General features: G+C 40.3%; 3 protein-coding genes and 1 non-coding gene across 6 annotated transcripts; 1 reads left to right on the forward strand and 3 right to left on the reverse strand.

The window, feature by feature from the left end:
- Positions 1-56,886: 56,886 nt before the first annotated feature.
- HELQ (helicase, POLQ like) lies at positions 56,887-97,629 on the reverse strand. The gene is made up of 18 exons (XM_068974979.1): positions 97,366-97,629; positions 95,518-96,232; positions 91,524-91,702; positions 90,753-90,953; positions 90,251-90,323; positions 87,798-87,895; positions 86,528-86,626; positions 84,694-84,839; positions 78,865-79,104; positions 74,374-74,515; positions 73,917-74,021; positions 69,230-69,452; positions 67,957-68,114; positions 66,251-66,349; positions 62,718-62,891; positions 62,162-62,275; positions 60,575-60,709; positions 56,887-57,007 (listed from the first exon to the last, which is right to left on the reverse strand). Exons 1-18 carry the CDS (start codon positions 97,627-97,629, stop codon positions 56,900-56,902), a joined length of 3,273 nt encoding a protein of 1,090 aa, XP_068831080.1. The 3' UTR covers positions 56,887-56,899.
- Positions 85,465-85,536, reverse strand: TRNAC-ACA (transfer RNA cysteine (anticodon ACA)). Its single transcript has one exon. It is a non-coding gene; the product is annotated as a tRNA-Cys (tRNA).
- A 412-nt stretch (positions 97,630-98,041) lies between the features above and the next one.
- On the forward strand, positions 98,042-102,675 carry MRPS18C (mitochondrial ribosomal protein S18C). 3 transcript variants are annotated; one of them, XM_068975011.1, is made up of 5 exons: positions 98,042-98,147; positions 98,900-98,952; positions 101,952-102,009; positions 102,455-102,514; positions 102,599-102,675. In XM_068975011.1, exons 1-5 carry the CDS (start codon positions 98,048-98,050, stop codon positions 102,673-102,675), a joined length of 348 nt encoding a protein of 115 aa, XP_068831112.1. In that variant the 5' UTR covers positions 98,042-98,047. The 3 variants fall into 3 exon arrangements, with proteins under 3 accessions (XP_068831112.1, XP_068831111.1, XP_068831113.1); XM_068975010.1 differs by lacking the exon at positions 101,952-102,009 and adding an exon at positions 100,858-100,941 and having other exon boundaries at positions 102,455-102,611; XM_068975012.1 differs by lacking the exon at positions 101,952-102,009 and having other exon boundaries at positions 102,455-102,611.
- A 1,992-nt stretch (positions 102,676-104,667) lies between these two features.
- On the reverse strand, positions 104,668-120,458 carry ABRAXAS1 (abraxas 1, BRCA1 A complex subunit). Its single transcript, XM_068975547.1, has 9 exons — positions 120,372-120,458; positions 116,922-117,012; positions 114,974-115,010; positions 112,242-112,308; positions 110,155-110,348; positions 109,175-109,294; positions 108,111-108,195; positions 105,615-105,729; positions 104,668-105,243 (listed from the first exon to the last, which is right to left on the reverse strand). Exons 1-9 carry the CDS (start codon positions 120,456-120,458, stop codon positions 104,807-104,809), a joined length of 1,233 nt encoding a protein of 410 aa, XP_068831648.1. The 3' UTR covers positions 104,668-104,806.
- Positions 120,459-143,453: the final 22,995 nt, after the last annotated feature.

Raw genomic sequence — 143,453 nt, forward strand, 5'->3', positions numbered from 1 at the left:
TGAATCTCCAGGCAGCTGAATTCCCCCATGACACACTCTCACAGCATCCTGAACTTGACAGAACTCAAACCACATCTGTTAGTATTGCTCCCCTGTTGTCCTCACCTGCCGGATTATAAACTCCAGAAATGGGGTTTATACTACTACTGCATTCATGGAAGCTCAAGTCACCCTCACATCAATCAAAGCTGAGTAAGCAAATGACATCAAAACCCTTAGAATTTTCTGCTTAGATTGTGCCTCCAATAAAGCAATAAATACAAATGAATTATTCTGAAATTTATATCTAATTTTCACAGATCTATCTATTCTTAGATCCCCAACCATAGATGAAACCCGGGCCCCAGTAGCAAAAGTTCTAAGTCCTATCCACTGGGCCTCCAAATTCTCATTAAAAATTAAATGTATAGTCAATTGAGGAAAGTTACAGTTTGGATATTTTACATATGTATGTATCCGTGACTCAGTAATTTTGCAATCTGAATCAGGTTTATATCCTTCAGCAATCCATAAGAAAAAAATTCCTGCATAAGCACCAAGTTCCCAGGAGATCATATGGCCACAGACATGGAGGTGGAAAAGCAGACGTTTGGCTCTTTTTCTGCCTCTGTCATGACATTGCTTCTACAACCACCCCACCTCAAACATGCCCTTGTCGTCATGGGGCAAAAGTAACACCGGTTTCTCTGGAATATTTGGGCGATTTGAAAAATTGATCATCGCAAGTTTCTTAAAGAGTAAGTCCTCGTGACATCCTGAGATGTGGGTCAGTGCGGTCCACATGTGAGTTACTAATAGGGAAACTGGGAAAACATAAATGAGGAAGTGAAGAAAACTGACTTGCATAAATGATTGTTGAGATCCAGTGAGTTCCTGGATCCTGATCTCAGTTGGTTTGATCCACTATGCCAGATAAGAATATATTAATAACATAAGCGTATACAGGCACACGGGAGGGAAGCTATATGGTGATATGAATAGATCTTGTCTTTTCAGAGACACTTCATAATTAGACTCCTTACAGTTTTGTGGCATGTTCCAGCTTACATACATTCTAGCTAGAGTGCTTTAATTGGGTTGGCCAAAAAGTTCTTTTGGAGTTTTTTGTGAACCCCTGTCTTATGGAAAACCCCAAATTAACTTTTTGGCAAAACCAACACAAGCATCCTAGCCCTGCAATTCGGGAGGGTGTGAAAGTTTGGGCCAGTTTTTCAACTTCCCAGAGCCTCAACTTCCTCATTGGGAAACTGGGTGTAATAATGCGTAGTTCACAGTGCTTGTTTTGAGGCTCAATTAACCTTATACATGTAACACAATCTAGCTCCATATGCAATATGAGGTATGTGTTCAAGAGATGAGTACTTATTATTATGACTCATTTAATCTTCATAATAGCCTTATAAAGTAGATTTGGACCCAGCTTTCTAAGTCTAGAGATTTCTCCCTATTTTCTCCCAGACTCAGTGACTCCCAAATTTTGTGATTATCATGATTAGCAGTACATGCGAATCTCAATAATTATGCAGGGGCATCATTTCTATGTGACCTTGGATTGACTTCAGTTGTGACACTGGGTTTTTAGGGACTCACAGAAGGGTTACCTGGGTCTACAACTGCAAACAGTTGTAGGACAACAGCTGATTTCAGAGCATCATCAGAAAATAATGTTTTCACTTGTCTGTCTAGAAAAACTAAGATTTTCCTAATGCAGAAATCCCTTAGTGAGAGCAATCTCTCAGACATTTGTGGCTCCCTTCAGATTGTGATGCATGCGTGCTAAGTCACTTCAGTCATGTCTTTGCAACACTATCAACTGTAGGCCTCCAGGCTCCTCTGTCCCTGAGATTCTCCAGGCAAGAATACCAGAGTGGGTTGCCGTGCCCTCCTCCAGGAAATCTTTCCAATCCGGGGATGGAACCCATTTCTCTTTATGTCTCCTGCATTGGCAGGCAGGTTCTTTACCACTAGCATGGTACACAGCTACTATGTTGTTGTCAGTTATTGGGTTAAGATTTACTGAAGTTTTAAAAATTTTTTAATGATCCCACTGCAGTCTAAAGCAAAGAGAAACTAAAAGCAAGTATATGTCAGAGGTTGGAAAGAAGGAAGTTAACATGTACTGAGCATATGTTATTCTTCAAGGAGCTCTTGCATGTTTATTAATTCATCTAGTCATTCCAAGTTGTGTGTGCCTGTGTGCTAAGTCACTTGCTGTGTTCAGCTTTCTGCAGTCCTATAGACTGTAGCCCACCAGGCTCCCCTGTCCATGGGATTCTCCAGGCAAGAATACTGGAGTGGGTTGCCAAGCCCTCCTCCAGGGGATCTCCCAACCTGAGGATCAAACCTACATCTCTTATGTCTCCTGCATTGGCAGGTGGGTTCTTTACCACTAGCCCCATCTGGGAAGCCCCTCAAAGATGACTGGGTGCCTATAACGTGTCAAGCACTGGGCTGGGCAGTAGGAAGCAGCAAGCAGAAGGAGTCCCTGTGCTCTGCAACTCTGTCTCCCTGGGGAGGCAGATGGTATTAAAAATAAAAATCGCACAGAAGTGAAACTGCAAGTGTGGCAGATGCTTCAAAGATGATCACGGTGCTTACACGCGTATGTTGAAAGATTTGAATTTGGGTGGGTGGGGTTGTTCCAACGGAGGTAAAAGTTAAGTTGAAAGCTGAATGATGAGTAAACAACATGGCAAAGTTGGGGAGTGGGAAGTATTCGAGGCCAAGGAGATGGCTTGTGCATGGGTGAAGGTGCTGGACTGAGAGAGTGCAGGGACTGGCATTGCAGGGTCTTGCAATATCCCTGTAGCAATAGCCTAGAGGGGGCACTGGAAGGGCTTCAAGCTTTTGGCAGGCAGAGAAGGGATGTGATATGACAAGGTTTACATTTTATATAACATTTAATTTTTTTTTTTTAATTTTGGTCTTCACTGCTGCATGGGGGCTTTATTAAGTTGCAGCAAGTGGGGGTTCCACTCTAGTTGCTTGGGCTTCTCACTGCGGTGGTTTCTCTTGTTGCACAGCATGGACTCTAGGCATGCAGACTTTAGTAATTGTAGCATTGTACTTGTGGGCTCAGCATGTGGGATCTTCCCAAACCAGGGGTTGAACCTATGTTCCCTGCATTGGCAGGCAGATTCTTAACCACTGACCGCCAGGAGAGTCCTAGATTTATATTTTAAAAAGCAAATGGTAGATATTCTGTTTCCACTCTTGGGTGGACGTCTGTTTATACAACTTGGATGTGCATCTCTCTACAGCCCTAGACTAGGTTCCCAGTTTGTTTTTATTAGCTTTATGTCGATGTATACCTGTAAATGTGTATTTCACTCTATGTCTATAGGAAAGTAGGTACTTGGAGCCAGGAAGTAAGCCTAGGGGTGTCAGAGAAAGCAGGAAGTATTCCTAGAATAAGGACCTATAAGTCGCAGTGGTCACTCACAGTAACCAGGTAGGTTATTGTGGTGTGAGCTGAGGATTTGTTCAGAGGTCCCAGAGGAAACAGACTGCTCAATTTTGGTCACCAGTCTCTGGGATGATGAAGGCCTTGGGCGTGCATGCATGCTCAGTTGCTTCACTGGTGTCCAACTCTTTGTGATCTCATGGACTGTAGCCCACCAGCGGGCATTATTTCCACTCCACTTCATAGCACTTATTTCTTAAGAGAGCCCCAAGCTAGCTGATTGTTTAGTCACTAAGCTATGGAATTCTCCAGGCAAGAATACTGGAGTGGGTTGCTATTCCCTTCTCCAGGGCATCTTCCTGACGCAGGGATTGAACCTGGATCTCCTGCATTGCAGGCAGATTCTTTACCATCTGAGTCACGAGGGAAGCCCAAAGAGCCTGGAAGACCCTGATAATTATTATACTAATGCCAAAAAAGCACAATAAAGTGAATTAAGTGGGACATTATTCATTGTTATCTCTGGTTCTATAAACAGTATAAACAATGCAAACGTGGGCAAAGAAATGCCCTGGAAATAGGGAAGTAGTTGGAGAGATAGGGAGGAGGTGTCTATCCCATATTACATGTAGCATATGCTATCTACTGTGTTCTTGGTTTGGGTCCAGGCATCAGGTAACTGCCAATGCAAGAGACATGAGTTTGATCCCTGGGTTGGGAAAATCCCCTGGAGAAGGAAATGGCTACCCACTCCAGTATTCTTGCTTGGAGAATCCCATAGCTTAGTGACTAAACAATCAGCTAGCTTGGGGCTCTCTTAAGAAATAAGTGCTATGAAGTGGAGTGGAAATATTGCCTGCTTTGTTGACTCCAGATAAGGAGTTAAGGTGGCCTGTGTAGGGAACAGGCCTTGTGTTGGAACTGATTTAGTGCTGGTGACTTGGGCCTTGTAATGGTAATTGTTTGCATCCAAACTGTGGCCAAAGTGCATGATGGAATGCTCAATGAGCTGGATGGTCAGTGGCTTCTACAACTCTCATTGAACAGTTATTTGGGCATGATTGTGCAATTATTTGAATATTGCATTAGACTTTGTCATCTATTCATAAAATGAATAGAAAATGGAAAACACTGTGGCTGAGAAACTTGGGTCTTCTTAAGTTATTTCATTTGCAACCAGGTGAGAAATCATTAGGTGTGGTGATAGAGGCAAACCTTTTTTTTTTTTTTTTGCATTAAAAAAATCTGAAGTATAGTTCACTTACAATGTTGTATTAATTACTGCTGCACAGCAAAGTGATTCAGTTATACATACATACACACATATATTCTTTTCCATTATGGTTTGTCATAGGAAATTGAATACAGCTCTCTGTGCTATACAGTAGGACCTTGTTATCCATTCTACACATTGAAAGCTTACATCTGCTCACCCCAACCTTCCACTCCATCCCTTCCTCAACCTGCTCCCTTTGGCAACCACCAGTCTACTCTCTGTTTCCATGATTCTGTTTCTGTAGAATAGATTGATTTGTGCCATATTTTAGATTCCACATATAAGTGATATCATATGGTATTTGTTTTTCTGATTTACTTCACTTGGTATGACAATCTCTAGTTGCATCCATGTTGCTGTAAATGGTATTCTTTAGTTCTTTTTTATAAGTGAAGTGAAGTAGCTCAATTGTGTCTGATTCTTTGCGACCCACTGGAGTGGGTTGCCATTTCCTTCTCCAGGAGATCTTCCCCATCCAGCGATCGAACCCAGGTCTCCCGCATTGTAGACAGACGCTTTACCATCTGAGCCACCACTGAGAAGTATTCCATGTATCAGTTCAGTTCAGTTCAGTTGCTCAGTCGTGTCTGACTCTTTGCAACCCCATGAATCGCAGCACGCCAGGCCTCCCTGTCCATCACCAACTCCCGGAGTTCATTCAGACTCATGTCCATCAAGTCAGTGATGCCATCCAGCCATCTCATCCTCTGTCGTCCCCTTCTCCTCCTGCCCGCAGTCCCTCCCAGCATCAGAGTCTTTTCCAATGAGTCAACTCTTCGCATGAGGTGGCCAAAGTACTGGAGTTTCAGCTTTAGCATCATTCCTTCCAAAGAAATCCCAGGGCTGATCTCCTTCAGAATGGACTGGTTGGATCTCCTTGCAGTCCAAGGGACTCTCAAGAGTCTTCTCCAGCACCACAGTTCAAAAGCATCAATTCTTCGGTGCTCAGCCTTCTTCACAGTCCAACTCTCACATCCATACGTGACCACAGGAAAAACCATAGCCTTCACTAGATGGAACTTTGTTGGCAAAGTAATGTCTCTGCTTTGGAATATGCTATCTAGGTTGCTCATAACTTTTCTTCCAAGGAGTAAGCGTCTTTTAATTTCATGGCTGCAGTCACCATCTGCAGTGATTTTGGAGCCCCAAAAAATAAAGTCTGACACTGTTTCCACTGTTTCCCCATCTATTTCCCATGAAGTGATGGGACCGGATGCCATGGTCTTCGTTTTCTGAATGTTGACCTTTAAGCCAACTTTTTCACTCTCCTCTTTCACTTTCATCAAGAGGCTTTTTAGCTCCTCTTCATTTTCTGCCATAAGGGTGGTGTCATCTGCATATCTGAGGTTGATATTTCTCCTGGCAATCTTGATTCCAGCTTGTGCTTCATCCAGCCCAGCGTTTCTCATGATGTGCTCTGCATAGAAGTTAAATAAGCAGGGTGACAATACACAGCCTTGACGTACTTATTTCCCTATGTGTACCATATCTTCTTTGGGGCTTCCCAGGTGGTGCTAGTGATAAAGAATCCACCTGCCAGTGCAGAAGATGCAAGAGATGAGGGTTTGATTCCTGGGTTGGGAAGATCCCCTGGAGTAGGAAATAGCAGCCTGCTCCAGTATTCTTGCCTAGAAAATTCCATGGACAGAGGAGCTTGGTGGGCTACAGTCCATGGGGCTGCAAATAATCAGACATGACCGAGCGACTAAACACACACACACACGTTTTCTTTATCCAGTCATCTGTTGATGGACATTTAGGTTATTTCCGTGCTTTGGCTGTTGTAAATAGTGCTACTATGAACATGGGGGTTCAGGCGTCTTTTTTAATTATAGTTTTCTCTGGGTTTTATGCCTATGAGTGAGATTGCTGGATCATATGGCAATTCTATTTTTAGTTTTCTGAGGAAACTTCATACTGTTTTTCACAGTGGCTGCACTTAGAGACAAATGTTTATCCTCAATCTGAAGTTCTTCAGACATACGCAGGCCAAATGTGAATTCATACTAAAGAATCTATCCAAAAATGCTAGAAATAACCTGATTCCAATCCTAATTCAAACAAAGAAACTTTGTTTTAAAACATTTGTGAGGCAATTAGGGAAATACAGACTGGATATTTAATGATATTAGACAAGTTGTCAATTTTTTTTTTAGGTAGGACTGTGGCATTGTGGCTATTTTTCAAGAATCTTTATCTTTTAAAGGTGTATACTGAAATGTTTATGGTTACTGTGATATGATGTTTGCTATTTTCTTCAAAATAACACTCAGCCAGAGGAGGGTTTGGGTGTGGATGAAACAAGATTGACCCTGAGTGAACAGTTCTTGAAGTTGGGTGATGGGGATGCAATTTTATTTTCTAAATTTAGAAGTAACAGTATTTCCCAAACCACATGTCCTCTGTAACTTGACCTTTCCATCCTCCCATAGAAAGGTGAGGATCTATGCTTCTTCCCTTGAATATTAGCAGGCTTATAATGGCTTTGATCAATATGGCATAAGATAGTTGATCCACTTTGCTGTATAGCGGAAACTAACACAACATTGTAAAGCAACTATGCTCCAATAAAAATTTAAAAATAAAGAAATATAAAGGTGAATGGGAAAGTTTCCCATTTCCTTTAGGTATGAAACTGACTGAAGAGTATTGTGATTTCCCTATTCAGAGCAGATAAGAATTGTCAAATACAGGTAACCATGTAAAATATTCTAATTTTCAATTAACTAAGAATAGAAATTGGAGAAGGGAATGGCAACCCACTCCAGGATTCTGGCCTGGAAAATTCCATAGACAGTGGAGCCTCATGGGCTACAGTCTATGGGGTCGCAAAGAGTTGGGCATGACTGAGTGACTAACACACAAGAATAGAAATAACCTATTTCCTTTTGTCCAAAATTATAGTGATTTTCATTTTCGGCCTTCCCTACATTCATAAGGATTAATGATTGTCAATAGTGTGACCAATTTATAAAACACATGGCATAAGAGAAATGACGGAAGGTGACTTCTGAGGCTAGGTCATGAAGGCCACGCAGCTCCCACCTGATGCCCTTGGTTCTCTTGCTCAATCGGGTTGCTCCCTCTGGGCACCCAGCTGCCACGTTAGGAGAAACCTAAGTCAAAGGAAGACACTCCAGTCAACAACCTCGGTTAATTTCAGCCTTGCCGTCACCCCAGCACAGGCACAGACCTGTGAGTGAAGAAACCTCCAGATGATTCTAGCTTGGGTGATTCAAATCACACCACTCATTTTGCTCTTTTCAGTTGAGGCCCCAGACACTGCGGAGCAGAAACAAGCCACGTCTGCAATGTGCTGTCCAAATTCCTGATCTTTAGATGCCAGGAATGTAGTAAAATGGTTCTTGATTTATATCACAAAGTTTGAGATTATGTAACAACACAGGAATAAAATAGAGGGGCGTTTGGCTCTTTATCTACTTTTGTATATATTTGAAACTGTCCATAATAAAAAGTTTTCAAAAGATGTGTATGGGCATTAAAAAAAGAATGCTCAGAGGGTCTTCTCTGGTGGTCTAGTGGCTAAGACTCTGAGCTCCTAATGCAGGGGACAGGGAACTGGAATCCACATGCTGTAACTAAGACTTGCAGCCAGATAAATAAATTTTTTAAAAAATAAAATGCTAGAAATACAACATCAGGTTGTCTAAAAGATATGATGCCATGAAGGGTTTTACAATGGTTTTAGCTCCCTAGGGATAGAATACATCTTACAGTATGGCAACTTTTCAGATTCCTTGATCATGTACACGCAGCCTATGAGAAAGTCAGAGTGTCTAGATGAGATTTTTTTGTATAAATTTGGAGAGGAGAGAGTTTGGGGAGATAGTGGGCAGGGGAGACTCTAGTGTTCAGGGTAAAAGGGTCAAATTAGAGTAAATTGCAGCTTCTAGATAGGTTTCTACATTTTATGTGCAGAGAAGCTGTCCAAACCCATATTTCTTCTTCATTAATATTTGGATTATGAAATAAAATACATATTTTATGGCAAGACAAGAAAAATTTACACATGAGAAATGTTATCTACCCTTTAGTTTCCTCTCTTCCCACACTGTGTATTGTGTATCTCTGTTACTGCATTGAGCAAACCTGTAGACAGAAATATCTGCTCAGCTGTAAGGTGCAACATTCTTCCAGCATTGGTAAGACGACTCCTTAAAAGGTAGCATTCCTTCTCGATCTTATAAGGGGTCATGATGACACTTAGATCTGGATTGTATAAACTGTCGATACTACATCATCTGGAGAAAAATAGATACCATATGATATCCCTTATATATGTAATCTTAAAAAAAAAAAGCTACAGATGTACTTATCTACAAAATTGAAATAGAGTTACAGATGTAAAAAATAAACTTATGGCTACCAAGGGGTAAGGGAAGGAGGGTTAAATTAGAAGATTGGAACTGACATAAACACACTACTGTATATAAAATAGATAATTAATAAGGACCTCCTGTATAGCTCAGGGAACTCAACTCAATTCTCCATAATGGTCCATATTACGAAGAATCTAAAAAAGAGTGGGTATGTGCATTTGTATAACAGATTCACTTTGCTGTACACTTGAAACTAACACAACACTGCAAATCAATCATACTCCAAAAAAAATTAAATAACACACAAAGAAAGTAAATATTTGACAATTTAAAAAATATGTCATCTAATGTACAGCCCTCTGTCTCAGAAAACTGATACAATTCTGCCTTGCCTTTTTTTTTTTGCTTGGCTTCACCACAAGCTGGAGAAGGAAATAGCAACCCACTCCAGTACTCTTGCCTGGAAAATTCCCTGGACAGAGGAGCCTAGTAGGCCACGGTCCATGGGGTTACAAAGAGTTGGACACGACTGAATGACTTCACTCACCACAAGTGGCATGGGGGATCCTAGCTCGCCAACCAGGGGTCATACCTGTGTGCCCTGCATTGGGAGTATGGAGTCTAAACCACGAGACCATCCTCTGCCTTGACTTCTAAAAGGAGGAACAGTTCTTGGAGCTTTTCGAAATCCTCAAATTTAGTTCAAATAAAATTTTCCATTTCTTTCTTTCTTGATTAATTTTTCAGTGACAGGATTATGGATAATCTTTTTTTTTCCTTAGTCAGTTCAGTCGCTCAGTCGTGTCCGACTCTTTGCAACCCCATGAATCGCAGCACGCCAGGCCTCCCTGTCCATCACCAACTCCCGGTGTTCATTCAGACTCACGTCCATCGAGTCAGTGATGCCATCCAGCCATCTCATCCTCTGTCGTCCCCTTCTCCTCCTGCCCCCAATCCCTCCCAGCATCAGAGTCTTTTCCAATGAGTCAAGTGTTGTACAACAGGCTGATCAACTAAATTAAGGAATTCTGAAACCTCCCTTTCCTTCTGTTTGTTCCCTGTGTTTTTTAAGGGAGAATGTGTCATCTTTTTCCAAGAATGGAAATAGCCTTATTTTATTTCTATTTCTAAAGTGAATTCATGTTCTTTAAAAAATTAAAAAATTAGTATGCTTAGAATCAACTCAAATGTCTACTGGTGAATAAACATGTAAACAGATGTGGTATATACATACAATGAAATATTATTGTCTTAAACAGGGAGGAAATCCTGTCACAAGCTATAACATAGATGAATCTAAGGGATATGGCTCAGATGGTAAAGAATCTGCCTGCAATGCAAGAGACCTGGGTTCAGTCCTTGGGTTGGGAAGATCCCCTGGAGAAGGAAATGCACTCCAGTATTCTTGCCTGGAGAATTCAATGGACAGAGGAGGTTGGTGGGCTGTAGCCCACCAGCAGTCGGACATGACGGAACAACTAACACTTTCGCGTTAAGGGATATAATTCGATGTAAAATAAGGCAGTCACACACACACAAATAAATAGTGTATGTTCCATTTATATGAGGTGCCTAGATTAGTGAGATTCATAGAGAGAGAAAGTAAAACTGTAGCTGCTAGTGGCTGGGAGTTTGCAGGATGGGGAGTGGTTGTTTAATGAGTGTAGACTTTCAAATTTGCAAGATATAAAAGATCTGGAGATATGGTTCACAACAATATGAACATACTTAGCACTACTGGATTGTACACGTGAAGAGGCTGAGATGGTGAGCTGTAAGTTATGTATTTATTACCACAATAAAGTGCTTTATATTAGTACATAAAGAAATGAATAAAGAAAATAGGTGTCTTCATAATCTTACAGCCTAGAAATAATTAGCATTAATCGATATATATCCTTCTGTACATTTTTCTTATGGTGACACACATACACACTTATTTTAATTAAATATGGGATCACATGACTTCCCTGATGGTCCAGTGGTTAAGACTTTGCCTTCCAATGCAAGGGGTGTGGGTTTGATCCCTGGTCAAGGAGCTATGATCCCAGGTCTTGTGGACAAAAACTCAAAGCCTAAAACAGAAGCAATACTGTAACAAATGCATAAAGACTTTAAAAATGGTCCATATAAAAAAATGCTTTAAGTAAATAAATATGAAATCACATCATATCCACTTTCACAATAAACAAGCTATCTTTTCATTCAACAGATAGGTTTCCATGTTCCATTTCAGTGGTTGCAGAGCTTCCTGTCATACTAGGTGTGTGACAGAATAAAACTTTGGCAGTGATTCTCAAAGTTTTTGACCTCAGGACCCCTTTACACAATTAAAATTTATTGGGAAGTCAAAAAACATTTTTGTGCATTTATATCTGTGATATTTAATGTACTAGGTATTAAAACTGAGGAACTTAAAATGTTTAGTCATTTAAAAATGATTATATAAACACACTTAAAATTAATATAAGTAACACAATTTGGCTTTAGAGCTATGGCTCAGAGGTTAAAGCATCTGCCTGGAATGCTGGAGACCTGAGTTCGATCCCTGGGTCTGGAAGATCCCCTGGAGAAGGAAATGGCAACCCACTCCAGTATTCTTGCCTGGAGAATCCCATGGAAGGGAGGAGCCTGGTAGGCTACAGTCCATGGGGTCGCAAAGAGTCAGACACGACTGAGCGACTTCACATTCACGTTCAAGACACCTAATATGAGACCCGACTCATTGGAAAGGATCCTGATGCTGGGAAAGATTGAGGGCAGGAGGAGAAGTGGGCAGCAGAGGATGAGATGGTTGGATGGCATCACTGACTCAGTGGACATGAATTTGAGCAAACTCTGGGTCACAGTGAAGCCTGGCGAGCTGCAGTTCGTGGGGTCGAAGTCAAACATGACTTAGCATCTGAACAATAACAAAGCAAGACAATTAGTGAGAAGGGCGGCATTGTTTTACATTTCTGCAAATCCTTTTCATGTCTGGCTTAATGGAAGACAGCTGGATTCTCTATCAACTGCTAAAGTCAGTCTGTTATGATATTACATGTGTAGCTTCTGGAAAACTGCACTGTTATCTCCTAAGAGAATGAAGAGAGCAAATAACATTTTAGTATTATTATGAAAAGAGTTTTGACCTCATAGACCTCCTGCCAGGATATTGGGATCCTTTATGGACTATGGGCTGCATTTCAAGAACAGTTATTTTATCAATATTATTCTGGGTCTTTTAAAGAATACTTTTAAAATTTCAGCTTTATTGAAGTATACTGACAACATGTTAAAATTTTTAATGTGTACATAAAGGTGATTTGAAATATGTATGCATTGTGAAAATATTCCTCAATCTTGTTAATTAAAATCCATCACCTCACGTATTTAGTGTGTGTGTGTGTGACAGAGAGAAGACATTTAAGTTCTACTCTCTAAGCGAATTTTAAATATTCAATATAGTGTCATCAACTACAGTCATCATGTTTTACATTAGATCCTCAGACCTTATTCACTTACAGTTGAAATTTTGTTTTACCAACTTATACTTTTTTTTTCTTCTTGTCTTTCCTTTATAACAAGTGGTCCACCAGACTCATTGTCCCATGGGAAGGATGTAACAAGGCAAAAAAAGAAGAAAAAATTTAAAAATTAAAAAAACTTTCATTTCCAAAAGCCTAATGCTCTAAGGAGATTGTGTGAGGTGCATCAGAGGTAACATGTCACCAGAGTGCAGTTGCCCAACCTCGTACACTTGGTGAAAAAAATCATTCCATTTTGTGTATTACATAATTATGATAAGAAAAATAAAATACAGAGCATGTAGTTGCTAAATATTTGATTTGCACACAACTTCCAAATACTGTCTCTTCCATTTTCTTAACAAAAGACTTGAGCTTGATTCCATGAACAAAACTTTTTAATATCTAGTGTTGTGCTTAAAATGGTTGGCCATCATCTTGATTAAATTCTTTGTTCATACAAGTATATAATAAACGCAAAAAATTTTAATAGTTATAATTCTATTATAAGAATCTTACAGCAATTCTTTTTTAATTTCATGACAAAGATAATGTTGAAATCTCCCATGATAAAGTGAATATATTTTTAGATATAATTGAACTTTTTCATAGTAAGTATTTCAAAATTACTGATGAAGTTGTAATTGGCAGAAAGGTCTTGACAATGACCAAGAGGCAGGTGGACCAATAGGTGTTCCAGCTGACACCAGAGTTGATGGTTACCTGGAAGCTCAGTTCGGTCCATTACCTGCCTGCTCCTTACAAATACTACCCTTTGGCACCATGCAAGTGCCCCTCCTCAGACTCAGATATAATCCCGCAAGGTAGGAAAATTTTCCTTTTTAAAAACTCTTTATTCTGTATTGAGGTATAGCCAGTGAACGATGTTGTGATAGTTTCGGGTGGAAATTTTTTACAATTTTTTTCTATTTTAAAATGTTTATTTTTCTTTTCCATGTTGCTTTATTATAAGCTATTGAACGTAGTTCCCTGTGCTATACGATAGGACCTTGTTTACCTATTTTATGTAAGTAGCTTGTATCTGCTAACCCCAGACTTCCAATTCATCCCTCACCCCACCTCACCACAAACCCCTGGCAACCAGAAGCCCATTTGCTGTAACTGTGATTCTATTTCTGTTTCACAAATGTATTCGTTTGTGCCATGTTTTAGATTCCATGTATAAGTAATGTCATAGGGTATTTGTTTTTCTCTTCTTGACTTACTTTGCTTAATATGATAATCTCTAGTTGCATCAGTGTTGTTACATTATTTAATTCCTGAGTAATATTCATATATATATATATGTATACACCATATCTTCTTTATCCATTAATGTGTCAGTGGACATTTAGGTTCTTCCATACCTTGGTTATTGTGAATAGTGCTGCTATGAACATAAGGGTACATGCATCTTTCCAAATTAGAGTTTTGTCTGGATATGTGTGCAGAAGTGGAATTGCTAGATCATATGGTGGCTCTATTTTTAGTTTTTTGAAGACTCTCCATACTGTTCTCCATAGTGGCTGTACCAAATTACATTCCCACCAACAGTGTAAGAGGGTTCCCTTTTTTCTACGCATGAAGAGGGAAAATTATTAATTGACTGAGATTGTTACACTTCCTATGGAATGGGCTCAAAGTAAAAATTGAGTTGTCATAGAAAAAGTATTTACAGTTTTATACTTAAGGCATACCTCAATTTGTGCTCTGAGATTCATCTCTGCCACAGTGTTTATTTACTGTGTTTCCAAAGGTTGTGTTATGATAAACAACACTTTGGGAAACTTCTTCCCACATACATTTTTTCAACTAACTTGTCATTATTTCCTTAGATTAACTTGCTGAAGCAGACTTGCTGGGTCTCAGGTTTGCAACACTTGTTATTTTCTGTCTTTTTAAAAAATTATTATTATCATTATACTTATCCTAGGAGCTGTAAAGTGATATTTTATTGGGATTTTGATTTGCATTCCTCTAACGAAAAATGATGCTGAACATACTTCATGTTCTTATTAGCCATTTGTACATTTTCTTTGAAGAAAAGGCCATTTAAATTCTTTGCCCATCAGCTTATTTATTGATATTGCAATGTAAGCTATAGTCAGTATACCCTTAAAGACTTCAGTTCAGTTCAGTCGCTCAGTCGTGTACGACTCTTTGCGACCCCATGAATCGCAGCATGCCAGGCCTCCCTGTCCATCACCAACCCCCAGAGTCCACCCAAACCCATGTCCATTGAGTTGGTGATGCCATCCAACCATCTCATTCTCTGTCATCTCCTTCTCCTCCTGCCCTCAATCTTTCCCAGAATCAGGGGCTTTTCAAATGAGTCAGCTCTTCACATCAGGTGGCCAAAGTATTGGAGTTTCAGCTTTAACATCAGTCCTTCCAATGAACACCCAGAACTGATCTCCTTTAGGATGGACTGGTTGGATCTCCTTGCAGTCCAAGGGACTCTCAAAAGTCTTCTCCAACACCACAGCGCAAAAGCATAAATTCTTTGGTGCTCAGCTTTCTTTAGAGTCCAACTCTCACATCCATACATGACCACAGGAAAAACCATAGCCTTGACTAGACGGGCCTTTGTTGGCAAAGTAATGTCTCTGCTTTTCAATATGCTGTCTAGGTGGGTCATAACTTTCATCCCAAGGAATAAGCATCTTTTAATTTAATGGCTGCAGTCACCATCTGCAGTGATTTTGGAGCCCAGAAAAATGAAGTCAGCCACTGTTTCCACTGTTTCCCCATCTATTTGCCATGAACTCATGGGACTGGATGCCATGATTTTAGTTTTCTGAATGTTGAGCTTTAAGCCAACTTTTTCACTCTCCTCTTGCACTTTCATCAAGAGGCTCTTTAGTTCCTGTTCACTTTCTGCCAAAAGGGTGGTGTCATTTGCATATCTGAGGTTATTGAGATTTCTCCCGGGAATCTTGATTCCAGCTTGTGCTTCTTCCAGCCCAGCGTTTCTCATGATGTACTCTGCATAGAAGTTAAATAAGCAGGGTGACAATATACAGCCTTGACCTACTCCTTTTCCTATTTGGAAGCAGTCTGTTGTTCCAGGTCAAGTTCTAACTGTTGCTTCTTGACCTGCATGTAGCTTTCTCAAGACGCAGGTCAGGTGGTCTGGTATTCCCATCTCTTTCAGAATTTTCCACAGTTTATTGAGATCCATATAGTCAAAGGCTTGGGCATAGTTGATAAAGCAGAAATAGATTTTTTTTTTTTGAACTCTCTTGCTTTTTCAATTATCCGGTGAATGTTGGCAGTTTGATCTCTGGTTCCTCTGCCTTTTCTAAAACCAGCTTAAACATCTGGAAGTTCACAGTTCATGTACTGCTGAAGCCTCGCTTGGAGAATTTTGAGCATTACTTTACTAGCGTGTGAGATGAGTGCAATTCTGTGGTAGTTTCAACGTTTCAACATGAAAATTATTACCTCTAGCTCAATATTTGTTTATAGTTTCTTGTTTCTAGGAAAAATTTACATACAGTGTGTTAAAAACAAGACAACAGGCCCCAGATGGAGTCACTTAGGCAAAGATTCATTTCACTAAACTGAGATAGGACAGTTTCAGCACTGAAATGGAATCTTCAACCAGTCAGTCAGGAATCACTTGCTCAGCACTAGTTAGGTAATTGGCTTCTTAGACCCCTGCCATCCTCTAAGGCAAGTGACCTTGCAATAACTAGTCTGCTATTTTGCCTGCTACAACTTCCTTGTTCCATTCCCTTTTAACTATAAAAGTCTTGCATTTCATCCAGCTCCTCAGAACTCCTTTCTGACTGCTGCATTTGATGCTGCCTGGTTCCTGAATCACTGAATGTAGTCAATAAAATCTTTGAAATTTCCTCAGTTGAATTTTGTTTTTAACAAGTGAAGTGCACAAATTCTACATGTAACATTGGATGACTTTTGACAATGTGTGAATCTAAATCTCTATCACTCTGGAAACTTTCTTTAAACCCTTCCTCAGTAAATCCCTTCCCCCATCCCTCAAAGCAATCACTGTTCTGACTTCATTCATCAAATATTACTTCAGCCTGCTCTAAAACTAAAAATAAAAAACAAAAAAAACCCACTAGAATCATGCATTATGTACGGTTGCATAATACTCCATTCAGTCAGCATGATGTCTTCAAAATTAATTCAAGCTGTTGTATGTATCAGAATTCATTCTTTTTTTCTAGGCAGTTTCCATCCTATGTGGAGAAGGAAATCACAACCCACTCCAGTACTCTTGCCTGGAGAATCCCATAGACAGAAGAGCCTGGTGGGCTACAGTCCATGGGGTCGCAAAGAGTCAGACACAACAGAGACTTCACTTTTATCCTATGAATACACCACTGGTTGTTTATCCATTTTTCTATCAATGGGCATTGCCAATTTGGGGCTAGTATGAATAAAGCTACTTAGAAGATTCTCTTTTCTTTTTAAAAAATTCTTATTATTTTATTTATTTTTATCTTTTGACCATGCTACAAAGAATGTGGAATCTTAGCTCCCTGACCAAGGATTGAACCCATGCCCCCAGCATTGGAAAAGCAGTCTTAACCACTAGACTGCCAGGGAAGTCCTCAGAACATTCTTATCTTAGTCCTTCTGTGGACATATATTTTCATTTCTCCAGGGTAAATATCCAGGAGTGGAATTATTTGGGTCATAGGACCTGCCAAAATTTTTTCCCAAGTGACTGTACCACTTCACACTCCTATAAACCATGTTTGAGTGTCTTGGTTTTTCCATACCTTCGCCAACATTTAGCGTTGTCAGTTTAAAAAATTGTACCCATTATATGCCCATATAGGGCACTAAAAACCTATTTCATTGTGGTTTCAATGTTCATTTTGCTGATGACTAATGACGTATTTTATGTGCTCAATTGTCATTTGAAAAGCTTCTTTTATGAAATGACTGAATTGTATAGCATTTTAATATACGTAAGTGTTGTATGTCCTTCAAGATAGTAAAAATTCAAAAAGAACACAGAATTCTGACCCCTAAGTACCTTAAAAGCTAAGGAAATGCACTGGCATGAGGGATGCATCTAGGTGAGGTGTGAAAATTCTGTAGATTGGTTTAAGAATGAGGGCCTGATAGAGTACACACCCAGGGACGTGGGCTAAGGAACCAGGGTCGCCTGATGATTTCTGAAAGCTTTGGGCACTTTTGCCTTTGTGGGAAAAAATCTTATTGTATTTTTACCACTGCATCAGAATAAAGATGAATATAATCCAAACTTGATTTGGTAGTATATATGCATTGCAGATGACACCACCCTTATGGCAGAAAGTGAAGAGGAGCTAAAAAGCCTCTTGATGAAAGTGAAAAAGTTGGCTTAAAGCTCAACATTCAGAAAACGAAGACCATGGCATCCGGTCCCATCACTTCATGGGAAATAGATGGGGGAACAGTGGAAACAGTGTCAGACTTTATTTTTCTGGGCTCCCAAATCACTGCAGATGGTGACTGCAGCCATGAAATTAAAAGATGCTTACTCCTTGGAAGAAAAGTTATGACCAACCTGGATAGTATATTCAAAAAGCAGAGATATTACTTTGCCGACTAAGGTCCGTCTAGTCTAGGCTATGGTTTTTCCTGTGGTCATGTATGGATGTGAGAGTTGGACTGTGAAGAAGGCTGAGCGCCGAAGAATTGATGCTTTTGCACTGTGGTGTTGGAGAAGACTCTTGAGAGTCCCTTGGACTGCAAGGAGATCCAACCAGTCCATTCTGAAGGAGATCAACCCTGGGATTTCTTTGGAAGGAATGATGCTAAAGCTGAAACTCCAGTACTTTGGCCACCTCATGCGAAGAGTTGACTCATTGGAAAAGACTCTGATGCTGGGAGGGACTAGGAGCAGGAGAAGAAGGGGAGGACCAAGGATGAGATGGCTGGATGGCATCACCGACTCGATGGACGTGAGTCTGAGTGAACTCTGGGAGATGGTGATGGACAGGGAGGCCTGGCGTGCTGCGATTCATGGGGTCGCAAAGAGTCGGACACGACTGAGTGACTGAACTGAACTGAACTGAACTGATGCATTGTTATCATATTAATATTTTCTTCTGATTTTAAAACAAATGAAAATTAGAATATATTTGTGGGTACCACTTCGATCCTGGGTCAGGGAGAGCCCCTGGAGTAGGAAATGGTGACCTATTCCAGTATTCCTGTCTGGAAAAATTCAATGGACAGAGGAGACTGGTGGGCTACAGTTCATGAGATCGCAAAGAATTGGACAAGACTGAACGCAGGCACACACACACAAAGTCCTAGACACTGTGCCCCTTGCTTAATGGATGTCAGCCTTGCTGTTCACTACCCACTCCCTTAAATTATGGCACAAAAACTATAGTAATTAGAGGTGGGAGCTCAGCCTAGGCCGGGTTGTAAGAAAAGCTGGTCAGGCTGAAACTTCTGGTTGTTCTGCGATGTCTCAAGCACCTGAGAAGATAATTTCCTGGGTGTGGGATGACATCATCTTTTCCTTGGTGGATAAACACCTTTCCACCTTAGAAGGCAAATAGTATAAGAGTGTTTAGGAAAATCACATGAATATCTTTGGGTTAAAGAAATTGTACATATTTGATTTTTAAGTGTTTAAGATAATTTGGCCTGTTTAGATAATATTTTAGCTTTGTAACTCCCAGTTAAATGTACAACTGAGCAACTGATTTGGCTCCTGATTTTAAGTTGAGGTGTTATAAGTTTAATTTACAAGATTTTAAAATAGGAAAGTTTTGTTTGTTTCAATAGTACTTGAAAGGTAAATCAAATATGTTAAAAGTATAAACATAGTAGGAAATATTTAAGGGAATCTACTCATTTAAAAAATTTATTCTTAAGGGGAGTGTTTAAAATTTCCAGATATATAAAAAGAATTACATGTTTTAAAAACTGTGGGACTTCCTTGGTGGTCCAACAGTTAAGAATCTGCCTGCCAAATGCAGGGGACATGGGTTTGATCCCTGGTCAGGGGACTAAGATCCCACATGTCATGGGGCAAATAAGTAAGTCCACGCTCCACAACAAGAGAATCCACTGCTGTGGGAAGCTCACACACAACAATTAGAGAGTAGCCCCCACTTGCCATAACTAGAGAAAACTCACATGCAGCAATGGAGACCCTGTGCGGTCAAAAATAAATAAATAAAACATTTAAAAAAGACTGTGACTTCTTAAAAGCTAAAGAAATAATCACGTTTTAAATAACTGAGATACTAATTTTTAAAAAATAATTCTCTGTGCATAGACACTACCTATGAGGACATTAAAATTAAAAAAAAAAAGACTTTGACAGTATCTATTGCTGCAGTGGAGGAATCTTGCTTTAGATGAGGGTTGAAGAGAACAGGTTGTGAAGGGGGGGAAGCCTGGAAAGCAGTGATAATAGGAGACGGCTCCTATTACAAAACTTCAGATATGACATTTTGGGGCTTCGGCTCCCAACTCAGATGTGTATCTACAATGGTATATGTGCTAGACACTGACATCCCAATGTCACAGCCTCGTGTCAATCAATTTGCTATGGTCACCAAGCTTCCCCAGTGGCTCAGCTGGTAAAGAACCTGCCTGCCAGTGCAGGAGATGTAAGAGACATGGGTTGAATCCCTGGGTCAGGAAGATTCCCTGGAGAAAGAAATGGCAACCCACTCCAATATTCTTGCCTGGAAAATTCCATGGACAGAGGAGCCTAGTGGGCTACAGTCCATAGGGTGGGTCGCAAGGAGTCAGACGCAACGAAGTGCAGGCACACACACCCTTTTATGAAACACGCTTTAAATCTTTCCCTCAGTACCCGAGTTCACAAATATGACTTCCACCTTGGCCCAGACACTCTGCTTTTGCATTATTTATCTGGCTATTTATTCCAATCAAATTCTTCTTTGTACTCCCTGGGTGCAAATTAGAGCTTTTGGAAGCAGTCTCAAATTTTTCCGTCACTAGGGTCCTTTTTACCCTGACTTCCCAGAATAATAATTCCTCCAGTGATGCTCTGGTGGCCTGAATAAATGAATGTCCCTTCCAAATGGCCTAATTTGCACCCCCAGGATGATTTAGCCACCCAGCAACACCCACATATTCTTTTTTTAGTTATCTCATTAGATACTTTTTCTAGTTACTTTGATAACTATTCTCAGAGCCATACCATCCTGTTTAGATAAGGGAAATACTAAAGCGACCGAGCTAATGTGGTTTATTTTAAGTGGCCATACGCAAACACACTTAAAATGCAAATACACATTCACATGAAAAGAGCGTCATTTTTTAAATGTGAAGCAGGATACTCCTATATGCAGGCAGTATAAGAGTTATATAAATTTCACATTAAAGCGACAAAGTCCTTGTTCCCTGTGAAAGTGAAAGTCGCTCAGTCGTGTCCGACTCTGCGACCCCATGGAATTCTCCAGGCCAGAATACTAGAGTGGGTAGCCTTTCCCTTCTCCAGGGGATCTTCCCAACCCAGAGGTCGAATCCAGGTCTCCGGCATTGCGGGCGGATTCTCTACCAGCTGAGCCACAAGGGAAACCCAAGAATACTGGAGTGGGTAGCCTATCCCTTCTACAGAGGATCTTCCCAACCCAGGAATCAACCCAGGAATCAACCCAGGGTCTCCGGCATTGCAGGCAGATTCTTTATCAACAGAGCTATCAGGGAACTGTTATCTGAGACATTGTCAAATGCACAGGATGGTGAGTTTACCTGCTCTCTGTGCCCCCAAGAACTGCCCCTCCCACCTGTCCACAGAGCTGATTCTACAGGAAGCTTGTCCTATGTGATGGCCACTGTTTCCTACTACAGTTGATTGACCAAGGTTGGGAATGCAAGCCAAACTTAATCATTCCTTTCTAGGAAGTTGAGACTTAGAGATGTGGGAGAGTGTCTGCTGGTCTGTAAATGGGAGGCCCTGTGAAGGGGGTTGTGAAGCTACTACGGTGGGGCAGTCATCTTGCACCTCATGTCTGTGGAGCCCAAGGAGCTTGTCTGCAGAGAGAGAGAGAAATGAAAAGAGAGAGAGAGAGATGCAGAAGTGCTGGGCGAAGCAAAGGAAGATATGCGCTAGGCAGCATGGGAGACACAGAGTAGCTGTCTGATCACTTTCTGGCTCCTGGTTCCGTCCCCTGTGACCCCAAGGGGACATCCTGTCCTCTGAGTCTGTGCAGTGACCCTGCATTTTAGAATAAATCCCCTCCTATTCACCCTACCTTCTTCTGCTTGGTTTTCTCTAACTTGTAACCCAAAGAACTTTGACTAAGAAATAAAGACCACTTACTAAACAGTAGCCACAGAATCTGAATATCTTTTAAAAAATTAACTGATTTAGTTAATGCAATCTTAAATGAGAGAGGTATCATGGTTTCAGTAGTTTCATTAGGTTCTACTGTGTTAGGACTTCCATTCTCAGTTCAGAGCAAATAAAATGCACATTAAATTCAATCTGAAATACCAACCTAAAACATACATGGAAATAAGCACATCATCATTTTCCCTTGGTTTCCTCAGAAACTTAGTTCTCAGTGGAGATGTGGGAATTCTGCAATACGCCCTGTTCAACAGCTCAGTTCAGATATATAACAAACACATGATAAACAGAATAGATTGTGCCAGCACTGGGGCTACAAGATGAACACGATTGGTCTTTTGCCTCCAGAGGTATGTCCAGCACAGAGGGGATGTCAATAAAGGACAAGTTCCGTTCCCCCTTCTCTGTTGTTAGCTCTGTGGGGAGGTGGGGCGTGATCTCTAGAGTCAGTTGGCAGCTCTAGACAGGACATCCTCCTTGGAGTCCGATAAAGCAGAACAGTGCTGAGCAGGACCCTTGGGTTCCAGACTGGGCTTTGCAAGACAGCTCTGTGATGCCTTCTAAGCCAGTTTTCCTGTTCATTTTCAGAACTCTGAAAATGGGCAAAGGGACACTGAGAAAGGCACATTCAGGACTCAACTGTGGCAACAGATGCATATGCAGAAAGAGCTATCGAAAATGGTAGTTAACCCTAACCCTGACCCTAACCCTAACCCTAATTTTCATAATTTTCTTACAAAATCACTTGCAGGAGCTGGAAGAAAGGGCTCCAGGCTGGGCCTCTGCAATAAGTCTCAAAGACATGTTGCAAAATTGGCCCACCATGGAGTCAGTGGTTGAGTGAGCCTTGTTGACTTCAAAGAAACGGTTCCACAGCCCTGATCCACAACCAACTGCCTGGGGCTACTAGGAAGTTAATGAGGGACCCCAAACCCTGGCTGTAGAAATCCCCAGGGCAGAGGAAGACAGCTACACAGCAGGAAGGTAGCCTGCCCGTCACTTCCACCTTCAAAATAACTACCATGACAAAGATGGTAATAAAGGTAACACTTACTGATACTGTTGCAGGAAGGGGGATCCCTTCCAGGACCTGAAACTGGGCTCTTGTCTAACACTCGGAAATGAATTGTCTGAGGAGACACATGTGCTGACAAAGCAAGAGATTTTATTGGGAAGGGGCACCTGGGTGGAGAGCAGTAGGGTAAGGGAGCCCAGGAGAACTGCTCTGCCATGTGGCTCGCAGTCTCAGGTTTTATGGTGATGGGATTAGTTTCCGGGTGGTCTTTGGCCAATCATTCTAATTCAGAGTCTTTCCTGGTGGCGCACGCATCACTCAGCCAAGATGGATGCTAGTGAGAGGGAATTCTGGGAAGCGGATAGACACACGGTGTCTCCTTTTGACTTTTCCCAAACTCTTCTGGTTGGTGGTGGCTTATTAGTTCCATATTCCTTATCAGGATCTCTTGTCATAAAACAACTCATGCAAATGGTTACTATGGTGCCTGGCCAGGGTGGGCGGTTTCAATCAGTGTGCTTCCCCTAACAATACTATGCACCAGGCTAAGCAATTTATATAATTTAATTTACTAGTTCTCATTAGAACCCTATGAGGTAGATGCTGTGATCTCTGTTTTACACACAAGGAGCCTAAGGTAAAGAATAGTAGCTGTAGAGGTGAACATGCATCTTATGGTGTCATCTCTTTCGTATCTAGGACCGTAGCCACAAAGAAGTATAGGAAGCAAAGTGTGGCTCTGGGTTTTCCCACCTCCACAACTTTCCAGGTCCTCTAGAAGGGAATCAGGATGCATTGTGTGACTGTCTGTGTGACTGTCCACCACATCCATCCCCATGAAACAGCTGCAGACCCAGGGCTGACAATGGCAAAGACGCTACAGCAACAGTTACTCAGCACAAACAGATTCAGTGTACCTAATCTGTTTGTCATTTGTTTCCCATAAGATTAGCTCACCACAAAACCCTATCAAAGCAACACAGACCAGAGAATAGCAAGGAGAGACAAGAAGGCCTTAAGTGAACAATGCAAAGAAATAGAGAAAAGCAATAGAAGAAGAAAGACTAAAGATCTCTTCAAGAAAATTGGAGATAGCAAGGGAATATTTCATGCAAAGATGGTCACTAGAAAGGACAGAAATGGCAAGGACCTAACAGAAGCAGAAGAGATAAGAAGAGGTGGCAAGAATGCACAGACAAACTATACAAAAAAGATCTTAATGACCTAGATAACCACCATGGTGTGATCACTCACTTAGAGCCAGACATCCTGGAATATGAGGTCAGGTAGGCCTTATCATGATGAACAAAGCTAGTGGAGGTGATGGAATTCCAGCTAAGCTACTTCAAATCCTAATTCACAAAGATGATGCTGTGAAAGTGCTGCACTCAATATACCAGCAAATTTGGAAAACTCCATACTGGCCATAGGATTGGAAAAAGTCAGTTTTCATTCCCACACCAAAGAAAGGCAACATCAAAGAATGTTCAAGGTACCACACAATTGTGCTCATTTCCCATGCTGGCGAGGTAATACTCAAAATCCTTCAAGTTAGTCTTCAACAATATGTAAATCGAGAGCTTCCAAATGTACAATCTGGATTTAGAAATGGCAGAGGAACCAGAGATCAAATTGACAATATCCATTGGATCATTGAAAAAGCAAGGGAATTCCAAAACAAACCTACTCTGCTTCATTGACTCTGCTAAGCCTTTGACTGTCTGGATCACAACAAACCGAAGAATATTCTTCAAGAGATGGGAATACCAGACCACCTGACCTGTCCCCTGAAAAATCTGTATGCAGGTCAAGAAGCAGCAGTTAGAATTGAATGTGGAAGAACGGACAGGTTCCAAATTGGGAAAGAAGCATGTCAAGGCTGTATATTGTCACTCTGCTTATTTAACTTATATGTAGAGTGCATCATGTGAAATGCCAGGCTGGATGAAGCACAAGCTGGAATCAAGATAGCTGGGAGAAATATCAATAACCTCAGATATGCAGATGACACCACCCTTATGGCAGAAAGTGAAGAGGAACTAAAAAGCCTCTTGATGAGAGTGAAAGAAGAGAGTGAAAAAAATCTGACTTAAATCTCAATATTGAAAAAACTAAGATCATGGCATCCAGTCCCATCACTTCATGGCAAATAGATGGGGGAAAAATGGAAACAGTGACATGTTTCTTTTCTTGAGCAGATGGTAACTGCAGCCATGAAATTAAAAGATGCTTGCTCCTTGGGAGAAAAGCTATGACAAACCTAAACAGCAGAGACATCTATATAGTCAAAGCTATGGTTTTTCCAGTAGTCATGTATGAATGTGAGAGTTGGACCATAATGAAGGCTGAGTGCCAAGAATTGATGCTTTTCAACTGTGGTTGGAAAAGACTCTTGAGAGTCCCTTGGACTGCAAGGAGATCAGACAAGTCAATCCTAAAGGAAATCAACCCTGAATATGTCCCAGTTCTTTGGCCACCTGATGCAAAGAGCCAACTCATTGAAAAAGACTCTGATGCTGGGAAAGATTGAGGGCAGGAGGAGAAGGGAGTGACAGAAGATGAGATGGTTGGGTGGCATCACCAACTTAACGGACATGGGTATGAGCAAACTCTGGGAGATAATGAAGGACAGGGAAGGAAGCCTGACGTGCTGCAGTCCACGGGGTTGCAGAGAGCTGGACATAATTTTGCTACTGAACAACAAGAAGTTTGTATCTGACATACATCTGTTTCAACAAGGCTTAAATTAGTTTGTTGCTAGTGTTATTTCACTGATACCCAAGTACAGCCTTAAGTTTGGTGTTTTGGATTTTTTATTAAATCGGTGGTTACATCAGTGATTACAAGCTCACTGGGTGTCAACAATTTTCCTTTGGTTTTTAGAAACAGGCTCAAAAGTCATCTCTTTCATGAGAATTTTCATTCTGCCTTTGAATAATTTTATTAATTGTGTTATTTTCTGTAAAAGATCTATACATGTCTGTATTAGTTTACTAGGACTATGATAAAAAAAAGTACACCAGACTGGGTGGCTGAAACAAATTTATTGTCTCACTATTCTGGAGGCTAGAAGCTCAAGACCTTGTTGACAGTAATGGTTTCTATCAAAGCCTCTCTTCTTGGCTTGTAGACAATCATCTTCTCCCTGTACCTTCAGATGGCCTCCCTCTGAGTGTCTGTGTCTTAATCTCCCCTCCTTATAAGGACACCATTAATATTGGATTAAGATCCATCCTAATCTCCTCATTTTACCTTCATGACCTCATTAAAGACTCCTTCCAAATGCAGTCATATCCTGAGATGTTGGGGGTTATGGTTTCAACATATGAGTTTAGGGGGAAACAATTCACTTTGTAACAAATCCCTTGCCAACTAAACTATTTTGTTCCCAGCATTTTTCATACCACATAGATTTTTTTTCTAAATCTAATTTTATTTTTACATATAACAGATAAAAATTTTATGTGGTCAAATATTCCCATATTCTAATTATTTGATAAAAGCTTATTTCTTAACCAAATGCTTGTTCTGTATTTTCCAAGTCTCCTGTAAATATGTTATCATACTTTCATAATTTGAAAAGGTAAAAATTTAAAAAAATTTTAAAGCTTATTTTTGTTCTGTTTATTCATATAATTTTAAAGTATCTTGAGGTGGTTTTGATATTATCCAAGTGAGAACTTAAATAGCTTTTATTTCTCTAAAATTTAAACTAATTATCCCAGCATCCTCTTCTAAATATGTCTTTCTTTACTCATTTGAGTAATATAACAAAATAAATAGTAATAACAGATAAACAATAATAAAGAAGTAATAAGTAAAGTTGTATTTATATGTAACTCTGTTGTTTTGTACCCAAGACCAACAAAAGGTTCAGACCTTTACCAAAATGAATGACATAATATTTCTTTATATTTTCAGTTGGCACATCCCTTAGTCTGTCTGGAGGCATCCTGGGATGGTAATTTGCAAATGGCATAACTTGCCTCCTTGCTCTGGTCTCCTCTGCAGTAACCCAGGGTCCAGCCCCAATTTTGTATCACTCCTTGCTGTTGGGGTTGGGATTACTTGCTCCTGGCCTCTGAGACAGTAAGATGGATTTTTCTTTTCATCCTGTTGTGCAATGGATCCTTACAACCTTCACAGATCTGAGGGGTATGGAGGTTTGAAATAGCCATTCTGTTGAGTGGAAGAGGGTTGATCAGAGAGATGTAGCCTGATTTCTGGGCAGGGCTGAGCCCATTTGAGGTTGGTGATCATGAATTTAAGGCGGATACCGGCAGCTCCATCGTGTGAATCTCTTCAGTAGGGACTGGAGAGATTTGAATTCATTTTGTGGGGATTGAAAACAAACGGCGTGGGCGTGGAGAGGTTAAAATCAGAGGAGAGACAGAGACAGTGGACAAGAAAGAAAATACTTTATTCTCTCTGGGGAGGGAGGAAAGGAGAGGGAGTATGTGTGTGTGTGTGTGTGTGTGTGTGTGTGTGTGTGTGTGTGTGTGTTGGGCAGTGGGGGTGTGCAGGAGTCCCTGCCTGACTTTCCCAATGCCCTCCCTCTGATAGTAGAAGCGGAAATGGGAGGACACCGCTCTCCCATCCCTTGGCAACCAGGCGCGCTCCACCGGACACTGGGAGTTTGAATCTGGAGCAAGCGGCTGTCCTTGGCGCCTGCAGGGATGCTCTGTCGAGATGGCAGCAGGGTCTGGTGCCAGTGTCCCTCCCAACTGTCACGGCTCAAAAGATGACTCCATATACTTTTTTTTTTTATCCCCTGGAGCTTCCTTGGTTGCAGCTAATTTTCCAAGTCTGGTTCTTAGGCTTCAAGTCAATACAGTAAACACTCACCATCCTTTTGTTATAATAGACAGTGTCAGTTTCTGTGACCTGCAGCCAAGAAACCTGACTGTTGCTTGGGGATGGGCTATGGAACTAAACACAGGTTTTCATCTCAGCCCTAGGGGCTTCCTTGGTGGCTCAGATGGTAAAGAATCTGCCTGTAATGCAGGAGATGCGGGTTCAATCCCTGGGTTGCAATGATCCCCTGGAGAAGGCTCATGCTGGCTACTCTCCAGCATTCTTTCCTGGAGAATTCCACAGACAGAGGATCCTGGTGGGCTACAGTCCATGGGATTGCAAAGAGTTGGACACAACTGAGTGACTAACACTTTCTTTTTTCATCTCAGCCCTAGTACTAGCTTTGCAGCCTTGAGCAAAACACTTAAGCATTCTAAGCCCCAATTTCTTTCATTTTGTAAAGGAATAATATCTATCTTGCAGAGTTGTTGTTAGATCAAATGAAACAGTAAGTGCAAAATATTCTCAAAAAACACCTGCATTTTGTTGACATCTTGATGAAGAACAGTCACCTTTTCACAAAGTGTTTCCATGTGTATAATGTCACATGACCATCATACAAGGCAGGGTAGAAATCCCCATTTCACAAAGTTGTAAACTGAGGTTCAGAGAGGCAAGATGACACCCTCAAGCTCACACAAATCTGGGATTTGATCCAGGCTTTCTCAATTGCAGTCCAGCTTCTAAGAGCCATGGCTGCTGGCTTGCTGGTGAATAAGAGTTTCACTGGGTGTTCATGGTAACATTTGGGGAAAGGTGATTTGGAGACAAGAGTGGAACTTAGGACCAGCAAGATGCGTTGTCATCTTAAGGTGATAGTGGAGAGTGAGGTCTGTCCGGTATACACCTGCTCAGAGGGGAAAGATGTACAAACAGAAGGTATGGAGTAGTGCGCAGAGAATCGGTGTCTGTACAAAGCCTGAGAATAGATAAGATCTTGAGATTGATTGACAGAATCAGGCATTTCAAAGATGCCATACAGAAAGAAGACTGAGAACAGGCCATTGGACATAGCTATAGAGACATCAGTAGGATTCAAAGACTCCACACTGTTTCCCAATCTAGGCCTATCTAGATCATCAAATCAACAAATATTTTAAAACTGAAGTATAGATGATTTACAATGTTTCTGGTGTACAGCAAAATGATTCAGTTTTACATATATATATTAAATCTTTTACAAATTATTTAATTAATTTACTTTTGGCTACACTGGATCTTCACTGCTGTGCATGGCCTTTCTCTAGTTGTAAAGTGTAGGGGCTGCTTTCTTGTAGCAGCAAGTGGGCTTCTCACTATGTTTGCTTCTCTTATTTTGGATCACGAGCTCTAGAGGGCAGGCTCAGCAGTTGTGGCACATGGGCTTAGTTGCCCTGTGACATGTGGAATCTTCCTGGACCAGGGATCAAACCCATGTCCCCTGCACTGACAGATTTTTAACCACTGGACCACCAGGGATGTCCTATATATCCTTTTTACATGGACAAGCATCTTAAAGCATTTGTTTCATTTACAAAAGTAGTCATAAATAGAGTAAGTAGTCATAAACAGAATAAGAAGAGTGACATCTTTCATAGACTATACTGTATTATGGTTTTCCCTAAATATCATTAATCTTCTAAATGGTAATGTTCCCAGAAATGGAGGTACATAATAATTTCTAAAATCACCGCCATTTGCTGATCTTTAGTACATTTCTCTATTGATCCCAGGAAAAAATGAATAGTTTTTCTGATGTATGTAAGTGCACAGTTAAAACATTTTAAAAAGCCAGCAATACAGGTGATATAAATCTATTTCCCTATGTCTAGGAATAGGAAGTATATAATACCAGTGAACAGTTTGGATTTTTTGTGTGTGTGTGCAAGTTTCAGGAATATAAATGAGTGCTGAGCCTGACAGGTTCACTCAGCTCTAAAATTATAAGACAGGGAGGAGGCGGTCCTAAGATGGTGGAGGAATAGGATGGGAAGACCATTTTCTCCCTCCACAAATTCATCAAAAGAACATTTAAACGCTCAGTAAATTCCACAAAACAACTTGTGAATGCCAGCAGAGGACATCAGGCACCCAGAAAAGCAGCCCATTGTCTTCGAAAGGAGGTAGGAAAAAATATAAAAGACAAAAAGAGAGACGAAAGAGGTAGGGACGGAGCTCTGTCCTGGGAAGGGAGTCTTAAAAGGAGAGGTTAACAAACACCAGGAAACACTCTCACTGCCGAGTCTGTGGTGAGCGTTGGAACCACAGAGGGCAACATGACCAGGAGGAAAAATAAGTAAATAATTAAAACCCACAGATTTCGTGCCCAATGGTAACTCCCCCAGTGGAGAAGCCGCGCAGACGCCTGCATCTGCCACTAGAAAGCGGGGGCTGGGCAGGGAGGTGTGGGCTGCATTGCTTAGAGTAAGGACCGGGCCTGAATGCCCCGAGGGCGATCTGAGGGAACTAACTTGAGCTAGCAAACCAGACTGTGGGATAGCTACCATGCAAAAAGCCCTAACCTAAGACACCGCCAGGCCCGCTCACAGAACAAAGGACTGAACAGAGCTAGCCGGCTGCGGACCATCCCCCTCCGGTGACAGGCAGCCAGAGCTGGAAGGGGGCAATCGCAGCCCCAGAGAGGCATTATCTATCAAACTGCAAGCAGGCTTCTTTGCTAACTAAGACTTCTTGGGGTTCTGGACGGTCAACATCTGCCTGAGAAGGTGCACTGGTTGTACACCCAGAAAACTGAGCGTCAGGGACGGGGGAGGCGATAAGTTGCAGCGACTGCGCTCACCAAACACCTGATCACCTGGGCTGTTTGGACTTGGGAAGGGCACAAAACGCAGGCCCAACCGAGTGTGCGCCTCTGAGGACTACCCAAGTTCCTGAACCTGAGCGGCTTAGACCTGCAAAGTGCATACAACCCAGGGCCGGCCTCAGACAGTTTCCGGCAGAGCAACCTAGGGCCTAAGCAGTGTAGACAGGGAAAGCACACACGCCGTGAGCGGGGGCAGACCCAGTGTGGCTGAGACACTGCGAGCACACGTCAGTGTTACTTGTTTGCAGTGTCCCTCCCTCCCCACAGTGCGACTGAACAAGTGAGCCTAAAACAGTGTCCACCACTTCCCCCTTGTGTCAGGGTGGATATTAGACACTGAAGAGACCAGCAAGCATAAGAAACTAAAACAGAGGGAACCGCTTTGGAAGTGGCAGGTGCAATAGATTAAAACCCTGTAGTTAGTACCGACTACATAGGAAGGGGCCTATAGATCTTGAGAAATATAAGCTGAACCAAGGAACTATCTGAAAATGAACTGACCCCACAGTGCCCGCAACAACACCAGAGAAAGTCCTAGATATAGATATATTTTTACTATCATTCTTTATTTTTTATTAAAAAATTTTAAATCCTCTATTACTCCTTTAATTTTCATTTTTATGACCTACTATTACTTTGCAAAAAAATAGAGACCCTATTTTTTAAAGCAAACTTTATATATATATATTATAATTTTTGTGACTTTTTTTCTTGTCTTTAATATTGTATTTTTGAAAATCCAACCTCTACTCTAGAGCTTTAATCTTTGCTTTTTGGTATTTGTTATCAGTTTTGTACCTTTAAGAACCCAGTCTTCAGTACCCATTTTTACCTGGGAGCGAGATTACTGGCTTGACTGCTCTCTCCCCCTTTGGACTCTCCTTTTTCTCCATCAGGTCGCCTCTATCTCCTCCCTCCCCCTTCTCTTCTCTACCCAACTCTGTGAATCTCTTTGCGCGTTCCGGATGGTGGAGAACACTTAGGGAACTGACTACTGGCTAAATCTGTCTCTCTCCGTTTGATTCCCCCTTTTATCCTCCTGGCCACCTCTGTCTCCTTCCTCCCTCTCCTCTTCTCTGTATAACTCTGTGAACATCTCTGAGTGGTCCAGACTGTGGAATGCACATAAGGAAGTGACTACTGGCTAGCTTGCTCTCTCTTCTTTTGATTCCACCTCATCTCATTCGGGTCACATCTATCTCCCTCCTCCCTCTTCTCTTCTCCATGTAACTCTGTGAACCTCTCTGGGTGTCCCTCACTGTGGAGAAACGTTTCATCTTTAACCTAGATGCTTTATCAACGGTGCTGTATAGATGGAGAAGTCTTGAGGCTACTGTAAAAATAAGACTGAAAATCGGAAGGAGGAGGCTTAAGTCCAAATCCTGAGAACACCAGAGAACTCCTGACTCCAGGGAACATTAACCGACAGGAAGGAGCTCATCAAATGCCTCCATACCTACACTGAAACCAAGCACCACTCAAGAGCCAACAAATTCCAGAGCAAGACATACCATGCAAATTATCCAGCAACACAGGAACACAGCCCTGAGCTTCAATATACAGGCTGCCCAAAGTCACTCCAAACACACTGACATCTCATAACTCATTACTGAACACTTCATTGCACTCCAGAGAGAAGAAATCCAGTTCCACCCACCAGAACACTGACACAAGCTTCCTTAACTAGGAAACCTTGACAAGCCACCCGTACAACCCTACCCACAGTGAGGAAACTCCACAATAAAGAGAACTCCACAAACTGCCAGAATACAGAAAGCCCACACCAAATGCAGCAATATAAACAAGATGAAGAGACAGAGGGATACCCAGCAGGTAAAGGAACTGGATAAATGCCCACCAAACCAAACAAAAGAGGAAGAGATAGGGAATCTACCTGATAAAGAATTCCAAATAATGATAGTGAAAATGATCCAAAATCTTGAAATAAAAATGGAATAACAGATAAATAGCCTGGAGAAGATGCAAGAAAGGTTTAACAAGGACCTAGAAGAAATAAAAAAGAGTCAATATATAACGAATAATGCAATAAATGAGATCAGAAACACTCTGGAGGCAACAAATAGTAGAATAATGGAGGCAGAAGATAGGATTAGTGAAATAGAAGATAGAATGGTAGAAATAAATGAATCAGAGAGGAAAAAAGAAAAACTAATTAAAAGAAATGAGGACAATCTCAGAGACCTCCAGGACAATATGAAATGCTCCAACATTCGAATTATAGGAATCCCAGAAGAAGAAGACAAAAAGAAAGACCATGAGAAAATATCTGAGGAGATAATAGTTGAAAACTTCCCTAAAATGGGGAAGGAAATAATCACCCAAGTCCAAGAAACCCAGAGAGTCCCAAACAGGATAAACCCAAGGCAAAACACCCCAAGACACATATTAATCAAATTAACAAAGATCAAACCCAAAAACAAATATTAAAAGCAGCAAGGGAAAAACAACAAATAACACACAAGGGGATTCCCATAAGGATAACAGCTGATCTTTCAATAGAAACTCTTCAGGCCAGGAGGGAATGGCAGGTCATACTTAAAGTGATGAAAGAAAATAACCTACAGCCCAGATTACTGTACCCAGCACGGATCTCATTCAAATATGAAGGAGAAATCAAAAGCTTTACAGACAAGCAAAAGCTGAGAGAATTCAGCACCACCAAACCAGCTCTCCAACAAATGCTACAGGATATTCTCTAGACAGGAAACACAAAAAGGGTGTATAAACTCAAACCCAAAACAATAAAGTAAATGCCAATGGGATCACACTTATCAATAATTACCTTAAACGTAAATGGGTTGAATGCCCCAACCAAAAGACAAAGACTGGCTGAATGGATACAAAAACAAGAGCCCTATATATGTTGTCTACAAGAGACCCACCTCAAAACAAGGGACACATACAGACTGAAAGTGAAGGGCTGGAAAAAGATATTCCATGCAAATAGAGACCAAAAGAAAGCAGGAGAAGCAATACTCAGATAAAATAGACTTTAAAACAAAGCTGTGAAAAGAGACAAAGAAGGCCACTACATAATGATCAAAGGATCAATCCAAGAAGAAGATATAACAATTAAATGTATATATGCACCCAACATAGGAGCACTGCAATATGTAAGACAAATGCTAACAAATATGAAAGGGGAAATTAACAATAACACAATAATATTGGGAGACTTTAATACCCCACTCACACCTATGGATAGATCAACTAAATAGAAAATTAACAAGGAAACACAAACTTTAAATGATACAATAGACCAGTTAGACCTAATTGATATCTATAGGACATTTCACCCCCAAACAATGAATTTCACCTTTTTCTCAAGCGCACACGGAACCTTCTGTAGAATAGATCACATACATCCTGGGCCATAAATTTAGGCTTGGTAAATTAAAAAAAAAAATGAAATCATTCCAAGCATCTTTTCTGACCACAATGCAGTAAGATTAAATCTCAATTACAGGAGAAAAACTATTAAAAATTTTAATATATGGAGGCTGAACAACACACTGCTAAATAACCAACAAACCACAGAAGAAGTAAAAGAAATCAAAATATGCATAGAAACGAATGAAAATGAAAACACAACAACCCAAAACCTGTGGGACACTGTAAAAGCAGTGCTAAGGGGAGGGTTCATAGCAATACAGGCATACCTCAAGAAACAAGAAAAAAGCCAAGTAAATAACCTAACTTTACACCTAAAGCAACTAGAAAAGGAAGAAATGGAGAACCCCAGGGTTACTAGAAGGAAAGAAATCTTAAAAATTAGGGCAGAAATAAATGCAAAAGAAACAAAAGAGACCTTAGCAAAAATCAACAAAGCCAAAAGCTGGTTCTTTGAGAGGATAAATAAAATTGACAAACCATTAGCCAGACTCATCAAGAAACAAAGGGAGAAAAATCAAATCAATAAAATTAGAAATGAAAATGGAGAGATCCCAACAGACAACACAGAAATACAAAGGATCATAAGAGACTACTATCAGCAATTATATGCCAATAAAATGGACAACGTGGAAGAAATGGACAAATTCTTAGACAAGTACAACTTTCCAAAACTGAACCAGGAAGAAATAGAAAATCTTAATAGACACATAACAAGCATGGAAATTGAAACTGTAATCAGAAATCTTCCAGCAAACAAAAGCAGGTCCAGACGGCTTCACAGCTGAATTTTACCAAAAATTTAGAGAGGAGCTAACACCTATCCTACTCAAACTCTTCCAGAAAATTGCAGAGGAAGGTAAACTTGCAAACTCATTCTATGAGGCCACTATCACCCTAATACCAAAACCTGACAAAGATGCCACAAAAAAAGAAAACTACAGGCCAATATCACTGATGAACATAGATGCAAAAATCCTTAACAAAATTCTAGCAATCAGAATCCAACAACACATTAAAAAGATCATATATCATGACCAAGTGGGCTTTATCCCAGGGATGCAAGGATTCTTCAATATCCACAAATCAATCAATGTAATACACCACATTAATAAATTGAAAAATAAGAGCCATAATGTTACCTTAATAGATGCAGAGAAAGCCTTTGACAGAATTCAACATCCATTTATGATAAAAACTCTCCAGAAAGCAGGAATAGAAGGATCATACCTCAACATAATAAAAGCTATTTGTGACAAACCCACAGCAAACATTATCCTCAATGCTGAAAAATTGAAAGCATTTCCCCTAAAGTCAGGGATAAGACAAGGGTGGCCCCTTTCACCACTATTATTCAACATAGTTTTGGAAGTTTTGGCCACAGCAATCAGAGCAGGAAAAGAAATAAAAGGAATCCAAATTGGAAAAGAAGAAGTAAAACTCTCACTGTTTGCAGATGACATGATCCTCTACATAGAAAACCCTAAAGACTCCACCAGAAAATTACTAGAGCTAATCAATGAATATAGAAATGTTGAAGGATATAAAATCAACACACAGAACTCCCTTGAATTCCTATATACTAACAATGAGAAAATAGAGAAATTAAGGAAATAATTCCATTCACCACTGCAACGAAAAGAATAAAATACTTAGGAATATATCTACCTAAAGAAACTAAAGACTTATATACAGAAAACTATAAACATTGGTGAAAGAAATCAAAGAGGACACTAATAGATGGAGAAATATACCGTGTTCATGGATCAGAAGAATCAATATAGTGAAAACGAGTTTACGACCCAAAACAATCTATAGATTCAATGCAATCCTTATCAAACTGCCAACGGTATTTTTCTCAGAGCTAAAACAAATAAATTCACAATTTGTATGGAAATGCAAAAAACCTCGAATAGCCAAAGCAATCTTGAGAAAGAAGAACGGAACTGGAGGAATCAACCTGCCTAACTTCAGGCTCTACTACAAAGCCACAGTCATCAAGACAGTATGGTACTGACACAAAGACAGAAATATAGATCAATGAAACAAAATAGAAAGCCCAGAGATAAATCCATGCACCTATGGACACCTTATCTTTGACAAAGGAGGCAAGAATATACAATGGATTAAAGACAATCTCTTTAACAAGTGGTGCCGGGAAAACTGGTCAACCACTTGTAAAAGAATGAAACTAGAACACTTTCTAACACCATACACAAAAATAAACTCAAAATGGATTAAAGATCTAAATGTAAGGCCAGAAACTATAAAACTCCTAGAGGAGAACATAGGCAAAACACTCTCCAACATAAATCACAGCAGGATCCTCTATGACCCACCTCCCAAGATATTGGAAATAAAAGCAAAAATAAACAAACGGGACCTAATTAAAATTAAAAGCTTCTGCACAACAAAGGAAACTATAAGCAAGGTGAAAAGACAGCCTTCAGTATGGGAGAAAATAATAGCAAATGAAGCAACTGACAAACAACTAATCTCAAAAACACACAAGCAACACCTGCAGCTCAATTCCAGAAAAATAAACGACCCAATCAAAAAATGGGCCAAAGAACTAAACAGACATTTCTCCAAAGAAGACATACAGATGGCTAACAAACACATGAAAAGATGCTCAACATCATTCATTATCAGAGAAATGCAAATCAAAACCACAATGAGATACCATCTCACGCCAGTCAGAATGGCTGTGATCCAAAAGTCTACAAGCAATAAATGCTGGAGAGGGTGTGGAGAAAAGGGAACCCTCTTACACTGTTGGTGGGAATGCAAACTAGTACAGCCACTATGGAGAACAGTGTGGGGATTCCTTAAAAAACTGGAAATAGAACTGCCTTATGACCCAGCAATCCCACTGCTGGGCATACACACTGAAGAAACCAGAATTGAAAGAGACACGTGTACCCCAATGTTTATCGTAGCACTGTTTATAATAGCCGGGACACGGAAGCAACCTAGATGTCCATCAACAGATGAATGGATAAGAAAGCTGTGGTACATATACACAATAGAGTATTACTCAGCCATTAAAAACAATACATTTGAATCAGTTCTGATGAGGTGGATGAAACTGGAGCCTATTATACAGACTGAAGTGAGCCAGAAAGAAAAACACCAATACAGTATACTAATGCATATAATTTATGCATAGAATTTAGAAAGATGGTAACAATAACCCTGTATGCGAGACAGCAAAAGAGACACAGATGTATAGAACAGGCTTTTGGACTCTGTGGGAGAGGGAGAGGGTGGGATGATTTGGGAGAATGGCATTGAAACATGTATAATATCATATATGAAACGAATTGCCAGGCTAGGTTTGATGCATGAGACAGGATGCTTGGGGCTGGTGCACTGGGATGACCCAGAGGGATGGTATAGGGAGGGAGGTGGGAGGGGGGTTCAAGATGGGGAACACGTGAACACCTGTGGCGAATTCATGTTGATGAATCGCAAAATCAATACAATATTGTAAAGTAATTAGCCTCCAATTTAAATAAATAAATTTATATTTAAAAATAAATAAAATTATAAGACAGGAACACATTATTTGAAATTGACTTTGGAGGTCAATCGACATAGACAAGAGAATATTTTTAAAAAATCTTACCTGGTTGGGGCTTTGCGTGGTCTTCTCTATATTTTCTGGGGATATCTATGACACTAGGTTCTCTTCATGACAATGAAAAAGACATTATTTGGAGAATATAATATTATTCTCTTTTGTTAATTTTTGAAAATTTATGTTCAAATGTATTTTAATGTAAAATATAAACATATTTTATCAGAATGCACTACTAACATTTTTGCATCATCACAATTTATGATCTTTTACCTCTTTTTCAGGCTGAAAGAGATACTGGCTACTTTGGAAGTCAGTTTTTGAAATTTTTGAAACCACTTTTAAATTAACTTTTAAAATTAATTTAATTTATTTATTTTTGGTTGCTCTGAGTCTTGGCTGCTGAGCATGTTTTCTCTAGTTGCAGAGATCGGGGGCTTCTCTCTAGGTGCAGCGTGTGGGCTTCCTATCGCAGTGGCTTCTCTTGTTGCTGCCCACGGGCTTCAGTAGTTTTGGCTCCAGGGCTCTGGAGCATGTGCTCAAATAGTTGTGGCACACTGGTTTAATTGCACTGAGGCTTGTGGGATCTTCCCAGACTGGGGCTTGAACCTGTTTCCCCTGCCATGGCAGGCTGATTCTTATCCACAGTACCACCAGGGAAGTCTATTTTTTAAAATTAATTTTATTGGAGTGTAGTTGCTTTACAGTATTGTGTTAGTTTCTGCTGTACAGCAAAGTGAATCAGCCATACGTATACATATAGCCCCTCTTTTCTGGATTTCCTTCACATTTAGGTCACCACAGAGCACCGAGTAAGGCCCTGTGTTATATACAACAGGTTCTCATCAGTTATCTACTTTATACAAAGTAGTCTGTATATGTCGATCTCAGCCTTCCAATCCATCTCTTCCCTGCCTTTCCTCTTTCATGTCCCAGCTTTTGTTCTCTATGTCTGCGTCTCTATTTCTGTTTTGGAAACAAGATCATCTGTACCTTTTTTCTAGATTCCACATGTACGTGTTAAGACACTGGCTACTTTGATAGCCTCAAAACAAGCTCCAGGAAAACCATTAACACCATAGCCTTTGAGGCCATACCCAACAACCTAACTTCATCATTTTCCTCAGTGCATTTCGAGCAGCCATCACTGCTTGGCCAGGCACTTGGCAGAATTGTTTGGCTTTGACCGTACTTGTCCCAGCACCTCAGAGGTGCTGGCTCTCAGGGCTGTGCTTCCTGGGTTTCCCTGTACTGCGTGTCATGCCACTTCTGGTCTGCTGGGTGGCTCTTAGCTTCTTGCCACCACTGCAGGACTGATAATGAGAGCAAGTAACACAGGCTCTTTTGTTAATCCAGGGCTAAGTATTCAATTCAGTTCAGTTCAGTCACTCAGTCGTGTCTGACTCTCTGCGACCCCACGAATTGCAGCACGCCAGGCCTCCCTGTCCATCACCAGCTCCTGGAGTTCATTCAAACTCACGTCCATCGAGTCGGTGATGCCATCCAGCCATCTCATCCTCTGTTGTCCCCTTTTCCTCCTGCCCCCAATCCCTCCCAGGACCAGAGTTTTCTCCAATGAGTCACGCATGAGGTGGCCAAAGTATTGGAGTTTGAGCTGTAGCATCAGTCCTTCCAAAGAACACCCAGGACTGATCCCCTTTAGAATGGAGTGTTTGATCTTGCAGTCCAAGGGACTCTCAAGAGTCTTCTCCAACACCACGGTTTAAAAGCATCAATTCTTCAGCGCTCAGCTTTCTTCACAGTCCAACTCTCACATCCATACATGACCACTGGAAAAACCATAACCTTGACTAGACAGACCTTTGTTGGCAAAGTAATGTCTCTGCTTTTGAATATGCTATCTAGGTTGGTCATAACTTTCCTTCCAAGGAGTAAGCGTCTTTTAATTTCATGGCTGCAATCACCATATGCACTGATTTTGGAGCCCCCAAAATAAAGTCTGACACTGTTTCCACTGTTTCTCCATCTATTTGCCATGAAGTCATGGGACCGGATGCCATGATCTTCGTTTTCTGAATGTTGAGCTTTAAGCCAACTTTTTCACTCTCCTCTTTCACTTTCATCAAGAGGCTTTTTAGTTCCTCTTCACTTTCTGCCATAAGGGTGGTGTCATCTGCATATCTGAGGTTATTGATATTTCTCCCAGGAATCTTGATTCCAGCTTGTGCTTCCTCCAGCCCAGCGTTTCTCATGATGCACTCTGCATAGAAGTTAAATAAGCAGGGTGACAATATACAGCCTTGACATCCTCCTTTTCCTGTTTGGAACCAGTGTGTTGTTCCATGTCCAGTTCTAATTGTTGCTTCCTGACCTGCATACAGGTTTCTCAAGACCTAATAGAAGCAGAAGATATTAAGAAGAGGTAGCAAGAATACACAGAAGAACTGTATAAAAAAGATCTTCACAACCCAGATAATCACGATGGTGTGATCAGTCACCTAGAGCCAGACATCCTGGAATGTGTAGTCAAGTGGGCCTTAGAAAGTATCACTATAAACAAAGCTAGTGGAGGTGATGGAATTGCAGTTGGGCTATTTCAAATCCTGAAAGATGATGCTGTGAAAGTGCTGCACTCAATATGCCCGCAAATTTGAAAGACTCAGTAGTGGCCACAGGACTGGAAAAGGTCAGTTTTCATTCCAATCCCAAAGAAAGGCAATGCCAAAGAATGCTCAAACCACCACGCAATTGTACTCATTTCACATGCTAGTAAAGTAATGCTCAAAATTCTCCAAGCCAGGCTTCAGCAATACGTGAACTGTGGACTTCCAGATGCTGAAGCTGGTTTTAGAAAAGGCAGAGGAACCAGAGATCAGATTGCCAACGTCCGCTGGATCATGGAAAAAGCAAGAGAGTTCCAGAAAAACATCTATTTCTGCCTTATTGACTATGCCAAAGCCTTTGACTGTGTGGATCACAATCAACTGTGGAAAATTCTGAAAGAGATGGGAATACCAGACCACCTGACCTGCCTCTTGGGCTAAGTATTATAAACACTCAAAAAGAATGGAGGAAAAGAAGAAAAGCCAAGGAAGGTTTGGTGTCTAAATGTGATCTCAGTGTGTGTGTCAGTTATTAACTTATTGCCCATCAGCTCAAAATCTACTCTTTGTTATCTGCTCTGTGGCAATGGGTTAGACCCTCATGTCACTTCTCATTTGTGGAGAACATGTTGTTGGGGTTTGTCAAGAGAAGACACTGGAAGGACACGCAGGAGGAAAGGGATGGTCCTGGGTCTGGTTCTTCCATTTTATTTCCCCCAGATACACATCCCCCTGACCCAGGCTGAAGCAGTAGGACTGCAGCTGTTTCCCTGTGCTGGAGGCAGCTGGGGGACCCATCAGATGTACCACCACCACCCTAGTTTCTGGGAGTGGGGACTGATAACATCCCACACTTGCTGCCTTTGCCGGAGAATTGCCCTCAGCTACATAGCTGCTGCCTCGGCCCACCCAGGAGGCTCTGTTACCCTCTCACTCACCCTTGAATTGTCCAGTTGTCCAGTGACCAATGAAGAAGGGTGCAAACAGCTTCAAAACAACTAATTCTGCTTGACATATAAACCTCTGACTTTAACCATTTAACTACCCAGCTGCTTCTTTTATTGGCTTCTGTGTGTATACCCCTAAATTTTTTCTCCTGTTAATCTTTCGTCAGTTTAAGTTACAGGCCCCAGGGACTAAACATAAGCAGGTGGAAGAAAAAGTTTTTCCTTTCCTATAAAGGCTTTGGAAAAGAACTGCTTTTTCATTTGTGGTTGTGTGGCTTGACTATGTACAAATGCAAACTTCACAGCTCATTATCTTAACAAGGATGGATGATTCTCCCAAATAAGATGTGATCATTATTGCTCTCATCAGCTTCTAGCAACTGCTGGACCATGTCTGATCCCCAGATGTTCGCAATGACCCTTCTCTCTCTGACACAGGACTAATTGGCAGCACATTCATAACCTTGTTAAAAATGTAAACGTTTGCACGGGAAGAAGAAATGAACATATGCCAAAGTGTCAGTATGAGTTATTTCTGGATGAGACCATTTTTTTACAGCTCAAATTTTAATTTTTAATATTGATTTTTATTGGAGAATTTTTTTTACAATGTTGTGTAGGATCAGACCATTTTAAATTTCCTTTTTTGGGCTTTTCATTATTTTCTAAATTTTTAGCAGTAAGTACTAGTATTATAGTATAAAAAAGCTCTTTTCTCCACACTTAATAATATTTAAAAAACAAAAGTAAGTCATTAATCATATAAGATAGACAATGCCCTGTAGATCATTCTTGTCTGCTGATATTTTATTGGTTTTGTTTTACCTTCTATCCTGATTTGACATTGCTTTTTAAGTATTTACCGCATACTCAGCACTCCTTGCTCTTTGGACAGTTACATAAGTAGCAGCAGAAAAGTCACTTCCTCTGGGACTTTGCCATCTATGCAGCGGTTCAACTTTTGCCTCCCAAACCTGAAACCAGAGCTCATTTTACTATACTTTTTTGGGAAAAAAAACCAAACCTCAGCTAATCACTATTTCTTTCTAGAGCTCAGTTATTGTTTTTGTTAAGCATAGGTCCCATTAATAAAGGAAAGGAGAAAATTTTAAATGAATAGAATGATTTCTTGGAAAGAAATATGAAACAGGAAATCTTTCTTTTGAAACAAAGGTGATTTGAAGGTCACATACAACTTATTTGAAAACAGTACTAATATTTATTACTATTTGGTTAAGGACAGGTTATAAGAATGTTGAGACAAACAGAACTTAAACTGAATCAAGATGAAAAGAAAATCACTGTAAATTGGTATGCAATATCCTTATTAGAGGCCTTCCCTGGTGGCTCAGTGGTGAAGAATCCGCCTGGCAATGCAGCAGATGTGGGTTTGGTACCTGTACCAGGAAGATTGCCTGGAGGAGGAAATGGCAACCCACTCCAGTATTCTTGCCAGGAAAATCTCACGGATGGAGGAACCTGGCAGGCTACAGGCCATGGGGTTGCAAAATGTTGGACACAACTGAGTGACTGAGCACATCCTTATTAGAAAACCATGGAGAAATGTTAGCATCCACATCTCTGAATGTTAAAAGGTTTGTGCTTTAATCTCACTGATCAATGGGCATTGAGGGCGGGAATATAATTAAAAACAAAATCTCTTAACAGCCCAGAAAACCCCTCTACAAAGAAGAGGAAGAAAACAATTGCACTATTGACTAAGTGTAAACCAGAATGCTATGTGCAGGTTAGGCCATCTGCTAAGAGATGGCAGAGATAGAAAGCCACCTTACACACTCAAAACAGAGAGGGTGCAACCCATGGCGTTAGGTTGGTTTTTCGATTTGCAATTGGGGACAGCTGACGTTAGGCGCAGCTCCTCTTGGGAAAGTGGGGGAAGGGGTGAGGGCTTCCTTGATGCAAATTTCTTTCTTTTAGAAAATATTTATTTATTTATATTTATGTATTTATTTGACTGTGCTGGATCTTAGTTGCAACGTGAGGGACCTTCGATCTTTGTTGCAGCCTGTAGGATCTTTAGTTGCAGCATGAAGTTTCTTTTAGCTGTGGTCTATGGGATTTAGTTTCCCGACCAGGATTCGAACCCAAGCCCCCTACACTGGGAGCATGGAGTCTTAGCCACCAGACCACCAGGAAAGTCCCCATACAACTTTCTAAAATATGGCTCCCAGGTCCTTGGGAAATATCCCCAAGTTGTGAAACCAGCAAGAGGCTTATTTTGTCAATTAAAAAATGTATATATATACAGAGCAAGAAATTCTGAAAGAAAAGGAAAAAGTAAGGGGTCTCTTTCCAGCAAGAATTGAACCTCTTATTTGTCCTTACACATACTGAGGGGTAATTTAATAATTCAGTTGTGTCAAATAATGAGCAAAAAAAAAGAAAAACGTAATTCAGCAAATGTGAAGTTTAGTTCCCACCCCCCCACCCCCTTTTTTTTTGTTTGACAAGATAATTCTTTGTGGCGGGAATTGTCTTGTGTATTATAGGATGTTTAACAGCATCCTTGGCCTCTAGCCTCTAGATGGCAGCTGGGCATCCCCTCCTCACCCAACCTATGACAACAAAAAAATGTCTCCAGATGGTGGCAACTGTCCTGGGGTGTGGGGATGGGCACCATCCTCCATTAAGAACCACTGGCCTAGATGAATTATCAAGACACGCAACCCAAACAGGTAGTTGAGTCTAAGACTTGGCTGGGATGCTAGTAAGCCTTCTGCTCTCAGTCCATGAGCCACACCTGTATGATGCATGTTACAGCAATGTTTGCTCAAACATGGGCTGAGCACTGCTATTCTCAGAGGAACTCTGAGTCAGTCTTCATAGTGGAAGATATCTCTCTACTAGCCCACCACCATCCAGCTTCCTTTTTTTAAAAAAATAAAAGCCTTGATTGTCTTTCTCAATCAGTCCAGAGGGGTGGGTTATGACCCAAATCATTGTAGCTTTAAGGGTGGTCTTGTATCTAAGGACTGGTAAATTGTTCATCATTCTAGCCACCATGAAAAACGTGAAAGAGGAATTCTTAGCTGTGAGGATAAGCCTGACTGAGAATGGAGGCAATTTTAGGGGAAGCAGAATTAAAGAAAACAGAGACAGTGTTTTGAGGAGAAAATTTGATTCCTGGATCTAGCCATGCCTGAAGCCATCTTCTGAATTCTTTGTTCATGTAAGTCATCACAGCCACAACTGGGAATTTAGCAAGCAAGTGTCACACAGCACTCAGACTCTTCACTCTGTCCTCTTTTCCCAAATAGATCAGGGAGGTGGAGAAGGAAGGGCTCGTGGTCTTAACCTCTTCCTCTGGTCTACCTCATCATTGTGCTTCTAGCTCTACTCTGAAGTTCCTCTCCTTATTTACTCCTGTTATGGCAAGCTGGAATCAAGATTGCCGGGAGAAATATCAATAACCTCAGGTATGCAGATGACACCACTCTTATGGCAAAAAGTGAAGAAGAACTAAAGAGCCTCTTGATGAAAGTAAAAGAGGAGAGTGAAAAAGTTGGTTTAAAGCTCCACATTCAGAAAACTATAAGATCATGGCATCCGGTCCCATCACTTCATGGGAAATAGATGGGGAAACAGTGGAAACTGTGGCTGATTTTATTTTCCTGAGCTCCAAAATCAGTGAAGATGGTGATTGCAGCCATGAAATTAAAAGACGCTTACTCCTTGGAAAGAAAGTTATGACCAACCTAGATAGCATATTAAAAAGCAGAGACATTATTTTGCCAACAGAGGTCCGTCTAGTCAAGGCTATGGTTTTTGCAGTGGCCATGTATGGATGTGAGAGTTGGACTATAAAGAAAGCTGAGTGCCAAAGAATTGATGCTTTTGAACTATGGTGTTGGAGAAGACTCTTGAGAGTCCCTTGGACTGCAAGGAGATCCAACCAGTCCATCCTAAAGGAAATCAGTCCTAAATATTCATTGGAAGGACTGATGTTGAAGCTGAAACTCCAATACTTTGGCCATCTGATGCGAAGAGCTGACTCATTGGAAAAGACCCTGATGCTGGGAAAGATTGAAGGCAGGAGGAGAAGGGGATGACAGAGGATAAGATGGTTGGATGGCATCACTGACTCAATAGACATGGGTATGGGTGGACTCCGGGAGTTGGTGATGGACAGGGAGACTTGGCATGCTGTGGTTCATGGGGTTGCAAAGAGTCGGACATGGCTGAGCAACTGAACTGAACTGAATAGTTATAGTTCATAAACATGCCTTCTCTCTGCTAAGTTCTGTAATTCTGAAGGACCAGGACCTATCAGATTCACCTTTATCTCCTCTGCAGTGCACAGCTGGCCCTCAATAGAAAGTACAGGTTGCATAAAGCAACTTCAGCAGTTACCAGATGCTGTGATTGACCTGTATCTGAAATCAAGGCCCTTCTGGTTTCCATAGTAGGATTAGAGGAACATTTTCAGCAACATTCTGATGCTGAAAGCTGGGCCTGTTTATTCCCCTTCGTCCACTGGATTCCATCTTTCCTTTCTCTCTGTCTTCTTTGCTCATAGTTATGGACAGATACTGTGGCCAAACAGCTCATTGTCACTTTCTTTGCCAGTCACTTCCTGTTTGTTTGTTTTTTTAATTTGAGATACATCTACCATGCCCCCCAGCAGCCACATGCATGAAAACTATGATTTTATGTTGAAGCTGAAGCTCCAATACTTTGACCACCTGATTCGAACAGCTGACTCATGGGAAAAGACCCTGATGCTGGGAAAGACTGAAGGCAGAAGGAGAAGAGGGTGACAGAGGAGATAGTTGGATGGCATCACTGATTCAATGGCCATGAACTTGGGTAAACTCTGGGAGATGGTGAGGGACAGGGAGGCCTGGCATGCTGCAGTCCATTGGGCAGAAAAGAGCCGGACACGACTTGGTGACTGAACAACAGCTAAAAAGCAACAGCAAACTTCAGTGCTTAAATAGAACTCCAGAAAAGCACTTGGAAGTCTCTTATCTCACAATATGGATGTGACAAGTGGCCCCAGAAAAAAAAGAACGGAGCTCATTCTCTTCCAAGCAATTTGAAGTCCCTATGGAACAGTTTCCTATACAATTCCAGCAGAGACCAGCCAGGGCACCAGTTTTCAGGAGTTGAATTCAAGCTTCTCATTCAACAGAGATCACCAAAGTTCCTGCGGAGGAGTGGAAATGTGGGACGGGATACTGTTAGGGAAATTAAAATGGAGGAGGTCTTGTTCAGGCTTCAGAAGCAGGAGAGCAGGCCTCCGACCTGCCTGAACACTGGATGTTTCCATGCCTGCCTGCAAGCACAACTAGTCAGGTGGTACTTTATACAAGAAAGGGAGCAAGTCTTGGAATTCTTGAGTCCTGGGGAGTCTGACCAACTCCTCAGGGTCGAACAAAATCCTGTGGCTGCTCACAAGATGAAACAAAGGTGCAAAAAGGTGAAAGGAAAACCAGAGCTGCATTTTTCATGCAAACTGATGATGAAATCAGTTTGCAGCCTGGGACTATAAGCGAGAGCCCCCGAAACTGCAATTTGAAGTCTCACCTGTTGGGTGGATGCACTGCCCATGACCCTTTCCCAATTGGGACTCCAGATTGCTGTTAAGCAGGGACTAACCAGTGCTGTTCAAGTCTGAATGCAGTTTGGCCCAATTTGGTGATCTACAGGTGGCGCTAGTGGTAAAGAATCTGCCAGCCAATGCAGAAGATGCAAGAGACAGTGGGTTCTCTCCCTGTGTGGTGAAGATTCCCCTGGAGAAGGAATGGCAACCTGCTCCAGTATTCTTGCTGGAAAATCCCATGGACAGAGGAGCCTGGTGGGCTACAGTCCATGGGGTCACAAAGAGTCAGACAGGAGCACGCAGGCACATACGATGTTACTCTCTATTGTTTCCATTTCTTTTAATGATTGTATATTGAAATTTAAGTCAAATAATCTTCTATACAAATAATTTGGCCACCTGATGCAGAGAACTGACTCATTGGAAAAGACTCTGATGCTGGGAAAGATTGAAGGCTGGAGGAGAAGGGGATGACAGAGGATGAGATGGTTGGATGGCATCACTGACTCGATGGACAGGAATTTGAACAAGCTCCGGGAGTTGGTGATGGACAGGGAAGCCTGGCATGCTGCAATCCACGGGGTCAAAAAGAGTTGGACGTGACTGAATGACCGGACTGAACTGACTCTTCTAGAAAAAGTGTATTGAGTGGTTTCTTTTGGTAACGAATCGTTTGAACCTAAAACAAAAGAAAAGCTTTTGGTAAAACAGACACCTAGATCCTAGCCTGCTTGGCGGTCTCTACAGACATAAGACCCAGTCAGTTCATCACTGTGTGTGAATGAAACCACTAGCCACTGTGAATCAGGAACACGCCAATCATGCATTTGGAATAAATAATGGGAAAGACATTTTCTCTCTGTTGAATCGACAAGAAAGATGTTTCAGCAGCATCTGCTAGGATCTGCTCTTTTCGAGGGAAACAACAGCAAAAAGGTCACCTCCTAGTCAGTTTCCACCAAAAGTAAACACTGCCCTTGGTAAGAGAAGGGCAGACACATCAACGGCCGAGCTTGATCTGCATGTGGGACCATCTGGTGAAGCATCATACCACACTCATCTTTTTCTACGTACGGATTCATGCCCTCCTTTTGTGCTTCTCTCAAGGACTTTCAGCCTCTCCGGTAAGAACACATGTTCCTCCAGCCAACATCTTGGCAAAGGCAAGTCTTTTTGGCAGCATTAATGATAATAGGTGCTGGCATAAATCTAGGAGGCCAGGGTGCCAGGGAAGGCGTGACCCAATTACTGACAGCTGTTAGAGCCTCGTTTCTCTGCATTTTAGTGTCCCCAGCAGAGTGGGACAGACACCACCGTCGTTAACATTTCATTTTGATTCAGTGCGTCTGCACAGGCTGGAACAACTAACGTGCAGCCTGTTGTCTGTAAAAGTCCAAGCCCCCTTGAGGTCACTCTGGACTGCACCTGCTCAGGCACGAGTGATGGGCAGAGGGGGCTTTCCACAGTTGTTCCAGTTTCTGAAGGCTTCCTCCTGCTGCAGGAGTCTTGAGAGGTGAACACAAGAGCTTTGTGAAGAGCTGGAATAACTCCTGCGAAACCCCCTTCCTACTCCTCTGTGATCATGCTGAGAAAAAGAACAAAAATTAAAGACCAAGGCCTATGTTTCATAATATAGATGGAAGGAAACCAAATATAAGCCTTAGTGATAGCACGCTGTTTTGCATTTTATTTTTTAATTTTTTGGCTGTGCGGCATGTGGGATTTCAATTCCCCAACTGGGGATCAAACCCATGCCCCGTGCATTGGAATCACAGAGTCTTAACCACTTAGACCACCAGGGAGGTCCCAGTGATGGCATGTTTTAAAGTGAGCCAAGTGGTGCATGTTGAACAAATTCTAGAAAGTGACAGATTCTCTTCTTGACCAAATTTTAGATGGACTCATCTGAGCCCTCTTTTTGACCAGCCCTTAAATCTGACCTAGAAAAACAGCAGACTCTCAGCACAACTGATTCCACCCACTCCCTCCCAAGCCCCCTCTAAAAGATTCTATAGACACTAACATAGCACCTCATAGCTCAAGGCTGTCACCTAGGATGACCCCAGTCTCTCTTTTTCTCAGGCAGCCTGAGAAAACCACCAGGAGGGTTACTGTTTGCTCCAACTTAGACCTGGTAGCAGCAGCAGCAGCAGCAGACCTGGTAATAGACAGTAGGCCCCTGCACACCCTCCTCCCTGTTTGAGCAGTTACTTTAGAAGGCTATGTGTGGCTTGCTCTGTCTTGCACGACTACCTCCTGTCAAAAAGGTACTAGAAGCTTGCTTCTCTAGATAAGCATCAATGAATAAACAAAGGCTCTGTTGGAGTGCCCGCTTGTTCCCCACTGCCCCCTCATTCTCCCATAAAAATGCCCATCACCTTTGCCCTTGTTCTTGTTCAGCTGCTAAGTCAAGTCTGACTCTTTGCGACCCCATGGACTGCAGCACTATCTCCTGAAGTTCGCTCAAACTCATGTCCATTGAGTCGGTGATGGCATCTAACCATCTCATCCTCTGTCATCCCCTTCTCCTCTCATCTTCAATCTTTTGCAGCATCAGGGTCTTTTCCAATGAGTTGCCTCTTTGCATCAGGTGGCCAAAGTATTGGCGCTTCAGCTTCAGCATCAGTCCTTCCAATGAATATTCAGGACTGATTTCCTTTAGGATTAACTGGTTTGATCTCCTTCTGTCCAAGGGACTCTTAAGAAGTCTTCAACACTACAGTTCAAAAGCATCAATTCTTTGGCACTCAGCCTTCTTTATGGTCCAACTCTCACATCCATACATGGCTACTGAAAAAACCATAGATTTGACTATACTGACCTTTATTGGCAAAGTGATATCTCTGCTTTTTAATATGCTGTCTAGGCTTGCCATAGCTTTTCTTCCAAGGAACAAGTGTCTATTAATTTCATGGCTGTAGTCACCACCTGTAGTGATTTTGGAGCCCAAGAAAATAAAATCTGTCATTGCTTCCACTTTTCCCCCTATTTGCCATGAAGTAATGTGACTGGATGTTGTTATCTTAGTTTTTTGAATGTTGAGTTTTAAGCCAGCTTTTTCACTTTCCTCTTCCATCCTTATCAAGAGGCTCTTTATTTCTTATTCACTTTCTGCTGTTAAGGGTCATATCATCCACATATCTGAGGTTGTTGATATTTCTCCCGGGAATCTTGATTCCAGTTTGCGATTCATCCAGCCTGGCATTTTGCAAATGTGCTCTGCATATACATTATATAAGCAAGGTGACAATATACAGCCTTGATGTACTCCTTTTCCAACTTTGAACCAGTCTGCTGTTCCATGTCCAGTTCTAACTGCTGCTTCTTGACCTGCATATAGGTTTCTCAGGAGGCAGGTAAGGCAGTCTGGTATTCCCATTAAAGAATTTTCCACAGTTTGTTGTGATCCACAAAGGCTTCAGTGTAGTCACTCTGCACTTCAGTTCAGTTCAGTCGCTCAGTCGTGTCCGACTCTTTGCGACCCCATGAATTGCAGCATGCCAGGCCTCCCTGTCCATCACCAACTCCTGGAGTCCACTCAAACTCATGTCCATCGAGTTGGTGATGCCATCCAGCCATCTCATCCTCTGACATCCCCTTTTCCTCCTGCCCCCAATCCCTCCCAGCATGCACTTAGTACTGAATAAATTTTATCCTTACCGCTTTACCTAGTGTCCAGCTTATCTTTGACAAAGCTCAGACATTTTATTTCTGCCCTAGGGAGCAAGGACTGGACAGACAAATCACAGTGCCAACAAGGCCGAGGTTGTGAACTTGATCTCCAAATGGCTCACACACGTGTCCACCTGTCAGGTAAAGTTTCACCAGGGCTTTTCATTGATCACAAGGTGATCCAGGTGCAAACGTAGAGATGGCTCAGCACGAGTCACCTGTTGCTGCTTTTGTGGTTTCTAGTTACTGCTTTGAAAACACAGATATACAGATGGCGTGGCTTGCAGCCTTCCCTTCGAACAGCGCAGCTAGAAGACAACGCCCCTGGTGTCTTTCACGTCCCCTGTTCCCTATCTGCCCTGCTCCCTCTGTCCAGATATTCCCAGCCCTCTTTCAGTCTGTGGTTGACCTCTTTCACCAGTTCTCCCTTCAAAAACACTGCCTCCTACTTCTCTGTCTCTAGCGCCTTACAAGCGTTTGCTATGCAGTGCTTCACTATGTCACTTTCACACCAGCAGTGGCTCGTGGTTCACGTACTTATTCTAAGTCACTTCACTTGTGTCCAACTCTTTGCTACCCTGTGGACGGTAGCCCGCCAGGGTCCTATGTTCATGGGATTCTCCAGGTAAAAATACTGGAATGAGTTGTTGCCATTTCCTACTCCAGGGATCTTCCTGACCCAGGGATCGAACCCCCGTCTCTTATATCTCCTGCACCGGCAAGTGGGTTCTTTGGGAAGCCATTTATGCTCTACTGCTCCTAAAAGAAACAAGAATCAGATAGTCCCCCTTTTGCTTTCCACCTGTAACTATCAGCAGGCTAAGCGCATCAACACTATTTAGTAAAATGCACGCACATGTTTTCGTTGAGCTTTTGAATGATTCTAACGAATTTCAGCAAAATGCTGAATTCCTTCACCATTTCTAGAATGGGCAGTAGACTCTCAAAGTGCTTACAAATTTACACAGAATTAAACTAGTGTTACTGTACTTCATGTAGAGTGAGTAGAATTTTTCCAATTTTGTGTGTTATCATACAGTAATATTACATTTTATTATAAAAGACACTGATTTAGCACACAGCATTATAATAGCTGGTTCTTTATACTTACATTGCTGGTAGCCTACATTTCCCTAGCTTTATGCATATCTCTTTATTATAATAACACACTTTATGCCTCTTTGAAGACAGAAAACAAACTTAGGGGAAATGTCATGGAATACATGGCTCATAAAACCCCTCAGAAATTAGGGATGCAAACTTCCAATCTCCGTGATAATCGGATCTTTTTTGCTGTTGCTTTTTTTGAGTCAAGTACGGATAGAACTTCTACATTTTATTTAAATTGTTGAAAGATAAATAAAAAATCTTTTCACTGGAGAAGATGCAATTAATAAAAAATGGTAAGTATTTACCATAGTTAACTTCTATAAAAAAGGAACCTTCTCTGTGCATAAATCTCCTTTGGGGGAGGTTTAATCATCTAATACATTTGGTTCAGCTAGAGTAAAATCATTCATTTCCTCTTGAGTGGCAGTGTTAATTCTAATAGCAAAATTTTTATACATTACATACATATGCTCTCCTGAAACAGAATTATCATATCTTCAAGTACTCCAAGTGACCACATATCACTTGGGCAACCACGTATGAGAGAGATCAAAAGACTATTTTATAAATGAAGCATGCTAATTTATCACATCATATTTGTCATCACTTCATAGCATTTTAGGCAGGAGGAAGGCCTATTATATATGCTGTCTGAGCAACTTCACTTTTACTTTTCATTTTTATGCATTGGAGAGGGAAATGGCAACCCACTCCAGTGTTCTTGCCTGGAGAATCCTAGGGACAGGGGAGCCTGGTGGGCTGCCATCTAAGGGGTTGCACAGAGTTGGACACGACTGAAGCGACTTAGCAGCAGCAGCAGCAGCAGCCATCTTGATCAAATCCTTTCCAAACACACATAGAGTAGCCTGTAATGCGAATTTGTATGTGTGTGTGTTTGTCACTCAGTTGTGTCCAACTCTTTGCAATCCCATAGACTGTAGCCCACCAGGCTCCTCTGTCCATGGGAATTCTCCAGGTAAGAATAGTGGAGAGAGTTGCCATTCCCATACAAATAAACACAAAGAAAGAACTACCAGTCTAATCTAGCTGTGACCTAGGCTCTCTTCCTTATCAATGGAGTGATCCTGGGCAAGCCACACTTTCTTAATTTGTAACACAGGGTAGAAAACGATAATGCACCTCAGATTCCTCAGTAAGGAATCTGTATGCATACAAAAAACAAAAAAACATTCAACATATTGTTGGCACAGGGTCAGTCAGTTCAGTTAAGTTCAGTCACTCAGTCGTGTCTGACTCCTTGCGACCCCATGAATCGCAGCACGCCAGGCCTCCCTGTCCATCACCAACTCCTGGAGTCCACTCAGACTCATGTCCATTGAGTCAGTGATGCCATCCAGCCATCTCATCCTCTGTCGATCCCTTCTCCTCCTGCCCCCAATCCCTCCCAGCATCAGAGTCTTTTCCAATGAGTCGACTCTTCGCATGAGGTGGCCAAAGTACTGGAGTTTCAGCTTTAGCATCATTCCCTCCAAAGAAATCCCAGGGCTGATCTCCTTCAGAATGGAATGGTTGGATCTCCTTGCAGTCCAAGGGCCTCTCAAGAGTCTTCTCCAATACCACAGTTCAAAAGCATCAATGCTTCGGCGCTCAGCTTTCTTCACAGTCCAACTCTCACATCCGCATAAGCCCTCAATAAATGGTGGTTTATTGTCATCCTTATTATCATTGACAGTAACAAAAGAAATGCAAATTTATCAGTATGATTCTAAATTACTGGAAATTGTCAAAGAAAACTAAGTATAACAATGCTTACATGTCTTTGTACTACTTTTTATCATATTGGTATGGAATCCAAAAGCTGCAGTGATTCTTAGTCCTTCCTGAAAAAAATAGCAGTTTGGATATTTGTTGAGAGGATAGCTGCATTTGAAATGCTTAAACTTGATCAAAAATTTGCTGTACCCAATAGAAAAAAAAAATTCTTTTTTTTTTCTTTTGGTGGTGATTGTTTAAGCTCATAATGCAAATCCTAAAAAGCTAGGACGTAAGAAAGGTCGTTGTGAAGTTAAGCACTCTAGAAATGGGCAATCTTGCTCATAGCTTGAAAAAAATCCAAAAAGGAAAACTGGACAGCAACACAAGAATTGCTAAAATTTTAATGTGTTGAAGCTCAATTCAAGGGAACTATAGGTACACTTCTTGATGCTTCAGAGAAGTCAGATGACACCACCAGGAAGTCCACATTCAGATCTTCTCATTTTACCTAAAACTTAAGTTGGTTTAAGAACACAGGTTGAAATTCAGCTGAATATTTTCCTAAAACGTGACGCAGCCGTCGTTTGAAAGCCATTCTTGGAGTGATCCATCTTCTCCACTGTGACTGAAGTGTTCTCTGTACTTCTTTGCCCACCACTCCTTCCCTCCAACTTCTGAAAAAACTAACACAAAGCAAAAACTCTAGATCTTGGCCTCAGAGGCGGGTGAAGGACCAATCAGACCAAACAGAATCTCTTCAGGGATTTCTCCACCTGGGATGGCAGCAGAGAGCTCTTTCTGCTTTCATCTTGAAGCCACTGAGTCAGTCGGTCTAGAGTTGCCTGACAAAGAAGAGGTGGCAAGCCCTGAGAGGCTAGTCTCTGGTTCCAGTTGCTCCGAGACCAGCGTGATTGCTGTCATAGTTTAAGAATGTGGCCACTATATTTTCTTTTTTGTTTAAGCTAGATATACCTGGGTTTCTATCAATCAAAACTGAAAAACCATGCTTCAGTTCAGTTCAGTTCAGTTGCTCAGTCGTATCCGACTTTTTGCGACCCTATGAATCGCAGCACACCAGGCCTCCCTGTCCATCACCATCTTCCGGAGTTCACTCAAACTCACGTCCGTCAAGTCAGTGATGCCATCCAGCCATCTCATCCTCTGTTGTCCCCTTTTCCTCCTGCCCCCAATCCCTCCCAGCATCAGAGTCTTTTCCAATGAGTCAACTCTCCACATGAGGTGGCCAGAGTACTGGAGTTTCAGCTTTAGCATCATTCCTTCCAAAGAAATCCCAGGACTGATCTCCTTTAGAATGAACTGGTTGGATCTCCTTGCAGTCCAAGGGACTCTCAAGAGTCTTCTCCAACACCACAGTTCAAAAGCATCAATTCTTTGGCACTCAGCTTTCTTCACAGTCCAACTCTCACATCCATACATGACCACTGGAAAAACCATAGCCTTGACTAAATGGACCTTTGTTGGCAAAGTAATGTCTCTGCTTTTCAATATGTTATCTAGGTTGGCCATGCTTATTACACATTAAATTCTTAAATGTCTTTGAATCCATTTTTATTCTCTATTGTGTTCCCACTAATCTACTTTTCTTCTCCAGAGCTGAACTGTCAATTCCTTTATATTTTAAAATCTTTTAGGGCTGATCAGCCGTCACTATCCTTGGTACACTTTCAGTTGGCTTGCCTTCCTGACATACTGACTGGGGGCAGGGCAGATGGTCCCAAACTGCAGGCACAGGTTTTCTAGTTTCTGAAAAGGTATTCCTCCAACTTGCTGCCTCTAATTTTAATACACAGATGAAGACTCAACTGTGGACCAGTGGACTGTGGACAACCTCATGGCTGAGTCCAAGCAGCCAGCAGGAGGCCAGCTGCTCTCTTACAACTTTTTAGCTGCAACAAATAGAATTCATGCAGAGCAGCCTGGGACTCCACGAGGGCATTAGGATGCTGTCCTGTACCTCACACGAGGGCGTGAGGTGTGGTGATGTGATGTCATGCTGGAGACAAAATCAAGGTCAGGTGAAAGAGACACCCAGGAAGGACAAAACAGGGAAAATTCTACCAAGGCCAGACTGTATAATGGTTAAGGGCACAGACTTTGGTGTCCCAGGCAGCTCAGTGGTAAAGAACCTGCCTGCCAATGCAGGAGATGCAGGTTTGATCCCTGGGTCAGGAAGGTCCCCTGGAGGAGGAAATGGCAATCCACTCCAGTATTCTTGCCTGGGAAATCCCATGGATGGAGGACCCTGGTGGGCTACAGTCTGTGCAGTTGCAAAGAGTCGACAGGACTGAGCATGCATGCATGGACTTAGATTGGGATCGTCCATGAGTTTGGGTGAACTCCGGGAGTTGGTGATGGACAGGGAGGCCTGGCGTGCTGCGATTCATGGGGTCGCAAAGAGTCGGACACAACTAAGCGACTGAACTAAACTGAACTGAGGTCCGAAGTCCCTGCTTTGCAACAAATATCAATAGCACAGGACTTTGGTCAAATTACTCTAATTTTATTGGCATCATTTTTCCAACAGCATCTGCTCACTTTGTATCTTTGTGTTACATTTTGGTAATTCTAACAATATTTCAAACTCTGTCATTATTCTTACATTTGTTAACGTGATCTTTGATGTTACTGTCACAAAAAGATTACAACTCAGCAAAGGCTCAGATGATGGTTAGAGTTTTTCAACAATATTTTTTATTAAGGTATATATGTTGTTTTCTTTTAGGCATAATGCTATTGCACACTTAATAGATTCCGGTATAGTGTAAACATAACTTTATATGCATTGGGAAGCCAAAAAATTCATATGACTTGCTTTATTGCAACAATCACTTTTTTGTGGTGGTCTGGAACTGAACTCATAACATCTCTGAGGTGTGCCCATATTACAATGAGCTAAATGTTGAGGCACAGAGAACTGAGACTGTGGATCTATCTGCAAAGTTGCCAATGGATGTCTCTCAGACACGTGAGGAAAGCTTCATAAGCTTTCTACTGAACTAAACCAGTTCAGTACTTATAAATAATAGTAATTACTCTTTTTCCCAGTTTAACCAGTCATCTACATTTGACTAAGAATCAGAAAAGGGAGGGGGGAGAGGTAATATTTAAGTTGTGTTTAAAGAGAATCTTTAAATTATCAATTTGAGTAAGAATTCACTTTTCACAGAGGTCCTTACTTTGTGCAGCAAACTGGGTAGGTGCTATGTGGCATACAAAGACCATAACACAGGTCTTGGCCCTCCAGGGGATTTCAGACATTAATAAAGCATTATAAAGACCTGGGCATGAATGAGGGGCTCACAATAATTAGAGGAGGAAAAGAACCCATGGATAGGGTAGGGATAAGGCTGAACTTATACAATTTCATACAGGAGACAGTATTTGAGCATTTCTAGTTGAAACAAAGTATATAATCATTTTAAAGATAATTATTCATGCACGGGGAATAGTATAAGGCAGATAGGAAATAGTGGGTTTGTGAATCCCAGGGAAAATTCTGGGACTGCAAATAGTCCAGTTTGATGAAAGAAATGGGTTAGAGGATAATGAAAGGTCTGGTTGCAAAGGTAGGCTGGGGATACACTGGGAAACTTGGATTTCATTTTGTGGTGGATGCCAGACTTTTGATTAGAGAAATAATGCGTAATTATTTATGTAAGTATGGATGAGAGGACTATTCAAACATCAGCCACAGTTCTTAATATATAGTTAAAATATATTTTTTTCATTTATAACTTATAGGAGAGCTTTAATAAAATGCATGTACAATAAATAATTCATACTTAAAAACGCTCCTCAGATAGCCTCATGCCTTTTCAGTAGAAGAGGCCACAATACCAGGGAAATCAGAAGGCAATCTCAATAATTCTTCTACTTCTTCTTGCAAAGCCTCTGCTTTCTCATGCAACAGCATCTACAATAAAAAAATCAAGATGTGAAGCAAAAATATGCATTGTTAGGGAACTGCTAACATTTTACCACCATCTATTCAATACCTGAATCTTTATGTATCAGCATAATCTAGATATTAAAACTAATAATGAGATTGAAAAATGGTCACTTAAGAACAGCAATTATAGTAAATGAAGCTGAGGCATTTAAAGCCATTTTAGCTGATCACTGCATTTGGTATACCAAAAATAATGGAGCTTTAATACTCTCAAAGGTTTGTTTTATTGAAGACTCAGCCACTTAAAATTAACTTTTAACCTATAAAATTTAAGACAATTTTGAAAAAATTTAATTGGTTCTTAAAAATGTTACCCTATATATATAGATTTTATTAATCCTCACAGTTTAGTATGCTATCTTTTAAAAACCTATTGAGAGAGTTGAAGCTTGGGGCCCTTTGGGGATCAAACCAGTCAATCCTAAAGGAAATCAGTCCTGAATATTCATTGGAAGGACTGATGCTGAAGCGGAAGCTCCAATACTTTGGCCACCTGATGCGAAGAACTGACTCACTGGAAAAGACCCTGATGCTGGGAAAGACTGAAGGTGGGAGGAGAAGGGGGTGACAGAGGATGAGATGGTTGGATGGCATCACCGACTTGATGGACATGAGTCTGAGCAAGCTCTGGGAGTTGATGATGGACAGGGAGGCCTGGAGTGCTACAGTCCATGGGGTCAAAGAGTCGGACATGACTGAGTGACTGAACTGAACTGAACTGAAGGAGGAGGTGAACATGCTGGCTCATGCTTTCCTTAAGCCTTGTGTGACAATGTAACTTGCGCGATACGTTAGGCTTTCTATAGGTCCTGAACTAACGATCACACAGCACAATGTCTTACTCGTGGAAATGCTTTCCTTAGGCTCTATGTTAAATGATTATAATTGTTAAGAATCCTGCCTGGGAAACTGTTTCTCAAGACTTGTACCCCTGATTACACAACAACAGTGTATCTAGCCCAGAGACCTTGCCCTGGACCCGTTCTCCCTGGCTAATCTTGTGCCAAAGTTATCTCAGGATGTATGCCTTGGGAAAGGGTCTGGTGGAACTCTTACAACCTTGAGGCATTCTTTTTATCTATTCTCAGCAGCCAGTTGAGAAGTATATAAGGCCCAACTTAAACTAGTGAGGCAGGTACTCTTTCTACCCACTTCTGATGTCTATGTCAGAAGCTTTCTCTGTTTTGTCACTTTAAAATAAAATTTTGCACACAAAGCTCTGAGTGACTGAGAATCTTCTTTGGTCCTGGAGTTAAACCTTCTCCTTCAAAGACCACAAATACAGCAGCACCATTTACCATAAGCTGTCACTATCAGTGTTTCAAAGAAAACTTTTATTCAAGCTCCTAAAACTAATATGGTTAATTTCAAAAGGAGCATGATAAACAAAGAAAGTATTTCTAAACCTAGTACATAGTAGATGTCAATGAATATTTGAATAATGATTTTCCCCCTTTCTTTAAAAACAATGGAAATCAAATGTTGGTATTTGTTGCCACTGGGTTTGTGTATATTGGTGTGAAACACTTGCATTATTTCTCTCACAACATTTTATAACAAAAAGCTCAATAAAAATTGTAGAAGAAAAAAACCACTCTCTCTACCAATTTGATATAAAGCATAACATTATGCACATTATTGTGCCTGAAGTTGTCTAATACTTTTGACATTTAAAGTCACTTATTAAATATTTTGGCCATTGATACTGCAGTTCCCTCTGTATACTTTTGTGTTTTTTTGATGTGGACAACTTTAAAAGTCTTTATTAAATTTGTTACAATATTGCTCATGTTTTATGTTTTGGTATTTTGGCTGTGAGGCATGTGAGATCTTAGCTCCCAGACCCCCTGCATTGGAAGGGCAAGTCTTAACTCCTGGACCACCATGGAAGTTCCCCTTTGTATCTTTAATAATATATAGTCTAATACTATAGTCTTGCTCTACTACTTACTGACTAGCTATGTTTCCTTGAGTAAATCACTTCATTTCTTTAAATCTCATTTATTTAGTTATTCAAATATTTGTTAAACATCTACTATAGGCTGAATACCGTGCTAGGAGCTCCAGCAATGAAATAATCACAATTTCAACCCTATCAACCCAAAGAACTCCTTATCTAATAGGACAAGTTGTAGTGTCCTGAGAGGGCTGTGGTGAAGATCAGTCACAGAAATACAAACATTGGGAGAGCCTTTCAAAAAAGTAAGCTGGAAACTTCCTTTTCAGTCAGTTCGATTTATATATGACAAGAGTGTAACAATGAACTTAAAAAAAACACACACACACAACTACACAATTCCAGACCACAAGGATGGAAATATAGTTGAGATCAAGAAGGAAATAATCCCTTGCTATTGGGTTGTTAAATTGTGTCCAACTCTTGGATACGATGCCATGGACTGTAGCCCGCCAGGCTGCTCTGTCCATGGGGTTTTCCAGGCAAGAATACTGGAGTGGGTTGCCTTTTCCTTCTCCAGGGTATGTGCCCAACTCAGGGATTGAATCCATGTCTCCTGCAGTGGCAGCTGAATTCTTTACTGCTCAGCCACCTGGGCAGTCCAAATAACCCCTAACTGCTGCATAATGGATTTACCCACATGGGGCAGGAGGGTACTGACAACCTGGATTGCACCTAGCAGAGTGTAACCAGGATAGTGAACCTAAGAGTAGACTGTTGACTACAGGTGAAAGAAACAGAAAAGAGAAACCTTGGGAGGCAACAAGAGCTGTTTTCAGTTCACTTCAGTCGCTCAGTTGTGTCTGACTCTTTGCGACCCCATGAATCGCAGCACGCCAGGCCGCCCTGTCCATCACCATCTCCCGGAGTTCACTCAGACTCACGTCCATCGAGTCAGTGATGCCATCCAGCCATCCCATCCTCTGTCGTCCCCTTCTCCTCTTGCCCTCAATCCCTCCCAGCATCAGAGTCTTTTCCAATGAGTCAACTCTTTGCATGAGGTGGCCAAAGTACTGGAGTTTCAGCTTTAGCATCATTCCTTCCAAAGAACACCCAGGACTGATCTCCTTTAGAATGGACTGGTTGGATCTCCTTTCAAGTATGTGAAAAACCACCAAATGAGAAAAGGAAGAGCCTGGTTGCAGAGGTAGTACTATGATACCATGGTAGGCATTTTAAGGCAGCCTCATTATACTGGGATGCTGTTTGTAACACTGAGTCCAAAAATAGAACTTAGTTCTCCAGGTTGTAAATTCCTTGTCAGTGGGGGTGTTTAAAGGTGAGAAGACCAGATGTTGGGGATGCTGAGGAAAGAACTTCTGTGACAAGAGTAGTAGGAGGTAGAATTCAATGAGTTCAGAGTTCCTTATATTTCAATGAACTCTTTTAAAAGTGCCTTTATTTTTTAGGAGATCCTTTTTCTCTTTTTAATAAGCCTTGTATCATGACATATGCACTATTTTTATCCACATATTGTGAATATATATTTTTGTACCTATAGTTAATATGTCTAAAGTATAAGGAGATAACTCTGTAAAATATCATAAAGATTAAAAAATGCCTTGTTTGCTTACCTTGGCTGATGAAACAATTTGCTTGGCCTGGCGTCTTGATAAATGATCAATTGTCCTTATCAGCACTTCAGGATTTGCATTAGCTAAGTGCGTTAGACTTTTATAACCTGCATTGTATAACTGTCTTGCTCGACCCTGCAAAGTATTTATAAAAATCATTAGGATCAGAATTGGGGATTAGGAAAAAATAATTAAGTGTTTTACTGAAGGGAAAAATTCACTTGCAAGAGACAGGAATAAACTAAGATAATAAAGTAAATATGAAAAGATAACACATCAGAATCTGAAGGAATTTTAAAAGTGTTTTAGAAGAATTTTAAAATAATTTAGGTGGCTCCAATCTGACTGCAAGAGAGCTAGTTTTCTGTGCAGCTGAAGTCAATTGATGTGTGCTGCAATCAGAAATCAGAGAAGGCAATGGCAACCCACTCCAGTACTCTTGCCTGGGAAATCCCATGGGCAGAGGAGTCTGGTAGGCTGCAGTCCATGGGGTCGTGAAGAGTTGGACACGACTGAGCGACTTCACTTTCACTTTTCACTTTCATGCATTGGAGAAGGAAATGGCAACCCACTCCAGTGTTCTTGCCTGGAGAATCCCAGGGACGGGGGAGCCTGTTTGCTGTCATCTATGGGGTCACCCAGAGTCGGACACGACTGAAGCAACTTAGCAGCAGCAGCAGCAATCAGAAATTAGAAACCTGGAGACTTCTCTGGTAATCCAGTGGTTAAGAATCCACCTTCCAATGCAGAAGATGTGGGTTCGATCCCTGGTTAAGGTTAGGATCCCACATGCTGTGGGGCAACTAAGCCCACGTGCCACAATGACAGGTCCCACGTGCCACAATGAAGATACCCCATGCCCCAACTAAGACCCAACACAGTAAAAAAAAAAATTAATTAATTAAATATTAAAGAAACAGAAATAAAAACTCCTTAGGGTACTTGGGGGAGGGGCATTAGTTCAAATTCTCAATCAAATGTTTTAGTTCAGTATCCCTAGAATGTTCTCACTATCTACACAGGGACCTCTGGAGTGTGTATGTGAGTGTATGTATGAGTGTGCACGCTTTCCCAAGCAGAATTCTTCTGGTTTAAGAACTGAATAACAGAATAAACAGAAAACAAGGGTTGATCAAAAATAGAAAGCTGAGAAACCAGCTGAGGAAACCTTCATCTCATTCTCTTAGAAAATGTAAATGACCCTCACTGCCACCGAGCAGCCACCACCTTCAACTAGCACTGTCTAAACTGACAGTGAGTCAGAAGGTGAGTCTCTGCTGGAGAGGAGGAAGGTACGGAACACATGTATGCTTGGAGGAAAGAAGGGTGGCACGCGCACTTGGGGAGAATCACCCTGTCTCTACTGTTACATTTATCCACAAATGTGATTTTACATCAGGACTGCTTCTGGATTGATAGGGATTTGGGGGAGGCCAGGGCAGCAATTTATTAAAAACAAATAAAAAAGACTCCCATGATAAATAAGTAATACGGCTATTGTTGCCACTTACTCTGTGACATAGCAGTAAAACCTGATTTTTCTGTGAGCTGAAATCATCTCAGTTGGGGAGCTAACAAGCCACTAACCTCTAAAACCCCAGTCACTTCCATGAGTGGGATTAGCTCTGCCTTTACACAGTAGGTCAGCTTCTTGGTGAGTTCTCCCAAAAGGGCCCTGTAAACCCAGAACTCCTCAAGCTCCTGCAAAACACAAAGATTCACAGAATTGAAATGTCGTAAGATATTTCAGAATTCAGTATGTGTGTGGTAGGGGGCTCAGAAAGGACTGGCCCTTTGGTAAACTCTGAAAGTTGCGTAAAGCCAGAGGCGAACAATGACTGAGCAAAATTACTATGAGGAAACATGGCAGAGGTGGAGGGATTTGAACAGAATGCTTTTAGGATGAGGACAAAGAGTGTAAACCGAAAAATCAGTCAACAGGAAGAATTCTAGGGAGGGGGTTCAGGAGAGAGGGAACACATGTATACTCGTGGCTGATTCATATTGATGGCAAAAAACATCACAATACTGTAATTATCCTCCAATTAAAATAAGTAAATAAATATTTTTAAAAAGAGTTCTGTTCACTTTGACCAAAACATCAAGATGTGCCAAGCATGTATCATCTAGTTAATGGAATTACCTCACAGAAATGTAACACACAGGAGGAGAATGCCGCAGCTGCAGAGAGAAGGCTTTGTATATATCCTCGAGGCATGTTAAACTTTTCAGACACACTCCAAATGTTCGTCTCTTTGAGCAAAGTATAAAGAATGAAAGACAGGTACAGTCTGTTGACAATGTTCTTGTCCACCTTCTAGAAAGACACAAATGAATTCATGTATTGGACCTGCTTAAAATGTACACCACATTCAAACTGGACAAAAGGGAATGAGAATGAAGCTGCACACAGCAGGGAGAGGACAGAGTGGTTCTACAGAAATAAATCGAAGTCATAACAAATGTACTTTAGGTTAGTTCAAAGTATTATTTTTTCCAAGTGTATAAAAAAAGAGATACGTCAAACTGTTTCCAATTTAAATTTCCTTCTGTAGGGAGTGTAGTGAGTTGAACTGTCCCTCCTCAAAAGATATACTCAATTCCTAACCCTTGGTGCCTCTGAACGTGACCTAATTTGGAAGGGAATCTCTGCAGATATAATTAGCAAAGGATCTTGAGATGAACTCATCCTGGATATACAGGGGGCCCTTGAGCCCAATAGTCAATGACTGATATCCTTATAAGAGAGAGGACATGAGTGACAGAGAAACTGGTGTGAAGACAGAAGGAGGCAAACTGTGGTGAGATGGTGACTACAAGGATTGCTAACAACCACCAAAGGCCACGAGAGAGGCAAGATGGTTCTTCCTCAAGCCTCTAGAAGGAACAACTTTGCCAGCATCTTGATTTCAGACTTCTGGCTCCTGACTTGTAACAGAATAAAGCTCTGTTGTTTTAAGACACCGGGTTTGTGCTAATTTGTGATGGCAGCCTTAGGAAAAGAATACGGGAAGAGAAGGAGTTCGGGAAACCTTTACATTTACTGTAGAATTTATAGTGTTGAGTGTTAGTCGCTCGGTCATGTCCAACTCTTTGTGACCCCATGGACTATAGCCCACCAGGCTCCTCTGTCCATGGAATTCTCCAGGCAAGAATGCTGCAGTGGGTTGCCATGCCTTTCTCCAGGGGATCTTCCTGCTGGGTCTCCTGCATTGCAGGCAGATTCTTTTACTGTCTGAGCCACTGAGCCACCAGGGAAGCCTCAGGTAGTATTTACAGGTTGGGTATACATATACACACACACGCATATATACATATATATATTATACGTATATATATATGACTGTGATTATAAATTAGACAAATATGTTTATTTAGATAAATATGTTAATAAGCTTGTTTATATTGTAAACTAAGAGTAAATATTAGTTCCTATGACTTAAACCTGGTCATGGTAAATAATTAATGTTTCCAGAAATTAAAACACTGAATGCTTCCTGTAGTTGATAATTTCTATTCTGTATATATGCTTTGGCCTGTGGTGCCTAGTGATTATTTTTTGTGTAAAGCATTTCATAGCTAATACCAAGCTAACTCAAAAACTGAGTAACGCATGCTTGAAATCGAGAAAAAAAAAAGAATGAACTTTAAAGAGAAAAGGGAGGTTTAAAATATAAAATTATATCCTCTACTATAGTAAAAGAATGTTTAAGATGAGAACTTAGAATGTTTGAGAACTTAGATGAGCACATTGAAGGACATAAGAATTTTAGATTCTCTATGTTTGATACTAGATCACCCTTTTAAAAGCTTTAAGCTGAAAAAGCATGATAGTTGAATAACAACTAGGAAAAGATCACTTTTTAATTTCCCAACTTTAGTGCACCTTCATTATTAACTATAAATTGAGTCAATGCAGATTTTTGCTTAGAATGTATTTTCTAAGCCAAGACAAATGACATAATTATATTCCACGGCAAGATAAGTCACTTTATGCCAATTTCAAGATCTTTTACAAGAAATGTTTAAAAAGGTCCTTTCCAATGTGGAGAAATCAAGTAGATTTGAAGCAAATATATTCTCTAGAAATTTGTTTAAAAAGATACTTATAAAGTATTAAAATAGTAACTTGTTCATTTGTAATTAAGATAAATCCATGCTCATACTATTTTAAATAATTATAAATTGAACAAACATTTATTGACTGTTTTATAAAATGTAACAAAAATAAATTCTGATTCAAGTTTCAAAAGATGCATTATTGCAACATGATTTTATAAGTGTTTATTACTTGGTAATGAGCTCCAGATTAATATGTTTTTTAAAATATATTTTAGAGTTTGAAACAAAAGGTTTGTTTTAAGAAATATTCTTATTCAACATTCTGAAGGTCTAAACAATAGTCACTTCTGAGGTAAAAGACCCAATCTAAATATTGACAACAGGAATACTGAAGTACGATGCACTTATACTTTTTTGATACTTCAATACAGGGGACAGCTTCACCATTCAATTCAAGTGTAAGTAAAACATCTTCCATTTTTCAAAATGAAACAGTAATATCTATATAAATTTAAAAGATATACAGGGAAATGGTAGGTAAGATCATTAGGCTTCAATGAAGATTAGATTACCAAAGAAAATGAAAATTGAAAAAAAAAGTGTAATTATTATGCTGCTGCTGCTAAGTCGCTTCAGTCGTGTCCGGCTCTGTGCGACCCCATAGATGGCAGCCCACCAGGCTCCCCCGTCCCTGGGATTCTCCAGGCAAGAACATTGGAGTGGGTTGCCATTTCCTTCTCCAATGCATGAAAGTGAAAAGTGAAAGTGAAGTCGCTCAGTCGTGTCCGACTCTGTGTGACCCCATGGACTGCAGCCTACCAGGCTGCTCTGCCCATGGGATTTTCCAGGTAAGTGTACTGGAGTGGGGTGCCATTGGCTTCTCGTAATTATTATGAGGTAGAAAATTATGTTAATTAAGGAAATGAATGTGTGTTTGCCAAAGAATTATTTTTACTTCTCGTACAGTTAGTGGCGCATTCAGAACTTGATTCTTGTTTGTTGACTTAACTTTAAAAGACAAAAATATAAGATACCACACAAGAGTACTTGGCTTCTCTGCTTCAACCTACTAAAATGCTTTATGTACTTCAAGCACATTGGTAGTTCTTTGGGACAATGAAAAGCACCAACAAAAACAAAAATCCAAAAACTCGTCTTATGTTAGAATTCCTGATGCCAAGTGGATGCTTAAGAAAAAGTTTCTAGAAAACTTTTCTCCCATGAACTGAACTTATTTCAGGATTCTCTTCTATAACATTGTGAAAATATTTTACAATTGTTATAATTTAAACCATAATAAGTAGCCTAAGAAAAATAGATTAATAAGGTTGACCTTTTCCTATGCTAAGAGTCTTAGATGTGCATGGCTATTTTAGAAATACAAAGGTACACTAAAAAGGGCCTTCACAACCACCCAGAAAGAACATTATTTTTAAAATATACCTAAATTTCTGGTTTGCAGATGTTTTGAATAGTAAAGTGATAATTATACTAAAGATAAAAAAGTGAACCAACACGATCAAACCAACAAAGGAGATGAGATGACAGCATTAATTTCTGTTACGTGAACTTAGCTATTTAGGAAAGAAAAAAAAAAAAGACTATGGTACGTACCTTCCTAATAGCTTGACCTGATGCTTTCTTCCCAATATAGTTCTCAGAGACTCCAACCAGAGCAGCAACATTTTGTTCTGCTGGACTGAGTTGGTTAAACTACACAGAAAAAGAATATAGAGAAAAATTAAACTGTAACTTTAAAAAGTCTGCCATTAACCAAATCTAGTAGTCATATCACATTTTCATCATTATAAAATCTATGAAAAATAACACAAATTTTACCTACAAGTATTGTATTATAAGTAATACAAATAACACAAGTATTTACTTACAAGTATTTTACTTACAAGCTTGCAATACTTTTAATGTATTATTAAAATATAACAAACTTTAGTAGAATGAACTTAAAGACATGGCCACAAATACTGTAACCATGGTCTATGATTTTCATGGACTGTGTTTATGTTTCATACAGGAGAAGTCTGGGGAGGGATAGGAGGGAAAGGTTTTGGAAGTAACTGCACTGTTTATACGGAGAAGGCAATGGCAACCCACTCCAGTACTCTTGCCTGGAAAATCCCACGGACAGAGGAGCCTGGTAGACTGAAGTCTATGGGGTCGCTGCAAGTTGGACACGACCGAGCGGCTTCGCTTTCTCTTTTCACTTTCATGCATTGGAGAAGGCAATGCAACCCACTCCAGTGTTCTTGCCTGGAGTACCCCAGGGACGGGGGAGCCTGGTGGGCTGCCGTCTATGGGGTCACACAGAGTCAGACACGACTGAAGCGACTTAGCAGCAGCACTGTTTATATACATGTGTTTGTGTGCATGTGCTCAGTCATGACCAGCTCATGGACTGTAACGTGCCAGGCTCCTCTGTCCATGGGATTCTCCAAGCAAGAATACTGGGACGGGTTGCCATTTCCCGTTCCAGGGGATCTTTCTGACCCAGGGATCAAACCTGTGTCTCCTGCACTGGCAGGTAGATTCTTTACCACTATGCCACCTGGGAAGAACTGCATACTGCCACCGCCTGTTCAGAGTAAAATCATAGTAGACTGTCCTCTACCACTTGGTTTTGTGATAGGTACAGCCAGTTCCACCTTGATCCTGGCGATAAAGATGATTATTCCTTCTCAGGTATCAATGTCACTGGGTTTGGTGTGACAGGACGGGACACCGTGTGTGACTCTGATAGAGCTTTCATGTAATTAAATTCTCAACCATCAGTGATGGTTTTCTTTACATTTCAGGCATTAGAAAATGTAGTGGTCCCCACATCGCAAGAGTAACCACCTTGAAGGGATGGGGACCAGACATGGTCCTTTCTTCTCTTCTGCACCTTTCTTTATTTTTTCGACAATGAACATGTTTACATTTAACAGAAAATATTTAAGTGAAACAAACAAAAAATGCTCTTGCCACAAAAAGTGTCTGACTCTTTGCAGTTCACATGGACTTCACCAGGCTTCTCCATCCATGGAATTCTTGAGGCAAGAATACTGGACTAGGTTGCCATTCCCCTTCTCTGGGAGATCTTCCCGAGCTAGGGATCAAACCCAGGTCTCCTGCATTGCAGACAGATTCTTTATCGTCTGAGTCTTTTTTCTGGCTATGAAAATATATTTGAAATTGGGCTTTTCAAAAGGCCCAATTTCAAGTATATTTTAATAGCAAAAAAAAAAAAAAAAGAATAATCACATGATAAAAATCATATTGTGATTAATTATTTTAGCCTGTATTGCAAAATCTTATCTTCTCACCTGCCTGAAGTATATCATCCAATCAGGGTCACACTGAGAAGCCATATCATAGGGAGTTGTTAAGTAGATTAGATGAAGAAGGCTTTCGAGCATAAGTCCCTCAAGACCTTTCTTCAAGTCTCTGTAAAGAATGTCACAATAAGCCAAATCTATAGTTCCTAAAAGAAAGACACAAAGAGTTCATTTTTCATAATCACCAAAGGAGGAAAGAGGTGATTTTAAAGAAAGTCTGGTTTACCTAAACATAGCAAAAGTCTTGAGGGACTTCCCTGGTGGTTCAGTGGCTAAGTCGCCACAGTTCCAGTACAGGGGGCCCAGGTTCTACCCCTGGTTAGGGAACTAGATCCCACATGTCACAAATAAGAGTTTAAGTGCCACAACTAAAGATCCCTCGCAGCCAAATAAATTAAAAAAAAAAATTCTTTACAATTTCTTACTATGTAACTTAGCACAAAATTTAGGAGGTCACTTTGATATTATAGTATCCATCAACATTTAATAAGTACATACCTTCTGACCTAATTAATCTATTCTTGGGAATCTAACCTAAAGAAACATCTCCACACATATCCAAAAATACATGAACAGAGATGCTCTTGTTTATAACAGAGAAAAATCAGAAACAGTGTAACTGTCCATCAATAGGGGAGTGGTTAAATACATTACGGTATCCATAGTATGGATGACTATTGTGCTAAAAGAAAATGAGGTAGATTTAAAGGGACTGATGTGTGAAGATGCTCATGATATTTTATAAGTGAGAAAAGCAAGCTGCCTCCAAATGCTTATACTATTCAATATGTATGTGTGTGCATGTGTGTGTGATATATATATATATATAGTGCATATGTATATATGCATACATACATGTAACACAAACATAAATATACATATACAAAATATTTAGAAGAATATATATCAAATTGTTATGAAATTTACAGAAAATTTCTAGAAATTGCTATTGCTATTCTTGGTAGGATATTAAGATTTGTATGATTACAAATCTTGTATTTGTCTGATTTGTATGATTGCGGGGGAGGCGAGCATAAAGAAGGGAGGATCATCTTTTCCTCCATGTATTTCTACAGTATGCTAAATTACTTGCAATTCAAAACATTTTTCAACTTTTAAAAACTGAAGTAGTTTAACAGTTTGTAAGATAAGATTATTATTATTAATATGAAATTACATATCTAATTTAGAGTTACAGAAAATTTCTATTTTTTCCGATGCATTTCCTCAGATTCATAGTCAGATTCAGGTAAGCTCTTACCCTTAAAGGAAGCTCGTCCCAACTTTGTGATATGAAAATTACTTTGGAACTCTTCTTCAGACCCATACATAGTATCTTTTTGTAGAAGTCCTTTTTCTGTCAAGTATCTAAGTGATTCCATAGTTATTTCCCAGAGACTTTTTTCTTTCAACAAAACCTTTTGCTGAACACCAAAAAATGTACCACTCATAAAACGATATATGTCATCCAGGTTTGTTGCAATCTGAAACAATTCAGGATACCATTAGAGCAGCTTCTCTAATTCAAGGCATCATTTTGAATGAATAATTCATCAACATGAGGACTCATTTCCATACCTCAAAGCTATTCAAATAAAAAATCAATATAAAATCTACATAGTTGCATAAAGGTACTTTTATAATAATATTTTAAAATGACAAGAAAAAACAATTGAAGGGAGAATACAGTTATCATATTTATACTGTTAATGAAGACATCTACACATTTCTGATTCAAAAACTCCTTAGGTTTTTGAGTAACTTTTCACAGTATCTCCAAAGCTGTGCCCTCTGCTCACTCCCTACTAGTTATCACTAATTCCCACTTGGCCTCCTTCAGAAATCCTCTCTCTGTCCCCTTCCAGCCACATGTGAAAATATTCTTTAGCTCTAAAAATTGTATTTAAAAAACACATATGGAAAACACAACTGAAAGTCTCCACTAAAGCAGGATCCGGCAATACTCTCCCTGACATTTTACCTGAAAATAAACAGCAGTTTTCTACCTCTTTTTGTCTCTCTCATCCCCATCTCCTTTCCTTGTTCTTTTGCTGCCGTTTTTTTCTCCCCTAGCTCACTGTTTAGAACTTATAATAGCAATGGAGGCATTCAGACGTAGAACTGACTCTGAGTGTGCATAACTTACATTAGCCAATTTTAATGAAATCAGCATGTTATACTAAAATATAGTCAATCAATGAGCATATTTCTCTCTATTTCAATTCCGATGATATTTCAGTGGGAAAACTTGAGTAGTAATTTCACAGTAAACCAATATAAAGGGTAACAAAAAATATTATGGAGCAGGGACATTTCCTATTGCTTTTTCTCCTTTTAATAAAAGTCCATCCTTAACATAATATTCATTCAGGCTAAAACTGCACTTTTAAGATATTCAAGAACTGATACTCAGTTTACAGATTATCAACATACTTAGTTTCTATATTGTTTTTTAACTGAGTACAGTTAACACTGGGGGTAAACAAACCAACCAACCCCTTTACTTGATCCTTCTAGCTACCATCACGTTATCTTTGTATCCCTCTGTAAAAACTTTTAGACATAGTGATTTTAACTCACTGGGATAGCTTCTATCTCTGGCTTCTCAAAGCTGGGTTCTCCACTGTTGCCCCAACCTGCAAATGCAGCCATGACCAACTCCAAAGCCAGACCATAATTCAAGTATTTACCGAATGCCAACCACATGTCAGGCACTATGCTAGTCACTGGGATTTGGTGATACAGGAGAATAAACGTGGACCTGTCCCAGGGCTTCATTCCAGGGTGGGTAAAGTTATCAGCCAAAGAAAGTCACTAACAAGAATACAACTACAAACTGATGGGCGCTACTAAAGGAAAGAAGGGTGTTTCTACAAATAGCATCCAAGAGACTGACTGCACTTGGGGGTAAAGGAAGGCTTCCCCAGGGAAGTGGTGGTGAAGTGGGAGTCTGATGGTGGAGCAGGAGTGGGTGAGACGGAGCGCTGAGATGAATGAGTCCCAGGCTTGCAGACCACTGCGGTAGGAAGGGCATACAACATGAAATGAAAGCAGAAGGGCAGTGTGTCTGGCGTGCAGAGTGTCAGAGTGTGTTGAGAGATGATAAGGATGCAGAGAAAGGCAGAGGCCAAATCTACACAGTGCTGCTGTTGTTCAGTTGCTCGGTCATGTCTGACTCTTTGCGATCCCATGGACTGCAGCATGCCAGGCTTCGTGGTAAGGGCTTCCCAGGTGGCTCGCCAGTAAAGAATCTGCCTGCCCATGCAGGGGATGAGGATCCGATCCCTGAGTCGGGAAGATCCCCTGGAAAAGGAAATGGCATCCCACTCCAGTATTCTTGCCTGGAGAATTCCATGGATAGAGGAGCCTGGTGGGCTACAGCCCATGGGGTTGCCAACAAGTCAGACACGACTCAGCGACTAAACAAGACCGTGATAAGGGATCTGGACTCAATCCTAACAGCAGTGGGAGGCAACCACTAACAAACTTTAGACAGAAAGGGATTTATATTTGGAGAAGATCGATCTATTGAAGAATAATATGGAGGGGGTGTGGGAAGGCAGGGCACAGCTGATGCCAGGAGACCAGCTGGGCGGCCATCACAGGGATCTAGGCAGGACCTCAGCACCTGGAAAAGTGTGCAAGCAGCCTGTGTGGCCTCTTTTTGCCTCGGATTCTATTTTGTGTGAAAGCAGAACTACATTATTTCATTCAAAGGTACACAAAGATCAGAGATAAAAACATACCAAGGGTCTAGCAGGGTGTCTGAAACACAGTTGTGAGAAATGATCACCGGAGGCTCCCTGCGTCCCAGGGCGCAACAAGTGTTATGTTCTAATTCCTGGAGTTTCCATCTCTTCCACCAAAACCTAGTATCCCCACAGATGCCCACCTCCACCCTCCTACCTCTTGAACTCACCCTGCCCTTCTCGCCTCTCACCCCTATCCCACTGGTTGTTTCTGTCTGGAGGACTTGACTTCTTCAATTCTAACTCCAAAGATTTTTCTGCCTCTCCACCCTGTCTGTAATTCCAGCCTTCTTCCACAACTAGGGCCCTGTGGTGAAGCCTTACCTCAATGTGCAGGAAGAACCCTGATGGCCTGTTCTTCTCAGTACAGGGCCCAGAAGCCTCGTAAGGGCAGGTTTGGAACAACAGTTGCCTACCGGCTAATCTTCTGAGCTGACTCTGCCTGGTCTTCTTGCTGCTGTACTTCAATTGTTAACACAGAATTTTACTGAAACTGTTGAGCCCTATGGATCTGGCATCGCAGGCCCGTAAAACCACACCCTTGTGGCCAAGTCGGCTCCCCCAGGATTCCTGTACCTGAGTGCACTGGTCTCAAGTGAAGCCTCAATTCCATTGCCTTGCATGGAGTTCTAACTCATGACACACACGTATTTGTCAGATGTATATTTTCTTCCTGCCTTTTCACTGCTTAAGTAGCATCTTTTGAAGAGAATTATAAAAATATGAGGTCAATTGATTTTTTTCTTTCATGATTTATGTTTTTTGCTTTCCTTACAAGAAATCTTTGCCTACCCTAAGGCATTTCCAAATAAATTTCAGTATCGATCTGTAATTTCTAAAAAAAAAAAAAAAAAAAGAAAGAGCAAAACCTGTTGAGATTTTGATTGGATTGCACAGAATTTATAGACCAATGTGGGAAGAAGTAACATTTGAACAAAAGTGAGCGCTCCAATTCATGAAGACTCTCTCCGTTTAGGGTCTTTAGGTCTTTAGAGAAGACTCTCTTTAGGTCTTCTTTAATTTCTCTCAGCAGCATTTTATAGTTTTTGGTGAGTTTTAAGTGAGAGTAATTTACACAGGGTAACAAGAGACCAGAGCTGTGGCTGGGACATAGGTATGTGTGACATGGGAGCTGTTGCTCTAAATCACCACAAAACACCTTGACGATTTCTCCACTGATACGTGACTGTGTTACAAGTCTTCAGTCTAGTATTTAAGCACTCTCTCCCACCCTCTCCAACTATGGCACACAGTCTGGCCCAACTTTCTCCACCCAACTTCCTACTATTAGGTCATCTTCAGCCTTCCTCTATAGCTACAATATCCAGTCTATTGACTGTTATTCCACATCATCTTAAGGTTTCTCATCTTTCAATTTAAGTGCCTGGAACGGCTTATTCCTTCCCTCTGTTTATCTAAAACCTCTATCTCCTTCAATACTCAGGACTAATTCTTCTTTTCTGTAGCCTTTGGATCTTATGCCAGGGGATAAAATATTACACCATTCATCTGCAAGGCAACCAAAATGGTCTCATGATATCTTTTACTTACCAATTACCTTTTGAACTTTCACTTACACCAATCTGGGATAATAAAGGTAGGCTATATGATAGATTAAGACTCCTCGTTTTTAGTTAGATAAAGCTGAATTCAAACCCTGGCTTTACCAGTTTGGGACTGAGGGACCTTGGGCAAGAGAATAAGCCTAAAAAAGAGGTTTTACTCAAGAATAACCTGAAAAAAGAGTCAATTTCTAATCTTAGGGAAAAGAGTGTTTTCCCATTGTGCCCCACCCAACTTTTTTTTTTTTTTTTAACTTTCTGCCTGATAAAGGCTATACTGACTTCACAAATGTTTATTATGGTCAGAGGACTTACAGGGGATCTTTTCTTACCAAGGCAGAGATGCTGGATTATCTGACATCAGGACCCATGCTTCTAAAGCTCCTTTATCCCCCACAGTATCCACCAAAGTCTCTTACTTGTAACGGATGCCCAGTTATTATTTGTTCCATACAATTCAAAGGATTAAAAATCCACATATAAATCCAGTTTCAGATTTATCATGTCACAGACTGCTCTTTTTCACATTATATAGAAGTGAACATTTTTTTCAACTTTCTTTACAGTTTTCAAAACTTTTCAACTGCCACTGTCTCAAATAATAGCAATAAGATATAAAAATATTAAAAAAAAATACCTTCAAACCAATCAAAGAAAGAAACAAAGTTTGGATTCCCTTGGTGAATTCCTGAACAAGATGGCTATAGCAGTTTTCCAATGGTTTGCTTATTAACTCCAATACCTACAAGAGTTAAAGCAATACTATGTTTCACATTATTATAAAAAATAAATTGTGTTCCATATAAAATTTTATAATTTGCATAGATCTTGTGGAGGTTGGGAGAGAGAAAAAAACAGAGAGACAGAAAAATAAGAATTTAGCAGGTATCCACATGAAAATGGAAGAAGATAGGGAAATTATTTTTCATTGAAATACAGAACTATTCAAGCTACTCTTTCTAATGCTTAATCACAGAGAAGGAAACATTATTCAAAGGAATATTAATAATTAATTTTTAAAAGATGATATCAAAGGGTGAAATTAAAGACTGAGAAAAGACAACAAAACCACCAACTAACAACCAGATTATTACCTGTTGCTTGTCTTTTTCTTGCAATATAAGGATACTCTCCCCAACAGAATCTATTCCAGCACGGCCAGCTCTGCCAATCATCTGCTTATACTGATTCCTCTTTAAAAATTCCTTGGCAACATAGGGTGCTCTTAATATAACTCTATGGAATTGATAAAATTAATTAAAAGTGGTATTAGATCTATACCATTAGCATCTATTTTTAAACTCTTCATTTCATTATTTTTATATGATATTCAGTTTAGTGACATATTAACTCAAAGTAATACGTAACTACTATTTACCAGTAATCTATGTTATGATGTTCTAGGTTCTTTATGTACATTATCTGTAATCTTATAAAACTTGTGGTGATAATATTCTATGTACTTTAATTTTCCCTTACAAAGTGGTTGACTGAAGCACAGATAAGTAGCTTATAAAAACCAACAAGATTAGTAATTAACAGAACCATAATTTGAGCTTAAGTCTGCTTAGCTGCAAAGCTTATGATCAATCCACTATAGCAATGCTCTCAAAACGTTTTTGATTTGATACCCCATAAATGAAAAATCTGACCACAGGCCACTGCTGCTGCTAAGTCACTTCAGTCATGTCTGACTCTGTGCAACCCCATAGATGGCAGCCCACCAGGCTCCCCTGTCCCTGGGATTCTCCAGGCAAGAGCACTGGAGTGGGTTGCCATTTCCTTCTCCAACAGGCCACTAACATATGCGTATTTATTTATGAATTTGTATTGTCAACTACATAAAATTGCAGATTTCAACTGTTTTTGACCTACAACATGGTGATTTCAATCCTATTTATGTATACAGAAGTCTATAGCCAGCTTTCCTGTTCAAAGGTAAGAGAAAATCTGTGCTATTTTCCTAAACTATTCAACCAACTCCTTTATTTATAAATCTCAATGGACAGACAAGATTATCTAATACATGAAGAAAACAAACGACACAGAAGAAAAACAATGAGAACATACAGAATATACATCTGACAGAGACAGATAATACAGGGAACAGAAAAGAACTTTAAAAAATTGAATTAGTAAAGCACAGAAAATTTTGAAGGGTACTGTATTTATAGAAGAACAGAGTACTATAAAGAAAGAACAATAAAAGAGTTCTTAGAAATAAAAAATTAATTCATTTAAACAACTCAACTGAAGAACTGAATAATGAATGAATATAGTTAGTGGGATATAATTAAAAACTGATTTTGTAATATATAAAGTAAAGGAGTTACATAACTCATATAGACTGAAAAATGTGTAAGAAAAGTTATGAGAAATGAATGACCAATTTAATTATCTAACTAAAGTTATAAAAGCAGAGAAAGAGAAAATGGAAGAAAAAAAATAATACAAGAAAGAACTGAAAATAATTACTCTAAGATGAAGAAAGGCATAAAACTTTAGACTGAACATGTACCCAATGGCTAAGCCCTATGAATCAGAAGTATCTAGGGACTTCTTTGGTGGTCCAGTGGTAAAGAATCTGCCTGCCAAGGCAGGAGACACAGAGATGTGGGTTGATCCCTGAGTCAGGAAGATTCCCTGGAGTAGGAAATGACAACCCACTCTGGTATCCTTGCCTGGGAAATCCCAAGGATAGAGGAGTCTGGTAGGCTATAGTCCACGTGGTTGTAAAGAATTGGATGCAACTGAGCAAACACATTACAAAATGTTGAGGTAAAGGAGTACATCAAGGCTGTATATTCTCACCCTGCTTATTTAACTTATATGCAGAATACATCATGAGAAACGCTGGGTTGGAAGAAGCACAAGCTGGAATCAAGATTCCCGGGAGAAATATCAATAACCTCAGATATGCAGATGATACCACCCTTATGGCAGAAAGTGAAGAAGAACTAAAGAGCCTCTTGAAGAAAGTGAAAGAGGAGAGTGAAAAAGTTGGCTTAAAGCTGAACATTCAGAAAACTAAGATCATGGCATCCAGTCCCATCACTTCATGGCAAATAGATAGGGAAACAGTGAAAACAGTGGCTGACTTTATTTCGGGGGGCTCCAAAATCACTGCAGATGGTGATTGCAGCCATGAAATTAAAAGACACTTATTCCTTGGAAGCAAAGTTATGACCAATCTAGATAGCATATTAAAAAGCAGAGACATTACTTTGCCAACAAAGGTCCGTCTACTCAAGGCTATGGTTTTTCCAGTGGTCATGTATGGATGTGAGAGTTGGACTATAAAGAAAGCTGAGTGCCAAAGAATGGGTGCTTTTGAACTGTGGTGTTGGAGAAGACTCGAGAGTTCCTTGGACTGCAAGGAGATCTAACCAGTCCATCCTAAAGGAGATCAGTCCCGGGTGTTCACTGGAGGACTGATGTTGAAGCTGAAACTCCAATACTTTGGCCACCTGATGTGAAGAGCTGACTCATTTGAAAAGACCCTGAAACTGGGAAAGATTAAGGGCAGGAGAAAAGGAGGATGACAGAGGATGAGATGGTTGGATGGCATCACCAACTCAATGGACATGGGTTTGGGTGGACTCCAGGAGTTGGTGATGGACGGGGAGGCCTGGTGTGTTGCGGTTCATGGGGTCGCAGAGTCGGACACAACCGAGCAACTGAACTGAACTGAGATTAAAGAGAAAAGCCTACAAGCTTCTGGAGAGGGAGAAACAGCAAGCCTATATAAAAACGAAAATGTCCACCACTAGCTCCTTAAAGACACAGAAGAATACTACAAAGGCTCCTAAGGGAAAACACTGAACCTGGAATTCTGTTCTCTGCGAGGTGTTCAAATGTGAGGCTAAACTAAAGATAGCTTCAACTATGCAAAGGTTCAAAAATTTTTATTTCCAATGCATCATCTAAAAAGAATTACCCAAGGATGGCAAAATAAAAAATGGATCACAGAAGGAAGATGTTTGATACAAGGGGCAGTGGTAGGCAAAACAAAACAAAAAACCCACACAGGTATGATTTATTGGTAAGTTTAAATAGTTATTGATTATAAGATGAGAGAAGTTGTTTGGTAGAAACCAACACAACACTGTAAAGCAACTGTCCTTCAATTAAAGATAAATAATTTTTTTTTTAAATGAGAGAAAATTAAAAATACAGACCTAACATTTTAGGTAACTGCAACAATACATAAGACAGAGTAGAAAACATATACAAATGCTAAGACTCTTGTAATGTTGAGCAGAGGATACAGTTATCAATTCTAAAATCATAGAAAAACACATTTGATTACCACTGTTAAATTTTTAAGAGTAACCATTGCTCACAAGAGAAATAAAATATGTAACTTCCTTTTTTTATTTCAACAATTGTTTGAAAAAATGGAAAACTTCCTAAGTGACAGTTTGAAAACAAAAGAACAGAAAAAGATATAGTTGGCAAAAAAAATATATATATATATAGTTCTAGTGTTCAAAATAAAGTCATTCTGAGGAAAACAAGGACTTATTCTATTGATAAAAGGTGTAATTCAGCCATAGGATATTTGGAGTAAACTTTTATATACCTAAATAGTTGTGAAACAAACTACAAGGCAAACAACTGTAAAAATGTTAAAGAGAAGAAGTTGGTAACTCCATAATTACAGTGGAAAACTAACAGATGTCTCTGGAACTGATCAAAGAATTACAGTGAAAACAGAGGCGCTGATAACATGACTAATAACTGCGATCTCATTGAGATACATAAAAGTGCATACCCAACATAAAATATATAGTTCAAAGCCCTTGGATGATTTATAAAAATTGACCATTTATTTGAAAAAAAAAAAAGTCACAAATTTTAGCGTCATCAATAACTAAGAGTGGAAATCAACTGCACAGGCCCACAGCTTTGGTAATAACTAAAAAGGTAAACAAGGATCTACTCTGAACAAAAAAAAAGATACTATTAATAGACTCAAAAGTCTTCATAGATGAGTTCTCTAAGGTGTCCAGGAAATCTCTACGTTAAATAAACTCTTTCAGATTAAAAACAAATGGTCGAAAGCTTGCCAACTGTTTCTACATAACTAGAATAATAAACCCTAATATCAAAACCAGATAGGGAGAGGACTAAAGAAAGAAGGAATAATACTAGCAAGAGATCTACTAAGGGACTTCCCTTGGTGGTCCAGTGGCTAAGAATCTGTCTTCCAATGCAGGGGACACAGGTTCGATCCCTGGCTGGAGAACTAAGATCCCGCCTGCCGTGGGGCAACTAAACCTGCTCACAACTAGAGAGGAGCCCACGTGCTGCACCAAAGAGGCCATGAGGGGCAACTAAGACCAGACACAGCCAAATATACATTTAAAAAAAGAGAGAGAGAGATCTACTAATGCCATTTTTCATTAAGATATTAAAGGAAATAAACCAAACAATCAACTCAGCAAAAGCTGAAGAAACATTTGATAAATCCTCATTCATTACTGAGAAAGAATAAAACAAACAAACAAACAAACCCAAAAACCCTGTTGGCAAGCTGGGAACTGAAAAGTTTGGAGCCTGACCGACAATGACTTGTATCTAACCTTCTCGCTGGTAGGTTAACACCTGCTGCGAGGGTGGATGTGCAGGTGAACAGGCAGAGGACCCCTGTGGAGTAGGCCTCCTCCAAGAGCTTCCTTTCATCGCTGGTTAAGCCACTATGGTGATAAGCAACTCCAAACGGGATGGTGCGCTTTAACACACGACACAGGTTGCCACCGCTGACATTCTTCAAGTTCATAATCACCTCCTGTTTTTCTTTCTCTTTGTGCTTCAGATATTCCCTAGGGAAAAGATCTGTTAGAACCTTTGATCAGAGCATTTTAATTTTAGTACCTACATGTAAACATTTTCCTTTTAAAATCGTGTTACTTTTACTGATGTAAGTACATAAAACGTTCTTAGAATTCTAATTCTGATTTCATTAACAGGCAGTTTCTCTCAGCCTATTTGGGGATCACAAAGTCCTGTGAAAATCTGCTTAAAACTAAGGGAAAAAACAGATATTCACATTAATACAACACTTTGCATATAATTTCAGAGGGTTTCTGTACTTCCTGAGGTTCAATCCTGTACTTCCTATAAATTCATGAATGCTGGGTTTAAACACCTGCTCTAGAAGTTACAATTTTTTTTTTTTTCGCAAGAAAATACATCTTCAGTGAAGATGAACTGCTTTGTCATAAATTTTCTTCTCTGAAGATAAAAATTATATATATTAAAGCATATGAATTATGTGTAAAACACTGTCTAAATATTAGCACTTGAGAAGCCTCAGTAATATCCTACAATGCCTCCTTACCTAGAAGCATCTATTTTTCTCAATTCCTTTCTAGAAAAGAAAAAAAGGAAAGACTAAGTACAACTAACTACTAACTGACTGTATAGCAACTTCAAAATACCAGTAGCACACAAATATAGCCTGTGTGCGTGCTAAGTCACTTAAGTCGTGTCCAACTCTTTGTGACCCTATGGACCATAGCCCGCCAGTCTCCTCTGCCCATGGGATTTTCGGGTAGATACTTGGATACTTGGGTGTGTTGTCATCTCCTCCAGGGGATCTTCCCTACCCAGGGATCGAACCTGTGTTCTTTTATGTCTCCTGCTTTGGCAGCTGTGTTCTTCACCACTAGCGCCACCTGGGAAACCCCAAAAATACTGTCTAAGATATAAATATAATACAGGCAGCTCTGCACTGTTGCAGCAAGCGTCATGGAAAGCACAGAGAGCTCTGGCTGGTGCTAAATGCACAAGTCCAGTAATTTCATAAGAAGCTGAGAAATGGGTGGCAAGGAGACAATGAAGAATGGGGCAGAAAGTGGTCGCAAGTCAACAGTGCAAGAACCAGAAGTGACAGCTGGGTAGGGAGCTACAGACTTTATGTTACTATTTTCCAGTCAGAGTTTGAGGTCCTGAAAGGAACAAATTCTTCTCAAGGAATTAAGTCTTAAGGACAATTACCCTATACTTTAAGAGAAGGGAGACATTATTTGTAAATTACCAGATAAGACATGAATCTATGGAGAAGGGTTTTGTGGGGGGAAGTTCAGATGTGAGCTGGGTCCTGAAGAACAGTTTAGAGGAGGCAGTTGATAGCTAAGTGGTGAACAGTACTGCCAGATTCGTCATCTCTGAGGGAGAAGATTTAACTCCGGGACCAAAGACAGTCTCAGTCACTTGGAGCTTTGTGTAGATTTTATTTAAAGTGAGTGACAGAAAAAGCTTCTGACAAAGACATCAGAAGAAGGTAATAGAGTACCCGCCTCACTGATTTAAGTGGGGCCTTATACACTACTCACCTAGCTGCTGAGAATAGATAAAAAATACTTCAAGGCTGTGAGAATTTTGCCCAGACCCTTTCCCATAACATACACCCTGGGATGACATCAACATGAGATTAGCCAGAAGGAACAGGTTAACCCAGAGCTCAAGGCTGTGGAAGTTTTTACCCAGACCGTCTCCCACAACATACATCCAAAGCTCAAAAACAGGCATGTCCTTGAACAAGAGATACTGCTGCCTACAAGGACTATTTGCCTACGTCAAAAAAATGGGAAAAACAAAGAATGCTGACCTCCTCCTTAAAGGGGCCTTAGGCTTGGACTCCTTATCAACCTGCCTAAGTTAACTCTTTCACTGTGAGGGGGTGGGGAAGTACATTATTGGCAGAAGGTAAAGCATGATCGCAGGCATGGAAATGGGTGGCTCAAAGCATAAACAAAGAAGACAAGTAGGGACGTCCCTGGTGGTCCTGTGGTTAAGAATCTGCCTGCCAACGCAAGGGCCATGGGTTCAATCCCTGGTTAGGGAAGATTCCATATGCTGTGGAGCAACTAAGCCTGTACGCCACAACTACTGAGCTTTAGAGCCCATGGTCTGCAATAAGAGGAGCCACTGCAATGACAAGCCTGAGCACCACAACCAAGAGCAGCTCCTGCTCGCTGCAACTAGAGGAAGCCTGTGCGCAGCAACGAAGGCCCAGCACAGCCAGAAATAAATGAATAAAGGAAGACAAGAAGTCAGTCTGGATGATGTGCAGGCTGGATAAAGAGTAGAAGAAATAAGGATGAAAGAGTAAATTGGGTCAGATTTTAGCATGAATCTAAGCTAAGAAGCACTGTGGTATCACTATTAGGGAGATTTTTAGGGAAAGTGATACAATCAGAGCTTTGGCCATTGTCAGGAAATAGTGTTTAAAAGACATTCTTGACTTAGAAGTCCAAAGCACTAACAGCCATAAAAAAGATAATTTTCCTTGAGGTTGAGACAATCACTTGGGGAAAACTCTGCTTCAGTCTTTGTACTTAAACACACAAAATAAGCATATTCTAGGAGATTGTACTGTACCTGCTTCCTGTGAAAGTTATGATTAGGAGGCAAATAATTAAGATAAGGGCTGATATTCCATGACTTTCAAGAAATTATCTTTCCAAGATACTACTGAGATCAGAAACCATTTAGCCCTAGATTATATTCATCTATGTACAAATTACAGAAAAACAGAAAAAGTATGCGTTAAATATGACAACATTTTAGTTAACTGCCATCAAGATGGGAGCTAAACTATTTTATTGTTTGTTGTTCAGTTGCTCAGTCGTGTCTGACTTTGCGACTCCACGGACTGCAGAACGCCAGGCTTCCCTGTCCTTCACCAACTCCCAGAGCTTGTTCCAACTCACGTCCATTGAGTCAGCGATGCCATCCAACCATCTCATCCTTTGCTGTCCCCTTCTCCTCTTGTTTTCAATCTTTCCCAGCATCAGGGTCTTTCCCAATGAGTTGGCTCTTCAGATCAGGTGGCCGAAGTATTGGAGCTTCAGCTTCAGCATCAGTCCTTCCAATGAATATTCCGAGTTGATTTTCTTTAGGATTGACTGGTGTGATCTCCTTGCAGTCCAAAAGAATCTCAAGAGTCTTCTCCAGCACCATAGTTCAAATGCATCAATTCTTTGGCGCTTAGCCTTCTTAATGGTCCAGCTCACATCCATACATGACTACTGGAAAAACCACAGCATTATATGGTCCTTTGTAGGCAAAGTAATTTCTCTGCTTTTTAATATGCTGTGTAGATTTATCACTGCATCTCTTCCAAGGAGTATCTTTTCATTTCATGGCTGCAGTCACCATCCACAGTGATTCTGGAGCCCAAGAAAATAAAGTCTGTCACTGTTTCCATTGTTTCCCCATTTATTTGCCATGAAGTGATGGGACTGGATGCCATGATCTTCATTTTTTAAATGTTGAGTTTTAAGCTAGCTTTTTCACTCTCCTCTTTCACCTTCATCAAGAGGCTCTTTTCCTCTTCACTTTCTGCCATAAGGGTGGTATCATCTGCATATCTGAGGTTATTGATATTTCTCCTGGCAATCTTGATTCCAGCTTGTGCTTCCTCCAGCCCAGCGTTTCTCATGATGTACTCTGCATAGACATTAAATAAGCAAGGTGAAAATATACAGCCTTAATGTACTTCTTTCCCAATTTCGAACCAGTCCATTGTTCCATGTCCAGTTGTAACTGTTGCTTCTTGACGTGCATACGGATTTCTCAGGAGGCAGGTAAGGTAGTCTGGTATTCCCATCTCCTTAAGAATTTCCCCCAGTTTGTTGTGATCTACACAGTCAAAGGCTTTAGTGTAGTCAATGAAGCAGAAGTAGGTATTTTTCTGGAATTTTCTAAGGATTTTGAGCATTATTTTGGTAGCATGTGAAATGAGTGCAATGTGCAGTAGTTTGAACATTCTTCGGCATTGCCCTTTTTTGGGATTGGAATGAAAACTGGCCTTTTCCAGTCCTGTGGCCTCTGCTGAGTATACTCAGGACATTTACCTTAAGAAAGCAGCAAGTAATATGGAAAATGTATTTTAGAGGAAATTTTCCTTCAGAAAGAGTTAAGTCCTATCTCTTTACAAAAGTATCAAGGGTCCATTACAATTCACTCACTAAAGGTTCTGGGGAACCAAATTTTTAAGTATGTCAATATTAAACATCAACATTTATGACCTAAATAAACTACTATCTCCAAAAAGCAAAATAAGTCAAGGGTATAACTTGACCAACAATCAGTCTCATTTCACACAGTCAAAAGTCTGTCTCTAAATTTCCGCACCACTTAGTCGGGACTATATTACCTTATTCTAAGAAAACAAATGACTCACTGAGCATCCTTCAATGATAATTTAATTTCCTTAGGTTTCCTATATCATCATTTTAAAGTCAGACTCTGTTACTGAAATGGGAAACACTCCTTGACTTTATCCCAAACATCGGCATCTTTGTGCTAGCCAATGAGTTTAACTCGGTATTAAGCCAATGTAGGATTGTGGGGGCAAGTGGAGGAGGGCTGGGTTAGAATCCAGGGTACTGATCTGTGCATAATCACATAGCACTGGCTCAGGGGCCCATAAGAAGTCCGAAAAATATGCTAAAACAACACATGGGACAAAAAGGTACAGAAAAAACTAAAACTGTTCATACTTAAGGTCATTTTGTACTTATCTCTATAACAGAGTCAATGCTAAAATACTATACAATTACAAAGCAGTACATTTCTTTATTATTTAGCAAATTCAATTCCAATGTCCACACAATCCAAGTGTGAAGCTTACTAAGAAAACAAAGGCAACAGTATTTAATTACAGAGAAAGTTAAGCTAAAGATATGATTAATCCCTATACCGATAAGTCCTCTGATCACATAGGCCTTCATCCCTACAGTGATTATTGATTAGTCCTCCGATCACATGGGGCTTCCCTGGTAGCTCAGATGGTAAAGAATCTGCCTGCAATGCAGGAGACCCAAGTTTGATCTCTGGGTTGAGAAGATCCCCTGGAGAAGGGAATGGCAATCCATTCCAGTATTCTTGCTTGAATTCCATGGACAGACCATGGGGTTGCAAAGAGTCAGACACAACTGAGCGACTATAACACTGATCACATAGGCCTTCATCTCTACAATGATTATTGATTACTCCTCTGATGACACAGGCTAGCGGTTGACCTTGGCTGTACGTTGGACTTGCTTAGAAGGTTTACAAAATAGTAGTACCTGGGTCCCACTCCCAAATATTCTGATTTGTCTTGGAGGTAGCTTGGGCACTGAGGTTTTAAAAAGGTTTCAAGGTGACTCACTGTGGAGCCAAGCTGTTGTATTAGTCAGCATTCTCTTACACGTAGCCTTAGAATTTTTCTCTGGCCATTTCATATCTGTGAATTTCACAGTTCAGCTTTTTTCCCTGAAGGCCAGGACCTTTAGAATCTAGTATAATAACTTAGCATAATGTCTGCAAAAAGTAATCAGTGCTTGTTAAATAAACAGAATACAGGTATGTAGATCATGATAAAAATGAAACAGAATATTTTTAGAAGATTAACATACTTGCTTAAACTTTTGCATATCATTTCTGCTACATTTTCACAGTTCTTCTTAGTGGGACAAAAGACTAAGCAGGAATAATTGGGAATAACTTCTGTCACCAGTGCTACCAAGTGATCAGGATCCATCTTTTTCAGAGTATCGGAATACTGCACAACAAGATTTAGGAATAAAGTAGTTAGCAACCATGAAAGCCTTTCATTTTACCAGTGTGCTTGGAAAGGTGAGTAAATCAACCACAATTTTGAACTTCTCATTTAATAAATATGACCATTTAAAAGAAAAGATGCAACCTATATTACACAGCAAAATGTTAAGTCCCACTTTTGCTATTAGGGTTTTGTTAGGTGTATTTAATTTTAAATAAAGGAAGTGAAAATAATCAATTTTATTAATAACTCTATGGCCCGCCCATCTTCACCAAAGCAGAAGAAGCCCACAGAGAGAAACACAAATTGATCCTAATAATAGTCAAAGAACTGCATAAATAAGTTAAACCTCTTGCTATTACTAACAGTTTTCAAAAACATACTCAATCATACCATAGGACATGTTTTCATATATTTATCAAACAGACATAAAGAACTCAAAGAACAAAGAAACATGTAAAATTATTTAAAATCTCCTCACTTTCTTCAACTTTGAAAGTAGAGTCGCTCAGTCGTGTCTGACTCTTTGCGACCCCATGGACTATAGCCTACAACGCTCTTCCGTCCATGGGATTTTCCAGGCAAGAGTACTGGAATGGGTTGCCATTTCCTTCTCCAGGAGATCTTCCCAACCCAGGGATCAAACCTGGGTCTCCTGCATTGTAGGCAGATGCTTTACCATCTGAGCCACCAGGGAAGATGGCTAAGATACAGATTTAGAATCATATATCTTTATGTTATTGTTTAGTCGCTCAGTCATGTTTGACTCTTTTGCAACCCCATGGACTGTAGCTCGCCAGGGTCCTGTGTCCATGGGATTTCCCAGGCAAGAATACTGGAGTGGGTTGCCATTTCTTTCTCCAGGGGGTTTTCCTGACCCAGGGATAGAACCCCTGTCTCCTGCATTGGCAGGTGGATTCTTTACCACTGAGCCACCAGGGAAGCCCCATATACCTTCATGGAATAATAAAACTGCTGTAAAATTTCTTTCTTCCCTTTTCAATGTCCTCCATGAAAACCACAGAACACTAGCACAGTAGACATCCATATTTTCATACACCAATATCTGAGCTATAGAGCCCACAAATATTTCTTCTTGTATTACTGTTGCTGCTGAATGAATAAACATTTATGGAAAAGATCTTCAGGCTTTCTTAGTCCATGGAGCCCCAAGGTCAAAAGAAATACCAAACAGTCTGATTATTAGGTGGTCAGGTCCAAACAACAAGTATGCATTTCTTCATAAATAAGTAGCCATCTGAATAACAACAAATGTCAGTTGAAAAAAAAATTTTTCATTTCATTCTTAAATAACAATCATAACCCACTAATGAGAAGTATGCACACCTGGGCCCTGCAGTCTTTCAAACCATGAAACCCTCATTTCCTGTTCCACATTGATTTTCACATGTATTTGCTTACAGTAAGTGCAAAAGAACAAAAGAAAAAAAATCACCAACTTCACAAAGATACACTATCCTAGGAAGGAATGTAGTGTGATCTAATATTGACATTGGAAACTCTCTTGAACCAGTCATTTATATGGTGTCCAACAGATGTCCACAATCAGCCTTTTTTCTCTGAAATATCTAAACTTTCCCATGGTACCCATGTGACTCCTTTGTGGTGTCCCAGGGTAGCTGGGCACAAAGTCTAGGAACCTCACTATCAGGGATTATAAAGGTTACCTTATAATTAAGGAGGCGTGAGAAAGTCATGCCATTCTCAGCTCTGCTGTCAACTTCATATATTGTGTCATTTATTTTCAGATATTCTTTTAATTCAACCTTGAATTAAAAGGACATGTGCAATTAATATCATATATAAATTCCTTTTTCTACAGTTTCAAATCTTGTAAAATGTATTATAAATCAGAACAAAAAGTTTAGCTTTCCTAAGGTATGCAGAATGTTTCAACTTAAATTTCTTTCTTTCCCATTTAAGTTTCTTTTTGCTTTTAAATCAAAATAGGGATTACTATCCTTGAGGAAATACTTTTGAATTAAATATGCACATATCTAAAAGGAAAATCAGACACTTGTACTTGTCACAAGAGGAAGTAAAGGTGAGCCAAGTGTTCACACTTATCTTTTATTAAGGAGTTATTTGTGTTACTCCTCCAGATTTAAAACTTTATTAGTCACCAGTTTTAATGTGAATACCACCAAATTATTGTCAACTTAAGTATCTGTAGACAAAAGAAGTTTGTAAATAGAGCTTATTGAATTTTTTAAAGAATAGCATTGAGAAGCTCATGTACTATCCACTGTACCACACAGCCACCTACAGAACACCATCTAGCTTGACAATTAAGGTCAGGAACTATCTCTTGAAAATTCTCACATTTGGTGCAAATGTAAAAACACCAAATTTCACGATAAAATTTTGTGATTCTAAAATATTATTTTCTGAAAACCTATTTAGACACAGAGACTACGGAGTACATGTACATTATAAGCTTCTTTCAAATAACTATGAATAATATGTACTTATTTTCTTCAAGCCTTTTGGGAATACTGTTATTGGGGAATTCAAATTTATATACATGTGAGGTCTTACTTTATTTTAAAAAAGCATTATAACTATCAAAACTTAAATCTTTGAAAACATCTTAATTTTTAAGATAAACTTTTTTATGTGTCAATAACTCAAAACATGAATCGGTAAATTCTTACCGGATGAAAAAATTTACCTTACAGAATATAAAGTGGAAAAGCAGAATGGGTCTGAAAATTTTCATTCAATAAATATTCACTGAAGTCTGTGAGCAGGGCACCCATCCTGGCCAAGTTCCCTGACCCCACTGCGTATGCTCTCTCCATACAGACGTGTTACATGTAGATATAGTGAGTGGCATTACACACCTTCATCATTCTCAGAATTCTTATATAGTATGTTTGCTACAAATATGATATGTACCAAAAATGATACATAACAAATCAAACCTTAGATACATACTGGTCTAAACTGACTGGTGTAATATTCTGCTTGCAGGAACTTTTGTAGGTCTTCAACATTGTTTAACGTTGCACTCATACCAATAATTTGAGTCGTTTCTAAAAAAAGAAGTATTGAGAAAAATTTGTTATTTAGTATATCATAACAGTAATTTTAGCAACCTTTTCATGTTTGTAATTTTTCCAGAGTGATGTGGGAAAGAGGGGGCAGGTGAGACAAACACAGTTGACTGTGAACAAAATGAGGGTTAGGGACACCACCCCTCTGTATAGTTGAAAATCCATGTAAAACCTCTACTTGGCCCTCCTTATCTTCAGTTCTGCATCTCTGGATTCAACCAACCACAGATCCTGTGGTACTGTAGCACTTATTACTGAAAAAACCCACTTACAAGTGAACCCATGCAATTCAAACCTGTGTTGTTCAACAATCAACTCTATAATCAGACAATTAATCTGGCAGATGATATTACTCAGAAGAGAGGTATAAGCTGGTCACACAAATTGGGAGCCATCAGAACACAGGAAGACTTTGAAGTCATGAGTATGGATGAGAATTAGCAGAAATTGTATGAAGAAGGAAACAAGGGATGAATATGGTAACACCAATGTATACAATGAACACACTTAGCAAGTAGTGTCACAAAGGTGAACAAAAGGGGAAACTGAAGAGAGCCCTTTTGTTCAAATATCTATTAAGTGCAAGGCATTGGTGACAGAAAGACACATAAATATGTGTCAGTATACTTATATAAATAAGTATATAGCAGCAGTATACATAACTATACATGTAAGCACACAGCAGCAGTGTACATAAGTATTCACGTGAGTATACAGCATCAGTGTACATAAGTATTCAGCAGCAGTATACATAAGTATACACATAAGTCCACAGCAGTAGTGTACATAAGTATTCATGTAAGTCCACAGCAGCAGTGTACATAAGTATTCACATAAGTATACAGCATCAGTGTACATAAGTATTCAGCAGTAGTATACATAAGTACACAGCAGCAGTGTACATAAGTATTCATGTAAGTACACAGCAGCAGTGTACATAAGAATACACATAAGTATACACCAGCAGTATACATAAGTATTCATGTAAGTATACAGCATCAGTGTACATAAGTATTCAGCAGCAGTGCACAAAAGTATACACATAAGTACACAGCAAACACATGTCCATTATGTGCAGGTATTATGCTAGATGTTTTATAAAGATTGACTCATGCTGTCTCCACAGCGAGTCAGTGAGGAAGGTTCTATCACTGTCCTCCATTTTTGATGCACAAGGAAAAAGAGGCACAGTTACTATACTATATACTATACCTGCCCAAGGTCACACACAAGTTAAAAGTGAGCCAGGATTGGAATTCAGCTGCAGAGTCTGCCCTTAGCCATTACGCTGTTCTACCTCTCAGTGCTAACACATGATTGGTCTCACAGAAAGACAATAGGGAAACGAAGACAGAATGGTGTTTCAGCACCCAAAAGCAAAAAGAATGATGAATACTCAAATACTGAAAAGAAATTAAGACAAGAACTATCAGTGCACACTGGATGTGACAAGTAGACGATCATTCTCCTTTCTTCCTCTGCTTTATATTTTTCCATAGAATTTGTCACTATCTGACACACTGTTTTCTTGTTTATCTGTTTATTATCTGTTCACTTTCATTAAAATATAGGTTTGATACAGGCAGGGACTTTGTTTTATTCACTGCTACATCCCTAGCACTTAAAATAGGGCCTGACATGCAGTGGGTACTCAGTAAACATCTTTTAATCAATGATTATAAAGTGCTACAATCTGCCTAAATACCACTGTTATCAGAATTTTAAAAATAATTCTTAAAATCTGACCTTTATGATTAGTAATTTTCTATAAACTATTAAAAGACATAATAAGCTATTACAATAGTATATAAAAATAGAGAAGACATTTAGAATAAATATTTCATATACATTTAGAGACTATCTGATGTTGCAAAATAGCTCCTTAAAGTGACTATTTACAGACATTGTTTTAAATGATATTGATGATGGCAACAGCAGCAGACCTTTACTGTGCTATGTGCTGAGCATGGCTGAACGTGCCGGTCACATGTGTTACAGCATGTAATTCTTACAACAATCCCATCATGTTGGTACCATTATTGTGCCCATTTTACAGATGAGGAAAGAGCGGTTAAGTCATGTGCCTAAGCACACAGAGCTAGTAAGTGGAGGATACTGATGGGGACATCTTCAAATGCTAACTTAATTTATCTTCAAGATTCTACTCATGCATCCAACAAAAATGTATAAACTTATTTTAGAAATAAAAAACTAAGACAGAAAGCTTAAGCATCTTACTTTAGGTTACATAATCTAGCTAGTGATAGGATTAAGTCTTTTATAGGTCTCTTGATTATAAATCAACTAGTGACCACATTTGAAAAAAAAACTTACTGCTGGTGTAGAGGATTTTTGCCAGAGTCATTTCCAGTATAGCCCCACGGGTTCCTTCACCAATCATGTGCAACTTTGAGATTAAAAAAAAAAAAAAGATAAAATGAAATCTGCATATAACACCTATATAAAACAAGCATGTATTTGATGAAATGAAGAAGCAATGTATGCTTTATAACTCAAGCATTTTAGTCATGTACCAACTAGAGTACATATACATTATTTCACTGATATTTTAATTTATTGAAGTTATCCCTAGGACAATGTCCTAGGATCAGGAATTCATCAGTACTACCATAAAACTGAACATATGGACATATATTCACTCTTCAAGAAACAACTGACACAAAACTGAATTTAAGATTACTAAGCATGAAATGCCTTCATCTACACACTGTCTGTATATTAAAATAAATTACTCATCCTCATTAGGTATCAAACAGATACACATAAGTGTTAGTATAACAGAAATGTTAATAAATCAACAAACATAGTAACCAACCTCATCTACAACAACCAGACCCAGACTGCTAATTCTTCCAGTTTCAATCAAGGAGTTCACCAGACTATGTCCTTTTTCAATAGTGGCAATATATAATGATTTTTTTTCCCTTCTTTTAATTGGAGGAAATTTTCCTTTGCTTCCAGCGTATTCCTCAACAAAGAAACCCAGTTCTATTCCAAAACTTGACAAACCTGAAATCTAGAACATTAAAATAAACAAAAAAGTCAGATAAATAAGAACTCTAATTATTAAATGTTCATAGGGATCTAAAAAAATCTAAAATAGTGTTTAATATAAATCAATGGGAATAAGGTTACAGTTAAAACATATACATCTAAGAAATGTCATAATTAATGTATTGACCCTTGCAAATGAATGCCACTTTTAAACTATGTAATAAATGTAAAAATAAATTTTAATTGTCTTTTCTGATATTAAAAAACATCAGAATAACTCATTTATTTTGATAAAATAATTGGTTAGTTTCTGCTTGAAAAAGCATGCTAAATATCAGTAGAGCATTTGAAATGGAGTTTAATTCACAAGATTAGGGGGGAAAAACCTCTTTCTTAAACAGGTAATTAGTATTAGAAGAGATTTTTAGTAACTACACCACACTGCTTCTTCATATCCTAAAAATAATAATTCTCTATCAATAAGGCTACCTCTTCTCAGTCAAGAAAAAGTTGTTACATTTATTCTAGTTTTCATATCTGAACATCAAAATAACATTAACAAATACCATTTTCTTTAAAAAAAAAATCACACCTTTTCTTGAACAATTGCCACGTATGGTAGGATCATTAAAACATCTCTTCGCCGGCATAGTAGTTCTTGTAGCATTAAAATCTCAGCCACGAGGGTTTTTCCACCACTTGTTGGCAAGGAATATATTAAATTTTTTCTTTCTTGCACAGATTTCAATGTTAAGCAAGTATGTTGCCATTCTGTGGAATTGAAAAAAAGAAAAAGCCTTATTTTTCCCTTCTACAAAGTTTTCTAAGAAGAAAAGATCAAATCCTACCCTGTGTAGCATCTTCTCATAGTAATAAATGTAACTATATATAAATATAAAAAATCTCCAATGCATGGTGTGTATACTAGTTCAGGCCTGGTTGGTGGGGTGGGCAACTAGTTTACCCAATAGCCAGCTGCAGACTGAGGTCTAAGATTCCACCGGGCATGCAGGCCTGCTGGACAAGACGTATCGCCTAGGACATCAGAGGGGCTAAGGGGCATTTCAAGAATCTGTGTGAATTCTAAGGTCTTTCTCTTATGTTAGGTAAGAACACTGTGTAAGCTTCCCTTCCTCATTCACCCAACAGAGAAACAGAGCCAAGAGGGGAAAAAAAAGAGAATTTACACAAACCTAGAAAGACTATTCAACCAGCTTTTAAAGGGAGCTGGTTTGAATGGTCTCAATACCACTTTAAATCGATGAGAGGGACTTAACCCTGTGGTCCAGTGGTTAAGACTCCCAGTGCAGGGGGACTGAGTTTGATCCCTGATGAGGGGATAAGATCCCGCATGCTGCACCTAAGATCTGGTGTGGCAAAAAAAAAAAAAAAAAAAAAAATCCTTAAACTGATGAGATTGCTTAAACCATAGAAGACTAGGGTTATTAACCATGATGTCTAGGGCTTCCCTGGTGGCTCAGTGGTAAAGAATCCACCTGCCAATGTAGAAGACACAAGAGACATGGGTTCAATCCCTGAGTTGGGAAGATCCCGTGGAGAAGGAAATGGCAACTCACTCCAGTACTCTTGCCTGGGAAATTCCACGGACAGAGGAGCCTGGCCAGCTACAGTCCATAGGGTTGCAAGAGTCAGACATGACTTAGTGACTAAACAACAAAATCTAGAGTTTCCACAAGTTAGCAAGGTGGAATTCATGAAAAGGATCATATTAGATCCAAAATAAAATGTGAAAACTAGTATAAGTACTTTGTAGGAAAAGTGGACAATGTGGATCATCAAAAGTCTTCAAAATGTGCATTATATTTACCTCTAGAAAAATGGGCAAAAGATATGATAAGACATTTCACAGCATGGAGAAGTGCAGGTGGTTTATAAATATATGGAAAGATGCTCTACTGTTACCTATCAGCTTGGCAAAAGAAATAATCCAATAAAGAGCACTAAATAACTACCTAAACAAAAAGCCCCCCACGTGTAAAATACAGAGGTGACTAGAGCAGGAACAAATAGGCACTTTTGTGTGTGGCTGATCAAAGTATAAACTGCTACAGTCTTTTTGGGAAGCACTCTATCAGCAATAAACGTAAAACTGCATGCTGCCTTTGATCTAGCAGTATTGCTTATAGAACTCTACACTGACAGAAATAAAAAGCAAGTGCACGTGTAAAGGTTATGTGCAAGATGTTCACCATAGCATTGTTTATATAACAAAGAGCCAATAACAGGGTAAAGACTGAATTATTACACAATCATATGAACTAATTATTTGCAGCCTGAAATATATGCAAATGATTATGTATTTTTTACTTTAAAAGTATTTTAGGATTTTACAGTACAGGGAAATAATAGCCATTATTTTGTAATAACTTTAAATGGAGTATATAAGCTGTAACAATATTGAATCACTATGTTGTATACCTGAAACTAACATGTTGAGTAGGCTGCAAAGTTCATTTGGGTTTTTCCACAGCTGCTATAATGTTGTAAATCAACTATGCTTTGACAAAAAATTTTCAAAAATATTTAAATACACTGAGTATTTAATACCTAAATATTAGAAAATACTTTAGGTTAGTATCACCCATTAGTTATCAAACTGCAGATGTTTATGTGAAACTACATGTCCATATTTTATCCAACTCAAGGGTTTTAAAGTATAAAATGACCAAAATAATAAATATTTAGAAATAACATTTATCTTCACATACTAAAAAAAATTACATTTAGTTCCCAATATTTTTATAAAACACTAAGAATGTAATTCTATGCCTAAAAGGCAAAAACAACAGTACTGTATAAGGCTGAAGTTCTCCCTCTCAGGAGCTCTCAAACTTTCTGCAGATCAGGACCAGGAGGGCTTATCTGAGCAGAATGCCAGATCCCAGACCAAGGTGCCAACTCAGGAGGGCTGTGGTGGGACCTGGGAATGTGTATTTCAACAGATTTCCAGGTGGTGCTGATGCTGCAGTTAGGAACTGCACTTTGAGAAGCATTGTTTTAGCTTAGTGAAAAGTAACACACATATTAATGTTTTAAATTGGTCATACCGTCATCAGATTTACAAATATTGATATTTTAAAAAGTATTTCCTAAAGTTCTTACTTTAAAGCAAACAATATATGATTACTGACAGTCATAACCAAAGTCTAACTTGGCAAGTTCTTAACACAATATAAGCAGCAAAAAAATTATTATCCCCTTTTAACAGATCAGGAACTAAGGCTCAGAGTACAAAACTTGCGGTCAAGGGACAGTGCCAGAACTCATCATCAGGTTGCTGCTTGACAATCCCCAAGATCCCACATGTCGTGCGACAACTAAGCCCACGTGCCCAACTCCCGAGCCTGTGCTCCAGAGCCCGGGAGCCGCAACTACTGAGCCCATGGACCCTAGGGCCTGCGCTCTGCAACAAGAGAAGCCACTGCAACGAGAAGCCTGCACACCGCAACTAGGGGGTAGCCCCCGCTCACTGCAACTAGAGATAGCCGCGCTCAGCAAAGAAGACCCAGTGCAGCCAAAAATAAATAAATAAGAACTCTTTTTAAAAAAGAAAAAGATAAGTTAGATAAGAGTCTTGTCCTGAGGGCAGGAGATGCAGATGAAACATAGAACAAGGTGCTGGGAAAAAAAGGTAGAGGGCAGAAAAGTAACATACACACCTTTAGCTCCTGAACTGCAAACCTCACAATTTAGTTTGTTAGACTCTTGCAAAACCTTGAATTAGACTTTGTTTCCTGTAGTCCTACTTCTCCAACCTCAATGTCCTCCCCCGAGATAAGAACCTGTGTTTTCAGGTGGGTCATGATGCTAACTTAGGAGTTTCAGAAGTAATTATGAAGTGACTTGTTGATAGGATGCTCTTTCAGGATGGCAGCAAGTGTCCTTTCTTTGTTTAAAATGACACATATTTGAAAATATGCAAGGAGCCAGGGTTTTTGCAAAAACATTACAAGACAAATCAGCTATTATTACTACTACTTCTCTGCATTTAAATCCTAACCTAAGCTGTCTTTAAAGACGTTTATTTTTAATTAATGATATCAATACTGACTCACTCAAGACATGAGTAGTCAAAGGAATTTCAGCAACTAAGTTTTGGTAGCAAAGTAACAGTCAGCCAAGGAAGCTAAGAAGACTGAGGAGCAGCCAGCTAATTAGAAAAAAAAAAAACCAGGAGTGGAATGTCAAAAAATGGGTGTTTCAGGAAGGGTCTGGTCAGTTGTGTTAGGTAAGCAACTGAGAAGTCAGGGAAGAACTAAAGTCTCACTGGGTTTACACCCCAGTCATTATATAATAAGGGACAACACAAAACCCAGACGTAGAATGGGCTGGGAATTATCTGAGGCGAGGAAAAGGAGACAGCAAGGATAACAGGTTGGAGCAGTGTGGCCACGAAGGGAAGAAAAGAAGTTCAACAGCAGCAGGATACGGATGGAAAGCTGAGAGGACGAGTTTTTGATTTAAGGTGAGAAATAGGACCATGGACGCATCTTTTTTCTACTGATTTGCACCAATATTATGGTAATGAGGGTAAATGTTTTTTCATTCCAGCAAAAAAACATTACCATATAATTTTTCAATTCCCTTGAACTGAACATAAAGATCTCTCACTTTGCTGGGTAATGAATAGAAAGGACCAAGGTCATCTGATGATGACTCAATTGTTTTCTTAGCAACATTAATTTCTTCAGATAGGAGAGTCTCTTTGAGCTGTTTAGTCCTAGAAAATATTGGTGTTTGGGCTTTGGCATTTCCAGTCATAGTACTTTTGAGATGATCTTTCAGACTTTTTCTATTTGCATCTGAACTAGTTCTGATTTTAGAAGAGGATTCAACAGTCTGCTGGGGCTGCTCTCTGCTATTAACCAGCAATTCCTCATTCACAGTCTTAGGACAGGATGAGTTCCAATCCTTTTCTTCAGTAGATGGACCACCCAAATCACTGGAAGAGTTATGCAAATTTTCAAAGAATAAAACCTGAGAAGAAGGTACATCATACAAAATATCAGCTTCAGGTTCAATAGAGACATCTTCATGCCTGCTCTCGTTCTCTGTGTGGTCATCTATATTTAATTCTGTACAGTCACCTACAGCAGTAACGTTCAGTGTGTTCTGTTTATCGCTTTCTGAACAAAGATCTTCAGTGGCATGGTCTGTAGCATGGTTCCTATGTTCAGGAAGTTGCAAATACTTTTGTTCCAGGTCATCAACTTGAGCTAAAAAAGAGTTCTCAGCAAAGCTATCATAGTCACCAAACATGTCCTCTTCACTGTCAATAATCTGGAAAGAAAACAAAAAAGATTTATCGTGGAGTCCAGCTTCATTAAGAATAAAAGTTTCAGCTGAAAGCTCTCCTAGGTATATAATTGTATGGTCACATATGGATCATAGACCTAAATGTAAATAATCCTATAAAATAGATACTATCGTTCCATTTTACAGATGGAGATACGGAAGCCCAGAGACGTTAAGTGACTGACATCAACTGTACCCCTAGTGATGCTGGGACCCTAATTCTTAGGCGACCGTTAAATCCTTTAAAATGGTAGCAAGACCAACGGCCATGTACTGGGAGGGATATCATCTCACTAGGAGTTTCTGATAACCGCAGTACTGTTTCCCGTCCCATCTGCAGACACTGCTACTGCTGCTAAGTCACTTCAGTCGTGTCCGACTCTGTGCGACCCCATAGACGGCAGCCCACCAGGCTCCCCCGTCCCTGGGATTCTCCAGGCAAGAACACTGAGTGGGTTGCCATTTCCCTCTCCAATGCATGAAAGTGAAAAGTGAAAGCGAAAGCGCCCATTCATGTCCGACTCTGGCGACCCCATAGAATGCAGCCCACCAGGCTCCTCCATCCATGGGATTTTCCAGGCAAGAGTACTGGAATGGGGTGCCATACTGGCCTGCAATAAAATCATGCTTGTGTCACTGGGCACTCCAAGAAGATTGTTCTTAGAATAGAATTGAAATGGAAAGTCTGACTTGGGACAGTCTATAAACAGAAGAGATATAATTTGGGGGTAGCAACAAAGTGAAGGGGTTAAGAACACAAGATTTGGAATAGGAAGTGTAGTTTCTTAACTTCTCGGTCTAATTTCTCTTGTAAAACCTGGATAAAGCAAATAGCTTAACAAAGCCCATAACAGGTCTGGATACTTTTAGTACAAGGAGAAGCAAAAACTTGGAAGTATAGGACTTTGTGTCATGCCATTCCTTTTATGTCTCAAGGTCTGTTTCACAATTATATATATCTACGGGGGCTAATAGTGAGGATTAACAGCGATAACAAAGATGAGGTAAGCCCAAGAAGGCTAGTAGATGACCTGTCAATTGATTGCACCTGAGACGGGAACGGCCAGACTAGGGAGTTTCAAATTCCCCGCCTTTCAGTGAGCATGCGCAGTGGGGACCTGGGTATGTATCATCACTCCAAAGGTGGGAAATAGAACGAGGAACTCAGGGCAATCTGAGAGGTGATGGAGCTGTACCTCGACCGGCTGCACGTCCACGGTTTTCCGCCGCCGGCTCCCGGCCACCATCTCCTCGTCCTCCTTCTCCTCATCGCGGTGTTTAAGCTCGGTCGCGGGGGAGGCGGCAAAAACGCTCTCTAGACTAGGACGGTTTCTTTTGCGGACGGACACCCGCCTGCGGATGCGGGAACCACCTTCGTCCATGGCAGGGCCTGAGGGCCCAGCCCCAACTTCTTTCCCCGTGACCCAGCCGCCAACCCCCTAGTGGAGGGGTAAGTGCAGCAACAAGGGGAGGGTAGCAACAGGTGGAAGCTGCGCTCCCCTCTCCATCCACCTTGGGGAAGGACGGCTTTGAGAACGGAAGCGGAGGCACAGATCTGGGAGCCCGCCCTCTCCTCATCCAATCTTTAAGTGTGCTGGGGGGCGGCTCGGCAAGCGGTGGGGGGCGGGGAAGGGGGCGGGCGGAGGAGAAAGGGAAGGTACTGCGCAGGCGTATTGAAAACCCCACCGGCAAACTGCGGAACCTTTGAACCGAGTCCGCGGGCCTCTAGGGGAAGTAGAGCGGAAGGGACTTGTCAGGACGTTTTTGGAAACAGGAAAGGAAAGGGAGGAGCGAGGAACTATGGCTGCCGTGGTAGCTCTTTTCGGTGGGCTAGGGAAGAGAAAGTTTACGCGTTTCCCAACGGCTTTTGTCTGCCTCACAAATCCCGGGACTTGTGCAGGTAAAGTCTCCATATCCTATGCTTGCTTTTTTGTAGCATTGCAGCCATTGATTTAGGTCTAGTTAGGTCGTTGGAGTCGTCGCTGTTAGCTAAAGGACGCAGGTGTTTAGGCGATTATTTCTCCAAAAGAAGTGGGCATCTGTAATGGCCCCTATTTTAAATGACTAGTATTTTAAAGCTGAAGAGGGCGTGAGATGTCGTCCAGTACAGTGTTTTAACGTACGAGGAGCGATTCTCAAAAAGAGGCAGGGACTCCCCCAAGATTTTCAGGTAGACTTGGTAAGGAAGGAGCATTTTCAGAGTCACCTAGGAGCAAATCGCAGATATCCTAGGGCCCCAGATCAGGGCGAAAGTGTGACATAGGCCACGGAATCTATCACTTCTGCACTTTTATCTGCTTTGTGCTTTTTTTGTAGTCTGTTTTCATTTTCCCTTTGGTATGACAATGCCTTTCAGTTTGCATTAAAATCTGTCCTTACCCACGGAGAGAAGGGGAAATAAATTTCAAGAACAGGTGAGAGGCTGTATGGCTAGGGGTATATATGCCCTTTTCCCAACGCCCCAGAAAGCATTTTTATCCTAAGTCCACCACTGCCTCAAACCTAAAGGCCCTTTATTTTACGGTTAGTAATAATGAATATAAACCTTTTACATTGTGTCCCTTAGTTCATCTTGCCTCAACAGAAACACAATCTTTCCTTAGATGCTGAGCTAACAAAAAATACTTTGTTGCTGTTTCTTTTTAATTGCAGTGCTGTGGAGAAGTTGTTCACAATATAAACAGGTAACCAGCAGTGAGGACCTGGTAAGAATTTTTTTTTCTTCCTTTTAATAAGATATTTGCAACTAAGACCAGATTATGTCTTAGCTGTTTTGAACAGAGTTCAGCTGAAGGACAAAGACAATCAAAATGATAATCATTAATCTGAGTTTGAAAATTGTAATTTATTGATGAGTAGTCACTTAAGTGAACTTTGAAGTAAGAGAATTCCTAGATTGTTAGCAAGAAGCATGACTTCTGTAACACCGTATTTTTCTTTCTAGATATGTGCTTTGGGAATTTTAAAAGGTAGTTTTGATGCATGCTGTAATTGCAGGAAGTCCAACAAAAGGGTTGTACAAAGTTTACCCATACCTTGACTCCCTGTCCTCATTTCAAATTCAATTCTATTTTTATCTTAGTCATTAAAGGTTTATGTCAGGACATTAGTTTCTTCTAAACTGTAGATGTATGTTTTTTATGGATTTCAAGTACTAGTATTGAATTTAGGCAGTATAGCTTTTCTTGCTACATACAAAGACAATTTGATACTAGTTAGACCACATAAAGGAGAAGGAAATGGCAACCCACTCCAGTATTTTTGCCTGGAGAATCCCAGGGACGGGGGAGCCTGGTGGGCTGCCGTCTATGGGGTTGCACAGTGTTGGACACGACTGAAGCGACTTAGCAGCAGCAGCAGCAGCAGACCACATAAAACACATAGAGAAGGAATAGTCATTACACGTGAGTTGAATGTAAGTTGAATTAGGAACATTTGAGGAATTAGAAGATATCAAAGAACTCCTCTAGTCCCTTTGAGCATCCATCTTGGTCATCTAACTCACACCATAGTCAAGAGAGTAAATGAAGTTACCAGAGCTTCTCTTTAGGTCCTTAAATCCCAGTGAGACTCATGAAAGCTAAGGGTTCCTCAGAAAAAGGCACAAAGCCCCATTTATTTGAAGTTTTGAGTACAACTACAGGGGTTCAAGACTTCAAAGCCATTTCTAGATTCAGAAGCTGTATACTGGAGACACCTAAAGTGATTTTAGGACGGAGGTCTTGTGATGGAAGCTTTAGAAGCAGTAGTGAACAAAGAAAAACCAAAAAGGCTGACACAAACTTATAAAACAGTCCAGGACTTTTAAATTGTTATAAAACAATTTTATACTACTATAAAATTGTAGTAAAGAAAAACAATAAACCTGCGTAGTGTTACAGTAAGCTGTGGAGACACTGGGGCTGGTTGACAGAGGTAAAGAACCCTCCTGCCAGTGCGGGAGACATAAGGAGACGTGGGTTTAGTCCCTGGGCCGGGAAGATCCGCTGGGGGAGGAAATGGCAACCCACTCCAGTATTCTTGCGTGGAGAATCCCATGGGCAGAGGAGCCTGGCGGACTACAGTCGATGGGTCATAAGGAGTTGGACACGATTGAAGTAACTTAGCACACACATGGGGGCACTGTCTTTTTGTAACACAAAAATATCAGTAAAACATCTGGAGAAATATAGGAGTGGATTCAGAGATTATACTGTTTAAGAATTGCATATCTTATTTGTTGTGCTGTTTTTAAGTATAAGACTTTTTAGTCACCTAACAATCTGAGCAGAGCATTTTTAATCACTTACTGAAGATTTTATTTTTTTTCCTCCTATAAACCCTTTTCCCCCCAAAGATTGTATTTTTCACAGATTCGTCCTCCATCAATTAATCCCTCCTTAGCCAAACTAAAACTTGTACAAAATATATGAGTACACTCAAACTTTAAAATGGTATTTTTCAGAAATAACTGTTTTTCTTTTGTAAGCCAGACTGTTATTTATTCATTTTAACAGTAAGAAAGGTACAACTAATCCCTTGGAGAGATTTAAATGTGGTACCCTAAGATTTTTTGATTCAAAGTTAACACAAAAAACATTATCAGATTTTTGTTTTTTTCTTTATGCTAGCCTATTCCAATGGAAAATCCTTATAAGGAGCCTCTGAAAAAATGTATCTTGTGTGAAAAACGTGTAGATTATAAGAATGTACAGGTGAGATCTGGTTTTACTTCACTGTGATACTTGATTTGGGACTTTTGCTCTTTTATTAATACAGTAGAGAACCAAGTCAGTTTTTATAATGGGCTTTGTGTAGGGGTGACTGTTTCAGCAGCTTCAAAACTTCAAATCTGGTTATACTTGCATGTATAAGGCATGTGTTTTATTCAAATTGGAACCTCTGGGCTGTCCTTCCTTTACTCTTAATCATCTCAGTGTTTCTTGTTTTTTACTTTGCCCCAAACCTCTTAACAGTAGCTCCCTGTGGCAGTGATTCTAAGTCGGTGGAGTTGAGTAGTTAGGGAAAAGCTCCTCTGTTGAAGTTGATATCTGTACCTCACCACCAGTATCACTATTTTGAATTCATTTTATCTGTTGTCGAGTGCTCAGCAGATTAAGAGTGGCAAATTTGGAAAAAAAAAAAAAATAAAAGTGGCAAATTTGGGGGAGAAGATGGTATCGGAGTTAAGTATACTGACAGTCGTATACAGTGATAGCTTCTTTGGTGGGAGAAAACCCAAGAAACTGTAAAATGCAAGTATTCGGATTAATAAAACATAAGTAACAGCAAATGGCCTGATACACCTGTACATCTTGAAGACCTCACTGTAGTCTGATATTATGGGATAGTCTATCATAACAGTTGGAATGTTCTGTACCTTGGTATAAGCAGCAGTGCTTTAGAAAAGTTATCTGTGGAAAAGTGAAGAAAACAGCTTTAGCACTGAAAGAACATGCTCATTAATCTGTTGTATAGATTTTTTTTGACACACTGGGGAAGAGATATTAACTTTCACAATTACTTTGGTTATTTTAAAGATGATCTGTTAATAGAATGAACATAATTCAGTGTTTTTATTCATATGTTTGAAGTTGGTCTAAAATTTATTAATAAGCCTTTTATAGCTTGAAGGTGATATAAGGTGTTTTGAAATTTATACAAGATTGAATAACAAGTGTATTAACATAAAATTTTTTTCCTTTCCAAATACAACTCAAACCAGCTTTTATCCCAGTTTATTTCTCCATTTACTGGATGCATTTATGGAAGGCACATAACAGGTATTTTGTTTTCTATTACAGCAACTTAAATGTAGATAAGCCTACTTCTGTTATTAAAAAAAAAAAAAAACTGGCAGATTTTCAAATATTGCCACAAATTACTATTAGACCAAAAACTATGTGTACTTTGAGAAAGTCTCTTCTGAGGCCAAAAGGGTAATTATTTTGCATATCTTCTTATACTCAGTTAACTATAGGGTGACAACATGTAGAGAAACTAGGGGCCTATTGCCTACAGGCCAAATCAGATCTGCCACCTGCTAAATAGCTAAGTTTCCACAAGTCTGAGCTACAAGAGCAGAATTAATGATGACAGAGACTGCAGCCCACAAAGCCCAAGATACTCTCAGGCTCTATACAGTTTTCCAGCCCTTCTGTGACATAATTGCCATGCATTTTGAATATTGGTATTTTTTTATGAATAAGAAAGTATTTTCTTTCATAGGTCTTTGTGGGAAGAAACAAAAAGAAATCACAAAAGCAATTAAGAGAGCTCAAATATTGGGTAAGAGCATCCAAAACACTGAATTATGCTAAACAAGATTTTGCTCATTGTCTTTTGTGAAGAACTTTCATTCTCTCTTCACAGGGTTTATGCCAGTTACCTACAAGGATCCTGCCTATCTCAAAGACCCTAAAGTTTGTAACATCAAATATAGGGAGTAAATTATATAAAGTTATTGTCAATAAACGTATTTTGCAATAAGTGGTTGTATGGTGCTAATACTGGCTCAAACTATAAGATTTAATAACCACTGAGTAGAAAAACTAACAGGCTAAATCTTGTGAAACTATAAAGTATTAAGTTTTTAATTCTTATAGTAATTTGGAATCATGAGGAAAGTGTTTCAGGAGTGAAGCTTCCTCTTCATATCAGAATGTTCACTAGGGTAATCAGATTATTTAAAATGTTAATACTTGTCACATTTACACACACATATATTTTAAAATGTTAACACTTGTTACATTTAACATACACATATTTTAAAAATTGTTACTGTGGGGTCTTCACCTAAATCTGGCCCTCCCAAACAGTTCATTCAACACACTACAAACACGGCAGGGCTGACTTGTACTGGAACTTGACTTTATGCCCAGATTCTGTGTTGTAAACAGGATTGTAGAGTATGGGTGCAGGACAGTGGAATGCTTATGTAATGTACAAATCCCACAGGACAGGGTGTAGATTTGAAATTGTCAAAGACTTCCTAACAAGCAGGTAAGTAAGCTTGATTAGGACCAGGCGTCTTCTCTCTGCAGAGATGTCACTTGGGGATTGACAGTGGACCCAACACTCAGCTCTGGGCTAGTCTATCATAAACTAGTGGTGTCCTCTAAATAAGCCAATCCATAGGCAATCTGTGCTATGTCTCTTATTCCAGTAATACAAACAAATCCCCCAAAGACAGAGAATAATGAGAAAAAAACATCTTACAAGCATTGTTTTTCTCTTTTTCATTCCCTGAAGGATGGGACATCAGCTTATTTTAAAAATAGAACCCTATTTCTTCTCCTGTCCTGCACTTATGTAACCAGTAAAGCAATCCCAACAGCAACTCATGATTTGCACACATCATCCCAGGTACTATGTGGGCTCCATAAGCGCCCCACAGTAACTAATGTATGTTAACACATAAATAAAAGATGGCAGCACATTCATAGCTAATATAAAAAAAAAAAAAAACATCACTTAGGAAGTCACTGATGGAAGAGCAATGGTCAACGTGTGGGTTCAGCATTCCACCTGGACAGTAAAACATGATGTGTCTTCCTGGGAAATTCAGTTACAGAAAAGACATACAAAAACCAGACCATCAAAGTGCTCTTAACCAACCTCCACTTAACCAACTCACTGAACAGGGGCTTTACATCCTCCTTAAAAACCACATGGAAGCCCACAACTCTCTCTTACCTGTTGAGTTCTGTATTACCAAGAATTATTTTGTTGCCAGACCTGTGTCAGTTCTGTTTTTGTACTGATGAATATAAGCATTAAAAAGTTACTACTGCAATGAAAACCAAGTAAACTTTGAGACCTGATTAAAGAGAACTAGCGTTTAAAAAAAGTCAAATTAGGTGTGGTTAAGACAAACAACATTGGAAATGGGAAATGAAAAAACCCTAGTAGCATTTTGTACTTAGGCTGCTTTGCAAATTTGTTTAAAGAATCTAAAACTGGGACTTACGTAAGTAATGGGTGTGATTTACTTAGGAACTCCAACTGTTAGTTGCTCAGTTGTGTTCGACTCTGTGTGACCCCCTGGACTGTAGACTGCCAGGCTTCTCTGTCCATGTAATTCTCCAGGCAAGAATACTAGAATGGGTATTCTTCCCTTCTCCAGGGGATCTTCCCAACCCAGGGACTGAACCCAGTCTCTCGTACTGCAGGCAGATTCTTTACCATCTGAGGTACCAGGGCCAGGGAAGCCCAGGAAATCCAATACATCCATAAAAATGTTCCTGGCCCTACAAAAGTTTGACAAATGAATATATATTTCTGCTTTAAGTTAAAATGAAATCTCTGTGATAGACACCATCCACATTTATTTATATGTATCATTTGAGTCCCACTTAATGGGCTTTTTCACCTAACTGAACAAGTGCTGATCCAAACACACTGCATTACCAGGCTTGTTCTGTACTCAAAGATTCTGGACTGATTCAATTTAAAGTATTTTATAAAATAAATGCACTAGAACTTCCCTATGTGTTACTGCAAAGAGCTGAACACAGTAAAAAAAAATACATTTGGCTTTCCCCTTCAGCTGATCAAAATTCTCCTTTGGGCCCCAAAGCATCAGAAGGTAGGAGACTGTGGATATTCACCAGAACCCTTCATTCTCTCCATCTCTTCATCAGTTTCTGGGCTGCTCAGTGGGGATGCTTTTTCTTGGTTACTACTATTAGTATATGTTTTAGAGGGTCTGTTCTGTATCTCTCCCAGCCGTGACTTCTTGAACTGCCACCCATCATCCATGTCTGAGGCTTTCCTCTTGGTTACCGGCAGGGCACTACGAGCTGGACTCGCTTCAGGAAAGTCTGTGTATTCCACCATTAGGGTTAGATTGTGGACCCCACTGAGAGGGTGGGTGGTAGTACAGCTACTTCCAGAAATGCGCCTATTTTTCAAGGAGATAACACATGAATGGAGAAGTTCACAATCCGGAAAAAAGGTCCGTAAAGCTTGACAAAGCAAAATGTTCTCCTGAGGGTCTTTTTGGACATTCTTCTCTCCTAAACAAGCAAACAAACAGTTCAACATACGGGATCTGTACTACAAAGCTCCTGTATTTAATTGTAGGTAAAGTCAAAAGGACTTTAAAGAATTCTGCCAGATTACCTAAATTAAGAAAAATGGTAATCCCAAATTTGTATGTCACACTATCCTAATAGGAAATTAAAGTTATATTTCTTAATATCAAGATAGTATAGCTACAGTAGTACCATGTTCTTTGTTGGGTGGGTTTTAAGAATATTAGTAGAAGTTGTTTTTAATCCCCAGGTGGCAAGTTCATCAGTTAGTGAAGTCACCTCATCCATAATTCTAATCTGAGAATTTTCCTTTAAAGCAAGGAACGTAGTGATAACGTGAACTTTCTACTTACGTGTTGCTTGCAACTGTGCTTGTTTTCTTTTTTTAATTTCTCCTTTTAATCTGTTTACATCATTTAGTAGTTTTTCTACAGCTCTCTCACTGTGTTCTACTTTTTCGCATATACTCTGCAAAATAAAATAATTTAAGGGCACAGCTAAAGTTCCAAATTGTTACTACAGTCTAGGTTCACAAACAATACAAAATCTTTCATAGCATATAACACTGATTATTCCTCTTTAACATTTTATTTTGCAGTTTTCTGAAGGAATAAGTTCCCACTTATACAGTTCTATCATTCATGTTATTTCCTAGATAATACAGACAAAAGATATTTAACTTGCTTTGAAACATTACTTTGAGATGCATAGTTACTGCAAACCTAACATTAAGAAACTAACAATAAGTATGAAAAAAAGTAAATTGTTTTACAAAATAAAACTACTGATGATTTTAATTCCTGTAAAACTTGTTGAAATGCAGAGTGGTCTTAATGTGTCATCAGTTTTTTGTTTTTTTTTTTTAATTTTTTAATTTTTTGTCATCAGTTTTTTTAAGTACTAACACCCTTTGACTCAGTGATTTCATTTTGGGAATATATCTTAAATAAGAAACAAAAATTTATATATGATGATGGTTCTCAGTATCAGATCAAAACAACTAATTTCCAATTATAGTGTAGTAAGCCTGTTTTAGTGCATACCTTATGGCACTTCTACCCAGCCTACTTCTCATGAACTTACACACCCTGCCCTTAAGAGTTCACCAGTAACCTTTCACCAACCTGACCCAAGCAGAAATACTACAACAGCCAACTGGCAAGTCCCAATCTCTCAAACAGAAGAGGTCTAAATGCAGAAGCTATAGGTTAGCTGCTCTCTGGTCAGCCAGTGGGTGAGTAAACAAGATCGGTAGAGACTGTGAAGGAACCCAGCGTGCAGACACAGGAAGTCCAGATGGCATCCGAGCTCCTGGTTCTAGTTCCTTCCTAGGCTCACAGACCTCTCCGTTCCCTAAATTAGCCCAAGTTGGTACTTTTAACATAAGAAGTCTAATATACCACTCTAAGAAATATACTATTAAAAGGAACTAAAATATGAGAAATTAATGATACATCAAATAAAAATCATGACACAAATTTCTGTCCCCATTACTGTGCACAGTACAAAAGCACGTATGTGTTAGGGGAAAACTGAAGAATGTGACAAAGTGCAAACAGTGCACTTACAGTGGTAAGATTCTTGACGATTCTCTGTTTTCTAAAGTTCATATAATGTAGTTCATATTTAAAAAAAAAAGCACATTATTACTAGTGTGTAAAATGTATTAACCCCGTTTCTCTGGGTGCACTGTACTGATGAGTACGGTGGCCACGGAGCATGCTACTCAGATCCCCATCTGCAGGAAGCACAGCTGACCGGTGGCTCCTGCTGCTATCCTTTTAGTTCTACTGCTGGTGTACGCTTAGGTCATGCTCCCCCTGGGCCTCTCAGCCAATGACTGAGCACAGTGAGGGTATGAGAGTCTATTCCTATAGGACACCTTTGCTCAGACTCTGCATCACCTGGCTGAAGTTTTTCTGGCCGTGGAGTCCACAGCTCTTCCTACCCCCTTCATCCCCCTTCCCGTCTCCTCTCTCAGGTGTCAGACTTAACATGGCAAGTCTCCCTGCCACTCTTGGGCTCTCCCCTGTATTCTTCAAAGGCCTAACAAGCCACCTGCACGTCTGAATGCCCATGTTGGTGTCTACTTCTCAAGGGACCTGAGTGGACACAGTGAGACAGCTCAGTACTGTGGCAATTTGCTTCTCCTTTTATCCTGTGAAAGGGTCATATATCCCTGCCTACTACCATGGCAGCCTCTGGCCAGTAAAATGTGAGAGGAGGTAGGTAACATGCCAGCTCTGAGCAGAAGTTCTAAGAGCTGCTGTGAATTCCCACCAGCTTTACTGCTCTTTTCCCTTTGTCATGAGATGAACATGTCCCACATAAGGGCTGGACCCCAGAATGAAGATGACATTTAGAACAGAAGCAGAGATGCAGCCTAGACACAATGTGAATCAGACAACTTTTATTTCTGTCGATCACTGAGATGGAGGTCTTCATTAATGAAGCTAAACTAATACAAAAACTTATGTGTAGTCAACTATGAAGCTGTCCTCTGAGTATATATTCAGTGATCAATGTGACATGAAATGTAAGAGATTTTTAAAATGTTTTAACTGGAGGATTATTAACTGCTTTACAATGTTGTGTTGGTTTCATCAGCCATACGTACGTGCATGTCCCTTCCCCCTTGAATCTCCCTCCCACCTCTCCACCCCCATCCACCCCTCTAGGTTGTCCCAAGCACTGGGTTGAGCCCCTTGCACAGCGACTTCCTGCTGGCTATCTGTTTTGCATGGTAATGTGTGTGTTTGAGTGCTACTTTGTCCATTCATCTCACCCTCTCCTTCCCCCACTGTGTCCACAAGTCTGTTCTATAAGAGATTTTTAAATGTTTAACTTACCTTTAATTCATCTTGTAAAGAACTATACATTTCATTTATCTTCTGCACCTCCTTTAAAGATCCATCTTCTTTAAAAAATTCAGAGCTATAAAAAAATTACCATTTCTTCCAGGCAAATGTACAGAATTCATTTTAATAATACAATGAAAAAACTTCTTTGTAGTTGAGGAACAATAGAAGATTGTTTTTATTGGTTTTGCAGGGACCACAATTTTGTTAACCTATTTGTATACAGCAAAACCAACCAGAAAACCTAGTTCATCTATCTTCACCTCAGCAAACTTTTTAGTCTCCTAAATACTATTTCCAGGACTCAAAGGAGAGGTTAAGTGAAAGCAGAGAAAGACTGAAGGAGATGGGTAGAGGACGGATCTGTCTTGGCAATGCCATCAGTCAGTTATCTTACTAAGTTCAAGTCATCATTGATTGAAAAAAGCAACATTACATATATATAAAAGAAAAACAATTCTAAGGCACGCTTTATAAAACTCCCAACTGAAGATAAATATAAAACTTTGTGTCTTAAAATCAATGAAACATGGTATTCAATTTCAATAAGGCACTGTTTAAGCACTGTGGGAACACAAAGATAAATAAAATCGAGTTCATTAGTCTCATAAAATTTACATTTAGTAAGTACCCTACAGTACCAGTGTTGTGATTCCTGCCATTCATTATTCCCTTACTGTTCACAAAACTTAAAGCTCCACAGCCAACAACAGTGTGAGTCTTGACTAAAGCCTCATTTTTTAAGTTTAATATACAATCTATTTTTTACCTTTATAATCTGAACTGCTGCCTTAGGAAATTATTGTTTTGGGGCTAGCTCCTTATTCTAAGAGTAAATATCACAATATGTAGGCTGTACACTACCACCCCCTTTTGTATTTGACAAATGGACAGATGCTGGAAGGAAATACAGAGAAGTTAAATTGTTTACTTAAGTAAGCTTGAGTAATGTGGCCATTCGTCAGTTTTCCTTTCATTTTTATTCTCTCGTGTAATAAAAAATTAACTTCAAAAAATGAGTTAAGTTTAGTGGGAAAGCAGTTGAGGAGTCTCACCTGTGTGTTTTTACTGCTCGACTGAAACCAGCAGACGTACAGGAACCAGATGCAGTTTTATAACCCAGCTGTTCGGACATGCCCAGATTGGCCACCACTAAAGGTATCCTATGAAAAAGTCTGAAGAAATAAAAATTTTAAAAATAAATTAAAAATAAAGTGAAAAACTAGCATCTAGTTATTAGTAGAGACTACCTTTTCCTACAAGATTAAAAAACAAACCCCATCCCTTACTACTTACGTAAGAAAAAATTTATTGATTTGAGCAAATAGCTTTTAAAAATTGTGAGATGTGCATAGTGTAAGATTATTGTGTGAAAAAATACTTTAATGGCTATTTTAACTGATCACCACACGTGAAAATAAGGTATTACCACTGCGATTCATCCTATCTTTCATGAATTACTCTTCACTGGTACTCTGTGAACTTCATTTTCATACTCTATGAAAATGCTGTCTATATTTCCTGTGGAGAGTCCTATTAACTCATTTTGGTGGATCAACAAGAAACACTTTGTTTCCTGGCAGAGGTTAAGAGAAAAGCTGCTCAGGTACACAGGCTTCAGTTCTACATTATATTCCTTAGCAACTGATACCTAAAGCATGCGTATTTTTTCCACCTTATGGCAAATAACAGCAAATTCTCAGTGTCAGAAACTCAAGTCATCATTCCACTGTTGTTTAGTTGCTAAGTCGTGTCCAGCTCTTGTGACCCCAGGGACTGTAGTCCACCAGGCTCCTCTGTCCATGGGATTCTGCAGACAAGAATACTGGTGTGGGTTGCCATACTGGACTTCTAATTTCCTCATCCGACCTTCATTTTCCTATCTATAAAGAACCAATGTTAAAACAGACCAAAAAGAATCACTGTGACAACCTAATGCCAATATACGAAAACAGTAAGCCATAAAAAGTACAATGAAAATATTGAGCGCATTTTTCTGTTATCTGAAAACAGCCAGTAACTGGCCCACATTTACCCTTTCTGAGGCTTATATAAGGCGTGCTCCAGTCGATGAGTAGAGCAGCTTTCTGTTATTATACTTGGTGTTAATAACAGAAAAACAAGTTCCTGGCTTGAAAGATGCTGCTGTAAGTTTCTGTGAAGCAGTCTTTCTCTAAATGTCATGATCTGGTCTGAATGACGTCGCAATTTGTACCAACCAACCACATCCTGAAAGAAATAATATATCAGGTGTATACCTTCATGGTTACAATTATTATGTGTCTTACTGTCATAATTAAGTAATGAAACTGACAATCTTAAAAATGGCTTAATATTCAGCAAGATTTGGAGCCTAAATAAAACATACACTTAAGATTATGCTTTAACCTTATACATAGTGTGCAAACTGACTTGCAGTTAAATTAGTTCCCATTCAGTTAACAGTGCTACAATTTTATTCAATATGGATTAAAGGAAAAATTCTTAACTTCCTCTAGTTCTCTTATGGCATTTTATATCTTAAATCTTAATCTTTAGTCAAAATTTAAATGAAGAAAATGTCAATGAAAACCAATTAACTTCCTGTCTGGATCCTTGGTTTGCTAAGGAAGTAAACTGAAGCAAATAGCTTTTAATTGACATTTATACAACAGGCATGTTATCACAGATTTCATTGCAAGATTAAGATCATATGGAAGGGTTTTGTAAATTATAACATGCTAAACAAATGTGTTGTTAGTATCACTAAACCTTTTTCTTCAAACTGGAAAAATTCTCATTTACTGGAAACAGTACTAAAAGAGAAAAACAACCACTTTGGAGATCTCTGACAGTTTCAGCAACTAATTTTAATGTTTGAGTGTTTAAATTGAGAAAATTAAAATTACTTTTACTTAAAAACTAAAACATTTTTACAAGTACATTTTTTAAAATTTACTTTTAATTGAAGGATAATTGGTTTACAATGTTGTGCTGTTTTCTGCCATACATCAACATGAGTCAGGCACAGTTATACATATATCCCTTCTCTCTGAAACCTCCCTCCCACCCCATCCCACCCCATCCACCCCTCTAGGTTGTTACAGAGCCCAGGTATGAGTTTGCTGAGTCATACAGCAAATTCCCACTGGCTATCTATTTTCAATATGGTAGTGTATGTTTCCATGTGACTATCTCCATTCATCCTACCCTCTCTTTCCTCCCCTCCTCTCCCCTCCGTGTCCATAAGTCTGTTCTCTGTGTCTGCGTCTCCACTGCAGCCCTGCAAATAGGTTCATCTCTACCATCTTTCTAGATTCCATATATATGCATTAATATACGATATCGGTTTTTCTCTTTCTGACTTACTTCATTCTGTATCTTAGGCTCTAGGTTCATCCACCTCATTAGAACGGACTCAAATGCGTTCCTTTTTATGGCTGAATAATACTGCATTGTATACATGTACCATAGCTGCGCTATCCACTCATCTGTCGATGGACATCTAGGGTTCCTCCATGTCCTAGCTATTTCCAAGCACATTTTTAAATACCCAAATAAAACTGGAGGAAAAGCTCAAACACTTTCAACAAGCGATGCTTTTTGAAAGAAACTTCTTTTACTAAATCTACTTTTATTCTCGACTAAGAGATCAAGAAGTTTTAAGGGGAAATAAGTACCAGGAAAAAATGTTGTCTTTGGACAAAAATGTTTTTTGATCATTCAACAAGTTTTAACTGAACACCAAGCAGGCTGGGGAGGATCCAGATGGGGTGCTGTGTGGGAAACCATCCCTGCGATAGCAGAAACTAACTGTAGCCATGGGAAAGGACGGCAGTGGCATGAGTCCCTAGTGATAAGCGGTGTGGGAAGGGGCATGGTGGGGATGGAGAAAAGGGAGACACTATGTAAGCCAGAACAGCCAGGAGGAGGAGAGAGCAAGATGAAGACTCTTAGTGACTAACCTTGCTTTCAGAGAAACCCCTCTGAATTTCTGGAAAGAACAAGTCTTTCCTCACCTGCTTTATAGAAGACTTTGTGAAGACAAATGCTGCTTGAAAGTTCTGTCAAAGTATTACACATTTTCAGGAGCTTACAATAATACATATAATACAAAAAGAGAAAGGGTAAATCAGGGAATACCTTCTTGACATTTGATAGTATTTTCTTCAGCGCCTGCTCATTTACTTCACCAGAAGAATTATAAAAGCTATAAAAGACAAAATTAAAGGCATTTGAAATAAACTAAAAATATGATGATTTTGTTGGCACTTTTAACTTCAGTTACTCCTAGCCCGACAACCCAACATTCATAGACTGACTTACCTGTTAGATGAAGTTCTAAAATAAATAGGAGAGAAAGCTCTCAAATGAACAGACTTAAAAGTGGTAGAAATATGTGGTCCGTAAGCAATTAAAAAGGAAAAGGAATGGAGAAACTTCAAGGGGTAAGTATGGGCACCACATTTTTTTTAACCTAAAACAAAACAAACTATCCATTAAATACAGGTATTTGTAAGTTCACATAGCTAGTTCACAATTTACATACTAAAACTTTTTTTACAATAATGACACATACAAAAGAATGTGTAATGAAGCAAATCAAAAAGAAAACAATTTATTCATTGGTAATTCCAAAAGCTATACTTAAATTAACAGAAGTGCTTTAGGAGTTGGTTGATTTTTTGGGGGGGTTGGGGAGGGGATAGGTATTAGTTTAGTGATCTCTGTTCTGTAGCTGGAATGTTAAATATAGATAGGAAATGTAGGGAGAAGTGAAAAGTATTTCTACAAGATTCTAAAGCACTGACTTCCAGCTTTCTTTCCCCTCCAGGGCTGGGAAATATTTTCCTCCCTTTTTAACTTCCATTCTAAGATCAACAATATTCTTTTTGATGATGAGATATCTGTTATGCCAAATTCCTGACAAATACAATTCACTGTAATAGGCTTTTACTCTAATCTGCACACTGAAAAAATTCAGCTACGTAAAAGTGAAAAAATATATCCTAATAGGCAATATACTTTTTCAACTTACAAAACAGACAAAATAAAGTGTTCTACCTCTAAAGGGGAACAGTTCAACTCACTGAACAGACTCTTCCATCTCACCTATTCATTCCAACATGAAAAATCTAAATACAAGAGTTTATTCCTGTGTTTTCTCTAGGATGATCCACTTCTGAGCTTCTCAAACTGGGAAACAAAGCAACATACCAGAATGTAAAACAAACAGCAGGAAAACAGTGTACATCTTCTGTGCAAGCACTAATTTACGTGAAGCTTTTGGGAAAGGGGGCATTTTTAAAAACAGAAATACACTGTGCAGCAGAATTCAAGTTAGACTGCTTAATTTTTTTTTAAGTGACTTTCAGTTTCAGGCTTCAATGGGCTGTTTTCCAGATTTCTGAGGTAAGAGGATCAGTAATTTCAGTAGAAAACATTAAAAAACAATGTATCAGAGCAGTGTTGATAAACCTGTGCTGTAAAAAGGCCAGAAAAGTAGATACCTTAGGCTTTGCAGAACAGTCTCTGTTACACATTTGTCCGTCATTTTAACTTAAAAAATATGTTATTTATGGAGGGCCACATAAAAACAGGTCATGGGGCCACAGTTTGCCACCCTGCATATTAGAATACAAAACTGAGTGCTAAGGCTTATCCAGCTCGGATTCCATGAAGTATGGTATTGAAAGACTGTTTAACACGTGTACCTGTATCATTTAAAACAAGAGAGAAACAGTACAGCATGCTGTAGGATTAGAACTTAGAAATCTGGATCCTTCTAGTTTTGCTCTACTGCTAACCTGTTGGTCATTCCGTCCCCTGCCCCACAATTCTGTAAACCTAAAAGGCTGAGGCATGGGTTCCTTATCACTGGATCAGACAGCGTCCTCAGCTCTAAGACTCTTAAAAGCTGGTCTAATTATGCAAAGTGGTTGCCAGGAGATACTGAATCACTTATTTTTTCATTCTCCCTCCTTAATCTATTCCTGCCCGAGAGTTCCTCAAGAAAGTACTCTTTATGAATCTCCACCAAGAATCCCTCATTCAAAAGGTATTTTCTCATACCCATTGTATATTAGGCAACACAGAGGAGCTGTGCCCCTTTCCAGTACAGCAGTTTAAGACCACACTAAGCCTCCAGCGATTTCTCACCTTAACACTCTGCTCCACCGCAACTCTCACACAACCTCAGAAATGGTGCATACAGTGTGACTCTAAGACATTCACGTACCGTTTACATAAACCATAAAGCTATTTCACCAAAACCACACCATACTGTTTTATGATTATAGTGGCTTACTTTATAGAAGTTCATTGATTTGTGTACTTTTCTATGTATTATAAACCTCAATGAAAACTTTTTAACAATATCACAGCCTATCAGGACTAAGAATACTACTACTATCTGTAGGGTTAAGAGCGTAGGTTTCCACCCTTGAAAAACAACAGGAAGCAGGTTAGATAAAGAACCTAACCAGTTAATAGACAAAAAGTAACATTAAAAAAACAGAAGTGAGGCAAAACCGGAATAAGATAGGAAAGAAGGGCTGCTGCTGATGGCATGAGAACATGTCACTGAGTTTACAGTATGTGATGAGGTGATGGGGGGGAGAAGCAAGAGCAATCCTCAAGGCAAATTGGTGCCTGGGAGAGGCAGTGAGGACCAGCTGAAGGAAGCAGATAAACACAGAGAAAGAACGGTTAGACAGGGCCAAAATGAAGAGGTGAATTTTCAGGTATTTAAAAAGTCTTTATTTTAATCTGTACCACCATGTATAACTTGTAACTAAGATACTTTGTTAGTTTTAAAGATTTACTTGCAGATAATAATTTTCACAATGGATTTCTGACTTGCTCTTACTACTCACCTAAAAAGCTGATAGCATGAAATGTATTTCTGAATGTCTGGGAAAAAAAAAAAAGAATGTTTAGTTATGATTACATTAATGATCACCTGAACAACATATATCAAGCATTTCATGCCAGGATTTACATTACTGTTATCTCATTTAATCCTGACAACAAACCCACATGATAGATGTGATTATTCCTTCCATTTTAAAGATGAGGCAACAGGCGGAGAGATTAAGTAGTTTACCTAAGCCACTGGTGGAGCCAGAATTTCAACCCAGAGCCTCACTTGTGACTAAAATCCTACATTCTTTCTAACTAGGTTTAACAATGGCTACACAAAAGACAAAGTCACAGTTGCTATATTCACTGAGTTCTGAAATGGTAATGCTCCAATTTTACCCAACTGATAAAAGTAGCTGTTAAAGGAATTATCTGTTATTCCAACTGGTTGTTTCACAAAGGATTTGTCAGTGTTAATTGTAGACTAGAGAAAAAATGTTCAACATCTCTTAAGAGGTGAATTTTATTCTCCTGTCTGTAGAAATACTACATCTAAATACATTTAAATTCTGGTAGTTGCAGATGCTGTGCAAACATTAAATTCTATCATATGAGACATCATTACAGATCACATAGGAAGCAATTCATGTAAGAAGTATCAAGATGAATATGGTGTTTCCTCTATCATTCCAAACTTTCAGATCCCTCAAGATTCAGTAGGGAACAGTGAAAAGAGTGAAAGACTCACATATGATCACACAAGACAATACAAGCTCTTCTAGGCACCCCATCTTTCTGTGTTTGTCAGAGAGCATTTACAGGATCACTGTTAACAGTCATCACCAATCTCTCAAACAGTTCCTGTGACGTGTCTTCTCCTTGGGGAGATCCTAGCCAAACTACCTGAAATTTCCTTAGTCACTTAAATCAAAGACATCAGTTTGATTATGGAGAATTTGTGAGTCTTCATCTATATGAGAAAACCCAACACCAAACTGCTGGAGAAGAATCTTTCAGGTAAATATCTGCAGGTTGTACTTTTTTCACTTATCAAACTGGTGAAGACTGAAAGATTTGATAATACCTAATGGTGATACGGCAATGGCACCCCACTCCAGCACTCTTGCCTGGAAAATCCCAAGGACGGAGGAGCCTGGTGGGCTGCAGTCCATGAGGCGGCTAAGAGTCAGGCACGACTGAGCAACTTCACTTTCCCTTTTCACTTTCATGCATTGGACAAGGAAATGGCAACCCACTCCAGTATTCTTGCCTGGAGAATCCCAGGGACAGAGGAGCCTAGTGGGCTGCTGTCTATGGGGGTCGCACAGAGTCGGACATGACTGAAGCAACTTAGCAGCAGCAGCAATGGTGATAAGGCCCAACCTTTGGGCTTCCCTGGTGGCTCAGAGAGTACAGAATCTGCCTGCAGTGCAGGGGATCTCAGTTCAATCCCTGGGTCAGGAAGATCCCCTGGAAAATGGAATGGCAGCCCACTCCAGTATTCTTGCCTGGGAAATCCCATGGACAGAGGAGTCTGGTGGGCTACAGTCCATGGGGTCTCAAAGAGGGCTGAGTGACTAACACTCCAGTTATTTAACCAGGAAGTTTTTTTAGTTCTCATCTTCCAAATTTTCTGCACCATTTTACATTTTACTCCAACCTGTTTTACTTTTTCTCTCTTGCTTATTCCGTCTTTTGCTGGACCATCTTCCTGCCACTTACATGTACGCAGGAACTATGTTTCACCCTTGTCTCCCGACACTAATCTTAATCTGCTTCCTATGTCTCACACTGTTTCTTGCTTTAGGGTATAGCCATATCTTTAAGAAATGAGTGCGATATAGTGTTCTAAAATTTGCCTTTAAAAATTCTTATCTATTCCTTAACAACTTAAAAGTAACTTATGCTGATCCCTTTCAGCATAAACTATCAAAATAGGAGACACAGAAATAAGTGACTCACCAATTGTATAAATAACTTCAACATCATCCATCTGGGAATCAGTGATGCTGTTCTTAGCTTCACCTTTCACTTCCCCAAGGAGAAAACCTTCCTAGGAGGATAAGAATAAGCAGAATATGGAAAACACCAATAGGATTACCATTCAGTCACTTAATTAACCAGTATTTCCCAAGACTTTTACAACATGGGTAAGTGTGTGCTACCAACAGGGGCATACTCAAAAGACCAGGGGCACTTCGGTTTACAAGGGACACATGACCAGTTTTAAAAACACCGGTAGAAGAGACTGTAAATACCACTGTGACTTTAGCACTCTTGGAAGCACAAAAGGCTTAAAGCCAGAAATGAGAGCACAGTGTTTAGGAAGGAGGAGCAGCACAGTCAGCCTTAGAAAAGAAGACTCCCGTTTGTAAGTGAAAGTTGCTCAGCTGTGTCCGACCAGCTGCGTCTGACGCTTTGCGACCCCATGGACTGTAGCCCACCAGGCTCCTCTGTCTGAATTCTTCAGGACAGGATACTGAAGTGGGTAGCTGTTTCCTTCTCCAGGAGATCTTCCCAACCTAGGGATCAAACCCAGATCTCCCACATTGAAGGTGGATTCTTTACTGGCTGATCCACCAGGGAAGCTCCATTTGTAAGGAAAGCTTACAGAGTCTGCCTGCCAATGCCAGAGACATGGGTTCGGTCCCTGGGTTGGGAAGATTCCCTGGAGAAGGAAAATGGCAACTGGCTCCAGCCTGGGAAAGCCCATGGACAGAGGACTCAGGTGGGCGACAGTCCATGGGGTCGAAAGAGCTGGACACAACTTAGCGACTAACCCACCACCCATCTGTAAGGAAATCATCATAGGTAGAAGGAACAGTGCCAATAACCGACCATCCTAAATGACCAGGGGCATAAATGGCACAGGCTTCTGAGAGTCAGTGGTGGCTTCTGCGCTAGGAAATGACACAGGGTGGGCTTTTTAGATTAAGAACTGTGCTCATAACTAATGAATTGGAAATCAATATCAGAGTCTGCTTTATAAAAGAGGAGCTTGGTTCTTTTTAAGATGTCGGCATTTTGCCACAACAGCAGTGACTTCTGTGAATTTCAGAGAATTCAATTATTTCTCTTGGTACATTTAGAGACAAAATGTGCTTGACAATGAATGTTTAATCTTTATAATTAGTTAAGACTATTTTTAAAAATTCATTAAAAGAAGAACGCAAAACAATGTTTCCACCAGGTGAGTCTTCATTAGAATCAAAGGGGAACGATCCACAATCTACTCTCTAGTGTTCTAGGCAAAGCCCTGGAAAAGAGACAACAGAAGACAATACAACTACCCAGAAAACCACCTTTCAAAGGCTTTAGGAAAAAGATCTGAGAAGCAAAGCCCTAACAGTACGGTACTTTGCAAGTGCTAATCCTTTAAGCTACACAGGATTAGCCCCATTCTGTTTATATTTACACTAAGATATTTGAAGATAATTTTCACAACACATGTATTTTAAATCATCATGTATTTGCTCTATGCTAGGTGTTAAGCTACAATGTAATTTAAATTTGCATACATGAAAGCTATCCATTCCAACCTTATTAGTTAAGTCACTCAGTCATGTACGACTCTTTGCGACCCCATGAATCGCAGCACGCCTGTCCATCACCAACTCCCAGAGTTCACTCAAACTCATGTCCATCGAGTTGGTGATGTGACAGCTCATCCTCGGTCGACCCCTTCTCCTCCTGCCCCCAATCCCTCCCAGCATCAAAGTCTTTTCCAATGAGTCAACTCTTCACATAAGGTGGCCAAAGTACTGGAGTTTCAGCTTCAGCATCAATCCTGCCAATGAACACCCAGGACTGATCTTCTTTAGAATGGTCTAGTTGGATCTCTTTGCAGTCCAAGGGATTCTCAAGAGTCTTCTCCAACACCACAGTTGAATTCTTCAGTGCTCAGCTTTCTTCACAGTCCAACTCTCACATCCATACATGACCACTGGAAAAACCATAGTCTTGACTAGATGGACCTTTGTTGGCAAAGTAATGTCTCTGCTTTTCAATATGCTGTCTAGGTTGGTCATAACTTTTCTTCCAAGGAGTAAGTGTCTTTTAATTTCATGGCTGCAGTCACCATCTGCAGTGATTTTGGAGCCCACAAAAGTAAAGTCTGACACTTTCCGCTGTTTCCCCATGTATCTGCCATGAAGTGATTATTAGGATTGCGCCAAAAAACTATTTTAGAAAAGACAAGCCTTTATTACAAAATAAAAGGCACAAAATTTAGCAGAAATCACAAAGCTCGGAACAGTACAATATTCTCTAAACCCTATTAGCAAGTTACTAAGCACTTCCCTGGTGGCTCAGACGGCCAAGAATCTGCCTGCAATGCAGGAGGCCTAGGTTCGATTCCTGGGTCAGGAAGATCCCCTGGAGAAAGGAATGGCAACCCACTCCAGTATTCTTGCCTGGAGAATACCAAGGACAGAGGAGCCTGGCAGGCTATACAACCCATAGGGTCGCAAAGAGTCGGCCACCACTGAACAACTAACACAAAACACTTACTCTTTATGACACTATTTCTCGGGCTCAAAGTTTTACAGTGGTTTTTAGTTTCATAATTGGAGAAGGAAATGGCAACCCACTCCAGTGTTATTGCCTGAAGAATCCCAGGGACGGGGGAGCCTGGTGGGCTGCCGTCCATGGGGTCGGCACAGAGTCGGACACGACTGAAGTGACTTAGCAGCAGTTAGTTTCATAAATATAAAAGTTAAAAATAGGCTATATTTAAAAAAACCTACTTCACTACTTAACTTTATCTAGAGGTTTTGAACCTAGGCAAAGTGTGAAGTCAGCATTTAAATATTTAATATTGGAGGTTATACTTAAATGTTTATAAGCGAAAGCTGAGGCCATAGCTTAATATATTTGACACCAACGCAAAGAAGTCAGATACCCGATATACATCTTCTCCGCGTACTAAGACTGACGCCAAAATAGCCACCGGTGGCATCATCCATCTTTCCTTTACAAGCCATCCATTTGAGCAAAGGTGCCCAGCTGCGGCTCCGCAAGGGAAACACCGAGTTGTCTGGGAAAACCACGGTCGGGAGCGAGGAGCAAGTTAACCCGCAACGTTCCGAGCCGCGGCGGGAACGCTGTGTGAACTTTCTATTCCTTCACGGCCGAGTTCGACCAGAAAAGGGGGACTGCCGAGAGACACGGGGGCGTGCGGGGCACAGAAACGCAAACACTGGTTGCGAGAGGGGAGCTGAACCTGGAGAAGAAATCTCTAGGAACTCCCGGGAGCGAGAGAAGGCAGCTCCGACGGCAGAGAGCCTGGGCGTCGGCGGCGGGGAGCCCACGGGCGGGACCCGAGCAGCGGCGGCCCGGAAGTCGCCCAAGCGCAGAGGGATGGGGGGGGCCCCTCCGAGGCGACGCCGGATCCCGCCCCCGCCCTCGGCTCACCGTGTCCGAGTCGGTGTTGAGGTGCTGGAAGGCGAGCGCGCCGAGCACAAATCCAGAGAGCACCGCCGACGTGCTCTCGGCCGCCATGCTTCCGTCGCCGCCGCGCGGCCCCAGGGGGCGGGGCGTGGGCGGGGCCGAGTGAGGAGGCGGAGTCACGCCAGGAGGCGGACCTACGCCTGCGCAGTGGCCACGGCGCGCTCCGCGGTGCCGCGGACCGGCGGGCGAGGCTCGGGCGCCCTCTGGTGGGAAGGCCGCGGCGAAGAGGTGGTAACTGATGCTCAGGTCCGTCTTTCTGGGTGTTGGGCAACTGCTCTGCCCAGGGCCAGGTATAGCGCCTTAGTAGCACTCAGGGGCCCTGGCATACAAACGAAAGTATGGAAGATGAAAACAGCTGGCAGAATAGAAGCATTGCCTAGTGGCATAATATCACAATGGAAATGCCACGTTTGGAGTTTTCACAGAGTCAGATGCTGCGCTTTACCATTTGAAACTTCTAGAATACTAAGGACAATGTCAGAGAATGTCTCTTCTAGAACTCTCTAGCGATGTTCCATCTCGTGGAGTGAGGGAGAGGGATGGATTTCTTTGAATGTTTGCTTTTAGAAAATTGAGGACTCAATTCAAAGAATATACAGACTGTTTAACCTTGTTCTGACAAGTTAGTGATAGTTATAAACATGCTGATGATCATTTGATAAGGGTGCTGCAGAAACCAGTAATTAAGAAACCAAGTACCACAGTCAGAGAGTTGGAGAACTCAGGTTTATTACGCTGGCGGACCCAGAGAAGTTAACACTCCAAGCTCTGAGCCCCGAACAAAGGGATTACAGAGTTTTTATACACAAACTATAGTGGGCATCACTAGCTGCTAATAGGCTGGTTTAAACTAAGGGGTTTTGCATAAACGGGAACAGTGGTCAAGATGGGGAGGGGGATGCCTGACCTTTCCACAGACAGGCATGATTAAGCAGGTTTGCAGGGGCTGGACAATTGGGAAGAGCAGACAAGGATGAGTGAGATTAGCTCCAGTTCCTAGTATTGTAAGTCCCCACTTTCTGAGACTACGTGACCTACGTGATCCAGACTTTGCAAGCGGCAAGCTGAATTACAGAAGTAGAATGAGCAGGAGGTTATTTAAAATTTTAACTTGCCGTCTTCAAGGGGAGTAGGAAGATTATGAATTAACACTTTTCCACACGTGATATGTAAAGCTATGGTTTTTAAATGAAAGCTAGCTATATATCAGACTACTGAATTAAATTAATATTGCTTGTTTCTGGGTTTTGTTGTGTAGCAGCCATATTTGACTAACATATTGAAGACATGTATAGCAGTAAAAGTTATGTTTTTTCTCTAAAATTAAGTTTCTTGCTGTCATTTCAGCAAAGTTACTGTTAATACAAAAAGATTTTCACTTAAGTTGTGATTTATAGGTAATAATGATATAAAGGATTAAAAACTTTTTAAAAGTTTGTCCAAGAGAATGAAAGTAAACCCTCACATACAAGAGCAAATGATTTTTGACATGGTTGCCAAGACAATTCATTGGGGGAAGGACAGGCTTTTCAATAAATGCAAAAGAATGTAATTAAACCCTGACTTTTTGCCATATACAATAATTAGCTCAAAATGAATTATATACCTAAATGAAAGACCTAAAACTAGCATTCATAGAAGAAAACATGGGGGGAATCTTCACGACAGTGGATTTGGCCATGATTTTTTTGTAGGTAACACCAAAGGAAAAAAAAGATGAATTTTATTTACTCATCAAATTAAAAACTTTGTCGATCAAACAACACTATCAGGAGACTGAAAAGGCAACGTACAGAATAGGAGAAGTATTTGTGAATCATGTATCTGATAAGGGATTAATATCCAGAGTACATATAAAGAGCTATAATTCAATGACAGCAGAAAAAAAACTTAGCAAAGGACTTGAGTAGACTTTTCTGTAAAGAAGATGCACAGGTTTCCCAGGTGGTGCTACTGCTAAAGAATCTACTTGCCAATGCAGGAGATGCAAGAGACCTGGTCTGATTCTTGGGTCAGAATCCTTGGAGTAGGAAAAGGCAACCCACTTCAGTATTCTTGCCTGGAAAAATTCCATGGACAGAGGAGCCTGGTGGGCTATGTCCATGGAGTTGCAAAGAGTCGGACATGACTTAATGACTGAGCATGCACTCAATAAGTACACGAAAAAATACTTAACATCACTAGTCATTCAGTCCAGTTCAGTTGGTCAGTTGTGAATTGCAGCACGCCAGGCCTCCCTGTCCATCACCAACTCCCTCAGTTCACTCAGACTCACGTCCATGGAGTCAGTGATGCCATCCAGCCATCTCATCCTCTGTCGTCCCCTTCTCCTCCTGCCCCCAATCCCTCCCAGCATCAAAGTCTTTTCCAATGAGTCAACTCTTCGCATGAGGGGGCCAAAGTACTGGAGTTTCAGCTTTAACATCACTCCTTCCAAAGAAATCCCAGGGCTGATCTCCTTTAGAATGGACTGGTTGGATCTCCTTGCAGTCCAAGGGACCCTCAAGAGTCTTCTCCAACACTACACTTCAAAAGCATCAATTCTTTGGCAGTCAGCCTTCTTCACAGTCCAACTCTCACATCCATACATGACCACTGGAAAAACCATAGCCTTGACTAGATGGACCTTTGTTGGCAAAGTAATGTTTCTGCTTTTCAATATGCTATCTAGGTTGGTCATAAGTTTTCTTCCAAGGAGTAAGCGTCTTTTAATTTCATGGCTGCAGTCACCATCTGCAGTGATTTTGGAGCCCCCCAAAATAAAGTCTGACACTGTTTCCACTATTTCCCCATCTATTTCCCATGAAGTGATGGAACCAGATGCCATGATCTTCGTTTTCTGAATGTTGAGCTTTAAGTCAACTTTTTCACTCTCCACTTTCACTTTCACCCAGAGGCTTTTTAGTTCCTCTTCACTAGTCATTAGGGTAATGCAAATCAAAGCCATAATGGCCCACTATACAACGTAGGGAACCCTGCTCAATATTCTGTATTAACTTAAAAGGGAAAAGATTTGAAAAAGGATACTTGTATATGTATAACTGATTCATTTTGCTGTACACCTAAAACTAACACAACGTTGTTAATCAACTATCAATATAAAATATAAAATAACCTGGAGAAGGAAATGGCAACCCACTCCAGTCTTCTTGCCTGGAAATCCCATAGACAGAGAAGCCTAGCGGGCTACATTCCATGGAGTCACAATTGAGTTCTTATGTCTGGTGCTGCTATTGAGTATGCTGACACTGATTGAAATTAAGTAGTTATTTAGGTGATTGTTATTTTTATCTGGCACTTAATAAATGTGTTTATATTCTTAAATTTAAAAAATAAAAAAGATAAAATCAACTCTAATATAAAAATTAAAAAACAAAAATGGTGGCACAGTGGATATGAATCTGCTTGCCAGTTCAGGGAACACGGCTTCGATCCCTGGTTCAGGAAGATTCACACGCAAGGAGCACCTAAGCCCATGTGCCTTAATTACTGACTTGAGTGCTGCAACTACTGAAGCCCGTGCACCTAAAGCCGGTTCTCTACAATAAGAGAAACCACTGCAATGAGAAGCCCGAGCACCACAATAAAGAGTAGCCTTCACTCATCACCACTAGAGAAAGCCAGAGCAAAAAGCAACGAAGACCCAGCACAGCCAAAAATAAAGAAATAAAATTGTATCTAAAAAAATGCCAAAAACTTTCATGGCAGACCACAGCATATTCATTAGGATAGCAATGGTATAATAAAAAATTCATTTCGTCTTTGTTCCTGCATCCAGGAACAGAGTTCTAAAATCCTGGCAATCTCCAGCACGATAGTAGTGTCTTCCGTACGCGAACGTGATTGTTGGGGAATGAGAGTGGTGGGCTAGATAGGTTTAAGATGGGACCTAGTTTCCAGAAAGAGGAAGACTTGATTAGAGGATTGAAACTTTTAGCCCCACTCCCGACTTCTTCTCTGGAGAAGGGAATGGCAACCCACTCCAGTAGTCTTGCCTGGAGAATTCCAAGAACAGAGGAGCCTGGTGGGCTACAATCCATGGGGTCAAAGACAGTTGGACATGACTGAGTGACTAACACTGACTTCTTAAGTGAGAGGGGCTGGAGATTGAGTTTAAATCACTAATAGGTGATGATTGAATCAACTGTGCCTAAGTAACCAAACTACCGTTAAAACTAAAGAATGGGGTTCCAGATGAAAGACTTGAATGTCAGGCCTAAAACAATTAAAGTCACAGAGAAAAACAAAAGCGGTGCACTCTTTGACATCAGTCTCAGCAATACCTTTCCAGATACTTCTCCTCAGGCAAGGGAAACAAAAGCCAAATTAAACAAATGGGCTCCCTCATCCCCAGGCTGTTTTACCCACTCCTGTGCATTAGATTTTGGGTCTCCAGCCTAAGGAAGGATCCTGCTTTGTCAAATTTTCATGTTGATTTGTCTGCCTGACTATTGATTGCCCCAGGCCATGCTAGGTCAGGTTTCCCATTCAATTCTTTGCTTTCTAGCTTTTAAAAAGTTCTTCCAAACTGAGCTAAATAGAGCAGACTTGTTGGGGCATTTTAATGTTTCGGGACCATCAGGGGGTCCATTTGGTCCACCCAAGCTTGGATAGTGTTCCTTTTCTCAGCTCTAACAATGTACATTTTATTCATCCCACTTCTTAATAACCACCTGAAGATTTCCACCTTATGGAGTCCCTTGGCTCTTCCCTCTGCCTTCCCCCATTTTCTTCTTCACTAATTAAAAGTCTCTGAGATGCCTTGATACAGGAGCCTCATGCAATGCAGCAGGAAACATCTTGGTGAAGCCCTAACGTGGGCTGCAATTAGATTGAGAGAATACTGTATAGAAATGGAAGACCTGATGCCCTCTCATTTATATCTTATTGCTTTAAAAATGCTTATATATTAAAGGTATCGACCTTGTCTGTCAAATATTGAAAGTATTTTTTTTCCCAGATCGCTTCTAACTTTTACATGTATTTAAGGTAAACTATTTTAATACAGAAGCTTTAAAGCTTTTATTCATATCCTTAATCTTTCTGTCTAAGGTATCATGTTTAGGAAGACCTCCCTGTGTCATGATTAATAACCATTACTCTTGAATAAGAGGCAATTACTGATTAAGACTTATGCCATTTGCTGAATGGAATCCAAGCAGAGATCATTTACCAAAAGTCTAAGCACTGAATCCATACAAACAATAGAATTGCTTTAAAAGGATTTTTAATGGTCATTTGCTTCTTTCTTCACTAACTGTGAAAGCTGGAGCAAGAGAAATTACAAGATGAGCCTGAAACATTTATTTAGTGCCAGAAAATAAAGATAGATTCAATGAATGAGATAAACATGCTGATCTGACATAGAAGTCAGGTGGAAAGGGCTGATACCACATCTGAGATGATATATCAAAATGAATAACAAGAGTAATAAATTATGTCCCATTGAAAAAAATAAGAATCTTTCAGTCCATACTGATACAAATGAGCTGATGAATAAATAAATGGGCTAAAGAGAAAGCTCTTCCTTACCATTGCAAACCAACTGAAAAGTGAGAAAGGAGTCAGAAAATTAGAAAATCCCTGTTAGCAATTATTATCATCATCATCATAATTGATACAAGGCAACAGATACTAAAACTAGTGGGTTAAGTTTGACTAACCGCTATTTATGTAGTTAGTGTCTGAGTAGGAAATGGAAACCCACTCCAATATTCCTGTCTGGGAAATCCCACGGAGAGAGGAGCCTGGTGGGCTACAGACCACGTGGTTGCAAAAGAGTTGGACACGACTTAGTGACTAAACAGCAACAGCAATGAATATTTCCACAAAAGATATTTATGAATGATAGGAGGAAAAATACCTGTTTTACAAACACCATCTTAATCAAATAGTTGAAGTTAACATCACCAAAAAAGAGGCAAATCAGCATCAGATGCCTCCTGGTACAAAGCTCTGATAAAACGTCTGTTCGGCCATATTCTTGCTAAAAGTGAATTTTTTTCATGAGACATCAAACTTAAACAAAGACCATTTTATAAGAAACTGACCTGTATTCTTTATAAATGTCAATGGCATGAAATACAAAGACTGAGAAAACATTCTAGATTAAAGAAAAACAAAAAACACGCAACCAAATGCTGCAAGGAATAACCTGAAATGACAGGGACAACTTGGCTCAAACAATGTTGAAGTATTGATGAAAAGAATTTTACCTGATTTTATTCTGCCTTCTTTATAATTATCATGGGCTTCCCTGGTGGCTCATATGGTAAAGAATCCACCTGCAATGCAGGAGACCTGGGTTCGATCCATGGGTTAGGAAGATCTCCTGGAGGAGAGCATGGCAACCCACTCCAGTATTCTGGCCTGGACAGAGGAGCCTGGCAGGCTACAGTCCATGGAATTGCAAAGAGTCGAATATAACTGAAACCGCCACTTCAAGAGCTATTTTTAGAATTTACAAACAGATTTCCTCATTACCTAGATTGCTTAGCACTGAACACACTTGAATAATAGTTTGTAAATGTTCTGGTCAAATTGAAACTTTTCCTGTCTTGAAGTTTTGCTTAAAAAAAAAAAAGGCATGGATTTTATTTTTATCAGTCTGAGGATTTCTTTAATATACTCTATAAATTTTCAAAAAACTCATTTTACATGTAAAGTACTTAAAGAACTATACAAGATATATTCATGACATTTCATGGATCAGAAATATCATCCATGTCATTCTGAGTCCCCAAACTCAGAAGATAAGATAGTTAGTTCAGTCGCTCAGTCATGTCCGACTCTTTGCGACCCCATGAATCGCAGCATGCCAGGCAGAAGATAAGATAATCTATTATAATACCAGAATAGGCTAAAATCTCTATAAAGAGTAGTCTCCCTTCAGCTCAAGTTTTAGCTCCCTATAACTCAGATGGTAAAGAATCCACCTGCAATGTGGGAGACCCAGGTTCAATCCCTGGGTCTAGAAGATACCTGGAGAAGGGAATGGCTACCCACTCCAGTAGTCTTTCCTGGAGAATTCCACGGACAGAGAAGCCTAGAGAGCTACAGATCTTGAGGTTGCAAAGAGTTGGAGAAGATGGAGCGAATAACACACACACACACACACACACACACGTGCGCGCGCGCTGATATTATAATCTTTATGTCAGAAATCCCCATCAAGTCTTTGAAATTCTTTTAGGGAGGCTCATAAAGCTTGGCATGATTCCTACTCTGATGGATTCCTCCTAGATACTTTCCAACCTTGTTAAGTATTTTCAAAGTATCATTTTGTTAGGTAGTTAGAATAGGAAAAAGGAGTCCAAAACGGCGGTGGCTAAAAGACAAAGAAGGGAAAAGCCCGCGAATATAGAGCAAAGGAAGATCTGAGGACCGTAGTGAGGACCTCAGGTAAAACAAACAGCCCTCCTGGCTAGCCCAGTTTACATAGGGCAGTCTCAGGGGGAGGAGAAAAAACACATTAACAGAGGAGCCAAAATTGAGCTGGGGGTGTCTCTTCTCTTCACATATTTTGGGTCAACCCGCCCTCATGCCTTATGCCTCGAAGATGTATTTTCTTTCACTTGCCAAAAAAAAACTGATCTGTATCACGGAGATGTAACACTGGTCTGTTCATTGCTTCAAATTTTTGCTGCAGCAAGACAGAACCGAGGAAATTACACACTCCCCCTACAATTTCAACAGTTATATGTCCAATAGGTACACAAACATATAAGTCCAACAGGTACACAGTATGTTTCCAAAAAGAACATTACCATTACCTTACCCTTCCTTGGTGTACCACCAGGAGATATAAGAAAAGATATCAGCAGAAGTCAGCCTTAGAACATACTAGGAGAGAACATAGATCCTAGTTATGTTTCCTAGCACCAACACACACACTTGCTTCCCAGTTGTATTTGTTGGCTAGGGCTACCATAACAAAATACCACAAGACTAGGTGGCTTAAATGACAGAAATTACTTTCTGTTCTGGAGGTTAGAAGTGCAAAGTCAAGGTGTCAGCAGGATTTTTCTTCTCTGAGCTCTCTCTCCTTAGCTTGTAAATTGATGCCTTCTTGCTCTGTTTTCTCATGATCCTTCTTTTGTGCACGAGCATCCCTGGTGTCTGTGTATTCAAACTTTCTCTTCCTGTAAGGACATCAGTCATTTAGATTAGGGCCCACCCACCCTAAGGAACACATTTTAACTTAATACAGTCACAATCTTGAAGTACTGGTTTTTAGGGTGTCAACACAAGCATTGTGGGGACATAATTCACTCCACACCACCAGCCTGATGCACTTAGGACCCCAGATATCTAGTTCACTGGAGATCTGATTCTGAGGCTCCTTAAACAGTCTCCATGAGCAGATGACTTCCAGAAGTAGAAAGCTTTCTCCTGTGAAAAATAATTAGTAAACTGAAGCCTCAGTTAAATATAATCCGGAGACCAGGAGGGGGAGCTCTCACACCCTGTGACAATAGGCAAGCCCAACAAGAGGAAGAAAGACCTTTCTTTACTCAGCATATGAAAAGCCCTGGGTGCCTTTTTTACAATTGCCCTCCAAACTGCCTTTTCCTCTTGATAAAAATGTTCTCCTTCTCTTGCTGTGTTGGGACTTCCATGTGGCTTGCCATGTCTGCAGATTCCGAATTGCAATTCTCTACTGATCTCAAATAAATACATCTTCACTGGAGAAATATATGGCAGTCTGTTTGTTCCATGCCAAATATTTTATGTATCAAGAAGATGGCATTGGCTATTGTCAAAGATAAACAAAGCTGGACATTCATTAAAGGAGTAAAAACAGACTTTACATAGTAATTACTATAATAGGAGAAGATCCCCTAGAGAAGGAAGTGGCAATCCACACCAGTCTTCTTGCTGGTGAAATCCCATGGACAGAGGAACCTGGTGGGCTACAGTCCCTGGGGTCAGAAGACTCAGACACGGCTTATTGACTAAACCACCACCACCACCACCACCACCACCACCACCACTGAAGAAAAGACCTGAGCTCCACTCCAATTTGTGGAGAGGAAGAATGAGGAAGTACAAAGGGCTGAGAGGGGGCTGAAGCAAAGGCAGGAAAGTGAAAAATTACTGGAAAAGGGTAAGAAGATTGGTCAATGTAGATATGATTTGACCTGGACTGCTAACTGGCATTTTCTTGAAATGAGGCCTCTACCCTTCCAAAGGCGGCTTCTTTGGTAGTTCAGCTGGTAAAGACTCCATCGAGTCAGTGATGCCATCCAGCCATCTCATCCTCTGTCGTCCCCTTCTCCTCCTGCCTCCAATCCCTCCCAGCATCAGAGTCTTTTCCAGAGTCAACTCTTCGCATGAGGTGGCCAAAGTACTGGAGTTTCAGCTTTAGCATCATTTCTTCCAAAGAAATCCCAGGGCTGATCTCCTTCAGAATGGACTGGTTGGATCTCCTTGCAGTCCAAGGGACTCTCAAGAGTCTTCTCCAACACCGCAGTTCAAAAGCATCAATTCTTCGGCCCTCAGCTTTCTTCATAGTCCAACTCTCACATGACCCTGTCTTTCGTGATGATTACATTTTAAAGGAACAGTTTTCAGGTCCTTGAGAAAGATGCTCAGATTGTAGGAAACACAGATACCTCTAAAAGGGATAGAGGAAGGATTTTTAATTGTAAGCTCTTTTAAGTAAATGTTCTAAGAAAGGGAGGTCACTCCTCAGCTTATCGAGACAGAAATTCAAGGGCAGCTGGGTCATCCCAGGGACATGGCCTTACTCTGCTAGAAGCTATGAAGTCTGTTCAAGTGTCTTAGTGCATGAGTTTGGATGGAGCCTTTAGTGCCAAGAGATTTTGCAGTTCTCAGTATAATTATCTTTCTCTCATGACCTTTGGATCAAGACTCATGGTCTCACAATGGACTTTAACCTCCTTAAATATCATTCTTAAACAATCAAAGTGACTTCAAATCTTTCCAACAAATGGACTTTCCAACCACTGGACTTTGCAACTATTGAATTAACTGACCCTAGAACCCTCTAGAATATTATCAGCTCCGCACATCTGCACGTTTCAAGTGTACTCCAGGCCTCCATTAATTAGCTCCTATTATTGTTATCTTCCAGAGCCTTAAAGAAACCTAAGAGACATCAAGAATAGAAAGAGAAAAGCGACTCATAATGAAAGCTGTTATCTAATTATTTTCTCACAAAGCCATATGGAGACAATTATGTGATTTATTTAACACCATTCAGGGCATTTATCCTCCACAATCAGACCGAAAAATCAGACAGCAACTTATACCTTAAACTGGACATTTTTGTCTCCTCAAGGAGAATTCCTGGGACATTTCTTCCTGTGATGACCTCATCAAAATGCAAGTTATAATTTAGACATAATTCTGAAGAACAAGACTTCCTATTTCAGCTGCCAAAGTTTCTTTTAGCTCCAGGAAGCTACCTTGTCCAAGGACCTGCCCTTTCTAGGGTGGCTGACATTTAACTGATCGACTTCATTTTCACTTTTCACTTTCATGCATTGGAGAAGGAAATGGCAACACACTCCAGTGTTCTTGCCTGGAGAATCCCAGGGACAGGGGAGCCTGGTGGACTGCCATCTATGGGGTCGCACAGAGTCGGACACGACTGAAGCGACTTAGCAGCAGCAGCAGCAGGGGCATAAGGGCCATTTTGGCTCAATGAGGGATAACTCCTGTGGGTCATATATGCCCCAGAGCTCCCTGTGGCTTTGGTTGGGCTGAGGCTTTGCCAAGTCTGCATGACTGTTGGATTTCACTTTCTGCCTAATCCTTTTCCCCTCCACCACTCTCCATCCTCCCAGGTGTTGTCATTACTGAACCAAACTTGGGTTTACTCCCCCATGGCTTTTAGGGAAGGATTTTTAAAGGCAACAATAGCGGTGAGGGTCAAAAGTATCTGATCAGCTTGTGGACATTCTTCTGATTAACTGGTGGTGAAGTAACAGGCTGATGTTTTGGGAAACTTAATTATTAGTTTTCTGCTTTCAACCAGTCTGGGATTTACATGGGTCAGCTTGTAGTCACCATCTGCCACCAGGTTGGGGGAATCTCAGTTTCTGTACAACAACTCCAAGGTATGCCTCAGATTATTACCTATATCCCTTCCAGAGGAACTAGGGCTCCTGTGACTCTGTTGTGACTGAACTGTTGTGTCCTGACTGCTTTTCCTTTGTTTCTCTATTCCCTTGATTCTCTAATTATTAACTGCTTGAGTCTGCTCTTTGGAACTTGGGGAAGGCCTAGGAAGCTAAGAGTTTTCTACAAACAAGAAGTGGGGGACATGGAGGAGCTTTTGTACCCAAGAAGGCCCTGCAGGGTCCTTCTTGGTTTCACTGATCCTTAATAAATGCCCTATAGACCAAACTTCATATCAGTGGTGGCTGTCAAAGAACCCACCTTATATCAGTGGTCAGTTGGACTTTCCAAAAATACTCAAGAAAATCCATTTTATCAGGATGATAAACTACCAGGAGAGGTCTGAAACACTGGTTTGTGCAAAGATTTTTGACCTGACTACAAGTTCTTGAACAGAAATCTGCCATACATAGTTTAACCCTGTGACTCAAACTGGCTAGTCCCAGGCTGACTAGAGAAATGCTTATGAAAATAGGTTCAAAGTAATTCTTATGATAGTCATGATTGCCATTACACTTTTTGCCTTTCTCTGTTATCTGATGCATGGGTACTTAATGTTCCTATAAAGTCATTATTCCAGCTCAGTTCATTCGCTCAGTTGCTCTTTGCGACCCCATGAACTGTAGCACGACAGGCCCCTCTGTTTATCACCAACTCCCAGAGTTCACCCAAACCCATGTTCATCGAGTCGGTGATGCCATCCAACCATCTCATCCTCTGTCGTCTCCTTCTCCTCCTGCCCTCAGTCTTTCCCAGCATCAGGGTCTTTTCAAATGAGTCAATTCTTTGCATCAGGTGGCCAAAGTATTGGAGTTTCAGCTTCAAAATCAGTCCTGCTAATGAACACCCAGGACTGATCTCCTTTAGAATGGACTGGTTGGATCTCCTTGCAGTCCAAGGGACTCTCAAGAGTCTTCTCCAACACCACAGTTCAAAAGCATACATTCTTCGGCACTCAGCTTTATTTATGGTCCAACTCTCACATCCATACATGACCACTGGAAAGACCATAGCCTTGACTAGATGGACCTTTGTCAACAAAGTGATGTTTCTGCTTTTCAATATGCTGTCTAGGTTGGTCATAACTTTTCTTCCAAGGAGTAAGCGTCTTTTAATTTCATGGCTGCAGTCACCATCTGCAGTTATTTTGGAGCCCAAAAAAATAAAGTCTGTCACGGTTTCCACTGTTTTCCCATCTATTTCCCATGAAGTGATGGAACCAGATGCCATGATCTTAGTTTTCTGAATGTTGAGCTTTAAGCCAACTTTTTCACTCTCCTCTTTTGCTTTCATCAAGAGGCTCTTTAGTTCTTCTTCACTTTCTGCCATAAGGGAGGTGTCATCTGCATATCTGAGGTTATTGAGATTTCTCCAGGCAATCTTGATTCCAGCTTGTGCTTCTTCCAGCCCAGCATTTCTCATGATGTACTCTGCATAGAAGTTAAATAAGCAGGGTGACAATATACATCCTTGACGTACTCCTTTTCCTATTTGGAACCAGTCTGTTGTTCAATGTCCAGTTCTAACTGTTGCTTCCTGACCTGCATACAGGTTTCTCAAGAGGCAGGTCAAGTGGACTGGTATTTCCATCTCTTTCAGAATTTTCCACAGTCGATTGTGATCCACACCGTCAAAGGCTTTGGCATAGTCAATAAAGCAGAAATAGATGTTTTTCTGGAACTCTCCTGCTTTTTCGATGATCCAGCGGATGTTGGCAATTTGATCTCTGGTTCCTCTGCCTTTTCTGAAACCAGCTTGAACATCTGGAAGTTCACGGTTCACGTATTGCTGAAGCCTGGTTTGGAGAACTTTGAGCATTACTTTACTAGCGTGTGAGATGAGTGCAATTGTGTGGTAGTTTGAGCATTCTTTTGCATTGCCTTTCTTTGGAATTGGAATGAAAACTGACTTTTTCCAGTCCTGTGGCCACTGCTGAGTTTTCCAAATTTGCTGGCATATTGAGTGCAGCACTTTCACAGCATCATCTTCAAGGATTGTGTCAAAAAGCAGCCGTTATGGACAATTTGTTTCCTTTAGAAGCTGACATTGACCAAATGGGTGAAACGGAGAAATTCTGATGAGGAAAGGGTACAATCCTGGTTTACCTAAAATAGAGGTGCCAACAGAAAAACAGCAGGCGTTTCACACTACAGAGAAAACTCTCATGGTTTTGCAAAGCAATGAATCTCCAAATGCTGGAGCAGAAGCATCTTGGATACTGTTAGATATGCAAATTCTCCAGCCCCACCTCAAACCTAAGACATCAGAATTTCAGATGGTGGAGCGCAGCACTCAGGGCCTTAACAACATCTCCAGGTGCTTGCAGTAACGTTTACAAACTGTTCTTCAAAAGAATTTGTAAGTAACTGAAATTGTTTCCCACCTCAGGACTCAGTCAGCATGTCCCAGGGTAGGCTCCTGGATAGGCCCTCTGTGATGCTTTCCACTCAGATGACTTAAATGAAAGAAGCTTTGTTGTTTTTTGCTGTTTAGTTGCTAAGTCATGTCTGACTCTTTGTGATCCCATGTGATCCCATGTCCACCAGGCTTCTCTGTCCATGGGATTTCCCAGGCAAGAATACTGGAGTGGGTTGCCATTTCCTTCACCAGAGGATCCTCCCAACCTATGGACTGAACCTGCATCTCCTGTACTGACAGGTGGATTCTTTACCATGGAGCCACTAGGGAAACTAATAAAAGAAAATAGAGCCCATTATTTCTAGACTATCTTTTTTCTTCCCATCTTGCCACCCCCTTTATATACTTGCTTTTTACCTTTGTTTAATTGTAACCAAGAGTGAACTCCTAATACGCCAATTAACTGAAAGTCTCTGAATTAGTCCCAATAATTATTTATTAATTTCTCTGAAGTTACCATTTTGAGCCTGAGAGAGCTAAACTGGGATTGCCAGACTGATAATATAACCTGGACCAGCTTGCAACCTTCCAATGGTGAGTTTAACGTATTTGATACTAGGAGCAACCACGTCACTTTTTTAATTTTTAAAAATATATTTATTTATTTATTTTGCTGTTCCGGGTCTTGGTTGTAGCATGCAGGATCTTTAGTTGCAGCACGCAGGGTTTAGTTCACTGACCAGGGATATGGAACGTGGGCCCCCTGCATTGGGAACACAGAGTCTTAATCACCGGCCCACCAGGGAAGTCCCTTCCTTGACTCTAACCATAGTTTATGGTTAAACTTTTATCATCTTGTATTGCTTGACTGCTTTCCTTTCTGCACTTTTTCATTTTTCAGATTAAATTTGCTCTTAGGAATTCAGGGAAGGCATAGGAGGCCAAAGCTTTTCTGCAAACAAGAGGCAGGTGTTGAGGAAGGAGGAGGAGTCTGTCCCCTGGAAGACCCCTGCCGGGCCCTGCTCGGATTCAACTGGGCATTTAGGAGGGAGAATAAGATAGTACCGAGGGGTGGTCACCAGGGGGCTCAAGTAGAGTCAGCCAAGTGAAAAATTACAAAGGGTTGATCAGCATAAATATGATTAGGCAAGTCATGCCTGCTGGCTTGCAGCACTCTAGGCTTCCCTGTCTGTCACCTCCTCCGGGAGCTTGCTCAAACTCATGTCTGTTGAGTCGGGGATGCCATCCAACCACCTCATCCTCTGTCATCCCCTTCTCCTCCTGCCTTCAATTAGGTTGCTAGGAGCTGTGTAAAAGTTTGGTGGAGTTTCCTCCTGCAGGAGACTGAATGGAGTGTTCCAGGCCAAGAGTTTTTGCAGTTCTCAAAGGTTTTAGTCAACCAAGTCCTTTTTTCCTAGAGATGCAGTGTTGTCAACTGGAATTTCATTTCTGAGAACCTGTTTCATACTGCAAATATATCAGAACTGATGAAGACATGAAGTAGAAGTAAACAAATGGAAAGGTTTGCTTTTATAAACATGAATTAACAACATATACTATTTAATTCATAATCACAGAAAATGTTTTGAAGCACTTACCTGTGAGGCATACTGTTGAGAAGCTCCCACATCAGTGGTTCTCAAATCACTAAAGAATCACCTAAGATTTAGATTTATTTCATTTAGATTTTGCTTATTATTTCAAGTAATGAATACATCATTTGATAGAAATTCCACCATGTACATAAGTAGTCCTGAGTCTTTTAACTATTCCTGTCCCCCAAGACTCCCTGCATCCCTTGAGCATCTTTTAGAAATTGGTTCCTAGGCCTCAGGACAGAGCTAATGAATTGAAATCATCAGAGATGAGGCCCAGGCAGGGGCAGTTTTGAAGAGGTCATTCTGATTGTCCTCAAGTTTGTAAACCACTGCTTTACAGAAGATTATATGTGATTTATTTTTATTTTTTAAAGGGTACTCTTTAAGAAATATATATTTATTTATCTGGCTGTGCTGGGTCTTAGTTGTGGCGTGCGGGATCTAGTTCCCTGATCAGGAATTGAACTCAGGGCCCCCCCCCCATTTGGAGTGTGGTGTCTTAGCCACTGACCCACCGGGGAAGTCTCGGATAAGTGCTTTTATTATCCACATTTTAGAGTTGAGGAAACTGAAGTTACCTAAGAGGGTGGAATCCTACTTCAGTATGCCTGGTGTTCTTGACAAAAGAATGCCACGCAAACAGACATGCGCAAAAGAATGCCACGTGAACAGACATGTGCACACGGGAAGAATGCTGTGAAACCCTGGAGGAGGAATAGGATACAAACACAAGCCAGAGAAGCAGATTGCAGGCAAAGTGCCAGAAGCTAGGAGAGAGGCACAGACAGGCTTTCCCTCCCAACTCTCAGAAGGAACCAGCCCTGCCCTGCTGAGTCTGGACTTTTAGCCTCCAGAACTGTGAGACAGAGAGTTTCTGTTATTTAAGCCAAGTGGTTTGAGGTCATTTATTAAGGCAGTCCTAGCACATTAATACACTTCCTAAAGCAGAAGATTACTCTGCTGTTAAAAAGCCTCCCTGTTTAAGCCACCTCATCTCCTACCACCCTAAAGCACAATCTTTCCTCCAGTCTCTGCCAAGATCATGCTCTTTTTCTATAAAATTTTATTTTCTTATATCCCTGCTTTAGTCTGTTCAGGCTGTTATGGCAAAAATACAATCAACTAGGTAGTTTATGGACAATAAACATTTATTTCTCACAGTTTTAGAGGCTGGGAAGTTCAAGATCATAGTGCCAACAGATTTGGTGTCTGATGAGTTCTCACTGTAACCTCACATGGCATAAGAGATGAGCTGGCTTTGTGGGGTCCCTCTTGTAAGGGCTCTAATCTCAGTCTTGAGGGCTCTGCTCTCCTGGCTCAATCAACTCCCAAAGACCCCACCTCTTAATGCCGTCACCTGGGGGTTAGGACTAAAAATATGAACTGGCTGGGGCACACAAGCATTGAGTCCATAGCAATCCCTTTCATGCTTTATCGCTTGTCTACAATTTGTATCCCCCTATTGGAGTTCTGTGTTCTCCTGGTCTCTTTCCATTGTGGAAAGTTATTTTTAATTTTTTTGGCATGCAGAAGCTTAGTTCCCTGACCAGAGATCGAACCTGTGCCTCTTGGCATGGGCGTGTGGAGTCTTAACCACTGGACTAGCAGGGAAGTCAGAAAGCTATTTTTGTTCTTCTAGAACTTTTTAATCAATATCAATCACTTTGCTAAAATGTAAGCATCCTACAAATAGAGATTATGTATCTCTCTCCTTAACCCCACTTTATTTTCAATCTCTAGAATAGGTCTAGATCAAAGTTGACACTAAATAAATATATGTGGGAATAAATACTTTGGTACTTAATTATTGACTGTTGGGCTAGTTAGGTGTTTCTTATTGGTGTTTTTTTTCTTTCCTCTGTAAGAGTCTAAGTTCTTGGAGGGCAAGAATCTTGCCTTATATTTATACTTTCCTTGTATTCATGAATTCACTCTTATTGAGAATGTGTGTGTGTGTATATGTGTCTGTGCACGTGCACCCACTCAGTTATGTCTGACTCTCTGCAGCCCCATGGACTGTAGCCCACCAGGCTCCTCGGTCCATAGGATTCTCCAGGCAAGAATACTGGAGTGGGTTGCCATTGCCTCCTTTAGAGGTTCTTCCCAACCCAGAGACTGAACCCCCATCTCCTGCATCTTCTGCCTTGGCAAGCAGATTCTTTACCACTGGCACCCCCTGGGAAGCCCTCAGTCTTATTGATACCTGCTTTAAGTCAGGTGCCACGCTAACTTCCAGTATTCTTGCCTGAAAAATCCCATGGACAGAGAGCCTGGCAGGCTACAGTCCAAAGGGCTTCAAAGAGTTGGACATAACTAAGCACACACACCATGTTAACTACTGAAGGTCATTGAATCATAAAACACAGTGTCTGCTCTAACGGAATTTATAATCTAGTTGGAGACAGAAACATCAAAGACATAATCTCCTACGTGATGACATAATTACAATTCTGATCAGCACTTTTTAGGAAAAATATAGAAAGCTAGAAGCAAGGATAACTAAGGTATCTACTCCCCCTAGTATTGGGATTAGGAAAAATCTTCTCAAGGATCTAGAAGGGAGGAAAGTTCAGTTCAGTTCAGTTCTGTCACTCAGTCGTGTCCGACTCTTTGCAACCCCATGAATCGCAGCACACCAGGCCTCCCTGTCCATCACCATCTCCCGGAGTTCACTCAGACTCACGTCCATCGAGTCTGTGATACCATCCAGCCATCTCATCCTCGGTCGTCCCCTTCTCCTCCTGCCCCCAATCCCTCCCAGCATCAGAGTCTTTTCCAATGAGTCAACTCTTCACATGAGGGGGCCAAAGTACTGGAGTTTCAGCTTTAGCATCATTCCTTCCAAAGAACACCCAGGGCTGATCTCCTTCAGAATGGACTGGTTGGATCTCCTTGCAGTCCAAGGGACTCTCAAGAGTCTTCTCCAACACCACAGTCCAAAAGCATCCATTCTTCGGTGCTCAGCCTTCTTCACAGTCCAACTCTCACATCCATACATGACCACAGGAAAAACCATAGCCTTGACTAGACGGACCTTAGTTGGCAAAGGAATGTCTCTGCTTTTGAATATACTATCTAGGTTGGTCATAACTTTTCTTCCAAGGAATAAGCATCTTTTAATTTCATGGCTGCAGTCACCATCTGCAGTGATTTTGAAGCCCAAAAGAATGGTCTGACACTGTTTCTACTGTTTCCCCATGTATTTCCCATGAAGTGATGGGACCGGATGCCATGATCCTCGTTTTCTGAATGTTGAACTTGAAGCCAACTTTTTCGCTCTCTTCTTTCACTTTCATCAAGAGGCTTTTTAGCTCCTCTTCACTTTCTGCCATAAGGGAGGTGTCATCTGCATATCTGAGGTTATTGAGATTTCTCCAGGCAATCTTGATTCCAGCTTGTGCTTCTCCCAGCCCAGCATTTCTCATGATGTACTCTGCATAGAAGTTAAATAAGCAGGGTGACAATATACATCCTTGACGTACTCCTTTTCCTATTTGGAACCAGTCTGTTGTTCCATGTCCAGTTCTAACTGTTGCTTCCTGACCTGCATACAGATATCTCAAGAGGCAGGTTAGGTGGTCTGGTATTCCTGTCTCTTTCAGAATTTTCCACAGTTGATTGTGATCCACACAGTCAAAGGCTTTGGCATAGTCAATAAAGCAGAAATAGATGTTTTTCTGGAACTCTCTTGCTTTTTCCATGATCCAGCGGATGTTGGCAATTTGATCTCTGGTTCCTCTGCCTTTTCTAAAACCAGCTTGAGCATCAGGGAGTTCACGGTTCATGTATTGCTGAAGCCTGGCTTGGAGAACTTTGAGCATTACTTTACTAGCATGTGAGATGAGTGCAATTGTGTGGTAGTTTGAGCATTCTTTTGCATTGCCTTTCTTTGGAATTGGAATGAAAACTGACCTTTTCCATTCCTGTGGCCACTGCTGAGTTTTCCAAATTTGCTGGCAAAAGGGTCAGGGAAAGAACCAGTGCCCAGGCAAATATCAGAGGTAGAAGCCCTGACCAAAACTTAGGGAAAGGATTATATGAACTGAGAGAGAAAACAAACATGTATTTCAGAAACTTATTTTGATTCATCTGAGATGAGTCTCTTTATTCTGGAAAATCACCTAAATGAACCTTTTGATTATACAAATTTTAAACAAGTAGTTACCCTTTGTTGAAAGAAGAAAACTGAAAGAAAAACAAGCATGTAGATTTTAATTTTCTATTGGGTTAGAGCTGATTAACAAGCAATATTGTGATGGTTTCAGATGAACAGTGAAGGGACTCACCTACCCATATGTATACAAGTATCCCTTCTCCCCCCAAACTCCCCTCCCAAGGGATACAGATGGCTTAGACATAAGTCTTAATCAGTACTTAGACTCTAAGTAGATGTAGATAACTGAATCTGCATACTGAGGCTCTTCTGCTTCGGTGGTGAGAAATATTTTTTATTTTCTTTATACCTAGAGTTCATAGTTACAGCAAAGAGGGCTTACCTTGGGAAGATGGGTGTGGGCTTATTCAAGAATTGCTTGCAGGAGATCCAGAGCTTTTGCCCCAGGGTAGAGGAGTCAGAGTTTTCACTTTATACTGGAAGAGATAGTAATGAGGAACAGGACTGAACTTGGCACAACCCAATCTATACTGGAATGTTGATATTGTACACATGACTAAGACTGCATAACCCCAAATATGCTGATACTTGCTTTCAAAATGACTGCTCCAATAGCCAAGTGGAAAATGGATTGGGAGGGGCCAAAGGGGATTCTTTCTGTGTTACTCTGTATTTATGGACCTCCTTAGTTAATTTCTTTGCATGCACTGGATCATTTTACTCTTCTTTAAGTTTCCAAAATTAATCATAATTCTGGCATATACATAGTAATACCTCCATATTTGTTATTGAATTAATGGACTTTTTCATTAGGAGATTATTTTAAAAGTCACTGTGTAGAATATGGAGTAAGACATCCTCAGATTATCAGAACTCAGAAATAAGAACGTCCTTTGAGAATGAAAATAATGAACATGTGTATATTTCTTTGGTAACCTTTTTTTTTTCCTTGAGTAGTTATTCCCATTTTTTTCCCCAAAAATGCTTTAAGGGGATGAATGAAACTATGCAGAGTCATTGGTAGTGGGGGAAAAAAATAAAATACATCAGGAAGAAAACAAAACAAAACAAAACTGGTCAATGTGTTACCAAAGAGATGTGAGGAATGTCTATGAAGGTGACTAGGATAAATTTCCTAGAAGAATGACTAGAAAATGACTAACATGAAAGGAACCTGTGACCTCACTGACTATTAAGAAACCTGTTTACATAAAGAAGGCAGGGAGTCCACGTGGAACCAGGAAAAGGAAAGAAACCAGAGAGGCTGACTTGGCGTCATTGTGTAGCTTGACCAGAGGAGGGAATGGATGGTGGTCACTCATCTTTAAGCCCCACAGCAGCGATTCTACTCCAGCTTTCTCTTGGCCCTGGATGAGAAAACTATCTACACTCCACGGCTCCCATTTCTTTTGCTTGTGAGTTTGGCCTTCTATGTCTTTGACACAGTGAAGGAAGAGGCACTATATTTTGAAGATGTTCTGTCTACTAGAAAAACACACACAAGACCATACATGGCCTTTGGCATTCTGAGTCCTAGCTCAGTCTCCTGTGAGTTTGATTGTTATGAACTGGCCACAAAAGCCTGACCAAATCATGCTTTTGATTTTAAAACCAAGGGTCATTTTAGCTATCTCAAAAAGAGATGATCAGCGCTAAGGTGGTGGTGGGTCCCACATTTTGTATTCTGTCTCATCCTCTCTAACCCCATTGGAGTCCTAAGGAGGAACCTTAGGACTCAGAGTAGCTCATTCCTAGACACTCTTGGAAAATCTCCACTGTGGAATCATTGGTGTGGTTTTGACTTTAGGATACTGGTATTTTCTCCAGTCATGGTATTTTCATGGAAAAACATGGTATTTTCCAAATAGGAGTTATGGAGAAAATGCCCTCTGGATACACTTTTGTAAAGGCACGTCAATAGGAAAATCTAGGAGGCTGAAGCTTCAGTCAACAGTAAGCAAGCTGATTGTTAGTAAAAGAGTTTGTGGGGTCCGGTTGCTTGCTGCGCAAAAGCCAATAAACAGGCCAGGTCGGTGGAAAGTTTTCTTTTTAATTTCAGATGCTGGCAACTGGAGGGGGAGGGTGGCGGATATCTGTCTGAAGGAAGGCTGACTCCCCTACACGGCTGACAAGCAGAGGATGAGAGCTTTTATAGACAGAGTGGCAGCAGTGGAATTGGGGGTTGGGCGTTTGCTACCTGCGGAAATAGCACAGTCATCTCTAAGAGTCATCTCCAAATTGGTCTGACCAGTGTTATCTTGATCGTGTTAGGTACAGTTAATCTTCAGTTCCAGGGTCCATATTTTCCTGCTTCTCTGAGGCCAGTTTTCAGAATTGTGGCAACTTATGTCCTCAGTACTGTCTGGTCATCGTGTAGTTAACTTCTCCACCTGATGTCTTAGTACCTGTAAGACAGCTCATAGGATGTGGCTCAGAATATTCTCTATAACCCTTGAGAAAGAGCTAAAGGTCCTTGGCAACATGATTATTGTTTAGTCTCCTTTGACTGTTTTCCTTTGCTTCAGCATTTCTAATTTCTCTGATTAAACTTATTCTTTGACTAAAGCTTTCCACTGACAAAATACAGGCAGAAGAGATAGTGGGGGGTAAGAACCACAGGGTCCTGCTCCATTTCATGATGTTCTCTTTAATTCATTCAACACACATATATAGGTGAACCATCTGCTTTTTAAGGTCTTTAGAGACCTTAGGCTGGGTTTTCCCTGGTTCCAAAAAATGCTGATGGCTTTAAGTTCATCAGATTCAGAATCATATCACCATCTTCTTGGTTTGCTCCAACCAGAGAATTTTCAGATCGCTAGCATGTTTGTTTATGCTCACTTAAGAAATATTAAATAAAAGAGTGGATGACCACTACTTACTCACAGAGGATTCACGGACCCCCGAGAATACATCTATGTCCCCTGTGGGTTTCAGGGAGTCCCATTTGAGAAGCACTGGGGAGGTGATGGTTTCCACCTGACTGTTGACTGACTGACGGACAAGGTTGAGTTACCAGTTATCTTTGTGTTTATGCTGAGGTTCTGCCCAACGTGTTGTTAGATTCTAACAAGAAAAAAAAATATGATGGACTTAAATGTAAGTAAAACAAAAGTGTTTTTGTTTGTTAAAATAACAATAAGAATTGCAGAAATAATTGAAGCTAAAAAATCAACCAGAAGGTGCTTGGCACTGCTATCTCCTTCAAGTTTTGCTCAACTAGACTTTGGCTTGATCAGGGGGGTGGGTGTTTTTCTGCAGGACTATAGCGAGGAGGTACCAGTAGGGGACAAATAAAGAGTAATGGGTGAAGCATTATATAATAATCAGACTGTGTTATAACAGCCATCATGGTACTTGAAGAGATTTTAGTTTTAACAGAGGTCAGAGTGCATTGAAATTATTAATTAGTCAGCAGGTCGTTTTCTTTTAAATTATTGTTGGCAGGCAGTTACTGTCTGCTCAAAATGCAGAAGTGAACTTTAGCACTATATATTGCAGGGTGGTGGCAGCAATTCATTAATTAAAGGAGACTTTCCTGATTTGAGAAGCCTTTAACTTATGAACTTGCAGAATGAAGACTTCAAGACTAATTCTGGATAAAATTGATTATTATCTTTAACTACTAATCTACTTATTTTTATTCTGTCTTAGTGAAGGGAAAGTATGAACTTGAGTAATATTTAAAATCCTAGTTTCCATTTATTACCACTTCCTCAAATATAGAATTCAGAGCTGCAGTTGGTCTTTCAAATTTTTAATTTAAATTTGTTAACAAATTTTCCCTGAAATGTGAATCCTTTAATGACAGAGACAGAAAATCAGTGTCTC

The sequence above is a fragment of the Capricornis sumatraensis genome, chromosome 7, assembly GCF_032405125.1.
Source record: "Capricornis sumatraensis isolate serow.1 chromosome 7, serow.2, whole genome shotgun sequence".
Taxonomy (NCBI): domain Eukaryota; kingdom Metazoa; phylum Chordata; class Mammalia; order Artiodactyla; family Bovidae; genus Capricornis; species Capricornis sumatraensis.

Excerpts from the sequence above, each read along its gene's own strand:
- HELQ (XM_068974979.1), bottom strand. The coding sequence starts at position 97,629 with ATGGACGAAGGTGGTTCCCGCATCCGCAGGCGGGTGTCCGTCCGCAAA. Across the intron at positions 91,703-95,517 it reads GGGAATTGAAAAATTATATG|AATGGCAACATACTTGCTTA; the intron begins GTAATGTTTTTT and ends TCAATTCCACAG. Across the intron at positions 60,710-62,161 it reads AAGTGACTGGGGTTTTAGAG|GGTCGAGCAAGACAGTTATA; the intron begins GTTAGTGGCTTG and ends AATACTTTGCAG.
- MRPS18C (XM_068975010.1), top strand. The coding sequence starts at position 98,048 with ATGGCTGCCGTGGTAGCTCTTTTCGGTGGGCTAGGGAAGAGAAAGTTT. Across the intron at positions 98,953-100,857 it reads TAACCAGCAGTGAGGACCTG|CCTATTCCAATGGAAAATCC; the intron begins GTAAGAATTTTT and ends TCTTTATGCTAG. Across the intron at positions 100,942-102,454 it reads TAGATTATAAGAATGTACAG|GTCTTTGTGGGAAGAAACAA; the intron begins GTGAGATCTGGT and ends TTTCTTTCATAG.
- ABRAXAS1 (XM_068975547.1), bottom strand. The coding sequence starts at position 120,458 with ATGGCGGCCGAGAGCACGTCGGCGGTGCTCTCTGGATTTGTGCTCGGC. Across the intron at positions 115,011-116,921 it reads TGAAGTTATTTATACAATTG|ACATTCAGAAATACATTTCA; the intron begins GTGAGTCACTTA and ends TTTTTTTCCCAG. Across the intron at positions 105,730-108,110 it reads CTTTACAAGATGAATTAAAG|AGTATATGCGAAAAAGTAGA; the intron begins GTAAGTTAAACA and ends TTTATTTTGCAG.